This window comes from Hyperolius riggenbachi, chromosome 4, assembly GCF_040937935.1.
Source record: "Hyperolius riggenbachi isolate aHypRig1 chromosome 4, aHypRig1.pri, whole genome shotgun sequence".
Taxonomy (NCBI): Eukaryota; Metazoa; Chordata; class Amphibia; order Anura; family Hyperoliidae; genus Hyperolius; species Hyperolius riggenbachi.
Window position 1 is genome coordinate 189,117,189 of NC_090649.1, and position 144,179 is coordinate 189,261,367.

Sequence of the window (144,179 nt, forward strand, 5' to 3'; positions counted from 1 at the left end):
CATAATGCATTTCCTTAGCGCCACCAGCTGTAAGCACGCTGACTTGCATGAATCAAACACTGACTGAACAGGGAAATAAAATAATTAAAAAACTTAAAAAGGTATTGGTACCACTAGAAAAAGTCATAAATAATTGAATTACTATGATTTGTCAAATTAGTTGTTTTTCTTTCATTAGTATCACGTCTCCAACTGTGCTATCAGTTATTCAGCCTGTTTAAATGGAGAAAAGTAATCATTCCGCTGTTTGGTAGCATCATGTGTCCTATACTGATCATGGACCAGAGAAACTACCAAAGGACGTTGTTTGAGGCGATCAAAAATAAGTTTATAGATGTAACGATTGTGGAATCGTCTCCGTGGTCAGCGCACCAGACGTGCGCTGACGCGGCGGATTTCCTCCACAAGCGTATAATTGAGGACACTCAGGCTAGGTGCTATGCACCCGTAGAGGGCAATTCCCACCGGCAGATGGCGCTGTGGAGTGCAGGCGAACACAGCCGCTGCACAGCCACAGATGACAAATGGGAATTGTACAGATCCAGGACAAGGTACAATCAGGCAGGGCTGGATAGCCCACAGGGAACAGAGCAAAGGGACAGAACCAATGTGTTCCCACCAAACTAGTCGCCACCCAACAACGGCGAACACACAACAGCGGAAACGAAGTAGGAAACGCAATCGCAAGAATGGCGATTGCCAATAGCGACACAAGACTGAGCAGGACAGAGCACCAGGGTAGCAAAGGCACAGTAAATCATACAAAGAGAAAGATAAGGAAAATAACAAACGCTAGCTGAACGCGAACACCGCACTCATTCGCAACAGTGCAAGCGTTCGTGCGCGGTCTCTACGTGATAAGCACAATAGAGACAAGCACGCCTAACTAACCAAGACAAGACAGACACCACACAAACGCGCTTACTACACGGTTGCCTTACCGCAGGCACCAGCAAGCGCATGCAAACAGACAGACAACGAGAATCGATCAAACAGGAACCACTGCTCTTACCGTCAGAGCCAGTGCGAACCAGGTATCAGAAAGATCCACTGCTCTTGCTGTCAGAGCAGTGTGATCCAAGCACACGACAAACAGAAGGAGTAACCAGCAGCGACCGCAGCCGAGGTTAGCTCCAAGATCCAGACCAGAGGAATCCACTGCCACTAACGCTAGAGCAAGTGCGATTCAGACAGACAGAACAGAAGGATCCACAGCACTAGCAAAAGTGACTAGCGCGATCCAGGAAGACAGAACAGAAGGATCCACAGCACTAGCGCAAGGCGAGTGCGATCCAGGTACAGAGTAGCAGGACAGAAGAATCCACAGTACTAGCGAAAAGAGGCTAGCACGATCCAGGGAAACAGAACAGAAGGATCCACAGTACTAGCGAAAAGAGGCTAGCACGATCCAGGGAAACAGATCAGAAGGGGCTACCAGCAACAACCGCTGTTCCGGTTAGCACCCAGACACACAGAACGACTTCCTATCGACCACCGCTGGGACAGGACAGTCGCAACAGACGAACAAACAGATAAGCAATCCTGACGGCACTAAAGAAACTGCCTAGTGCAGTCCTCAGAATTACTCCAAGATAACTTCAACAAGAAGTAGCATGGCTGACACTCTCTAGGAGTGTTACTACAAACCCTGAAGGAATGACCAGCAAAGGACTGTGGGTAATCCCAACCTTTATACTGCCAGTCATCACAGGAGGCAGGTAGGGGATTTGCATAACAAATGTATGCAAATTCCTCAGCAGCAAGCTGCAATACTGACAAAAAGTCTCTCTTAAAGAGACCTGCAGAATGCAGACCTGAACAGTGGTCAAAAAGCTGCCTGTCTGCACAGGCAGCTAAGCGAATTCTCACAATAGACAAGCATGTTAATGGAAGAGGCTATAAGATCATCTTTAAGCAGCCTGATGACAAAAGTTGCAGATAGTCCTTTTCAGTCCATCAGACCTTGCTGCTAGAGGAACATTGACCAAAAATGGGCATAACGATAGTAAAGATGGAAAACAAATGACTAAGGGCAATGTTATATGTGAGAAGCAGACCATGGCACTTGTCATCGGCCAGGGTGCAGAATCTAATAACCACTGGTCTTCACCAGTGTGCACTGCAAGGGACAGTGGGCAGCTAACTCAAGCAGGCAATGGACTGCTTTGCTGTAAGGGAGTCAGTGGCGGCACCAGGGGGGTGTTTTGGGGAGCTCATAGCGCAGCTGCGCAGCTCATAGCGCAGCTCCGGCAGCAGCAGAGCAGGGCTACGGTAAAATGGCATCCGAAGCTCTGCTCTGGAGACTTCAAGTCTGCAGTGCAGGGCTTCGGGCGCCATTTTCCCATAGCCCTGCTCTCAGCGCAGGAGTTTCAGTGGCTGCAGAGGATTGTGGGAGCTGCGCGCCGGACGGAGGACAGGACAGGAGGTCTTCTGCAGGTGAGTAAATGGTTGTTTTTTTTTATTCATTAACACAGGTGTATTTTCTGGTCAAATCTGCCACATGATTGAAGGTGTTTTCTGGTCAAATCTGCCACATGATTGAAGGTGTTTTCTGGTCAAATCTGCCACACGATTGAACGTGTTTTCTGGGCAAATCTGCCACGTGATTGAATGTGTTTTCTGGTGAAATCTGCCACATGATTGAACGTGTTTTCTGGGCAAATCTGCCACAAGATTGAACGTATTTTCTGGTCAAATCTGCCACATGATTGAAGGTGTATTCTGGTCAAATCTGCCACATGATTGAACGTGTTTTCTGGGCAAATCTGCCGGCATGATTGAACGTATTTTCTGGGCAAATCTGCTCACGTTACGGGAATTTTCATGAGAAAACCTGCACAATTATGGGATTTTTCTGGGGAAAGGGTCACCAAATCTTGGGCCCACTGTCTTTGCGTTGCACTTTTAAATTACAGTTAGCTCTGCCCTCATCAGGTCATGGCCATGCCTATTTTTTGCCGCAGGTTATAGCCACACCCATTTTTTACCACGGCACGCGACATCAGCTACCCCAGAAGTTGGTCCAACACCTACATAGCACACACCCCTCCCCCCCAAAAAAATCGGATCGTGGGAGCTGCACGCCGGACGGGACAGGAGGTCTTCTGCAGGTGAGTAAATGGTTGTTTTTTTTATTCATTAACACAGGTGTATTTTCTGGTCAAATCTGCCTCATGATTGAAGGTGTTTTCTGGTCAAATCTGCCACATGATTGAAGGTGTTTTCTGGTCAAATCTGCCACATGATTGAAGGTGTTTTCTGGTCAAATCTGCCACATGATTGAACTTGTTTTCTGGTCAAATCTGCCACATGATTGAAGGTGTTTTCTAGTCAAACCTGCCGACATGATTGAATGTGTTTTCTGGGCAAATCTGCCACATGATTGAACGTGTTTTCTGGGCAAATCTGCCACAAGATTGAACGTATTTTCTGGTCAAATCTGCCACATGATTGAACGTGTTTTCTGGTCAAATCTGCCACATGATTGAACATGTTTTCTAGGCAAATCTGCCACGTGATTGAATGCGTTTTCTGGTGAAATCTGCCACGTGATTGAATGCGTTTTCTGGTGAAATCTGCCACATGATTGAAAGTGTTTTCTGGGCAAATCTGCCACAAGATTGAACGTATTTTCTGGTCAAATCTGCCACATGTTTGAACGTGTATTCTGGTCAAATCTGCCACATGATTGAACGTGTTTTCTGGGCAAATCTGCTGGCATGATTGAACGTATTTTCTGGGTAAATCTGCTCACGTTACGGGAATTTTCATGAGAAAACCTGCACAATTATGGGAATTTTCTGGGGAAAGGGTCACCAAAACTTGGGCCCACTGTCTTTGCATTGCACTTTTAAATTACAGTTAGCTCCGCCCTCATCAGGTCATGGCCATGCCTATTTTTTGCCGTGGCATGATCCACGCCGCAGGTTATAGCCACACCCATTTTTTACCACGGCGCGCGACATCAGCTACCCCAGAAGTTGGTCCAACACCTGCATAGCACACCCCCCTCCCCCCCCAAAAAAAAATCCTGCAGCCGCCACTGAAGGGGGTCCAGACAATCGGGTCAAAAAAGTAGAGGTCAGGGCAGACGACTGGCAAGGCAAGGTTGACAATCAGGCTGCAACACAGGTCAAAAATGGGTAATCAACAGATTAACAAGCAGGGCTTCAATTACAACCAAAGCTAGTCAGTGAGGGGGGTTTACATAGGTATACAGATATCAAAAGACACCCTGTCTATGTCTATGAGACACACGAACATGAAGTGACAGGAAGTCTCCCCAAAAGGAATTCAAAAAGCAATACTCACTGGGGTTCTAACTCTTCTAAATTCTGTGCAAAACTAAAAAAAATGCCTAGCTGCACTGCAGATTCAAATTTTTGTTGAATTAGTGGCTACCCTGGGTTAAGCCTTATGAACTTGAGAGTCGTCTGAAATTGGCACTTGCTGATTATCCATTGTTTAGGGCTGCTATTAAGGGGTTTCAGCGTGTCTGCCTGGAGACCCAGGTGTCTTCTATCCCTGGACCACTTACGTCTTTGAAATGGAACGTGGATTTCTCTCCAGGGTCATCCACTTTTTTCTTGAGGCAATGCCCCAATGGGGATCGTCTTGTGATTTCAGACTTTGTAAATGTCGGCAAAGTTAAAAGTCGCAATTACATCAATTTATGTGACAATTTCAGGATGTCAGACTGGTCCTATATGCAGTTGCATAGCTATTTATCTCACGCTTATCTCAAAAGAGCAGCAAGCAAAACCTTACTATGCTAGAAAGCCTGTGTCTGAAGGGCGAATCTGAACGGCACCTTTTATCTTATGTACAAGTGGTTCCTGGAAGACACATTAAGCCCTGATTTTCTCTTTAAAGCTAAATGGAAGCAATGGTTAGGTAAGTAGTTCAGTGAAGATCAATGGCATAGAGTTTGCCAAGTTACTCATAAAACATCTTTGAATGTTATGACACACAAACAAAATTGTAAGTTAAGATAGCCATACACTGGTCGATTTGCCATCAGATTCGACCAACAGATAGATCCCTCTCTGATCGAATGGGATCAGAGAGGGATCGTATGGCTACCTTTACTGCAAACAGATTGTGAACCGATTTCAGCCTGAAACCGTTCACAATCTGTTGTGGTGGTGGTGGTGGTGCTGCCGCCGCTCCCCCCGCCCGCATGCCCACATACATTACCTGCTCCGCTGGCGCGACTCCAGTCCCCAGGTCTCCGCCGTCTTCTCCGCTCTGGTCTCCAGGTCCAGCATGCTTTACTTCTTCCTGCCTGGCAGGAAGTTTAAACAGTAGAGCGCCCTCTACTGTTTAAACTTCCTGCCGGGCAGGAGTAACTGAGGCATGCCGGAGACCAGCGCGGACACGGAGCAGCGGTGACCTGGGGTAGTCGCACCGGCGGAGCAGGTAATGTATTGCCGCTCTATTGCGTCGGTCGTCAGGCACTCGAACGCCGCTAGCGACGCGCTCCCTACCCGCGGGCGATTGACGGTAATTTTCCGCAAGGAGCGATCGACGAAATGGATCGAAATTTAGCGTGTAGTGCGAACGATTGGCAGCAGATTCGATCCCAGTGATCGAATCTGCTGTCGAAACGGCGGCAAATCGAGCCAGTGTATGGCCAGCTTTACTGTCTGGTTGGTATCGTACCCCAGCCAGACTGCATAACATTTCTGAGACCATGCCAGAGACTTGTTGGCGGTGCAATTCAGGGCTAGGTGATATCATACATATTTGGTGGGATTTGCCCTAAACTAACCCAGTTTTGGGCCCCCTGTGACTTAGGGCTGCTGCGGGCGCCATAGCAACGCTTTGGTTGCTATAACCATTGCTACGCCTCTGCTGAAAATCCACCCATACAGCCCAAGTGATTAAAAGGCATTTTATTTATAATGTGTGAAATTTCATCTAGGTGAAAACTTAGGATAAATGGTCAATTGCATAGGGCCCAATTTGTTCATAGTATTCAAAATCTGTTGCCCTCATACTATGTGGGTCCGGGAAAATTGCAAAATTGGTCACTGAGTGGCCAATCAAAATTGGATGTGTGTATGCACTCTTAGGAAAGTGTATTGGTGATTTTCTAGGGCATACAATTCTACTGAAGAATTCAAACATGTTTGGTAATTTTTACTTGTTTTCATTTAGTAGAAAATAGAACATTTTCTGAAAGTACACATTCTAAACAAGATGGCTGAAAAAAACAAGAATTGCTGGGTAAACCAACTACTAATCACAAAATGTCCATAATTTTATTTCATGCACTGTATTATTTTTAAATAGGCATTAGGCCTATTAGTTTATTAAAGGGTGGTAGGTTATAATCTAACGGTGCGGCACGCACGCCCGCTCCCCAGAACATGCATGCCCCCACTCGCGCACCAGCCCGCAGCCCCCAACGTGCTCAATCTGCGCAGCATGGCGGTAGCACACTTGGAGGCGGGTGGATGCAGACACCTGAGCTTTTATGGTGAGGGACTCTCAGTTTAGTAATCACCTGCTCCTCAGGTTGATAGCTGCAGTACAGTCTTAACCTATTTTGGTTCCTGGACGTAGAGACTACGTCCAGGAACCATGCGCGCTACCGCGCGCTCTCGCGGCCGATCGCGCGTGTGCACGCGCGCTCCCAGGCCCGCGGTTCGTTAGCCAGGCAATCAGTGAATCGAGCTATGGTGCCCGATCACTGATTCCTCTCCCCCGCTGAAAAAGCAACAGCTTCTCTCGGAAGCTTCCCTTTTTCTGGCTGTAACGTACCCCATGCGTCGCTCTAAACGTGTGTTACGCTTAAAGTGACGTCATGTAAACAAACTCATGGCCGCCATCTTGTGGCCAAAAAGTAAAACTACAACTAAAAGTAAAAAAAATAAAATTCAAACACACATTTACATTATAAATCACTTGTTTACATCCCACCCTCCCAAAACTACCCAAATAAAATGTTTAATATAAAAAAAAAATTACAATAAAAAAAAACAAAAACATGTAAATATTTACCTAAGGGTCTAAACTTTTTAAATATCAATGTAAAGATGAAATACTTCTATATTTTTTTTTATTTTAAACTTGTAAATAGTGATAGATGCAAAACGGAAAAAATGCACCTTTATTTCCAAATAAAATATTGTCGCCATACATTGTGATAGGGACATAAGTTTAACGGTGTAATAACCGGGACATATGGGCAAATACAATACGTGAGTTTTAATTATGGAGGCATGTATTATTTTAAAACTATAATGGCTGAAAACTGAGAAATAATGATTTTTTCCGTTTTTTTCTTCCAGTTAAAATAAATTTACAGTAAAGTGGCTCTTAGCAAAATATACCCCCCAAAGAAAGCCTAATTGGTGGCGGAAAAAACAAGATATAGATCAGTTCATTGTGATAAGTAGTGATAAAGTTATAGGCTAATGAATGGGAGGTGAACATTTCTCAAGTGAAAACGACGGAACGCGAATGGGTTAATCACCTGCTCCTCAGGTTGATAGCTGCAGTACAGTCTTAATCACCTGCTCCTCAGGTTGATAGCTGCAGTACAGTCTTAATCACCTGCTCCTCAGGTTGACAACTATAGTACAGTCTGAATCACCCGCTCCTCGGGTGATAGGTACCTTCTGTCTACTGTGCATCATCCGCTCCTCAGGTGACCCGATCACTACTTCATCTGTGTCTCCAGCCTGCTGGAGTACTGATTCCAGTGTTCTATAGAGATACCTCCCTCTAACAGCTCCTCTGGGAAAGTGGGTATCTCTATCTATATTTACTCTTGCACCAAACACTTATCTCACACCTGATTGTCCTGTGTCCTGCTATACTTGCATTATTGGTGATTCTGCAGATCACCATCTAATCAGGTATAGCATCTGTATTATTGGTGATACTGCAGATCACCAATAATCAGAAAATCTGTTCATGCTGACACCAATCGTTACAGGAATCATGTATGATTTTCGTTCCACTTCTCATGTGTACACCACTTTGTGTTGGTCTTTCTTGTGGAATTCCAATAAAATTGATTCATGTTTGTGGCAGTAATATGACAAAATGTGGAAAACTTCAAGGGGGCCGAATACTTTTGCAAGCCACTGTAGGTTCTGTGTTAAATGAGGACGTCTGATTTTATCATTCCAGGGATCAAACTTTGTTATTTCTGGCCTCCTGTCTGGATGCAAGTACAAAGTAACAGTACGGCCATTCACCCTTCAGGCACCATTAGTTGAAGAGGTGACATTTGTGAAAATACAAAGGTGCAACAACATGAAAGTTAAAAGCCTGCAAAACGTACACTGTCCAAGACAGGGTGAGTGACCATCAAAACATTTTCTAAAATCTATTAGCAATGCCCTAAATCTGTTAGCGGTGAACTACGGGTATATAATAATAATATAATATAAGAAAATCCACCAAAAAGAAAAACTTAAAGCAATATTTATAAAACCTACAGGAACACAAGCTTATCCATGGCCAAACCTAGCCCCAACATATTACATAGGGAGCAGGAAAAAAGGGCGCCGTCTGAGGGTGGACGAAAAGGGCGCCACCATAGACTCTAATGCAATTATCATTAATACGGCGAAAAAAGCAAAAAAAAAAGGGTGTCCGATAAATATTGTTGATAACATTAGAACATTACAGTTTTTGAAGTAAGTTATCGTTTTAGAAGCTTGCAACGTTATAATTTTGGTCATATTATTTTGTTTGTATGTACAGATTTTACGTTATCAAAGATATTATCATTCTAGATAGGAGCGTGTCTTCCTTAGGAGCGTAGGCATGCTTCTATCTAAGGAAGGCACGCTCCTAAGGAAGGCACGCTCCTTACATAGCAGCCAGCGCTGCTATAAGGCATGCATTAGCGGCCGCTCCTTCACATTATGGTACGCTGCTTTAGCAGTGCAACTTAATGAATCAAGCCCATGCTCACTGTAACCTGAATAATCACAAATACCTTCTGTTTTAAGAAGGCAGAATACAGTTTTGCATAGCATTTTAGTAAGAGGGCTTTTTTGTCCTTTTTGGCTCCTTACACACTCCTATGAGTCCTGGTTTACCATGAGCTGGCTGGGTAATCGGTAACTCTGTGTGTTTCAAGTCCTACCCTATAGAGCAGGCTTTCTCAACCAGGGTTCTTGAGTACTCTGCAAGGTTTTCTTGGTATTTTTCTCCATCGTGGGGGTTGGGGGAAGTATGATAGAGAGCACACTATAATATGGGGTACTGTAAAAAGAAGCATTAAATTCAGGATAATAATGAGCACATTAATAAAAAGCACTAGAATAAGTAGACATTATAATGAAGGGCACTGTAATAGGGGGTAGAGATATAAACAGCCACACCAAGACCTTGCCACCTGCCAAATAAATGTAGGGGTTCCTTGAGATCCCAAAATTATTTGCAGGGGTTCATTAACCTCCCTGGCGGTTTATTAAAATCCGCCAGGGGGCAGCAAATACGTTTTTTAATTTTTTATTTTTTTTTCATGTAGCGAGACAATCGATCTCCTTCGGCGATCGGAGATCAAGAGAGCCCGTTAAAGGAACGGGATCTCTTGGAGGGCTTCCCCCGTCGCCATGGCGACGGGGCGGGATGACGTCACCGACGTCATCGACGTCGTGACGTCAAAGGGGAATCCGATCCACCCCACAGCGCTGCCTGGCACTGATTGGCCAGGCAGCGCACGGGGTCTCGCCTGGGGGGGCCCTGCATCGCGTCGGGTAACGGCGGATCGGCGGTGGGCGGCGGCGATCGGGTGAGACACGCAGCAAGCAAAGTGCTTGCTGCGTGTTTTAAAAAAAATTATTCAAATCGGCCCAGCGGGGCCTGAGCGGCGACCTCCGGCGGTAATGGACGTAACAATGCGTCCATACCGCTAAGGAGGTTAAGATGCTCCAGGGTTTTTCCAGGGTAAAAAAGGAGCCATATTAATCCATGCCATGCACTGATGAACATCAATCAATCCGAAACAGTTTGTATGCATATTGGATTATTGTGGTTCTGTACAATTAGCAAGCTGAAACATCATTGCATTCCAGCAGTTCTGGAGGTGTTTAGCTTTCAGGGACAACACAGGGATGACTTGCATATTCAGCAGTGATGCATTGTGGGACACCACAGAAGCTCTCGCCATCCTGAATAATTGCGAATACCTTCTGTTGTAAGAAGGCAAATTTTTGTTTTGCATAGCATTTTAGAAGGAGGGCTTTTTGGTCCTTGTTAGCCCCTTACACACCTCTAGCAGATCTGGTTCACAATGAGCTTGCTGGGCAATCTGTAACTCTGGCTCTTTCAAGTCCTACTACCTTCCACCTCAAAGATCACTCCAACCTAAATAATCATAAATACCTTCTGTTTAAAGGAATTTAACTGTGGAAAAATCCTGCAGCACACATTTGTCTGCACAGTGGATTGTGTTGCCATTCATTTGGTAACAGGCATACCTCCACACTATCAGTGACACTGTAACAGAAGAAACAAACATAGTAATAACAAGCAATGCAACGCTCATGTCTAGTGGAAACGTTTCATAGGCCTGGGACCCACCACAGGCGCATTGAGGGAAATCATAAGTGCCCATGCCTTGATTAAGTGCCACTAGCTCACTGCAATTCCAGGAGTGATCACATTGACGGATCACTCCGGGAATTGCAGTGAGATAGCAGCACTTGTCGTGGGCACTTTGTGATTCCCCTGAATGTGCCTGTAGTGGGTCCCAGGCCTAAGAGCCAGCACTCTAAAAATGTTGCAGCCCGTTGCAAGCACTGCAGAGGAACCACTCTCATAGGTTTCCACTGCTGTAGCCAGTGTTGGACTGGGAGGTGGAAAAACTGAGGAAATCCACCTGCTGGCCAAGCAGCAGAAACCCTGTGTTATCACTCCCAATATAAACCTGCAGCAAGTCTTCACTGTGAGCAGCAACACCTAATTACTGCTGCTTGGCCAGCAAGTGGATTTCCTCAGCTTTTCCATCTCCCAGTCTGACACTGGCTGTAGCACTTTTTGATCATTATCAAAACGCAAAATCAGTTAACCCTCTGTGTACTCGCATGTAAATGCTTTTAAGCAATTACATATGAAACTTTAAAATGCCACCAGTGGGTCCCAGGCCTTAGGGTAGGTAAATTCTGGTTGCAAGCATAGGTCGGTATCCAAAGGGATGATCAAGAGTAGTCAGGCAAGCCAGGTTGAGAACAGAAGCTGAAGATGCAGAATAGTCATATAGGCCTTGTCATAACAGGGGCATTCAGGCAGACCAAGGATACAGTAATGCACAGTGGTAAATTATAGAATTGCCTTTATCTAACAGCACATAGTGTTGCCAGAGAGGGTCTTTAACAGAGCTTGGATTGGTTCCCCTGGTTTTCAAATTCTTGCACATGTGCCTTCATACTCTTGTGCATGCGCCTCCATGCTTGCAAAACGTATGCATATGCACCTACGCATGTGCAAGCTTCTATGCATGCATGTACCAGTGTGCCCATGACCAAGGACATAAGGCATTGCACATGTGAATGTCTAGGCACATAGGAGACTGAAAACTGAAAGTGAATAAGACTTGCCAGGAAGCTCCAGCTCTGTATTATCTATCTCAAACACATTCTGTCAGAAGTAATGTGGATCATCAATATCCATTTTACCAAATTCCAATCTGTGTTTTTATGTAGGTGATTTCTGAAAGTGGAGTAACAGTGGAGAATACTGGAGAAATCTGCTGCTTGGTGCCAGATGTTTGCAATTTGTGCCTGGGTCATGTCAGAATGCAGTAAGGATTGCTGAAAGGAGTCAGAATGAGAGTTTGTGGTACTGCCATTGCGAGCACCACCTTGAGAACTTACTGTAGGGCCCATTCACAATAGAGCGTTTTGCCGTGATTTTGGCAAAACGCTCAAACGCTAGCGCTTTTTAAAAGCGCTAGTGTAATAAACCCCTATGGGCTCGTTCTTACTTGGGCAATTTGCGCTAATCACCGCAAATTGCCCAAAAACGCGAAATTTTCAGGCGATTTATCGGCGATCACATTTCAGTGCTATAGAAGTGCTAAACGCAATCGTGGAAAAATCGTGTAGTGATTTTTCCACCTGAAATCACGGGAAAATCACTCCCGCAAAACCCCGGCAAAAATCGCCGGCGCTTTGAAAACGCAAGTGTGAATGGGCCCTTAGGGAAGCTTGGATATCAAAGAAAAAAGAGTGGTTCACTGCAAGTGCACATACATCACTGCTCATTTACTAACCTTTCCGCAAACCTCACTTTGTTCAGATATAGCCCAAGTAAAGGTTGCAAACTTCTTTTGCCACCTAATAGCAGATTCTTAAAAAAAAAAAATACTTCTTCGGTATTTTACAGTGCTCTTCAGCCTTAGCATATCAGCCACTTACTATTTTATATATACAGCTGTAATAGCAGCACCTTGTTTTAGATCTGATACAAAAACTTGTTTTTCATTTGCAACTCTAGGACGCCCCCGTCTGTCCAGAAATGAGATGCAAAGGCCAGAAAAATTAAGTGCTGCCTTTTGCAATGTAAATGGTAAAGTAGCAGGAGAATTTCACTGGCAAGCTTTACAAAACAATCAAAAACTCCTGGGCATCCTGTTCCGCTGGGCAGAAATCTCAGAAGATTCTGCTGTTTACAATGCGCAGATGCTGCCACCTGTAAGTATAACTGTCTGGATAATGCAACTTCATTAGAACCTTTTGGTTGGTGTATTTTGTGGAAAGGAAGCTTGAGGCAGGGAACACACTTGACTTTCAGTTTTCTGTGCGCGTTTTTCTGCATACTTTTTCTGCACACTAAATGTGTTTCCATGTAGGAAAACGCGCGCGTTTTTTCACAGCAGCTGATGTAAATGATAGTGGAAACTGCCAAAATGTGCAGAATCATGATGCAGAATGTCAGTTTTTTCTCTGCGTGCGAACAACACAGTAAGTGTGCACTAGCACATTGATTAACATGAGTTCTCAGTCTTTCTGTGCAGAAAACGCGCACGAAAACAGTCAAGTGTGTTCCCTGCCTAAAGGATACCAGAGCCCAAAAACTGTGGAGAAACGGATGTTCACCGCTTCCCCCGTTCTCCTATATCTGCCGCCCGTAGCTCACCTAAAAGCCCCCCAGGATCCTCTTCCAGTCGGTCGGGTTGGGACTTACTGTGCAGACGTCGGCCAGGCTACCTACAGCACTTGTGGCCAGGAGCATACTGCACATGCGTATGATGTAATACGTATGATGCAGTGACGCCATGCGCAGTGCGCTCGTGGCCATGAGAATGCGCTGTAGGGCGCGCGCAGCCCGGCCACCACCTCCGCAGTAAGTCCCAACCCAGCTGACCGTTAGAGGATCCCGGGGGGCTTTTAGGTGAGCTACCAGGACAGATAGGAGAACAGGGGGGGATCGGTGGGCATAAGGACAGGTAGTAGTATATGCCTGCTCCCCCTGTTTCTCCAAAGTTCTCGGGCTCTGGTATCCTTTAATGATAATCAGATAACACTCTGCCCCATCTCTCAGTACCCAGGGTAAGGCAGTAAATTAAACAGTTTGGTTTGAGCCCTTTTCAGTTTTAAGTCCAAGTGCAATTCCACTTCTACATCTTATAGTAACATAGAGGATCTAGAGCAGGGCTGGATAAACTACGGCCCAGTCCACGGCCACTATGAAGCTGGCCCAGCGATAGAAAGCAGGAGTCTGCTCCTCTCCCCTTCTCTCTCCCGCCATTCTTCAAAAATACATGCAACGCATGTACAAGAGAAGTAACTTATCCAATCACACTCTGCAGGGCCAATCTTCATGGCAACGGCAGCATCATGTGAGCTGCCATCAGTGTGTGTCACGTGACACTGTCGCTGCTATGGAGATCGCCGCTGGAAAAGTGCGATTGGGTGAGTTACCACCCAATCTTTCCCTGTGGGCTCATTTTCAGAAGGGAGGGGGTAGACAGACACTCAAGCTGTGAGATGCATTCTAGAGGAATGCGGCCAATCCAACAAACATTTTCCCACCCCTAGTCTAGTTTGAAAAGATTATATAGGTCTGGTGAAGAGTTGATAATATACAGTACAGTCAGGTCCATAAATATTTGAAATGAAACGAACATGTGTTTTAACTGCAGCTTTAATTTGAGGGTATTTACATCCAAATCAGGTAAACAGTGTAAGAATTACAACAGTTTGCATATCTGCCTCCCACTTGTTAAGGGAGCAAAAGTAATGGGACAGAATAATAATCATAAATCAAACTATCACTTTTTTATACTTAGTTGCCAAGCCTCCCCCTCCCCCGGAGCCCTTGTCCAATCCATGGACAAGGGGCTCTTCCCCACCTCCGGTGCCCCAGGAGGAGGTGGGGGCGACGACTCCCTGGGGGGGGGGTTCATGGTGGCATCTGGGAGTCTCTTTTAAGAAGAAGGGGACCCCCAGATGCCCACCCCCCTCCCAGGAGAAATGAGTATAGGGGTACAAAGTACCCCTTACCCATTTCCACAAAGGGTTAAATGAAATAAAAACACAACCACGAGAAAAGTATTTTAATAATCTTAATTAACCACAAATACTTACCTGTACCTTTAAAAAAATTTCCCAAGCCAATATATCCTCGGAAATGATCCAACGAATAACAGTATCCTCTTATCTTGCGATCTTCAATTACCTTGATTGAAGATCTCCAACAGCAATTAGCAATACTATACCTTACAATGCGTCCTGCGTACTGATGCATAGCACCGGCTCCCGCTGTCCTCCCTGCCTCCTAACCTGTCACCCTCACCTAGCCTGGCACCTGGTGCACCCATGGGTGCCACCCTAGGTGAGGGTGACAGGTGCAGGCAGGTGGGGAGAGACAGCGGAGCTGGCAGCTATACGTCCGCACAGGACGCATCTTAAGGTATAGTAACCGGCTCATAAATGAGCCGGTTCTTTTTGTATTGAATCAAATGAATCGATTCATTTGATTCAATACAAAAAGAACCGGCTCATTTATGAGCCGGTTACTATACCTTAGGATGTGTCCTGTGCGGACGTATAGCTGCCAGCTCCGCTGTCTCTCCCCACCTGCCTGCACCTGTCACCCTCACCTAGGGTGGCACCCATGGGTGCACCAGGTGCCAGGCTAGGTGAGGGTGACAGGTGAGGAGGCGGGAGCCGGTGCTATGCATCAGTACGCAGGACGCATTGTAAGGTATAGTATTGCTAATTGCTGTGGGAGATCTTCAATCAAGGTAATTGAAGATCGCAAGATAAGAGGATACTGTTATTCGTTGGATCATTTCCGAGGATATATTGGCGTGGGAATTTTTTTTTAAAGGTACAGGTAAGTATTATTATTATTATTATTTTTTTTTTTTTATTTATATAGCGCCAACATATTCCGCAGCGCTTTACAAAGCACAATAAGACGACAAGGGGAACATAGATACAACTAACAAATGTACAACAGAGTTCCAAGCAGCACAAATATTGTTACAAGAACAGTAAACATTAGGAGGATGACCCTGCCCTTGCGAGCTTACAATCTAATGGGTAGTGGGGGACACACTAGGTAAGGGGGTGGAGGATGGATGAGGCAGTGATTCTTTGCCTCTGATTACATTGTGACAGATAAGTAAATAAGGGCTAGAGAATGTTATAAGCTTGTCTGAAAAGGTGTGTTTTAAGAGTGCGTTTGAAGATGTCCAGGTTTGGAGCATGACGTACAGGCTGTGGAAGAGAGTTCCAGATAAGGGCTGATGCTCGTGTAAAGTCCTGGATGCGAGCATGAGAGGAGGTGATCAGCTTAGATGCCAGGAGAATTTCTTGGGAGGAGCGAAGGTTGCGGGAGGGACAATATCTTGAGATGAGTGAGGAGATGTATGGAGGAGACAACTCGTGGAGGGCTTTGTATGTTAGAGTCAGGAGTTTGAACTGGATCCTCTGGGTGAGGGGTAACCAGTGGAGAGAATGGCACAGTGGGGCTGCATCGGAAGAGCGTGTGGAAAGGTGAATGAGGCGGGCCGCTGAATTTAGAAGGGATTGGAGAGGAGCTAGCCTGTTTTTTGGTAGGCCACAAAGCAGGGTGTTGCAGTAGTCTAGGCGGGAGATGATTAAGGCATGAACAAGCATTTTGGTGGCCTCTTGTGTGAGGAAGGGACGGATACGGAATATATTTTTGAGCTGGAAATAGCAGGTGGTGGATAATGAGGCAATGTGAGGTTTAAAGGAGAGCTCTGAGTCAAGTATAACCCCCAAGCAGCGGGCCTTAGTGGTTGAGGTTATTGGGGTGTTGTCTACCGTTATGGTTGCAATTGGTGGGGGTGTAGTTAGCAATGGTGGAAAAATCACAATTTCCGTTTTAGTCATGTTGAGTTTGAGGAAGCGGGAGGACATGAATGCAGAAACGGCACGTAGACAGTCGGGGACTCTGGATAGTAGTGAGGCCAGGTCAGGAGCTGAGAGATAGATTTGGGTGTCATCCGCATAGAGGTGATACTGGAAGCCAAAAGAGTTAATTAGTTGTCCCAGGCCACGGGTGTAGATTGAGAAAAGAAGTGGCCCAAGAACAGAGCCTTGAGGTACACCAACAGACAGTGGGTGTGGAGAGGACTTGGTGTTAGAGAAGGAGACAGTGTAAGAGCGTCCAGAGAGATAAGAGGAGATCCAGGAATGTGCTTGTCCCTTGATTCCTTAAGATGACAGTGTATGTAGAAGCAGAGCATGATCAACCGTGTCAAAGGCAGAGGAAAGGTCAAGGAGTATTAGAATGGAGAACTGGCCTTTGGATTTAGCTACCAGTAGGTCATTAGCAACTTTCGTGAGGACAGTTTCAGTGGAATGGTGTGTGCGGAATCCAGATTGAAAGGGGTCAAGTAAGGAGTTGGTAGAGAGAAAGGCAGACAATTCTGAATGGATGTGACGTTCCAGCAGTTTAGAAGCAAAGGGGAGGAGCGAGACAGGACGGTAGTTGGATAGAGAAGTTGGATCAAGAGAGGGTTTTTTGATTAGTGGTGTGATGATAGCTTGTTTGAATAAGGAAGGAAAAGTGCCAGTGGAGATAGACAGGTTGAATAGAGTTGTTAGAGCGGGATTAAAGGAGGAGGAAAGCTGGGGGATTAGATGAGAGGGAATGGGGTCCAGGGCACAGGTAGTGAGATGCGCTTTGGAGATTAGTGAGGAAAGACACTGTTCAGTTAGTGTGGTGAAAGATGTTAGAGTGGGAGACTGGTCTTGTGGAGCGGGGGGAAGGCAGTTAGTGGTGGGTGAGGGTGCAGGCGGACAGAAGGAATTTATAGGTGACGGCTGTGCTGGTAAAAATGGTTGCGTGTTGAAGCTATTGCGTATTGCATCAATCTTGCTTGTAAAGTATGATGCAAAGTTGTCGGCTGACAGACATGTGGTAGGGGGAGGAGGTGGGGGACGAAGTAGGGAGTTAAAGGTGTTGAACAATTGTTTTGGGTTGTGGGACTGTAAGGAAATGAGCGAGGAGAAATAAGACTGCTTAGCAGAGGTGAGGGCATCCCTGAGCTCCTGCAAAGTTTGTTTATAGTGATTGAAGTCTTCTACAGCAGTGCTTTTTCTCCAGCATCTTTCTGCCATCCTGGAGTGCCTTTTCAGCTGTTTGAATTGTTCAGTGAGCCAGGGCTGCCTGTTAGTTTGGCGGGGGCGGGTGGTGGTGAGTGGAACGGCTGAATTCATGGCAGAGGAGACTACATTAAATAAGTAACTGGATGCTGCCTCAGGGTCAGTGTAGGAAGACAGGGTACTTAGAGGTTGCAAGGCCTCAGTCAGGGAATTCACATCCAGGTTACGGTAATTCCTGCGCGTGACTGTATGGTGTAGTGTTGGAGGAGTTGACAGTAGAGAAGAATTGATTGAGAAGGTAAGAAGGTTGTGGTCTGAGAGGGGAAGCGGAGTGTTATGAAAGCTTGAAATAGAACAGAGGCGGGTAAAGACAAGGTCAAGAGTGTGGCCGTCTTTGTGGGTGGAAGTGGAGGAACATTTGGCGAGGTCAAACGAGGAGGTGAGAGAGAGCAGTTTGGTGGCAGTAGGGCAATTAGTATCGATGGGTATATTAAAATCTCCAATGATGATAGAGGGTATATCAGTGGAGAGGAACTGGAGAAGCCATGCTGAAAAGTGATCAATGAAAGTAGAGGCTGGACCGGGCGGGCGGTAGATAACAGCAATCTGAATGTGGTATGGAGAGTAGAGACGGACAGCATGAACTTCAAAGGATGAGAGTGAGAGTGCGGGCAGTGGTGTGAGTGGCTTAAATGAACAGTGTTCAGAGAGGAGGATCCCCACCCCCCCTCCATGTTTGTGGCCAGGTCTAGGGGCATGACTAAATTTTAGACCTCCATATGATAGAGCAGCTGGAGACACCGTGTCTGATGGAGTTATCCATGTTTCAGTGAGCCCCAGGAAGGTGAAAGTGTTGGAGATAAACATGTCATGAATAAAGGCTAGTTTATTACAAACGGAGCGGGAGTTCCATAGAGCCCCAGATATGGGGAGGGGAGAGCTGGGAAGAAGGGGGATGTCAATAAGATTGTAGGTGTTCTGGGAGGGGAGGTGGTGAGGTTTGTTATTGGTGGAATGAGTTGTAGTCTGAGCAGTGTGAGGTCTAGGAGTGGGCCCTGGGTTCGGTGATATGTCCCCAGAAGCCAGGAGGAGTAGTAGGCAGAGCAGAGAGATGTGGGGGTGGGACTTGTGTGTATGCAAGTTAGGTTTAGTGAGAGCAGAGGAGGGGTAGTGTGAGCACAGAAATAGGAATAGTTCGTGGCTAGAGAAAAGGGGAGACGATAGCAGAGAGGGAGCAATGTATATGGTGTTGCTGACAGTGGGAGGATGAAGTGACATGTGGATTTTCAGGAACAGCAGGCAAAAAGAAGCGGTTGAGAAAGACATTGTAAACATTCTTAAGGGGTCTACAGGGAGATTGATAGCTGACAGCAGGAGGATGGAGTATGTTTAGAATTGCAGGAATTGCAGAAACAAGCAAGCATATGGTGAAACAGATAAAAAACAGTTAAGTAGCAAACCATGTGATCAAAGTGCCGAGTCTCCTGGCAGTTCCTTCTGTTCCCTTCTGGTTCAATTTTGGTCTAATTTGGGTCTTTTGCTGTGCACTTCAAATCATGCACTTAAAAGTAATGCATATCTGACTAAAGTCATATATGACTTAGAGACTAGATTAAATAGGCAGCAGAAGGGATGGAGGTGTGTGCTGGAATGAGGATCAGCTGTGCATGGCCAGACATGGGCTGTGGGAGGCTGGGTCAGTCTACAGACATGCAAATTATGACTAATTAATTAGGTACACATTGCAGCATAAGGCCTGGCACCAGGAAATGGTCACAATTATGTATGCGTACCATAAAGTTAAAAAGCAATGCAGGTAAAGTTGAACATAAGCAAGATTTGTTTGATTGCAGAGAAAAATTGCATGAAGACAGATATAAAAGCAGATGCAGATCATATGCGTACCATAAAGTTAAAAAGCAATGCAGGTAAAGTTGAACATAAGCAAGATTTGTTTGATTGCAGAGAAAAATTGCATGAAGACAGATATAAAAGCAGATGCAGATCATATGCGTACCATAAAGTTAAAAAGCAATGCAGGTAAAGTTGAACATAAGCAAGATTTGTTTGATTGCAGAGAAAAATTGCATGAAGACAGATATAAAATCAGATGCAGATGCAGATCATATGCGTACCATAAAGTTAAAAGTGTAAAGTATTTGTGGTTAATTAAGATTATTAAAATACTTTTCTCGTGGTTGTGTTTTTATTTAATTTAACCCTTTGTGGAAATGGGTAAGGGGTACTTTGCAGAGGCTCGGGAGGGAGGACCCCACGTCGTTTTTTAGCACACCCCATTTGGGTTCAATCGCGTCTAGGCCACGACATCCACATTGTAGCGCGCTGCAATGCGCATTCTATGCGTCAGAAACGCATGCCCGAAATTCTACTAGGTCTTCTCAACTAGATTGTTCATAAAGCTTCAGGTTATAGTCTTCCGGCTACTTTTAGACAGTTGTAAGTCTGAAGCATTGAAACTCTCAGCAATTCCCAGCACAATTAAGTTTAATTGATTTCAGATAATTGTGTGCGCTCCTTGCTGGGGAAAAATTCACTTCTGTAGTCTGGTCTTTAATTAACACAGTTGGTATAACAACTATAAATCAGAGTAACAATATTATTTTGTTTCTGGAAAGATGTGTCCAGACACAGTTGGGTGCAGCTTGTCTGGAAACATCACGGCAAGCCAGCTGTCACATGCATGCATCATGGGGTGAATTACAAAGGACAAAAAACATATTTCAGCAATTACTGGTGTTTTAGCTATACTGTATAGTGACATGAAAACTTCTGTCTAGAACAACAATTTTCTTGATGCGGTGAGATTAATCTATTCTACTGTTTTAACCTACATACTATACTCTATATCCTCTTTATAGTGCAATAATTCATAAGCTATATGTGTTCTAGGACCATGCGTTTGTGGCAATGGACAACCTTAAACCATCAACTGCCTACCATATTGTACTACGAGCAATATACAGCAACCAAGAGGAACTGGCTATAGAGGAGACATTCAACACACCTTTTTCTAGATAAGGTTAAAGTGGTATGAAACTCAGCATTTCTTCTTTGCTCTAAAATATTATTTACAACAAAAAATATACTACCACAAAAAAACATTTTAAGCAGAACAGCATTCAAACAGTTAAACACAACATATTCATCTTCAGTGGAAAGATTCTTGCCACCCGAAGAGGTGACAACATTATCTTTTGTCTACATTCCTTTGTCTGCTACAATTAGTAAACAGAGGCAGGGTTGTAAGTGAGTTGCAAACATAGTAGAAGCAGAGATAGCTGAGAAGTTATCACTAGATCGATTTTAACATATAAATACAGCTATGCAAGAAAATGCAATGGCAGCTTTCAGAGCAGATAAACTGTACTTTGGGAATTTGTAAATGGGCAATAATACTTATGATAACTTTATGGGTAATAAAAAGTAGGAAAAATGTTTTTATTGAATATTATGTCAGAGTTTAATCCCGTATTGAGTGCTACTTCTTAAAAATGTCTATTTTTCTGTTTCGAACTGGAGCAATAACTTCTGCCAATCATATCTATATGGAGTCAATATAATCATCCTAACTGACATCAAAGGCAGTGTTTTATTAATATTCCATTGTATGATTCAGCAACAGCAATGAGAAATTGTGTGATTGCAGCTGTGATCACAGCAAGAACTTTCTGTAATTACTGAAGATTGTCCTGAATAGTAAAATTGTTTTTGTTGCAGTTGTATACATAGATCCGCAGCAACACATATGCCATTTATTGCTTATTTCTAAGTGTGGTATGTTCCTAGAATTCCTTTGTGACCACTGTAATATCTATGGAGCAGTTAAAATCCATGTTTGCTTATCGATTGTTCACAGAAGTGGAGGGGGCACAGAAGCATGTTTTGTACCTAAATATTTTTGTTCTAAAATATTCTCTTTCCCTTTTTAAAAAATTGGTAAACTCTGCCTGTGCTTTTATCCTTTTATTTAGTTCCAAACTTCCTCTCCCTTGCATTTTGGATACCATGTTTAGCTGTCTCTTATCTGTCTGTACAATATATTGCTCAAATAAAAGTCTTCTAGAAACTTTTTATATGCTAAGGTCACAGTATAATTAATTGTGCACACAGGAGAAATGAATTTACCATTTCAGGTGAAGTCATGCTACAATCAGATGCAAGATTTTCCTTGGTTAATCTAGGATAAGTACAGTTGTGCTAAGATGAACAACATAACTGATCACTAGTGTTTGGCTCCTCCCGTTAACCTGCTGCATGGCATTCTTCCTCCTATCTCCACTTTGCAAAGCTAGCTGCTCGGCTGTAGCCAAGCAGTGTGCTGCTACAGCAATTGCTACTAAATCCATCACCCCGAACAATCACCAATGGTCCAAGCTTGTAAAGAGAAAAACAAACGGGGACACAGGGAACTCAATCTGGTGTAATATCGTTTGGGCAATAAATGTGCAGGTAGTGCAAATATACTCACTCAGGAAAGCATGTGGGGAAGTACTGTCCCCACTCGACCTTGTGGGTGAAGAATGGTGGTCGTCAATCAATGAATCAAATCGAATTGAATCGAATCGGACAAAGAATCGTATGGTGTAGATGGGGCTGATTCTGGCTGATTCTCCCAACAGCTGATAACAGATGGCTCTCTGCACAGAACGACTCTCTGCACAGACCGGGAGTCTGGTTGCCAGGCAACAATGTAAACACATACGGAGGAGCTCAGTGGAGCTCAGGCATTATGCTATAATGGTGATTCCTGACAGCAATGGATTACACCACTGAAAACTAGGTAGGCAGGAGTTATGTTTGTGAAATGAAAGTAAGAAAAAAACACCCCTAACAAATGGATTAGCCTCCCAGTCTGTCATCCCTCAGTGTTTACACAGCTTTGATGAAACCATTCATTTAAAAAAAAAAACTTTTTACACTATTTTAGAAGGATGTTTAACCACTTGAGGACCACAGTGGTAACCCCCCCTAAAGACCAGACTGTTTTTTTCATAATTGGCCACTGCAGGTTTAAGGCCAAGCTGCAGAGCCGCACAACACAGCACACGAGTGACCCCCCCCCCTTTTCTCCCCACCAACAGAGCTCTCTGTTGGTGGGGTCTGATCGCCTACCCTTGTGTTTATTTTTTTTTTAATAAATATTTATGTTCTTATTTTTTGAATATTTTTTACTATTTCCTTTATTATTTTTTTCCCAATCCCCACCCTCCCCCCAGCCTACGAGAGCCGATCGCTCTCTTGTCCCCCAGGGGGACAGCCGAGTCACATGGCTGTCCCCAGTACAGCGCTGCTGCTGATCGCAGCGCTGTACTACATGTAAAGACGGCCGTCTAACAGTCTCCCAAGCGGCAATCGTCGCTCGGAGACTGAAGGCTGGGCGGAATTCCGCCCCCCTGAGTGGTAGATGCGCACGCAGCCTGCACGTGATCTCCTGCAAACTGCAGCCCCAGGACTTGATGCCAATTGGCGTTAGGCGGTCGTGGGGCTGCCACCGCGGCCACGCCCATTGGCGTGGAGCGGACTTAGAGTAGATAATAGTTTATGGATAAAACAACTTTTTATTTTTTTTCTAATTCGAGAAAGAGGTCCTTTAAATAAACTCTTAGCTTTATTGAGCATTTAGTCATCCTGAGTAACACTCATTAACTGCTTTAGGACCACGGTGATTGAAATCTACACCCTATTTTGGTGGGCTCCTGGCTGGCAGGGCGTAGATTTCAATCACTGCTGCAGCCCGCATCCGCCGTTTCCTTCGCTCCCTGCCGATTGTGCTGCTCAAACCCGACGTCTCTCACCGCAGCACACTGGCTCTGCCTGTCTCTATGATGGCAGAGCCATGTGAGATGATCAGGAGCCGATTTCATCGGCTCTTGGCTGTGTCTATCAATGTAAGCCGCTCCCATTGGCTTACATTAATAGACACGGTGAGGAGCCAATGAAAGCGGCTCCTGACCGGCTCACATGACTCTGCCGCCATAAAGACGGCAGAGTCTATGTCAGGAGGATCCCGGCGTGCGGCGTTGACGGCAGTGACAGTGGTTGCGGCGGGTATGCGCAGCGATTCGTCGGGATTCCGTCGGTATTGTACCAGCGGTCTCTGGTCCTTAAAACGGACCCAAACCAAACATTTTTTTAAAATTAAAAATATTTAGTTGCACCACTCTGACTCATACAAAGATAAATAAACACTCCTTCAAACCTATGAGCATTTCAGTGCATACTTTTCACCCTTCTCTTTTCATAACTAGGGTTATACTGGGGGCAGCCATTAGCAATTCCTCCATTGCCGGACACCACCTACTCCAGCAGTTTGCCGGATTTTGTCCCGGCAATTTGAAAGGAATGGAGGGGTTCCTCCAATAAATGTAAAATATTTTATATTTGTCATCATGCAGCTGTAAAAAGGCTGCTATTTATTATTATAATTTAGAAAATAGATTTTACTTCTGGAATCTTGTATTTTTAATTTGGGTCCACTTTAAGGGGGCAGAGACCGCTGCTACTTGAGTGGTTAAGAACCTGCCCAGGCCTTTTGGAGTCCAACTACCAGAGTAGGAAAAGAACCAACACTTGTTAAGAGTTAGACTAAAGGCCCATACACACGTCGGATTTGCGCGAACGACGGGTCGTTTGAACGTTCCGTCGTTCGCACGTTTCCGCATGAAATCCGGCGTGTGTACAGACTATCGTTCGGGAGATAAGACTGGTTACCAACGATCCGCCGGGCGGATCGCTGGTAACCAGTCTTATCTCCCGAACGATAGTCTGTACACACGCCGGATTTCATGCGGAAACGTGCGAACGACGGAACGTTCAAACGACCCGTCGTTCGCGCAAATCCGACGTGTGTATGGGCCTCTAGTCTGCTAGCACTAAACAATGGACAAAGGATCAGAATTGCTTACTTTAGACTCGAAATGTATACTGTTGATGATATGGAGCTAGTCTGAGAAAGCTATATTTATATGCAAGAAAAATGTATCCTGAAATGATCACTTTGTGTGAAAGTCTACCCGTGATCAGTGCAGAAAACTACAGTATTAATACATGTGGGGTTGTCTGGTGTGAGGAGGTCTGTGTGGAACTCCAGTGAAAGAGAAAAAGACACAGAGCAACCAGGAGTGCCAATTGTGTAGTATTTAATGCCAAAGGGATTATAAGAAGCAAAAATTACTACTTACAAATCCGAGTTGCAATTAGGCAACTACTGTTGTGAGCATGTGGAGAAAGCTATCTCCAGTCGGATGGAAAGTCCTCTTCTGGGCTTGGGTCACACTCCAAAAAAGGATCCACTGGAACCAATAGGCTGCAGGTATAGCCCCTAGAAAGGGGAATGGAAATATACTGGGAGGGAGGAGGCAGGGCTGGTTTAAGCAACAATGGGGCCCCAGGGCAAAATAAACCTGCCCCCCCCCCCCAACAGATACCCCGGAACAAAAATCGGCATTAAGGGACCTTTTTTGCAGCTGGTATAGTCAGGGTGTGAAGCCCCAATCGGTCGGAGCTCCACATTCTGGCTACCCCAGCCTGCATGGGGGACAAGGGGTTAAAAAGTTTCAGGAGGGGGGACCCCACATAATTTTTTTTTTTAAATTCCCACACTCTAAACATAAAAAAAAATTGGGAAAATAGGAAAAAATGCCAGGGATCTTCATGCAGCCATATTGCGGCTGTATAGCGATTGCTGGCCAAAGCGCTGCGGCTGCGTATGGACCCCCAGAAAACCCCGTCAGGAAATTCATTGCTCTTTCTTTCGGTACATGTAAAATTACACTACCGTTAGGTTTGCTACTAAAAGTGACATTTACCGAATTTAAATATACTTTTTTCCTTTGAAACATTAAAATCGATTTTCTCAAAAACTATAAGGTCTTTTTGAAAAATTGCTTTTTCCTCTTATTCCCAATGATCTTATCCTGCAAATTTAGGGTTTCTAGCATTTAAGGTGGATTTGCTATTAACCATTAAAGTCGGCAGGTTTTTAAATGTGTATTTTTTTTCCTTTGAAACTTTAAAGTCAATTTTCTCAAAAACTATAAGGCCGATTTGAAATTTTTTTTCCTCTTGTAGCCACTGGGGGCCCCTACAAGCTCTGGGGCCCTGGAGCAATTGCCCCCTTTGCCTCTATGGTAGCGCCGGCCCTGGGAGGAGGCACCCCAATGCTGTGCCAGGATAATGGCTGGTATAATAAAGAACAGTCTTACCTAGTCAGGAGGTTTTTTTTTAGAGATTCGTTTCTCTAGATTCACCTGCTTTTTCAGGTTAATAATACAGATTAGAGTTGTCGCAAACCTCCGATTATGGTTTGCAAACCTCGATCTCGAACACACGTAAAAAGTTTGCGAACTTTCGACCTGCCATAGACTTAAATGGGCAGGAGAACCTTCAAAACTACAAACACTAATTGTGGCTAATTAGTGTTTCCAGTCCAGTGAAAATGAATGCACTGACTGCTGGTATATAATACAATGTCAGTCACAGGTGCAGTTACAGGTATGCACGGACTGGTATTACACAATACAATGTGCAGCTGTCACACACACAGGCGCATTGAACAGTTATGTAGTGACTGCTGGTATATAACACTGCGTGCTGTCACGTAGGTGCAGTGAACAGGTATGCAGTGACTGGTATAAATACAATGTGCAGCTGTCTCACACACAGGTGCAGTGAACAGTTATGTAGTGACTGGTATTATATAACACTGTGTGCTGTCACGCAGGTGCAGTGAGCATGAACAGGTATGCACGGTCGGACTGGTATTACAAAAGTGCAGCTGTCACACACACAGGTGCAGTGAACAGTTATGCAGTGACTGGTATTATATAACACTGCGTGCTGTCACACAGGTGCAGTGAACATGAACAGGTATGCATGGTCGGACTGGTATTACAAATGTGCAGCTTTCTCACACAGGTGCAGTGAACAGCAATTAGCAAGGGCCAGCTGCGACACACAGGGCTGTATAATGCAGTGTCAGTGGCACAAAAAAAAAAGATAAAACTTCACAAGAACATTAGCTCTGAAAAGAGCTCTTTTGTGGTGCTTTTCAACAACAAATATCAGCTAGGAGCAAGCTACAAGAGCTTAAAGAGACTCTGAAGCGAGAATAAATCTCGCTTCAGAGCTCATAGTTAGCAGGGGCATGTGGGACCCTGCTAAAACGCCGCTATCGTGCGGCTAAACGGGGGTCCCTTACCCCCCGAAATCCCCTCCGTGCAGCCGGGGATCTCTTCCGGATTGAGGCAGGGCTAACCGCAGCAGCCCTGCCCCACGCGCGTCTGTCAGCGTGTATCTCCGCCTCTCCCCCGCCCCTCTCAGTCTTTCTTCACTGAGAGGAGCGGGGGAGAGGCGGCGATGCGCCGCTGATAGACGCGACTAGAGGCAGGGCTGTAGCCGTTAGCCCTGCCTCTAGGAGCAGCAAAATCTACGACCAATTTGGTCGTTGATTTTTCGGGGGGGGGTTGGGGGTGAAGGGACCCCCGTTTAGCCGCGGGATAGCGGCGTTTTAGCAGGGGCACACGTGCCCCTGCTAACTATGAGCTCTGAAGCGAGAATTATTCTCGCTTCAGTGTCTCTTTAACTAAGCTTTGCCTAATCTCTGCAGCAACTCACTCCCTTCTCTCACTACTGCAGCAACACCGAGTGAGATAATGGACAACACAGCTGCCTTATATAAGGGGGGGGAGGCTCCAAGAGGGAGTGCAGCCTGATTGGCTGTCATGTGTCTGCTGACTGTGATGTAGAGGGTCAAAGTTTAGCCCAATGATGTAGTATAGGGGCGGGTCAAACTCGCCGTAAAGTTCGCATTTAACGCGAACCACCGATGTCCGCACTAATATGTTCGCGGCCGAACCGTTCGGGACAATTCTAATACATATGCTCCTGGCTAATTGCTGTGATCACTAAGACACTGGGCCTGATTCACAAAGCGGTGCAAACTTTTTCGCGGACTTTTGCGCGTGCAAAGTGCTGCGATTCGCGCGATCGCGGCACTTTGCGCGCGCAAGAGTCCGCGAAAAAGTTTGCACCGCTTTGTGAATCAGGCCCACTGTATTATTAACCTGAAGAAGCAGGTGAATACCGAGAAACGCGTTGTTTGTGGTGTACAATAAAACTCTAAAAAACCTCCTGACAACATAAGACTGTTCTTTATTCCATCAGCTATTATCCTGACACATCAGTGGGGAGCCTCCTCCCTCCCAGTACTAATGCACATAGTTTAAGGGCTCGTTCCCACTATCGCGAATCTGCATGCGTCCAACGCATGCAGATCCGCACATGTAATGCAAGTGGATGGGCCTGTTTCCACTGTAGCGTTGTTGAGGTGCGTTTTTTTCAGCGGTAAAAAAACGCACAAAAGAGCCAACGATTTCGCCTGCGTCGGGAATCCGTGCGAATCGCCGCTAATGTATTTAATAGTAAAAACGCATGCGTTTGTTACATGCGTTTTTACCCGCGATTTCGCGTGCGATTTCGCACCTTTTTTAATTTTATTTTGCCCTGGCAGTGTCATGGTTAATTTCGCATGGCACCCTGCCATGCGAAATCGCATGCGAAATCGCGGGTAAAAACGCATGCGGAAACGCATCCGCATGCGTTGTTACAAGCGTCGGAATGCGGCCGAAATCGCGTCGCAACAGTGGGAACGAGCCCTAAAGGGAACTAAGCAGCTCCTGGGTTCAAATAGCTGAAAGTGCTGCCATGTTTCAGGAGTTCAAAAGCCTGCTGCTTTTACAATGTCTTATCCAGGCTAGGTGTGAGATTCTTTAAGTGTGGCTAATGTTTTCCTTTTGAAGTACAATGGGGAAGACTCAGGGTTTGTTTGTGGTCAATTAAAGAGACACTGAAGCGGAAAAAAAATGATGATATTATGATTTGCATGTGTAGCACAGCTAAGAAATAAAACATTAAGATCAGATACATCAGTGTAATTGTTTCCAGTACAGGAAGAGTTGAGAAACTCCAGTTGTTATCTCTATGCAAAAAAGCTATTAAGCTCTCCGACTAAGTAAGTCGTGGAGAGGGCTGTTATCTGACTTTTATTATCTCAACTGTTCCTGAACTGTTTACTTTTCCTCTGGCAGAGGAGAGGTCATTACTTCACAGACTGCTCTGAAAGACTCATTTTGAATGCTGAGTGTTGTGTAATCTGCATATATTATAGAATGATGCAATGTTAGAAAAAACACTATATACCTGAAAATAAAAGTATGAGAATATTTTCTTTGCTGCTAATCTTCTAGTAATTATTCATAGTACACAACCAATTCACTATATCATATTTTTTTTCCGATTCAGTGTCTCTTTAAGTCTAATGAGGTGATTTCTTATCTGCATTCCATCATCTGTTGCTCTTCGTCCGCAGGCCTTTCACGGACGGAAGAAGTGCCTGTTTTAACCCTTAAATGTAAAAAGATGAGGTAAAATGAAAGGTGTTTTTAATAATAAACCACATTTTTAGAATGCATTTTTAATTTGCTATATAGCTGCCCTGGGTGTTAAAAATGATGCTCGGTTCACTTTAACTACATGTAAGTCAATGCAGTCACAATTTCAAGGACAACTGTAGTGAGAGGTATATGGAGGTTGCCATATTTAATTCCTTTTAAGCAATACCAGTTGCCTAGCTATGCTGCTGATCCTCTGCCTCTCAGGGCTCGTTCCCACTATCGCGAATCTGCATGCGTCCAACGCATGCAGATCCGCACATGTAATGCAAGTGGATGGGCCTGTTTCCACTGTAGCGTTGTTGAGGTGCGTTTTTTTCAGCGTGAAAAAAACGCACAAAAGAGCCAACGATTTCGCCTGCGTCGGGAATCCGTGCGAATCGCCGCTAATGTATTTAATAGTAAAAACGCATGCGTTTGTTACATGCGTTTTTACCCGCGATTTCGCGTGCGATTTCGCACCTTTTTCAATTTTATTTAGCCCTGGCAGTGTCATGGTTAATTTCGCATGGCACCCTGCCATGCGAAATCGCATGCGAAATCGCGGGTAAAAACGCATGCGGAAACTCATCCGCATGCGTTTTTACAAGCGTCGGAATGCGGCCGAAATCGCGTCGCAACAGTGGGAACGAGCCCTAATACTTTTAGCCATAGACCCTGGACAAGCATGCAGCAGATCAGGTGTTTCTGACATTATTGTCAGATCTGACAAGATTGGCTGCATGCTTGTTTCTGGTGTTATTCAAGCACTACTGCAGCCAAATAGACCAGCAGGGCTGCCAGACAACTGGTATTGCTTAAAGGAGTCATCAGGGAAAAATTAACAAATGAGCTTTAAGGGGCCCATACACTCAGCCGATTTTTGGCCGATCGATCGATCGATTGGTTGATTGCAAATCGATTTACCAATCAACCGATTTGCGGCCGATTTCGATCCATTTCAATCGATCTGGCAGGCTGGAAAATCTAGGGCAATCTGTTGAGATTGCTTATCATTTTGCACTGGCCCTAATGGAAATCTGATGGCAAAAAATGCCATCAGATCGATTTTCAATAGATTTCAAACTGAAATCTATTGGAAATCTGTTCCTAGTAAAAAATTATCGTAAGAGAACAGAGGCGCCAGCAGGATAAAAGGTAATACATTTTTTTTAATTTGCTGGGAGGCAGTGGTGGAATTACCTCCGGAAAGCAGACTCAAAATACCGTCTGAATTACGCGTTTCGCAGGCACAGCCCGCCCCACAGGGGCGTTGCTAGCCCTATTTTGGGGTGGCACGTGCCCTCAATCTGTCCTGGGGTGCCACGGATCTCCGCCCGGCCGCTCTGTCAGCGGCTCCCTCCAGCCGCCGCCGCCGCCGCGTCACTCAGACCTCAGGATCAGGCGGCGAGCCGGCGACCAATCGTGCGGGCGCTAGGACCCAGCGCCCGCACTGATATGCGGAAGTGACATCACTTCCGCATATCGAGCGGGTGTGTCCGGCGCCCGCTGGTACTGGTCGGGTCGCCGCTGATCCTGAGGTCTGCCAGGTGAGGGGGGAGCGGCGGCGGCTAGAGGGGGGGGGGGCCTCCCTGTCACTCACTCACTACCTAAAGGGCCTCCCTGTCACTCACTCACTACCTAAAGGGCCTCCCTGTCACTCACTCACTCCCTAAAGGGCCTCCCTGTCACTCACTTACTCCCTAAAGGGCCTCCCTGTCACTCACTCACTTCCTAAAGGGGCTCCCTGTCACTCACTCACTCCCTAAAGGGGCTCCCTGTCACTCACTCACTCCCTAAAGGGGCTCCCTGGCACTCACTCACTCCCTAAAGGGCCTCCCTGTCACTCACTCACTACCTAAAGGGCCTCCCTGTCACTCACTCACTCCCTAAAGGGCCTCCCTGTCACTCACTCACTTCCTAAAGGGGCTCCCTGTCACTCACTCACTCCCTAAAGGGGCTCCCTGTCACTCACTCACTCCCTAAAGGGGCTCCCTGTCACTCACTCACTCACTCCCTAAAGCGGCTCCCTGTCACTCACTCACTCCCTAAAGGGGCTCCCTGGCACTCACTCACTGCCTAAAGGGGCTCCCTGGCACTCACTCACTGCCTAAAGGGGCTCCCTGTCACTCACTCACTGCCTAAAGGGGCTCCCTGGCACTCACTCACTCCCTAAAGGGGCTCCCTGGCACTCACTCACTCCCTAAAGGGGCTCCCTGTCACTCACTCACTGCCTAAAGGGGCTCCCTGTCACTCTCTCACTGCTTAAAGGGGCTCCCTGTCACTCACTCACTGCCCAAAGGGGCTCCCTGGCACTCACTCACTCCCTAAAGGGGCTCCCTGGCACTTACTTACTCCCTAAAGGGGCTCCCTGTCACTCACTCACTCCCTAAAGGGGCTCCCTGTCACTCACTCCCTAAAGGGGCTCCCTGTCACTCACTCACTCCCTAAAGGGGCTCCCTGGCACTCACTCACTGCCTAAAGGGGCTCCCTGGCACTCACTCACTGCCTAAAGGGGCTCCCTGGCACTCACTCACTGCCTGAAGGGGCTCCCTGGCACTCACTCACTACCTAAAGGGCCTCCCTGTCACTCACTCACTGCCTGAAGGGGCTCCCTGGCACTCACTCATTGCCTAAAGGGGCTCCCTGGCACTCACTCACTCCCTAAAGGGGCTCACTGGCACTCACTCACTCCCTAAAGGGCCTCCCTGTCACTCACTCACTGCCTAAAGGGGATCCCTGGCACTCACTCACTGCCTAAAGGGGCTCCCTGGCACTCACTCACTGCCTGAAGGGGCTCCCTGGCACTCACTCACTACCTAAAGGGGCTCCCTGGCACTTACTCACTACCTAAAGGGGCTCCCTGTCACTCACTATCGGGGTCCCTGTCACTCACTACCTAACTGGAGGCGCCTGTCACTCACTAGCTAACCTGGGGGTCCCTGTCACTCACTAGCTAACCTGGGGGTCCCTGTCACTCACTTCCTAACTTGTGCCTCATGACTGCTGAATTTGTCTTGTTGGGAGCCTTATGATTTGTTGGGGGCCTCAAGATTGCTGAATTTGTCTTGTTGGGGGCCTCATGATTTGTTGGGGGCCTCATGATTGCTGAATTTGTCTTGTTGGGGGCCTCATGATTTGTTGGAGGCCTCATGATTGCTGAATTTGTCTTGTTGGGGGCTTCATGATTGCTGAATTTGTCTTGTTGGGGGTCACATGATTGCTAACTGCGAGACTATGGGAAAAGCTGAATCCTTATCATATGAGACAATAGCATTAAACCTACTTTTTTAGCTTTTTAAAACAGAAAATAAAACTGGGAGGTTCTAAAAAATTGAATACATTTTTCAGGAGTAGGATGGATGAAATTTGTTTATCTTCACACTTTATTTTCAACTTGGATTTTCCATAATGTTCATGTATGAGTTAAAACGTTTGTACAGTATTTAGTTTAAATTGCTGTTGCCACTTTGCGATAGATAAGTGACTTTTGGGTTGCAGTTTGGGCACTCGGCCTCCAAAAGGTTCGTCACCACTGTCTTAATCTAATGTCCCACCATTGCTAGGTTCATGTAAATTTGTCTCCACCCGTTACCACACCTATATTCTGGTCCATGGCCCACCCATTTTTCGGTGCGGCGCGATAAGCACGCCGCACAACGTGATCCTCATATTTTTGGCACGCTAGCTGCAGTGTGCTGAATTCTGCTGCCTACAGTATGTACAGTATACGCTGTTCTCTAGTGCCTGCACTGTGTGCTGATTTACCTCCAGTGTGTACAGTGTAAGGTGTTACTCTGTGCCTTTACTGATTGTAAACCAGCTATATTGTATGCTGATCCCTGCTACTTTCAGTATGTACAGTATTAGCTGTAAAGCCTGGTACACACATACAATTTTGATTAGCCAATTTTAGCGCTGTTCATAAAATTCATTGTCTGTTGGCCCACTTACTGCATGGGGGTGGTAAAATTGGGGGTCAGTGATTGACCAATCAAAATTGTATGTGCGTATACATCTTTGATCTATGCCTGTACTGATTGTAAATTATCTAAATAAAGGACAGGGGGCTCCATCCAATATTTCGATGGGCAGGCCCGTTATCTGTAGCTTACACCACTGCTAAGTTCATGTACATTTGGCCCCACCCATGGCCACGCCCACTCACCTCAGGGCCACGCCCATTTTTTGCATATACCTCCCCGCCTGATGCCCACAGGTGCCCCCGATCTCCAAGGACCCTAGAAACGCCCCTGCCGCCCCATCAGGCAATAAGATAGGGGAAAAACAGTAGCTCATCAGTAGCACGAATAGCGCCTCAGATCGATTTTCAATAGATTTCAAACTGAAATCTATTGGAAATCTGTTTCTAGTAAAAAATTTTCCTAGATCAGAATTCTATCTGATGATCTATCTGCTGCTAATCTAACGAGTTTATGGCCACCTTTACTCACCTCAGGCTTTCTCCAGCCCCTTACAGCCGGCTGTCCTACACTGTCACCTCCGCTCCCCGCCGCCGTCCTGGTCTCCGCACAGGGTATTCAGGCCGACCCCGAGGTCGACCTTACTATGGCTGCGCAAAGCACCGTTGTCAATCATGGTCACGTTGCCAGCGGCGTAGTGCACAGGTGCCGCGGGCAACGTGACCATAATTGACAGCGGCGTTTCGCGCAGCAACAGTAAGGACGACCTCGGGGTCGGCCTGAATACCGTGCGCGGAGACCGGGACAGCAGCGGGGAGCGGAGGTGACAGCGTGGGACAGTCGGCTGCAAGGGGCTGGAGAAAGCCCCAGGCAGGGCCGGCCTTTGACCTGAGCGACCGGTGCGATCGCTCAGGGCGCCGGCTTCCAGGGGACGCTCCTGCCGCCTGGCCGCATGTGTTTTTAATACGGAAGCTGCGGCCCCGGCTGGGTCTGTCTCGCTCCGCCCCGCCCCCTGGTGCCGCTGCTGCTGAGGGTGATGGGGCATGGGGGGCAAACATGCCCGTGCGGCCACCGTGATGGAGGGGGGAGCCGCAGCCGGGGGAGGGAAGCCCGACCTCTCCCTCACTTCCTCTCTGGGCCACTCTCTGTGCTCCCCCTTCAGACTGCAGCAGAGAGAACAACTCACCTCCCTGGTTCCGATCGCCGGAGCCTCTCACTTGTCGCTGGTCTCCTCTTCTACTGTACATAGTTACTGATACACACTAAACTTCCTGTTAACCTGCTGAGCGGTCTGGACGAGCTCAGCTCGTCCAACACCGCCGGAGGCTGCCGCTCAGGCCCTGCTGGGCCGATTTTAATGAAATAAAAAGCAGCACACGCAGCCGGCACTTTGCCAGCCGCGTGTGCTGCCTGATCGCCGCTGCAGCGCGGCGATCCGCCGCGTGCAGCGGCGAAAGAGGGTCCCCCCCAGCCGCCCGAGCCCAGCGTAGCCGGAACAAACAGTTCCGGCCAGCGCTAAGGGCTGGATCGGAGGCGGCTGACGTCAGGACGTCGGCTGACGTCCATGACGTCACTCCGCTCGTCGCCATGGCGACGAGGTAAGCGAAACACGTAAGGCCGCTTATTGCGGCCTTCCGTGTTACTTCTGGCCGCCAGAGGCGATCGGAAGAACGCCTCCGGAGCGCCCTCTAGTGGGCTTTCATGCAGCCAACTTTCAGTTGGCTGCATGGAATAGTTTTTTTTTTATTTAAAAAAAACCCTCCCGCAGCCACCCTGGCGATTTTATCAGAACGCCAGGGTGGTTAAGCAGGAAGTTTAGTGTGTATCAGTGACTATGTATAAGAGGAGACCAGCGGCAACTGCAAGTGAGAGGCGCCGGCGATCGGAACCAGGGAGGTGAGCTGTTCTCTCTGCTGCAGTCTGATGGGGGAGCACGGAGGGTGGCCCGGAGAGGAAGGGAGGGAGAGGTCGGGCTGCCCTCCCCCGGCTGCGGCTCCCTCCTCCATCACAGGGGGCACCTATCTAACCTATACTGGGGCAGCTACCTATCTAACCCATCCTGGGGGGCACCTACCTATCTAACCTATCCTGGGGGGCACCTATCTATCTAATCTATACTGGGGGCAGCTACCTATCTAGCCAATACTGGGGGCACCTACCTATCTAACCTGTACTGGGGGGCAGCTACCTATCTAATCTATACTGGGGGCACCTACCTATCTAACCTATACTGGGGAGGCAGTTACCTATCTAATCTATACTAGGGGCACCTACCTATCTAACCTATACTGGGGGGCACCTACCTATCTAATCTATACTGGGGGCAGCTACCTATCTAGCCAATACTGGGGGCACCTACCTATCTAACCTATACTGGGGGGCAGCTATCTATCTAATCTATACTGGGGGCACCTACCTATCTAACCTACGCTGGGGGAAGCTACCTATCTAACCTATACTGGGAGCAGTTACCTATCTAACCTATACTGGGGGCAGCTACCTATCTAACCTATACTGGTGGCAGCTACCTATCTAACCTATACTGGGGGCAGCTACCTATCTAACCTGTATTGGGGGCAGCTACCTATCTAAAGTATACTGGGGGCAGCTACCTATCTAAAGTATACTGGGGGCAGCTACCTATCTAACCTATACTGGGGGCAGCTACCTATCTAATCTATACTGGGTGCAGCTACCTATCTAATCTATACGGGGGGCAGCTACCTATCTAATCTATACGGGGGGCAGCTACCTATCTAATCTATACTGGGGGCAGCTACCTATCTAACCTATACTGGGGGGACCTACCTATCTAATCTATACTGGGGGCAGCTACCTATCTAATCTATACTGGGGGCAGCTACCTATCTAATCTATACTGGGGCAGCTACCTATCTAATCTATACTGGGGGCAGCTACCTATCTAATCTATACTGGGGGCAGCTACCTATCTAATCTATACTGGGGGCAGCTACCTATCTAACCTATACTGGGGGCAGCTACCTATCTAACCTATACTGGGGGCACCTACCTATCTATCCTATACTGGGGGCAGCTACCTATCTAATCTATACTGGGGGCAGCTACCTATCTAACCTATACTGGGGGCACCTACCTATCTAACCTATACTGGGGGCAGCTACCTATCTAATCTATACTGGGGGCAGCTACCTATCTAATCTATACTGGGGGCATCTACTTATCTAATCTATACTGGGGGCAGTTTCCTATCTAATCTATACTGGGGCAGCTACCTATCTAACCTATATTGCAGGTACCTACCTATCTAACCTATACACTGGGGGCAGCTACCTATCTAATCTATAGCTGGGACAAATGCCTATCTAACCTATACTGGGGCAAGTATACTGGCTACCTATACTGGGGACACCTACATGGCTAACCTATACTGGGGGGGATCTATAGCCGGCTACCTTTACTGGGTCACCTATGCCTGGCTACCTATACTGGGGGGGACTTATAGCTATATGTCAGGAATCAGTATGGACGGAGGCACACTGAGCCTCAGGCTGCTGCAGAGAAGCGCGCAGCATGTGTGTCACTCAGCCCTGTGACAATGTCCTGACTCCTGAGTGACGACGAGTCCTTCTCCTCTCCTGCTCCCTGAATCCTGGCACCTACACTGGCACTAAATCTGCAGACTGCTCTGCAGACAGTAAGAAGAGAAGACTGACCAGCAAAAAGTAAGTCTCCCCAACCTCCCTACGCTAAAGGGGGAATATGCTTATGCTGCTAGATACACTAATGGGGGGGGGGATCTGCTGCCTAAATACACTAAAAGCATACTCCCCAACCGCCCCGATTTCGTCGGGATTCTCCCGCTATAGGAGGCTTGATCCCCCCTCCCGCGATAGCCTGCCTGTGTCCCGGGCTGAGGGAAGTCAGGATGGAGAGCGGCAGAGCGATTATAGAGAGCAGAGCAGTCACCGCGGGACTTCCTACACAGAGCAAAGATGACGTCGATTACAAAGCCCGGGTGATTGCTCTGCTCTGCTCTCCTCTTTACAAAGGTGGTTCCTGCTTCACCACAAATCTCCTGTCCTCCTCATTGTCTTATCCTAACTTCTGTGACATGCGGGGGTCCTCTGCCTGGCTGTCACATTCCAGCAGCCGTGCCCTCTGACCTGCCTCCCCCCTCTCTGCACAATCTCCGGAGGAGGGGATGGACGCTGGCTGCAGAGACCTTCTGGAAGTTAAGGTACCAGCAGAAGCTGGGTACAGGCTCATGTTACAGAGGACTGCTACAGTGCTCCCAACTGTCCCTCTTTTGGAGGGACAGTCCCTCTTTGGGAACCTGTCCCTTTGTCCTCCTCATTTGTCCCTCTTTCAGGAATTTGTCCCTCTTTCTATGTAATATATATTTCTCTACTAAAAAATGTGTTTGTCTCTAAACTTTATTTCCATCCTTTAAATGAATATACAATTAATTTTAAAATGTTAATATGAAGGGAAATGAACCAGGATAGAAAGGACCAGTGTGGTTTGAATTACAAAACAACATATTTTTCTTATGACATCTTTATGGTATCCCTGACTACGGGTGTGACGGGGGCGTGATCAGGGGCGTGGCTTAAGTGTCCCTCTTTCTCATCTCAAAAAGTTGGGAGGTATGACTAAAAGAGGATCTGCGACTGCAAGACTAGTAGCCTAAGCCTATATACACTAAAGGGGGGGGGGGGGATCTGGCGAATCCCCCCTTAGTGTATATAGGCTACTAGTCTTGTATATGTAGGCAGATCCCCCTTTAGTGTATATAGGCTTAGGCTACTAGTCTTGCAGACGCAGATCCCCTTTTAGTGTATTTAGGCAACAGATCCCCCCCCCCCATTAGTGTATGTGTGTGGTGTGCTCACCCATGAAGAGGATGAATTGGGGGGGGGGGGGCACCAAAATCTGGTTATGCTCAGGGCGCTGTAAAACCTAAGGCCGGCCCTGGCCCCAGGTGAGTAAAGCTCATTTGTTAATTTTTCCCTGATGACTCCTTTAAGGGTAGGTGCACACATAACATAACATGAAAGGGTGTGTTTTATGTCATGTGCATTTTTTGTGTGCTTTTTTACTTTGTTTTTGGTGCATTTTTATTAGCGTTTTTTTTTTACCGCAGATGGGTTTTTCAAGCGTTTTGTGTGCGTTTTAATGCGCTTGCGTTTTGCATATTCAAAACGCATATGCATTTTGTATGTGTTTTTCATGCGTTTTCCAATTGTGTTTTATGCAAATAACTAGGAAGACAACTGGGAATAACTAGGAAGATAACAGGAAGCGGAAATACATCACAAAACACTTATTAAAAAATGCATCTGAAAACGCATGTAAAACGCATACCATTGCATTTCCACTGACTTTAATTATGTGTGTTTTTGATGCGTTTTTGAACATTATGCAACAAAACCAGCGTTTTTAAAAACGCACGCATACAAAACGCATACGGCGTTTTTTCATGCGGCCCATAGACTTCCATTAGCGGCAAAAACGCTGCGTTTTCTGAAATGCTAGCGTTTCTGCTAAGCGTGAAGCCTGAAAGGAAATAAATATGGCAGCCCTTTATATACCACTCACTACAGTTGTCCTTTAAAGTGAACCCGACGTGAAAATAAACTGATGAGATAAATTGTATCTATCCACCTACTCCTAAAAATGACTTTTGTAGATATCCCATTGTTTTATTTTATAGTTAACCAGTTTGGCCTATCTGGACGAGCTTCCTCGTCTAGATAGGCACTGCTGCTGCCGCCGCCTCGTGCGCGCGATCGGGCTCGCCCCCGCGCACGCTCCCGCTGCCCGCCGCTAGCCCCCCGATCAGTGAATGGGAATATAATTCCCATTCACCGATCTATCTTCCCCACAGAAATACCGACGCTTTCTCTCCAGAGAGCGCGGTAATACTGCCCCCAGGAAACATTTCCCCTGCTTTTAAGTTCCTAGATGCTAAATCGTTCGCATCTAGGACTTTTTTCACTGTGGCCATCTTGTGGCCGAATAGTAAACTGCACCACAATTCATTTTTAATTAAAAAAAATATATATTTTACATTTAAAATTAACAGTTTCCCTCCCACACCAAAAATTACCCACATACACTTTTTTTATTAAAAATAAAAATAAAAAATACAATTAAAAAAAAAAAAATACAACATAAATAGTTACCCAAGGGTCTGAACTTTTTAAATATGCATGTCAAGAGAATATGTTATTATATTATTTAAAATTATAAGCTTATAAATAGTGATGGACGCAAATTGAAAAAATGCACCTTTATTTCTAAATGAAATATCGGCACCATAAATTGTGATAGGGACATCGTTTAAATGGTGTAATAAGCGGGACAGATGGGCAAATAAAATACATGAGTTTTAATTACGCTAGCGTATATTAATTTCAAACTATAATGGCCAAAAACTGAGAAATAATGAATTTTTTTCATTTCTTTCTTAATCTTCCTGTTAAAATAGATTTAGAAAAAAATAGTTCTTAGCAAAATGTAGCACCCAAAGAAAGCCTAATTAGTGGCGGAAAAAACAAGATATAGATCAATTCATTGTGATAAGTAGCAATAAAGTTATAGGCGAATGAATGGGAGGTGAACGTTGCTCGGATGCATGAGATTTTCGGACTGCGGTGCTGAAGCGGTTAAACATTATACAAAGTGGATTTAATGTTTTATTGTCTCTGCTCATTGCCAATCTAAGTGTCACAGAGCTCAAATAGATGGACTGTTGACCTTTTTTAATCAATCCCCTGCTCTCAGAAGTTTTTCTTTGCAGCATAAAGTTTTACGTCTGTATTTCCTTATCAGTGAGGGTTTTGCTATAATCTGAGAAGGGTCCAACAAGACAGAAACTTTCACTTGCACGTCTGAAGGTTAACTCTTTTAGGCACAAAAAGAAAACCGAAATACAGCCTAGTTATTTGTGTGCTTGGCACTGTACAGACATATGTTTGTCTCATCATGTCACCTCGGGTACACTTTAAAATTAACCACCTTCTGACCACCTATTATTATTATTATTATTATTTATTTCTATAGTGCCAACATCTTCTGTAGCGCTGTACATAGTACAAACAAATAATGGGGAACAAATATACATAAGAAATACAAGAAACTGTACAGTCATGAGTCTGACATTGAATAGTAGAAATACAAATACATACATAGATGATGTGTAGTTGGTACATGTGCATATGTTAAAATTACAGCAGTATGAGAAACACTAGGAGGAGGTCCCTGCCCTTGCGAGTTTACAATCTAGAGGATTACACTCCTGAGCCTAACACAGGAGTGCAGCGGGAGAGTGTCTCTCTCGTTCCTCTGCGACGTACATGTGTGTCATCTCGCGAGGGGCGCGTGCTATCACTGTAAAAAGAGAGCCCCAGCGATCAGCCCGTCAGCAGGTTGCATTTTTCAGTAAATTTAATTTAAATGTTTATATAGCGCTGCCATTATACCCAGCGCTGTACAGAGGATTGCCTCGTCACTTAACTATACCTCTGATGGGCTCACAATCGAATTCCTATCATAGGCATATGTCTATGTAAATGTAGTGTAGTGTATGTATTGTAGTGTAGGGCCAATTTAGGGGGGAGATAAAAAAATGCTGAATTTTGGCTCTTATTTTTTTAATAAAAAAAAACTACAATTAGCAGCAATCAAATACCACCAAAAGAAAGCTCTATTTGTGAGAAAAAGGGGTGTAAAATTAATTTGGATGCTAAGTTGTATGACTGAGCAAAAACCATTAAAGTTGTGAAGTGGCGAATGGTAAAAAATGGCCTAGTCACTAGGGGGGTATAAACCTCTGGTCCTCAAGTGGTTAAAGTATAAAAATGACTTTTCACTTTTCTCTTTTTCAGATTCAGAACAGCCTGTCAAAATCCTTTAAAATCGCATGAAAGGATAAATAATTTCCGAGGTCAAAATAAAATCAGGATGTTGTCCAGCTAATCATTGTTTTTGTTCTTCTACTGTAAATAATTGTACATACCAGTTTTAAACTTTATTTGTACAGAATGTTTTTACTTATCATTAAATTATACATTTTATTTAAATATATTTTGTTTAATTTTTGAGTTAAATATTATTATTAATCAACTCAAGGTGTTTATAGAGTGTTTGGGAAGTACAATGGGTACTTTTTACATACATTTCTGCTAAATGAAATCTGTTGGGCCAGGAGAAGGTGACAGAGTAAACATTGCATCAACTGTAGCAGAGCCCTGTAATATCCGACATTTCATTACCATTTTTTTTTACAATATTTTTACGTCAATTTTTGACGTTATTTGCAGCAGGCACTATAGCATAGGCCTGGAGAAGACGGCAGACTAAATAAATTTCCTCCACTGTAGGAGAGGCCTGACATATCTGGAATTCTATTACCAAATTTTTATGACATTATTTTTACGTCAGTTTTTGACTTTAGTTACAGCAGGCACTATAGCATGGGTCTGGAGAAGGCGGCAGGCATCAGAGTAAAATTCTTAGTTGCATCCACTGCAGAAGAGGGACAAAAAATGTGTCATTTTCCAGCATAAACATTAGAATAAGAAATAGCAGCCACTCAAGAATTCTGTTCCTGGTGGGGGCCATGTCTTTTGCCCACAGTTAAGGCTAACTCGGTGATGTCATTTCTGCCCTTTACTTTTTTTCTTGTCTCCTCCAATTGCTGAGTCACCTCAGCCTTGCTTGTAAACACAAGTGAGTAGGGATTAGGTTTCAGATAAGAAGCTGGCAGGGAAATAAAGGGAAGAGGAGGAATAGATTGTAGATAAAAAGAACCCCCAGCATGCAATTCTTTGGCACGACTACTAAAGGGCCAGTGTTCCTTAAGTATGTGATAACTCCAAATCATAACAGCAGAAAAAGTTTTGAAAGTTTTGAATGCAGGATTAGCATCTTTATCACTTACTACACTCAGACCAGTTGCTGTTGAAATTGGATTTTTATGGTGACGATACCACTTTAACCAGTACACTATCCAGCCACAACTAATAATTTTTTTTGTTTGGGTATAGTCAAAGTACGACCAACTTACATACTGGGTGCCATGCTGCTAATGGAGGAGGATAGCAAAGAAATGAACAGCGCTACTTAAAAACAGATGAGTGCTTACCTGCAAAAAAAAGTGCACACCCCACTCATGGGATTCAAATACACAATGAGCATACACATGACCTGTCTGCCACTTGGAGGATGTTAGTTTCACTAACAATTTGCAATTTGTTAGGTACTTGTCCCTTTTTCTGCGCAATGGAGGAGGATAGCTGTGCCTTTGGCCAAGACGGACATGAGTCCTAGAGAAACTGGCACGCACCATGGTAATAATATCATTTTTTTAAAGCCAATCGTAGTAGGATTGTAACGATTGGTGTCAGCAATAACAAAGTTCTGATTATTTGGTGATCTGCAGTATCACCAATAATGCAGATACTATATCTGATTATGTGATGATCTGCAGAATCACCAATGATACAAATATAGCAACACAAGAATATCGAGACCTTAGTCACACTTTATTGTAAGTGAGTGTAGTGATTGGTGCATACAGTATATACCGTACTGACAGATTTGACTATACCTCACCAGAGGAGCTGGTGGGCACTGTCAATACAGCGAACACCTCACCAGTGACAAGGGCTCACTGGGGAGTAGCGAGGTCAGACTAATCAAGTCGGTAACAGACAGGCAGATACAGTACAAAATCGGAAAGGCAGAGAAGAAACGGTTAACAGGCAGAGTTTGGCAGCAATATCAGATGGGCTAAAGTACAGAATCACTAGAGCAGAGAGAGGAACGATATTCAGGCAGAGTCGGTAACTAGATCAGATGGGCAAAGGTACAGAATCACTAGAGAGTAAGAATAGTCAGAAACGAACCAGAGTCATAAACAGATAATAACAATAAATGCACAAATCCTAGAGCTGTGTGAAATCCCCGGTTTCCTCCCAGATCAAAGCATACAGGATCTAACTAAGGTCTGAGCGCTAACACGTAGTGATCGCAACAGCAGACAAAGATCCACTGAATCCTCCGGGCTTAAGAGCCCGAGGAGACCTCGAAACACGCCCCCCTGCGCCCGGCCAATCAGCGGCGGTGGGCGCATGGCGTGACATCAGCCGTCCCGCAGGTCAGCTGAGCCGCCTCTTCGCCGCATAAAGGTTGTGGCGGTGCGCGCGCGCACGCGTCAACACAACCCTATGGGCAACTGACAAACCCGTCCTCGCCGTGCTAGACGCCCGAGGCACGGGTAACTGATCAGGCAGGGGAATGGAAGTGGCGACGGTGGCAGCGCTGTTCCCCGCAGCTGCCCCGTCCATATTTGTTACAAGGATCAAATTACATGCTGGGTGGCGTGCTGATGGTGGTGCAGGATACCTGTGGCTATGGCAGTCATTAGGCCTGGAGTAACTGACATGCGGCAGGGTAATAAAATTCCACAATCGTATTACACGTCGGTGCTGTAACCCACTGAGATCCACGCCTAATTCATTTTTGTAAATGTTACATAATCAACACCGCTGTGTGCTAGGTGACTTTGCTTGTCTGTCACAATTACTCCAGCTGCACTGAACATCTATTCAGATAGGACACCCGACAAGGGGCAAGACAAAAGCTCCATAGTGAAATGTGACAGCTCTAACCACAGGTCAAGCCTGCACACCCAGAGGTTCAGCGGTTCCTCACTCCTCAGAGCGTCCTTGATGATCTTTAATCTGGCATGCTCCAGAAAAAAGATAAACAGCATGATGTCGCTAATGCTGCCTCCACTGCGACTGACCAGATTGTGGTCTCCTCAAATAGCTGCATCATCCTACATGTGTCACGTATGAGCACCCATCGTCTCAGGTAAACATACCACATCTCCCTAGAGACTGTACTACTAGCAAATGCACAGAGATATTCATTCACTGTATGTTGCTGCTGGTACAGCTGATCCGACATAAGCAATGTTGAATTCCATCTGGTGGGGCTGTCGCAAATGAGACATCTCACAGAATTTTGTATTGCAGCTAAATCTCAGCAAGGCGAGCCATAGCCATGTAGGATCATCAGAAATGGGCAGCCACGCTCCTGGCCTGCTTCAAGACTTACTGGAATCCAGGGAACCTCTCCACAGAACGTCGCTCACTGAGATTTAAGACGTGAGGCAGTTTGCCATTTTTCAATGCAGCCAACAGATTGGTACCATTGTCACACACAACTTCACCAACATTGAGGTTGTGTGAGGTCAGCCACTCATTGGCCTGTGTCTGCAGAGCGGCGAGCAGTGCAGGTCCGGTGTGCCTTTTTGCCTCCAGGCACAACATCCACAACACAGCATGACACTGTCATACCTGCACAGTGGAACTGACACTGGGGAGCGAGCCGGTCCCGGTCTTAAAGGGACACAGGAACAAGCACTGGTTAACTCATAAAGGCAAGTCAGCACATCTGCACTATATACTGTACATATTTTTTGTATAGTGCACCCCCTTTTTATGTTTTCTGTCTCATGTCAGTGTACAACAGCATTAGTCTCTGTGAACATTGTGGAGGAGGCAGACCAAGGAGGAGGCAGCTGGTCCTGCACTTGGTATATTTACCACCTGGCCCTTAGTGACTCTGTTTATACCCCCCGTTCTGTTCACATGAGTGATATGGATACAGGTCACAAAATTTGAAGTTAGGGGTGACTTTATGTTGCCAATTTAAATGTCCATAACTTTGAGACACATCTGTGCAATACTACCCAGTTGGAGGGCAGGCTGCACCCCATCCTAGCTAAACTAACAGGTGGGTGTGAAGGGACGAGCAAGGAACCCTTTACAACCTATGTATTGTGTATTCAAGATTGAGGCCAAGACCACTGGCATCTAAAAAATTGTTTTAGCAAATTTATTGTCATTGTATTTTATAAATTGATTTCGATCTGCATAAGAGACATACCCAGGTACACTTAGGGCATAGTCCTGTGGACTAAGTGTGGCATTAATTAAGACAGACAAAAAGGATACATAAGCTCCAGCAAGATTGGTAAAACCGGTATTCTTTTATTGGAAACTTCACTCAAAAGGACAATACAGCCACATGATTAACTGACGTTTGTCAGGCTCAGAATCTCTCCTTAGTCATAGTTGAAGTTATAGTTTATTCCCTTGTACCAATATATGCAGATAGTGTGGTATCTTATGACCTAACCTATAAAAGAACATTTTTTTTGTGGCCATCAGAGAAAGCGTCCATATGGAGTTTTTTTCAAAATATCCAAAGGTAGATTTTGCCCATTACAGTGAGTGGTGTGGGTTATCATTGTAATTTAGATCCCAATTCTCATTCACTGGATACAACTTTAACAATCGGAGCATATTTTGCTGGTATGGAATACTTTAGACAATCAATACATTTATTTAGAGGCTTGGATTTACAGTATAGTTGCCCTATAGGGTGGAGGTGAGCAATCAACCCATTGTATATGAACAAGAAGGTGCATCAGGAAAATTCTGGGAAGTAACAATTTGTTCAGCTTTTCAGCGCCTAGCAAGTGAAAAAGTACTTAAAGGACTTACGAGGTGACATGTGACATGATGAGATAGACATGTGTATGTACAGTGCCTAGCACACAAATAACTAGGCTGTGTTCCTTTTTTTCTTTCTCTGCCTGAAAAAGTTAAACATCAGGTATGCAAGTATCAATTTCTGTCTGGGTCGGGACCGGGTCGGACTGGGTCAGACTATAGCATAACCCTCACTGATGAGTAATTACAGCCATAAAACATGTTTCTGTCAGTAAATGGCTTTTAAGAGCAGAAAAGAGATAAAAAGGGTCAATAATTCATAGATTTGAGCTCTGGCATACTCAATGAAGGTGTCATTGAGCAGAGATAATGAAACAGTAAAAACTTAAAAACTAGATTTAAATATAAAATAAAACTGTGGGATATCTAAAAAAGTCATTTTTAGGAGAAGTAGGATAGATATAATTGTTTTTCTCAGAACTTTATTTTCACCTCGTAAGTCCTTTAAAAAGTAAATAAAGATGCATAATTGTAATATTCAATTTGCAATCCTAGTTCCCTTTTATTTCTTTAATGCATACAATAGTATATTTTTATAAATGAGCAATGGACAAGGTTTTGTGCATTGCATGTCTGTACTTTTTGCAATAAATACATTAATATTAAATGCTTGACTCCTATAGTCCCATTTCCTGTTGAAATTGCAGTGCAAATGTACTGGAGAGAGTTGTCCATAATCCTACACCCTTTACAGCATTACCCATAGTCAGGGAGAGGGCACCAGCCAGCCCAGTAGTTCCCTGTCAATTCAGATGACCTAACGCAGGTCAAATACTCCCTCTGCTAATAAGAGATTAATATTTGTAGCTAACTGCTCTAGATGCAATGCTGGCCATAAGCAGAGGGTTCCCTCTACTAGCTATCTTATTTTATTGTCTCTTCCCCATTCAGGTACACTTTAACCAGGGCCGGCCGTAGGTTTCTCTGCACCCTGAGCGAAAACGGATTTTGGTGCCCCCCCATCCTCTTTGCGCGCGTACACACATACGCACGCACACACACACAGGCCCAAATATAGCACCAACAATTTGCAACGCTCGTTATAGCTGTGGTGCGTCCCTCCCCAAAAGATGCCCTCAGACTCAGTATAGGTAGGTAGGTAGCCAGGTATAGGTGCCCTCAGTATAGGATCTCATGTGTAGGTGCCCTCAGTGTAGGTAGCCAAGCATAGGTAGTATAGTTGCCACAGTAAAGGTAGCTAGTATGGTTGCCCCCAGTGTAAGTAGCATAGTTGTCCCCATATAGGTAGCATAGTTGGCCCCAGTGTAGGTAGTATAGTTGCCCCATATAGGTAGCATAGCTGCCCCCACTGTAGCTAGTACAGTTGCCCCCAGTGTAGTAACATAGTTGCCCCCAGTGTAGGTAGTATGCCCCCAGTGTAGTAGCATAGCGGCCCCAGTGTAGGTAGTATGCCCTCAGTGTAGGTAGTATGCCCCCAGTGTAGTAGCATAGCTGCACCCAGTGTAGGTAGTATGCCCCTAGTGTAGGTAGTATTCCCCCAGTGTAGGTAGTATGCCCCAGTATGCCCCCAGTGTAGGTAGCATGCCCCAGTATGACCCCAGTGTAGGTAGTATGCCCCCAGTGTAGGTAGTATGCCCCCAGTATGCCCCCAATGTAGGTAGTATGCCCCCAGTATAGGTAGTATGTCCCCAGTATGCCCCCAGTGTAGGTAGTATGCCCCCAGTGTAGGTAGTATGCCCCCAGTATGCACCCAGTGTAGGTAGTATGCCCCCAGTATAGGTAGTATGTGCCCAGTATGCCCCCAGTGTAGGTAGTATGCCCCCAGTGTAGGTAGTACACCCCCAGTGTAGGTAGTATGCCCCCAGCGTAGGTAGTATGCCCCCAGTATGCCCCCAGTGTAGGTAGTATGCCCCAGTATGCCCCCAGTGTAGGTAGTTTGCCCCCAGTATGCCCCCAGTGTAGGTAGTATGCCCCCAGTATGTATGCCCCCAGTGTAGGTAGTTTGCCCCAGTATGCCCCCAGTGTAGGTAGTATGCCCCCAGCGTAGGTAGTATGCCCCCAGTATGCCCCCAGTGTAGGTAGTTTGCCCCAGTATGCCCCCAGGCAATTCTCCTCCCCCCCTTCTGCGGCAGCGGGCCGGGCAGAGACTGACTCACCTGACTTCCACGCTCCAGCGCCGACGTCATTATTCTCTCCCCGCCTCTGCTCCATCTGTAGTAAGAGCAGGGCTACAAGAAAATGGCCGCCGATTGTTCGCATTTGTGGACATCGGCGACCATGTTCTTGTAGTCCTGCTCTAACTACAGATGGAGAGGACGCAGGGAGAGACAGCGGGCTGGCAAGGGGCGACAGGGCGCATGCGCCCTTGATAGCATGGCGCCCTGAGCGACCGCTCAGGTCGCTCATAGCAAAGGCCAGCCCTGGCTTTAACTTATGGATTGCATGAGGTAAACTGCTTAGTGAATACTAAGAATTATCACCATGACTCAGAATCCTTATCAAAGACAGGATAAATGCTTACCCATACATCACACGATTTTGGCGGCCGATCAACCAACAGACAAATATCTCTGATCAAATCTGGTCAGAGGGAGATCTGTTGGCCGCCATAAACCGCATGTAGATTCCTGACCGATTTCAGCATGAAATCTTTCGGCAATCGGCCTCGTGACGCTACCTCGTCTGGCTGCTTATAGCATGTCACACACGTACTATAATCTTAGTCTCAGCGCAATCATCCGTTCAGGGATGGGAGCGCAGCCAACCAAAACTCTCGACAAGCCCTTGCCAACAAGGTTCAGGGGATCCCAGCACCGGAGTGGTGAAGGTAAGGGGAACAAGAGGAGCCTCTGCATTATAAGTATCTGAATGGGGCACTTATTTTCCCCAGTAGGTAAACTTTAAAGAGAAACCGTAACCAAGAATTGAACTTCATCCCAATCAGTAGCTGATACCCCCTTTCCCATGAGAAATCTATTCCTTTTCTCAAACGGATCATCAGGGTGCTCTGTATGGCTGATATTGTGGTGAAACTACTCCCACAGTGTGATGTCAGGACTATGGTTCTGACATCACACTGTGGGAGCCTTGTTGCATTGTGGGAAATAACAGCTGTTTACAACTGCCAAAAAAGCAATCAGTATCTCCTTCCACTGATATCAATGTCAGAATGTAAATCATGGAGAGGAAAGATTTTACAATGGGCAAACACTGAATAAATTATTTATACATTATTTAAACATAATAATTATTGTAAAAATTAAGCACCCTTTTAAATTAATTTTCACTGGAGTTCCTCTTTAACATTTGGAATAGAATTGAATCTGGGATCAAAGTGTAAAAAAATGTTTTTTAATTTTTTTGTGTGCTTTCTTGGCTCCCGCCTTTCGGCAGGGGCCCTGAATGGTAGGGCTTAAAGCCACATACCCGGGAAAAATGACAGTGCCTTTATAACACTGCCACAAAACCAGGCATGCGGCGCCCTCTGGGTTCTTCTCAAAGGGAAGGACCCAAGGGTTCCCTTCCCCCCGAACCGAGGTTCGGAGAGGAGTGGAACCCTTATCCCCTCACCAGAGGCTCGGGGACCACTTGGGGCCTCTCATTTCCCGAAGGCATGAGAGGGCCCCCCTGCCCCAGTTATTGCCAACTGGGTTCATGGGCTAAGTATCTATCGGGAGGGAGATGCACAAGGATGACCATGGGCAAAGTGCCTCTAGCCATCCTTCTCTCATACCCCTGCCGGCTCATGCTTACTTTCTCTGTGGCCCCTTGTCTGACGTGTAGTGCACAGCAAGTGCCATGATCCGCACGTCCTCCGAGGTGCCACAGCTTAATCAATACTTACCATCAACAAGCGACAGGTGGGGTAGGGGGAAGGGGGGGTAGGGTGAGGGTATACCTGAGGCTTTATTGAGGGGTAACACACATGAGGGAGAGAGGAGGGGGGACAGGACAAACCTGTGAAGATCAGTCGTCGTCCGGCTCCTCCAGAGTACATGAGGCTGTAGTCTCTGAGCAGGCTGTGGATCAGTCTGCGACCATCCTCCTTGGACATCATTTCTTATTTCCTTAGAGTAAAATATTATTGACTATGAGTATGAGCTGTTGTTCAGCATTTCAGTAATATGTTGTACAGACTAACCAGTAGGCTCATGGTGAATCAGAACTCATTGGAGTGTGTAAGGGGCTACAATGGTCCTAAAAACCCCCTTACTAAAATGCTATGGAAAATAAAAATGTGCTTTCTTAAAACAGAAAGAATTTGTGGTAATTCAGGTTGGAGTGAGCTCTGTGATGTCTCCCAGTGCATCACTGCTGAATATATGCAAATTAACCATTGTTGCCCTTAGAAGCTAAACACACCTCCAGATCCACTGGAATGCAATGGAATCTTGCTCAACTGGCTACAAGAGTACTGTGGCATAGATGGCATTGTTCTCCAGTGGTTCAACTCCTTCCTGGCTGGCAGAACACAAAGGGTAGCCTTAGGGCCCTTCCCAGTGGCGTAGCTAAGGAGCTGTAGGCCCTGATGCAAATTTTTCAATGGGGCCCCCCAAGCACTCTATACATAACAATTGATACAACGCACCAAAACCTGCCAATGGCAACTACAGTGTCAGAGGTGCAAGAAGGGGATGAGGAGGAGTTTGTTAGTGATTACCACTATTCAAAGTATCTATAGAAGTGATTATTATGAGCACAGGACCAATAGAGAGGTAATACTGTAGTTGACGGAGGGCCCTTCGGGGCCCCTTTGGCCCAAGGGCCCAATGTGGTCGCAACCTCTGCAACCCCTATTGCTACGCCCCTGGCCCTTCCTCTCCAACCCTGTACCACTAAAATACGGTGTACCTCAGGGCGCAATATTATCCCCTTTACTTTTCACCATATACATGCTGCCACTTGGAGAAATCATACAAAAACATGGCCTGACATATCATTGCTATGCTGATGACACCCAGCTATATTTGTCATTCAAACCTGGCATCACAGACCCTACTCCACAAATAAACTCATGCTTAGCTGAGCTTCAGGAGTGGATGAATATGAATTGGCTAAAACTTAATGCTGACAAAACTGAGGTACTTGTTATCGAGGGCCAGGGCTCAACAGCAAAGCAGCCCCAGTCTCAACCAACACCGCTAAGGATAGGGAGCTTAGACCTGAAAAACTCAGACTGTGTGTGCAGCCTGGGAGTATTGATTGATAGGAAATTAAGCTTCAGGAATCAAATCTCAGCTGTTGTGAAACATTCTTTTTTCATCTACGGAATATTGCAAAGATTAAACACCTAATTCCTTCAGAGGATCTTCCAATCCTAGTCCATGCCTTCGTCACATCAAGGTTAGACTACTGCAACGCCCTCTACACAGGCCTGCATAAGAAAGACTTACGCCGCCTGCAATTAGTACAGAATGCCGCCTCAAGGCTGTTAACAAGCCAACCCCGCCATTGCCACATAACACCAACCCTGAGCTCACTCCACTGGCTACCGATAAAATGGAGAATTCTGTTTAAGATTGGCTTACTGACATTCAAATCCTTGCACAATCTGGGCCCTGGATACCTGAAGGACTTGTTGCAACTGCATCACACCCCCCACAATCTTAGATCAAAAGGACGCAACACCATGGTCTCCCCCAGAGTCCACCTCAAAACCTTTGGAGACAGAGCCTTTTGTCATGCTGCCCCTACACTTTGGAACTCCCTGCCACACCCAATCAGGACAGCTCCATCCCTGGAAGCATTTAAGTCTAAACTGAAAACCTACCTCTTTAGTCTGGCATTCATGAACATCTGACTATCTCCTCTGTAACACAACCCAGCCTGCAACCATGTATTAATCTGAGACACAACCAGGGCCGGCCTTAGGTTTCACAGCGCCCTGAGCGAAGCCAGATTTTGGCGCCCCCCCCCCCCCCCCCACCCATCCTCTTCACACACACACCCATGCACGCACGTGAGCACACACACACACACACACCCATATGCAATTCACCTTTTCTCTAGAGTTATCTCCTAGTAAATTTTCATCTTCGCTTTAAAATAACTTTTCAGCATTTTATAATTTAAAAAGGACTTAAAGAGAGTCTGAAGCGAGAATAAATCTCGCTTCAGACCTCATAAATAGCAGGGGCATGTGTGCCCCTGCTAAAACGCCGCTATCCCGCGGCTAAACGGGGGTCCCTTCACCCCCAAATCCCCCTCGATACAGCCGGGGAGCGCTTCCTGGTTGGGGCAGGGCTAACCGCCGCAGCCCTGCCCCACGCGCATCTGTCAGCGCGTATCTCCGCCTCTCCCCCGCCCCTCTCAGTCTTCCTTCACTGAGTAGGGCGGGGGAGAGGCGGCGATGCGCCGCTGATAGACGCGACTGGAGGCAGGGCTGCGGCCGTTAGCCCTGCCTCCGTCAGCGACCAAGTCTGCGACCAAGTGTCACAGTGGGGGGTTTGGGGGTGAAGGGACCCCCGTTAAGCCGCGCTATATCGGCGGTTTAGCAGGGGCACACATGCCCCTGCTATTTATGAGCTCTGAAGCGAGATGTATTCTCGCTTCAGAGTCTCTTTAATAGTTGTTGAAAAAGTGGCTTGATTGATGGTGGCGCTTCCGCAAGTGCACTAGAGGAGACAGCGGGACCCCTGGCTGGCAGCTGCGAGCAAAGATGTGGCGTGGGACATGTCGGCTGCAAGGGGCTGGAGGAAGCCCCCGGGTAAGTATATTAGGGGGCAGCATTTTAAACTTGATAATTCCTTTAAGTGTATCTGGGCAGATTGCACCCCCCTCCTCTTTAGCGTGTATAGTTATACCCAACCTTTAGCATTGGGTAGATCCCCTTTTAGTGTAGATAAGCAGATTCCTTGCCCCCTTCCTCCCCCCCCCCCCCCCCACATAGACATTTCCCCCTTTTAGCATTGGGTAGATCCCCTTTTAGTGTAGATAAGCAGATTCCTTGCCCCCTTCCTTCCCCCCCCCCCCCACATAGACATTTCCCCCTTTTAGCATTGGTAGATCCCCTTTAGTGTAGATAAGAGCAGTTCCCCACCCCTGTATAGGCATAAACCCCTCATTGGCAGATCCTTAGTGTAGATAAAAGTAGATAAGAGCAGATTCCCCCCCCCCCCCCCTGTATGTAGGCATAACCCCTTCACTGGCAGATCCCTTAGTGTAGATAAAAGTAGATAAAAGCAGATTCCCATATCATCTCCCCCCCCCCCCCTTCACTAACTGTGCAGTCATAGTGTACCAGAAGAAGATGGCCAGTCCAGGACCAGGAGGAGTGTCACACAGTGTCTCTCGCTCCGTCACTGAATGCAGATGTGCTGGCTGCCTATGCGCAGCTCCGGTCCAGGGCGCTACTGTCTCACTTCAAGATAGAGGCAGTAGCAGCCGCCAGTCGCTTCCTGGACTTCGCCCCCATCACCCCCAGCGGCACCAGGGGGCGTAGCACGGCTACTCGTACCCGCCCGCAAGCCGCAGCCAGATCGTGGACGTTACGTGACGTCACAGACCCGGCGCCCAGCCGCAAAACAGGTAGATGCGGCCAGATGACCTGCGCGTATGGCGCCTACCTGGAAGCCGGCGCCCTGTGCGACCGCTCCGGTCGCACAGGTCAAAGGCCGGCCCTGGACACAACTATGCGCTTTGAGTCCTATGGGAGAAAAGCGCTTTACAAATGTTATTGTATTGTATTGTATTATTGTAATGATGTGTCATTTTGGTAATCTCTACAGAGCCATAATAATCCAACATGCATACAGACTGTTTCAGATTGGTTGATCCTCATCAGTGCATGGCATGGATTAATATGGCTATATGGCAAATTATCAATGGTTAATGTGCATATATTCAGCAGTGATGCACTGGTAGACATCTCAGAGCTCACTCCAACCTGAATTATCGCAAATTCTTTGTTTTAAGAAAGCAAACTTTTGTTTTCCATAGTAATATGTTGAAAAGCGACCCTAACTATCCAGATGCCCATAATTTTAGTGTCGGACTGGGAGGTTGGAAAGCTGAGGACAGGTTTGGTATAACTGAACTACTTTGCAGCTAGCCATGTACGGAAGACATCACACAACACGCAAAGTACACACAAATCCCCATTACACAAGCCTACGTCACTTCACCACGTGCATATTCACTCCGCCTCCTCTCCGGCAGGGACAGCCCTGGGCCACAGCGCAAGCGGTCACGTGTCTTATTACGGCTGTGTAGCGCATAGGGCAGCTTGTTTGTCCCTTGTGGTGAACCGTACGGAAGGCGTCGAGCTGTGTTTTGGGCCAGGAGGAAGCCAGTGTTATTAGTGGGAGCGCTGTGAGAGTGAAGCAGTTTTGATACTGTCTGTAATACTGCTTCTTCATTGTTCTTCTCGCAGTCAGGAGTTCGCATGCAGCGCCGGGCAGCCATTGCTGGGGTGGTGGGACTTCCAGAGCTCGTATGAACGTAATTGTACGGCTGTTCTCCGGCCTCCAGTAAGCTGCTGCTGTATGGGCCTGCCCTCTGCTGATCCCTGGCAGCTAAGTGCTGATACGTCCTCATCTGTGCAGCTGTATGGGCTTTTATTCTTGCCGGGCCTGGATCCTGTACCTGTTGTTACTATGTCAGGGGGAAAGCTCCTAGCTTGCTTGGCCGAGGTAAACAGAACCAAAATGCATGATACATCTTTGTAAATTGTGTTGACTTACATTATGAAGCAAGTAAATGTGCATAAAATCCTTGCTCTCCATTCATGATTCTAAGAAAATTAGATATAATGATGATTATTGTTTAGCATAACCTATTGTGAGCAACAATGGGGGGGGGGAGGGGGGGGGAAACTATATGACTAGTGTTTTTATTTTGAACACTCAAATCTATAGAAACCAGAATTAGCTGTACCATAATTGTGTACAAGGCTAATCAGGTTTGGAAGCTAATGATTTAACTGACCGCTTAATTAAAAGTAATTTACTAATAATTTATTCCAAATTTGATAACTTATGCAAAATTCAGAGCTAGTATGGGATCGGTGAGTTAGTCTGAATGTCTATAGGGAGCAGTTCTCTAATCACAGCAATGTCTACAATATGAAGCATTCTAATTGGGTGAATAGTGTGGGCGTATTATTACTACAAATCATCTGAAGCCTAGCAATTCAAGAGGGTACCGCCCACCGAGTCATGTTAGCAGACTTTCTCGCTGGCTCAACTCAACCATACAAGCGTCCAGAATTCTGAGTGCAAGTCTAGTTTAGGGAACCCAGCAGGCAACCTTATAGGTAAATTCTGCTATTAAGATTGGATGGACAGCACCCTCTTGAAAAACTGGGTTTCTGATAGGTTGTAGCAAACTACAGCCACCCTATTTGGCCAGTCACAACGCTTTGTGCTATATAGGGTGCTGTGATTGGAGAACAGTTCCCTATGAGGTTTCCTGCTGGTCCCCCAAAAGTAGACTAGTGCTGAAATGTGTATCAGCCTATCTAAATCCTTCTTTTTAAAAAAAAAAAAAAAATGTTATTATTATACAGAACCTTAGAACTTAAAGTACCCTCTCTTCTGAGCACTAACTGGTTAATGCTATACATATTTAAAAAATTGCATGCAAATCATGAATATTGCCTGTGCTAATTTTGCTGCAACAAACATACCCCAGGATTGTTGTACTGTTGCAGTCTGGTGGTAGGTCTTTTAGCAAACTGACAACTGCCCTGGCTTGTTAAATGGACCCTGAACAGACGCGAGGTTCCACGGCGTCCTCTAGGTCCCGAGGATGGCCCAGTTAGTGTGGCGACTTCGGGTGAAGTCATGAGCCACTGCACCTATGCGCCCCGGCTGCACACCCAACTCGATCATGCGCCCATCAGTGTAAGCCTTCTGTGCATATGCAGTTCTCGTCGGGTCGTGCAGGTGCAGTGGCTCATGACTTCAGCTGAAATCGCTGCACTAACGGGGCCACTGATGGGACCCAGAGGATGCTGAGGTACCTTGTGGTCTACAGGGGGTTGGAGGAAGCCCCAGGTAAGTTCAGATTTGCTTGTAACAGGTCTTCTCAGGGTCCCTTTTAAAGCTCATTCACACTTGATGCACTGAAAAAAGTGAGTGCTAACTTTCAGCAGATGTTGACTGGCTCTTGCTAGAAAGTTAACTGTTGCAAATGGTAATTTTTTTTTCATTGACTGCACTGGATGTGAAATCGTGAGTTGGTGTCCTCAATATGCTTATAGCAGGAATTTTGGAAAAGCACACCAGCACCACGCTTGTAGTGTGAACTACCCTAACTGAGAACAGTAGAATTCACATGACTATTTTGCTAAAGCTTTGCAGTACTTAAAAACTGTCAGTAATCACTTGCAGTGTGAGCCAGCATCAAAGGCCTGTACACATGCTAGATAACTCTGCCAGGGTGGCTGATAATAATTGCCTCTGCCGAGAATTCAGCGTGCGTACAACGGCTCTCAACGCCCTGCCAACAATCTGTTAGGCAGATCGATTTGGCCGAGAGTGCTGAGTTCTCACCACTCACCCTGCTGGTGCTTGACGTCACTCCTGTGCTGCTCAGTCAGACCTCTGCCCAGCGGCTAGCGAGGTATCTGTACTGCCTCAGCCCAGCAATGTTAACCAAGGGGATGGGTACTGATCCCCACTGAGCGACATCCATCTAATGTGTGTATGGGTCTTAAAGGGATACTTAACCTGCCTAGCGTTCTGGACGAGCTGAGGTCGTCCAAAGAAAACTTGCTGGAAATGTTCTGGACGAGCTCAGCTCGTCCTGCACTTTCCCCTCTCACGCTGTGATCAGCAGCGCTGCAGCAGCCTCTGAAGGCTGCTGCATGCTTCTCCCTAGGGAATCCCTAGGGAGAGAATGTGCTAGGGCAGCAGGGGGATCCCCCTTCTGTGCGGGGTATTTTGGGATGGGGGATCCCCCTCTGCGGGTGGGGGATCCCCCTTCTGTGCGGGGTATTTTGGGATGGGGGAATCCCCCTCTGCGGGTGGGGGTATCCCCCTTCTGTGCGGGGTATTTTGAGCTGGCGGATCCCCCTCTGCGGGTGGGGGGATCCCCCTTCTGTGCGGGGTATTTTGGGCTGGGGGATCCCCCTCTGCGGGTGGGGGATCCCCCTTCTGTGCGGGGTATTTTGGGCTGGGGGATCCCTCTCTGCGGGTGGGGGGATCCCCCTTCTGTGCGGCATGTGGGTGGCCTCTACCCCCCCCCCCATCCTTGCTTCCCCCCCACCCCCTTCCCTGTCTAAGCCCTTTGAGCAAATAGAACTACTCACCCAGGGGCCCTCTCCAGCGCAGCACTTCTTCCTCCATCGCAAAGTCCCGTCTGTTTACAGTTACATTACGAGACTTGGTGACGTCACCAAGTCTCGTAACTGTAAACAGACGGGACTTTGCGATGGAGGAAGAAGTGCTGCGCTGGAGAGGGCCCCTGGGTGAGTAGTTCTATTTGCTCAAAGGGCTTAGGCCACATACAGACATCAGACCATAGTCTTTGGAAAATGAAAGATCACAGACCAATCTTACCACCCTTCCTGTAGTATAAGAGCCATACTCTACACAGTCTTTTCTATGGAGCTGAACTCCACATCAGGAAAAAATCTTTGCAAGATGCTGCACACACAGATTCTGTACAGACACAAAAGATCAGTATCTGCAAAAGATCTGTCCCTGCCAAAAATCCATTCCTGCAAATTGCAATGATAGTCTATGAGATCTGCAGATCATCATACACACAGGATTTAACTGACATTCATCTGCAGATCAGATCCACCAGGATGGATTTTCAGATCTGCAGATGAATGTCAGTTAAATCATGTGTGTATGATGATCTGCAGATCTCATAGACTATCATTGCAATTTGCAGGAATGGATTTTTGGCAGGGACAGATCTTTTGCAGATACTGATCTTTTGTGTCTGTACAGAATCTGTGTGTGCAGCATCTTGCAAAGATTTTTTCCTGATGTGGAGTTCAGCTCCATAGAAAAGACTGTGTAGAGTATGGCTCTTATACTACAGGAAGGGTGGTAAGATTGGTCTGTGATCTTTCATTTTCCAAAGACTATGGTCTGATGTCTGTATGTGGCCTTAGACAGGGAAGGAAGGGGGGGGAAGCGAGGATGGGGGGGGAGGGGTAGAGGCCACCCGCACGCTGCACAGAGGGGGGATCCCCCCGCCCGCAGAGGGGGATCCCCCATCCCACAATACCCTGCACAGAAGGGGGAACCCCCACCCGCAGAGGGGGATCCCCCAGCCCAAAATACCCCGCACAGAAGGGGGAACCCCCACCTGCAGAGGGGGATCCCCCAGCCCAAAAGTGAGGATCGAGGGGGGGAGATCGGGAGGGAGGGGACACCTGGCACCCTATATACCTGGCACCCTATATACCTGGCACCCTATATACCTGGCACCCTATATACCTGGCTCCCCCTATATACCTGGCTACACCTGGCACCCTATAACTGGCTACACACTTGGCTACCCATAACTGGCTACACTCCTGGCTACCCTGACATCTGGCTACCCTGACATCTGGCTACACTCCTGACTACCCTGACATCTGGCTACACTCCTGACTATCCTGACATCTGGCTACCCTGACATCTGGCTACACTCCTGACTACCCTGACACCTGGCTACATGTGGCTCCCTATACACCTGCCTTCACATCTGGGTCTTATACTCACCATTGGCGTGCTGATCCCTCGTCACGTACCTCTGATAGCTTCCCCAGTGCCGCCTTCCATGTCCGTGTACGGATTTTGCTTCTCCCTCAGCGATGACATGTCCCACGCAGATCGGCGTTGATGACACCAGGGTCACACAGCGTCAACATCTCACTGCAAACCTTTTTTTTTTTAAGTTGAATTCAATACAATAACCTGTATTGAATTCAATATTTTTAAAAAATTGATTGGAAAAAAAAAGGTTGAAAATTATTGGAAATTAATTGAACCACTTTGCACGGAAATCCTGGGGAATCAGAACGCCAGGGAGGTTAAGTAAAAATAAAAAAAGATTTTTGCTCACTTGGTGCATCCCTCAGCCCCCTGAAGCTGTATGGTGCCCTCGCAGCCTCGCTCCCATCCTCCTGTCCCCGCCGGCGGCTACTTCCGGGTTCGTCGACAGCTGCCAACAGGCTGGGAACGCGACCCTCTATGCTGCTATAGCATATATCCTATACGCTATAGCAGCATAGAGGGTGATATAGCGGCTGGGAACGCAGAGAATCACTCGCGTTCCCAGCCTGTCGGCGGCTGTCGACGAACCCGGAAGTAGCCGCCGGCGGGGACAGGAGGATTGGAGCGAGGCTGCGAGGGCACCCACCATACAGCTTCAGGGGACTGAGCGATGCCCCAGTTGAGTAAAAATATTTTTTATTTTTTATTTTTTTTTTTTTGATTTGAGTATCCCTTTAAGGCTGAATATGCACATCCAATTTTTTGACTGGCCAATTTTACGTCCACAATTTAGTACGAGGGTCAACATATTTGGAATACAATAAAAAATGAAAATAAAAAAAAGTGTAGGTAAGCTCTCATGAGACAAGATAAATTAACTCAAAAATGAAGTTGCATACAGACATCTGGTTGTTGATGGCAGAAAACAATATTCATGATTCAGTTGTGTGTAGCAGTCACAGATCATGCATGTTCAGCTCCAACAAGTGGTATGTACTGTCCTGTATGGAGGAGGAAGAAGGCTCTGTGGACAAAGCAACTAAAGGTGCTCAGCTGATTGCTCATTGTTTGCAGAGGATGGAAATGCCTTTACGGGCATCAAACTGATGAGCTGAACAATCATTTTGGCCATCAAACGATTGATGTGTTTGTATATTTAAGCTGTGAATGTGAAGGCATGTAGGCCATTGCTGCAATACGGTGGAATAGTGCCTGGAAATAGTGGGTCCAGTTGTGATCTGAAGACAAGCTAAATTTAAGGCGTACATGTAATTAAAGGAGAACTGTAGTGAGAGGTATATAGAGGCTGCCATATTGGTTTCCTTTTAAGGCGCAAGGTGAAGCCTTATGGCTTACCGTGTTCATGCATAAGTCCCAGTGGTGCTAATTACTGTTCTACCTCCAGCTTTCTGATACTCTGGGGTAAGACATAATTTGGCTGCTAGCTATTGCTGGCACCTAAATTACGCAGTTTTTCTTGTAATTTGGGTGCCGTCTTGACGGCGCCCCAAATTACTGACTCAGCGTTGCTATAGCCGTAAGATTCACATCATGGCCTATGGCGGCACCTGGTGCGCCCAAATTTTCAGCACTGTTTTTGCCTGACTCTGATTCAAGTGCACTATCTATCACTCTAATTATTACACGCCATGTATTATGCACTGGGTTGGTGTGTGCTACAGAGGTGGCAGCGTCTGGGTACTGCACTCAGCATTCTGTAGCCTCTCTGGAAATCCAGCCTTAACCCCTATGGTGCACCACCTTGCTGTCAATTATTTCAGTGATCAAATATGCTGCAATATATACATGGCCACCTTTTGTTCTGATGCTAAGAAAATGCCCGTGTAATGCTGTTAGGCACTTCTGGCACACATAATAATTAACATGGCCAACCTTAATTGCTAGGAGACATGACTATTTAGAGTATTTTTAGTTCTGTGACTTGCAGACCTCTTATAAACAAAGTGCTGGGGAATGCCTAAATTCAGTTATTTCTTTGCAAAACTAAAAATTTCACTTGGTTTGTAAGCCAAGCATTGTTTGGTTATGCGGGCACAAGACCACGTATGGGCACAGACCATAGTAATATGACCAGTTTGAAAAATGGAGTTGCAAAACACCAACTCTTTTCTGCCTCGAAGTGTTTTCTGTAATAATTCACACAAAATGCTGTTCTGCTATTAGAATTTTGAGCAATCTCTAGGAAGGTGTTTCTGTTTTTCACCAGATTTTCCTCGATTGAAGCAATTGTTCCTGATTGATTAGAATGGAAATCTAAAATAAGGTCTCATTCACACTTAAAAACGCAAGAGTTTTGCTTTTGTGCATTGGTTCTTTCCCCCCCCCCCCCCCTCCCGGCGCTACACTGCGCTTTTGTTGTGCCTTTCCTGAGCGGTTTTTTCATTCACTCCCTTATGCAGGTCAGGAAGAGAACTCTTTGACCAGGAAAACAATAAATCAATCAAAAAATAGTTACTTGTGCTGCAAAAGCAGTCCCCGTATTTTGTAAGTCAGATATACATATCTGATTGTGACTGTATATATGATGTGCACACGCACACGCACACACACACACACCCCTATACCTATGCTGTAAGTATAAAGCCTGATGTGTAGCCGTGTCACTAATAGAGATAGTCAATGAGATGCAAATAATTCTGCGCTGATGCTGGTTTATGCAAATGTACGCACTCCCTTTGCTCATGAAATCAAACAATTTGATATGTTAAAATTTGATTTGGCGACTATGAATTAAAGGGTACCTGAGAAGGATGAAACCTTTTTAATTTTTTTTTTTTCATACATACCTGGGGCTTCTTCCAGCCCCCTTCAGGCTAATCAGTCCCTCGCTGTCGTCCTCCGCCACCTGGATCTTCTGCTATGAGTCCAGGTAATTCAGCCAGTCAGCGCAGTCCGGCCACGTTCCGCTCCTACAGCCAGGTGCATTCTGCACCTGCGCAATAGTGCTGCACAGGTGTAGTACGCTCCCAGCGGCGGAGTGTGTGCATGCACACTACGACCTGCCCAATAGTGCTGCGCAGGTGTAGTACGCTCCCGGCGGCGGAGTGTGTGCATTTTAAAATTCCTAAACATTGGCAGTTAAGAGATGAATTTCATGTTACATACTTTCAATCAACAAGATTGTAATATGCAAATTAGGAGTCGGTGGAATCCTAAACTGAGGAGTCTGAGTCGGTGGATATTTGTACCGACTCCACAGCCCTGGGCACCGCTCTGCAAAGTGGGCACAATACGCTGATATAAACCTTCTCGTAGAGATTCATTGCACAAGCGTTTTGGGGGCGATTTTGAAAAATTGTTTGTGCTCGAAAAAAGGGCAAAAATGCCCCTAGTGTGAACGAGCCCTAACTGTTCCTTGTTAAACTCTAAAAGGAAGCTTTCAAGGTATGGTGCTGTTTGCTCGTTTTCCACTCTTCATAGAGTGGAACACCCTGCTGCCACCTATATCTGAAAATTATTTCAGAGGACAATTAAAACCCTACAAGCAGCTCAAGGGAGCACTTGTATATGTAGAACACGGCAGGAAGGTGCAACTCACTTATGTGCTCACTGTGCTCCATGAGGCTCTTCATCCTCCACATACTTCCCTCTGAAGAAGGACGTCTCAGGAGGAAGGTGCACAGGGTTGAGTGCAGCATCTAGAGGCGGTGACATTGGTGAGCTAACCCATCCGTCCACAGCCTGTGCCTGATGCAAAACTGCATTTTTGCCTTCGGTCGCTCATCCTTTGGGTCAATCTGGAAAAATAAGCAAAATCTGGTGGGTGATCAACAATTGTAGGCCTACCAACAGCCAATTATTTTACCCATTGACTTTTTTTAAATGGGGGAAAGATTCTGCGGTTCTCACACTATTAATGTGCAGTCAATCACTGGGAGGCTGGGTTTGGTTGTTGTTGGCTCCATTCACTTTCTCAATCATATTTCAGGATTTGACTTTGAATCAGTAAAGTACAACTCCTGCTAATCTTAACCACTTGCCGACCAAGCGATTTCCCATTGATCTGAGCTGGGTGGGCTCTTCAGCCCCCAGCACAGATCGTATTGCAGGCAGGGCGATCAGACTTCATCCCCCCCCCCTTTTTTTTTTTTCCCCCACTAGGGGGATGTCCTGCTGAGGGGGGGGGTCTGATCACCGCCGCTCTGCTGTGCCTGCGGGGGGGCTCCTCAAAGCCCCCCTCCACAGCACTATTCCCCCCCCCCTCCCTCTCCTTCCCTCCCCCTCCCTGGCTCTGTGGGCAGTACAGGACGGCGATACATCCTGTACCGCCTCTGATAGGCTTCAGCCTATCAGACCGCGGCGATCCCCGGCCTATCAGAGGCCGGGGATCGCCGATCTCCTTTACGGCACATCTGCAGCGCCGTACAGTGTAAACACCGGGGATTTCTTCCCCGCGTGTTTACATTTCGCCTGCGAGCCGCGATCGGAGGCTCGCAGGCAGTTCATGGAGACACCCTCCGTTAACTGACATGGAATGGCCGTTTCCATGGAAACCCGCAGACAACCAGTTTACGCCAATCGGCGTTAGCTGGTCGTCAGGAGGTTAAGGTTCATACATACCTACCAACTATCTGCCAAACTTGTCTGTTAAGCCCCATACAGCTTTTGTTGTGAAACAAGTTGAAACCACTAAAAAAGTGTTTTGCTATTGTTCAAACAGCTGATAAGACGTCAATCCAACTGTTGGATTGACGACTTATCAGACTTATCAGCTCTTTGAACAATAGCAAAAATGTTGTTGTTGTTTCAACTTGTTTCACAACAAAAGCTGTTTGACAATTGTGCTGCATAAAAGACAGCTGTTTCACAAACTTTCAAAAGTTGGTCATTGGGTGACTGCAGTTCAAGATTAGTAAAAGTAGGATGGCCCTTCAACAGTCAATTACATTTCATCGGTTGACTTTCAAGGATATGTAAACTGTTGCCAGATGGCAGTGCCCTAAAACTTAGCAGAGTTAGTCACTGGTTGACTGTGATTCAAGGTTTGATAAAGTGCCCAGAGCTTTAAAAATCTGAAAATGGTTGCTGTCTACATTTCCTTACTAAAATATTATTTTTGAAATCAAACGATTGAAAGCAAGGCTCCCCTAATTTCATACAGTTTATCACTGGGTAGCTGCTAATCAAGATTATGAATTGTGGATGGAGCCAACTGGCAATCCGATTCCTCCAATTGTTTATCAGTGGATAAGTGAAAACGTGTTGCCATTCTCATACTGTTAACACCAGGATCACCAAACTTTGCACATTTTGAGCCTGGTGCATGAAAGACTGGTAACTTTAAACGGCAATTTCGCTGGTCCTAACGCCAAGGGAGCACTGCTTATTACTCACCACCATGCGCATTACTTGCATAACGCAGTGTTAGAGTAATGGGGAGTGCTTCCCTGGAGTTAGGACTGGCAAAATTGCCATACAGTACCTGTGTCTGGCAAAATTACAAATCTATTGTGCATTAGGTCCTTTGTTACTGGCTGACTACAGTGGAAGGTTTTGATTTTTGAATCTCCTGCCCAGTTTATTAATCAGATTTCCCCCATTGATTTCAGTAGGAAAATGTCACCTGTTACAATTCCTACAGTTTTAGTGGCAGAGTCTCCAGACTTTGTACACTTAGACCCTCAGTTTCTGTGGTTTATATAGCTAGCTTTTTCAAGCCAGCAAGAAACTTGTTCACAAACTACTTGGTCTATTCTTGAATTCCAAATGCAACTTAATGCTGGGTACACACTATGAGATTTTCTGCTCCATTTACTGTCAGATCAATTATTTCCAACATGTCCGATATGCTTTTCGATCGATTTCTGTGCATTTTAATAGGGAATCGATCGGAAAATGCTCGGAAATCAATCGGAAAGCAAATCGAACATGTTGGATATATAATCGATCTGACAGTAAATCGACCAGAAAACCTCAGTGTGTACCCAGTATAAGTGCTTTTTGCATCAATGATTTGAAGTGGTTGACATCATGCTTCTTGCCTGTTCTTGCTTTCAGATAATAGTCTTAATAGTTGCTCTGTCACAGTCCTTCATATATGTCTGGGCAGCAATGTTTAGTTTACAAAATACTGTTCCAATTATTTTAATTATTTTTTTTGAATGCAGGTACCATTTTAAGAAGCTATGATGTAAAGGATTTTTCCCCTGGTTTGATTTACTGGCTCAATACTTTGCTTTTTTGTTTGTTTGTTTGTTTGTTTTCCTCACTTCTGTTCTCACTGAGAAAAATCTCCCCTGTTACACTTGCAGGTTAAACCTGCATTCTGTTTCCCTATTTTACCACAAGGGGACACAAAAGCAATGAAAGTCTATGGAGACCTTCACATTTATTGTGGTCCAATGCGGTGCACCAGTAGTATCATAGGCCGATGGAAGGGCAGCTGCACGTTGCCACAAGCACTACGCTTAACGTACGGTGCTGGTCATAATGAGTCTGTGGTGATGCAGTAAGTGTAAATGCCTGAGAGTCGTACATGAGCGGGCTGATGGGAATCCTGGTGACATACTTCCTGTCCAGCAGGCAGTAAGTCACTGAATGGGGGGCAGCATTATGCATATGATCCTGTCAGCACACTTTGCCACAGGGTCCTATGATTGGCTTTTTTTTTTTTGAGTTGTGGTTGAATGCGGCAGGAGCATCGTAACGCAAATTATCAAGTGTAAAACCAGCCTCAATCAGAGCTTGGAGAACGAAGACATGACAGAGGTTCCCGTTTTGTATCTAAGCAAGAGAAAGTTGTTTTTTTTTTTTTTTTTTTTTTTTTTTATGCTGGGCATACATGGTTCATTTATGCGCCGTATCGAGCTAGCGGCTTGATGCCAGAGGGTCACCGCTCGTGCGCGCGGATTGATTCCCGCTCGTCCCTGCAGGCGCTTTTTATCAGCGCTTCCTTTTTTTTCTATTGTCCGCCCGCAGGGATCGACCGCGGTATTGATCCGCCACGGGGATCGGACAGGTTGGATCTTATCAATCAAGCCGCTGATGCCCAGTAAGATATAGAAAGTCCCAGAGCAAATTGGGTGCTATTTCATATAAGTAATATACACATTTTTGTCTGCTTTTCACTCATCTCTTCAGGTGACCTGATTAGAAGCATTGTAATGTTGCAAAGATTTGGAAATTACTGCATTTTTTTTTTTCTAAAGTAAGGTTTGTTTGTTTTCTTTTATCTTAGGATATCCTCCGATTCAAGATGGAAAATGAGAGCAAATAGAAAGTTCCTGCATAGAAGAGGTCAGTTTCTGGACTGGTCTAGATCATGGTCACTATGTGGAAAGTTTAGTGTTCTTATTAAAAGGCAAAATGTTTTTTTGCCCAGAAAGTTATCAAAAAGGCGCTTGAATACAGTTGGCCAAGGCCGGCGCATTGGAAGCACTTCCGTGAAAAAGATTAAAAAGCAACTCTTGAAGACAAATTCTCTGAAAAATAGAAATAGCAGAAAGTTAAAAACCAGAAAGAAAACTGCAGGACCGCCCCCAACACAATCTGCAAAAAAGGTCTTTAGAAGAAATCTTAAACGCAATAGAAAATCTTTTAAGTGTGCATCTGATGCAGAAACTCGCACCGGCAAAGTTCTGAGAACCAAAAAGGAAGCTAGCTTAAAGTATGATTTAAGAAGTAGATTTATTTATAACAAGAGTGCTGCCTCATCAACAAAGAAGGGCTTTAGGAGATTCAAGCAGAAGGAATGTCACCATTCTCTTGCTAAGAAACGCTGCAAAAGACTAGCATTGAGGAAAAAATCGTTTGGAATTTTTTGGTTGCGGAAATGCTGTAATTTGCTTATGATGCCTAGAAAACCCTCTCCGTTTACAGGCCGTAATAGATTACACTCTCGCAAGCTTGGTGCAAGAAAAAGCCTTAAAATACTGGACTTGTGGCTGTGGCTTTACAAACGATTTTGGAAGTGCCGAAACAATATCAAAAACAAATTTGAAACAGTATTTTCGTATTTCAAACTTAATATCAGACTACCCATCAAGACGGTAAGCAGGTCCTACGATATGAACAATAACACATCGGGAATCTTATGTGAAATACAACCATGCACAGCAAACGCCTGTCTACGAGAGGAGACAGTTAAACTGCAGAGAGTAGAGACTCCGTTTTCAAATGTGACTTTACACAGAACAATACTAAAAGACAGCCAGCAGCCACTACTTTGCATGGGTGCTCAGTGGAGTGCTGGGGACCCTCTACATAAAAAAATAAGTGACGTTCCTGTGATTAATAGTTACCCGGATGATATGTGTATGCTTTTAACCGAAAAAGAGGTGTCTATATCTTCCCAGGAGGATGGCGATGTACAGGGAGATCAGGATATTAATATGATGCTTCTAGCACCTGATAAAATAAAGCCATGTACAAGTGAAAATGCTGACTTTCAGGACAGTACAGAAGGGATGGAAAATGGTGAGGATTCCTGCCACATGGAACTGGATGAAAACAGCAATTCGGATGTATTTAATACAAAACTACTAGACCATCCTTACTGTAAAAGTCCTTTACAAGATGCGTCACTTGAAGATGGGTTAGACATTTCAGCAAAACAGGGCTTAAAGAATGGCCAGAAAATAATCAGCAATGTCACCGATGAGCAACTGGCATCCTGTATATGCGGTATATTTAATAGTTTTAAACAAGCTCAACATGTACTTGTTTTTGAAGTTTCAGTGTAATTCTCTCTATTCATGGTGCTGTCTTGTATTTTAAAATTAGTACTGGCCAAAAAAATAAGCTCACCTTTTCATGTAGCAATCGGCAGCAGAAGTGATGACTCGTGTCACTGGTGGCGTCTTGGTCGTCTGTCATCATAGATTTTATATATTTGCTTAGGAGTGAATAGGTAAACTCCTTCACTATTTTGGCCAAATTTTATCTGCTGAGACAAGGCAATAGGCCCTGCACTGTAGGCTAGTCTACAATTGGTAGATTGGCTGTTGGATGGTCTGCCAACTGAAGGCTAAAATATTGTGATATTATGGTGTGTACAGGCTTAACGCAAATCTGAACTGAAAGTGAATGTATGAGGTCATGAATTGTATGTGTAGTACTAATGGTAAATAGAATATTAGTAACCTAGAGCAGATTCTCTTATTTTTGTTTTCAGTTCAGGATCTGTAGTTTTAAGACTTAATTCTAAGCAGGAGCCATGCCAATTGGGTGTAAAATCTGCTTCATATTCAGCTGCAAAACAAAGTAATGACCCTCTTATCTTCTCAGCACTAAAGCCTTATCAGCCTTGTGTCCTCCACCTAAATGTTTTCTTCTATTTTTTTAGGACATTGGGTTAAATTTGACTTTGATTGACTCATTGATCTTAAAGGACAACTGTAGTGAGAAGAATATGGAGGCTGCCATATTTATTTTCTTTAAACGTCCCTGGCGGTAACCCCGAGCTACCCTTGGGGTAGCCGCCACAGAGGATTTCTCTGCCCCGGGAGGGATTTTTTTAAATGAAAATTGTTGTAGCCTTTTTAGCTAGCACTTCGCTAGCTACCATTGTCCCCCAAGTCCCTCCGTTCTTTTTTTGATTGCCGCCGTTGTACGTACACCCCCCCCCCCCCCTGATCCCGCGATGGCGCAGCCTCTCCAATCAGCTCCAGGCTTCGCTATAGAGGGAGGATCGGGATTACGCATGACGTCAGACGTCCTGTCCGATCGTCGTCATAGCGATGACTGAAGCTCATTGGGGAGTCTGCGGCTGTCGCGGGATAGCAGCTAGGTAACGTATAGCGGCGGCGATCGGGGGGGGGTCAGAAGGGTGCGGGGGGACTTGGGGGACGATGGTAGCTAGCCTAGTGCTAGCTACAAAGGCTACAAAATCTTTAATTCAAAAAATCCCTCCCGCGGACGCAGCCTCAGAAACTATATCTAGCTATCATGCTGATCCCTCTCTCTAATACTTTTAACCATAGGCCTTGAACAAGCATGCAGCAGATCAGATGTTTCCGACATTGTCAGATCTGACAAGATTAGCTGCATGCTTGTTTCTGGTGTGTTCCAGACACTACTGCAGCCAAATAAACCAGCAGGATTGCCAGGTATTTTTTAAAAGGAAATATGGCAGCCTCCATATTGTTCTCTCTACAGTCCTTTAAATTTCACTAGACAGGTTTTGTTCTGTGATCAGCAGAAATTTGATATTGCAAAATCAGAACTTTGCACAGGACTAATCCGATTCAAAAGCTAATGAGTGGTACCTCACATCTTCTAAGGCCTGAACCCTTGAGCAGTTAGGGAGCGCTTTCAATCACTAGCGATTTCCCTAAACGTTCTGACAATGTAAATGGATGGGACCGATTCCAGTAGCGCGATTGCGATTAAGGCAGTCGCAGGACATGCAGCATTTTGGAGCGTTTCCTTCTAAGGAATTGTTTAGGGAGCAGGAAAAATGTTCCCAAAATCGCTTGCAAAATGCTTTCACGAATCACTAGCGATTGTGATAGCGCTTTGCGCTTTTTAGTGGGTTCCATGGTCTGTCTGATTTTACTCCATCCAGCTCATGAGAATTCCTGTTGCGCATAAACCGATTTTAGATGACTTTTTTTTTCTAATCTCTTGAAGAGATGGTCAGTGAGATGCTAGTCATTTTAGCTATCATGCAAATTTAGATTCTAAAAGCATGCAGCTTGGGGGTAGTGGGCCATTGAAAGGACTTTCTGTGATTGGCCCAACTCCAATCTACATACAGTTTACGTGTGAGCCAGAATTACCGTATTAGCATCTCACCGACAAACTCTCTAGTATAGAAATTTGTGGTTGCACTTAGCTTGGCTGAGCTGATGAGCATTTATCTCCTGCCAGTATTCTGTCTGCTAAAATAAGTTGTCAAGGCATAAGTCTAGCTTGCATGGCTTTACTCCCTCAAGTGCTAGCTGCTGGCCTTCCATCTAGACTAGCTCTGCTGTATGTGGCCGGATTCCTCTTGGGCTAATTGGACCATGCCTTGTAAGGGTCTGTTCGCCTTCCAACAGGGATATGTGAGGGAGCAGGATGGTGTTGTACTTTTTCTGGTTGAACTCGATGGACGTATATTTTTTTTTCACTCCCCCCCCCCCCCCCCCCCCCAACCCAAATAACTATGTAACTTTGTGTTAGTGCTGAATAAAAAGGCATGGATTACTACTTTGTAGTGCCTGGTAGCACATTGCAATATTTTTAGCTATGTTTTTGCTAGCACCTATTCACTTTGAAATACCATAGATTGAGTTGGCAAATTTTGTAAATATTATTGTCCCTTTCTAGGCACTTATGTGTTCATAGACCTGTATAGACACTCAGTTGCAGAGCTTGTTTGTCTGTAAGAGCCTTGATAGTTGATGTCAAATACTTTAAGCACCGGTTAAAGAGCCCAGACCCTGGATACTTATTTTGTCCCTAACCCATGGTGTCCGCATCTGGTGCCATTCTAAGTTGGTCTGCAGGCCTCTCACTATTTTCATTGAAGTGCAGCAACTACCAATAGGTGACACCATGCTCTCCTTACACAGCCATCTGCTGTGCTGTTTTATCTTCTGATGCTGACATCAATCAGAGCCATAGGACGTAGCTGAAGCACAGCAGACGGCTGTGTACGGGGAGGATGATGGCACCTGGTGATGCTTGCTGCATGTATATCCACTTCTGTACCAGCAGCCTCTGCACTCTTAAGGACAAGAGGCTGCTGGTACAGTAAAACGCTGCTTCTCAACGAACCGCCGCCAAAATCCCCCATTCTGTCCCCGCCGCAGGCTCCTCTCTCTGCCATCTCTATGATAGGAGAGCGCTGTGCACCGGTCAGGAGCCGCTTTCATTGGCTTCTGACCCTGTCAATCAATGTAAGCCAATGGAATTGGCTTACAGTGATGACAGGGCCAGGAGCCAATGAAAACTGCTCCTGACCTGCTCAGAGCTCTGCCCTCATAGAGATGGCAGGGGCGGGCAAATTGTGGCGGGGACAGAGCGGCGAGATCAGTTTGGCGGGGACGCGCGGTCAATGACGTAGAGTATACGTCCAGTCAGGGCTGCAGCACCACCTGCTGGATGTAGATTCGTACTGCAAAGGTCCAGGAAAGGTTATAGAATATCCATTGCATAGATGGATGCATAGACCTGAAGAGCAGAATGCCACCTTGGTAATTTGTGTATATGTTATGGCCAAACCAGAAATTGGCCAATTCTAGAATTGGCCGGCCGTTTTCTAGAACCGGCCGATTTGACATTGGCCAAGGTCCAAAATGCTGGGAATTTCTGACTTTGGCCGGCCAGTTCTAGAAATGGCCAAAGTCAGTCGGCCAAAGTCCAAAACGAACAAAACCTAGAACATCCCGGGTCCTGTCCAGCACCATGAATGGCACTCGGAACTTCTCTCTGCTCTGAAAGTGATACAATTCCTGCAATAAATTTGCAGGGTGTCTTCATCCTGCTTTCTTGGGAGCAAATTTTTAACATCCTGTGCTTTTAAATTAACTGCACTGCTGTGGCAGTCACACCGGGTAGAGGTCAAACTACAGTGGTGATTAGTCACAGATGAGGGGGGGGGGGTGCATGGCTGGTGGCGCTTTGCATGGCTGGGTGCTTTGCATGACTGGAGGGGGGGTTTGCATGGCCTATCTTTGCTGGCTGCTTTGCATAGCTGGGGGTGCTTTGCTGGGCACTATGCATGGCTGGGGGGTCTTTGCTGGGGGGCTCTGCATGGCTGGAAATGCTTTGCTGTGCATGGCTGGGGGGGGGTCTTTGCTGGGGGGGGGGGGGGGCTCTGCATGGCTGGGGGTCTTTGCTGGGTGCTTTGCATGACTGGAGGGGGGGGGGGGTTGCATGGCTGGGGGGGGAGGGGTCTTTGCTGGCTGCTTTGCATAGCTGGGGGGTGCTTTGCTGGGCACTATGCATGGCTGGGGGTCTTTGCTTGGGGGCTCTGCATGGCTGGAAATGCTTTGCTGTGCATGGCTGGGGGGGGAGGGGGTCTTTGCGGGGGGGGGGGGGGGGCTCTGCATGGCTGGAGGGGTGCTGGGTGCCTTTTAAGCTTGGGTGCTTTGCTGGGCTGGAGTCTGCTGGGTTACTCTGACCTCCGAGCAGGGCAATCAGAGGCGGAGGGAGGCAGCGCGCACGCTACTCGCCCGGACTTATACACTTTATATGCGGAAGTGTTCAATGATGTCACTTCTGCATTGAAGGTTTGTGTCCTGCGGGTCGCGTGAGCTGCCGCTCTCCGCCTCTCAGGTTGCCCTGATCAGAGGTTTGAGTAGCGGCAGCGGGGGGAGGAGCGATCGCCAGACTTCCTGGGGAGATGAGAGCAGCTGGCTGGCGGCGGGGAGCGGTGAGCAAAACTTCAGGACTTGCCGGCCACGTTAAGTTACGCGTTCTGGCCGGCCAAAGTCCGATATGCATGCCCGTTCCGCACATTGGCCGCAGGAGGCAGCCACTTCGCATTCTGACCGGCTTCGGGTTCTGGCCGTAACATATACAAGAACTTCATTTACTCCTGTGATTTGGGCTCTGTTAGCAGATCAGTGTCTGTGCATAAAGGTTTTACAGTAAGTGCTTCTAGATCGGACAGGGAAATCCCACTCACAGACCTCTTATATTTTATAGCAGCTTGTACAGTCTGGATTTATAAGAATTTGGAGAAGTGAGTTAGTCTGTGGTTAGGCGAACAAATCCGTGAAAATGGATCTGATCTGATCGTACCAGTCAATCGCATCCATTTGCCTTCCTCTGCTTTTTTTCTGATTCAACAGAGCCCCCCACCAGTAAAGTTAAAGGGGAACTGAAGTAAGCGGTATACGAAGGCTGCCATATTTCCTTTTAATCAACACCAGTTGCCTGGCAGCCCTGCTGGTCTATTTCTCTGCAGTAGTATCTGAATAACACCAGAAACAAGCATGCAGGTAGTCTTGTCAGATCTGACTTTGAAGTCTGAAACGCCTGATCTGCTGCATGCTTGTTGGCTGTGGCTAATAGAGGCCGAGGATCAGCAGGGCTGCCAGGCAACTGGTATTGCTTAAAAGGAAATAAACATGGCAGCCTCCATATACCTCTCTCTTCAGTTCCCCTTTAATTTTGATGGATAGAACGGTCAGTTTCTTCACTGGTGTGAAGAAATGTTCCATTTCTCATTGCCCCCAATGTAGTGCTTCAGCTTCCGTTTCACTGGGCTCAGCGGTCCAGAAACATAGCTGCAGTAGAAAACTTGCTAATAATTCAGCGGATCGTGTGGAATGGATCCGTTTGCACGGACGGTTGTGAATGGATGCATAGGTCAACATTGGATCCCATTTGCATCTGTTCTGGGAACGGAGCTTTTTTTTTTTTTTTTTTTTTTTTGGCTAATGTGTTCTGTGCCTAATGCTGGGAATACACCATGCGGTTTTCCAGCAGACAGATAGATCGATCATGTTCGATCGTTTTTACAGCTCGATTTCTCATAGAAGTGAATGGAAAAAGATAAGAAAAAACGAGCAGAAGATAAGAGAATCGAGTGGCAAAATCTATCGAGCAGAAAAAAAAAGCGCATTTTGTATTCCCAGCAGAAGGCTTGACAGAATCGTGTTGTGATGGACCACATAACCGTGTGTGTGTGTGTGTGTGTGTCCTGAATGGTTGCCAGTAAGCAGTTGTGCAATCTTCGATCAATGAATGATTTGATCAAACTGATAGGGTCCTCCATTGATCAGGAATTCTTTTGTTGACTAGCCTGAAACCGTTTAAACAGTTTTCTTGATTGCCAAATGATCAGGTAATGACAATAAATATCTTAGTCCTCCAAATATTCTGTTGTGTGTTTGCAGGAGCAATAAATATAGCCATCCAGATTGTTCCCATATTGCAGCTTCTGTTGTCTTAGCATTCACGTCCATTTTTTCAATCTTTAAGAATATTGTTTAGCAAGCTCAATCTTTAGCTTATAGTATGTTTATGTTCAATGTTTTTTATCTCTTAAAGATCATTATACCTTAAAGGATTCCAGAGCCCAACGTTTTATGATTAAAAAAACACGTTGTGCTGGTGGGAGGGTGTCCTTTTTCTACTTACCGCTCCCTTTGTTCCAAGCTGCGTGGCGCCATTCTCCCATTTCAAAAGCTGCACAACTTTTTTTTTTTAATCCTAGACGGTTGGGCTCTGGTATCTTTTAAAATGAGAAAACCATTTAATCGATGCTACACAGATCGCTTCGTAATTTGATCCTTTTAACTACTTGCTGACCGCCCACTACCTATGGGGCGGCGGCAAGGTGGCTCCCCCAGGACTGTGTAACGCTGATTGGCGGCGGCACCTGTGGGACTAATTTCCCGGTGATCATGCGCATCCGCTGGCATTAGGCTCCGGCCACCCACGGCATCAACCCGCCGGCCAATTGGCAGCGCCGGCGGGTTGTAAATACCCCGATCTCGCCGTTACTAAATGTATAATACATTTTGTTAAGCTAACAAAGTGTATTACACTGGCTGCCTCCTTGCCTGGTGGTCCCAGTGATCGAGCGACCACCAGGGGGAGGAGGCAGCTAAGTATGTACACACCCACACACACTGATCCTGTCCCCCTGATCGCCCACAGCACCCCTCGGACCCCCTCAGACCACTGTTTGCACCCAATCACCCCCCCCCAATCGACCATCAATCACTCCGTCACTGTCAATGCAATATTTTAGATTAGGCTCTAATCAACCCCCTGGGGGCTCCTGATCACCCCCCCCCCCCCCCCCCGTGTACTGTATACATCTATTCTCCCCTGTAATCACCCCTGTCACCACCTGTCACTGCCACCCATCAGATCGGACCCTAACCTGCAAGGGCACCTGATCACCTGTCCACACCCTCAAATCGCCCGGAGACCCGCCCTCAAATCACCTCCTAAGTGCATTGTTTACATCTGTTCTCCCCTCTAATCACCCACTGATCACCCATCAATCACCCCGTCACCACCTGTCACTGCTACCCATCAGATCAGACCCTAATCTGCCCCTTGTGGGCACCCAAACACCCCGCCCACGCCCACACCCTCAGATCACCCTCACCCCCCCCCTCCCTCCCCCCCCCCCCCCCCCCGATCACCTCCCCAGTGCATTGATTGCATCTATCCTCCCCTCCTAATCACCCCTTAAGACGCCTATCAATCACCTCTTTTCACCCCCTAGCACTTCTACCCTTCAGATCAGGCCCTAATCTGCCCTCTGCGGGCTTCTGATCACTCGCCCACATCACTATCCTAGTAGTCTAAAAACAGTGATCAGTGAAAACTGTCACTTTTTTTTTTAATTTTAGTATCACTAGTTAAGTTAGGCCAGTTATTTAGCTAGGGCCCTTTGTTGGGTAGTAGCATCAATTAGCACCCAGCCCACCACAACGCAGTCACTAATTAGTTGCTGATTAGCATCATCACTGACGCTAATCAGCATTGCTACTATATAGTATCTGTAAGTGATCATTACTGATCGCAGTCAGATCTATATTAGGGTCACTAGAATACACTAAAAACGCAGTGTTTGACCGATCAGACCTGATCGTTTGCCTGCGGTTGCGTTCAGCCCGCCCCACCGCAGTGCCAAAATTTATTTGTCTGATCACTGCAAAAAACACTGTACAATAGCTGTGGCGCTGTAAAAGTACAGTTTTGTTTTTTGTTTTTTTTTTGTTTTGTTTTTTTTCAATGCAAACTCAGTGACCACAGCTTTCTACTTCACAAGTTCTCCCTTTTACTAGGTAGGTGCTCTTTTTCCTGGGTAGTCTGAGGAATACCCCCTGAATTTAGCAGTCCACCATGGCAAAAAAGGGGTATTCTGCTGAAGAGGCCGCTGAGATTCTGGCCCAGTGGGGTGAGCGCGATTGGGAAGCCTCATCCGACGAATCATCCGGGTCAGAATACAAACCGGTGAACAGCAGTGGCTCTCTGACCGATAGCAATGACGAGGTTGAGGTCCCGGCTAGAGCCAGGGTGTACCACATCCCATGTCACTGGACCGCAGGTGGCGCAGGATCAGACTCAAGGGCAGCAGAGTGGTGCTAGTGCTGATCCAAGTTTCTTGGTGAGGCATGTACCAGCAGCGTAGTATCTCCTGGACCTAGCACCAGTATCACCGTAGACCCTGGTGAAGTGGCAAGCACCAGCATGCTAGTAGAAACTGGTTCGGTGGCACGTGTATTAAGACCCGAGTCGCAGCCACCAGCAAAACGGGCCCGTACTACCCATAAGTCTCCACAGAGGTGCTGGCCAATCCCAATTGCAATCCCCTGGTTCCGCCGCACCCGTACTGCCCCCTTTCACCACCCAGTCTGGAGTCCAGGTGGAGACAGATAATCTAGGATCGGCCCTAGACTTTTTTTCATCTGTTCTGCACCGTGGATCTATACAACTTAATTGTGGCTGAGACCAACCGTTATGCCACACAATACGCAGCCGCCAATCCGAGAAGCTACCATGCCAGCCTTTTCGGTGGAAACCATTTCAAGTTTCCAAACGTAACATTTTTTTGGGGCCTTCTCCTTAGCATGGGTCTAGTGAAAAAGAATGTATTGCGGTCTTATTGTCTACGCACCCAATACATCACATGCCCATGTTCTCTGCTGCCATGTCCAGGTCACGATTTAGAACTTCCTGCACTTCAGTGCCAATACAACCTGTCATCTAAGAGGTGGCCTCTAAGACATCTAAGAGATGTCATAAGCAGGGTGGCCCTGCTTATGACCGGGTTCCACAAAATTAGACCACCAAACATAGACCACCTGTCATCAAAATTTGCAGATGCTTATACCCCTGAACAGTCATGTTGAGGCATTTGGTTTCCAGACTACTCCTCAATGTTTTGGGCCCCTAAAATGCCAGGCAGTATAGGAACCCCACAAGTGACCCCATTTTAGAAAGAAGACACCCCAAGGTATTCCATTAGGTGTATGGTGAGTTCATAGACTTTATTTTTTGTCACAAGTTAGTGGAAAATGACACTGTGAAAAAAAAAAACAATAAAAATCAATTTCCGCTAACTTGTGACAAAAAATAAAACCTCCTATGAACTCGCCATACACCTAACGGAATGCCTTGGGGTGTCTTCTTTCTAAAATAGGGTCACTTGTGGGGTTCGTATACTGCCCTGGCATTTTAGGGGCCCTAAACCGTGAGGAGTAGTCTGGATACCAAATGCCTCAAAATGACCTGTGAAGTCCTAAAAGTACTCATAGGACTTTGGGCCCCTTAGCGCACCTAGGCTGCAAAAAAAAGTGTCACATGTGGTATCGCCGTACCTATGCTTGGTGGGAGAAATGTCTGAAAAATAAAAGTTCTCATTTACAGAGATATTTCTCCCACCCAGCATGGGTATGTGTAAAAATGCACTCCAAAACACATTATACTATTTCTCCTGAGTACGGCGATACCACATGTGACACTTTTTTTTTTTTTTGCAGTCTAGGTGCGCTAAGGGGCCCAAAGTCCTATGCGCACCTTTAGGCTTTACAAGGGTGCTTACAATTTAGCACCCCCAAAATGCCAGGACCATAAATACACCCCACAAATGACCCCATTTTGGAAAGTGGACACCCCAAAGTATTCAGAGAGGGGCATGGTGAGTCCGTGGCAGATTTCATTTTTTGGGGTCGTTAGCAGAAATGGAACTTTTTTTTTTTTTTTTTGTCAGCGTCATTTTCCTCTAACTTGTGACAAAAAAATAAAATCTTCTATGAACTCCCCATGCCTCTTAGTGAATACTTTGGGATGTCTTCTTCCAAATGGGGCCATTTGGGGGGTATTTATACTATCCTGGAATTCTAGCACCTCATGAAACATGACAGGTGGGCGAAAAGCCAGAGATGCTTCAAACTGGGAAAATTCACTTTTGCACCATAGTTTGTAAACACTATAACTTTTACCCAAACAAAACAAATCCAATAAGTGACTGTCTATTGATCAGAAATGTAGCACAATAAATTTAGACAAAAATGTATATAGAAATTTCTTAATTAAAAAATGTCACCACAATTAAAAAATCATTTTTTTGACAATGTCATTTTTGATGAATATAATAAAAACTAAACATCGCAGCGGCAATCAAATAGCACCAAAAGAAAGCTGTATTAGTGACGAGACAAGGAGGTAAAATTCATTTAGGTGGTAGGTTGTATGACCGAGCAATAAACCATTAAAGCTGCAGTGGTCTGAATGGAAAAAGTGGCTGCAGTCCTTAAAGGAAACAACTCTGAGATGAAAAAAAAGTTTCACTTACCTGGGCTTTCCCAAGCCCCCTGCAGCTGTCCTGTGCACTCGCAGCTCCTCAATTGTCTTCCGTTCCTCGCTGTGGCTTAGTTTTATTTTCGAACGATTGCCAGTCGGCTCCCGACAACGCGTCCTCTTTTCCGCCTTCCCCGCTGTGAAGTGCATCATGCAGGCGTACTTCGCCTCCACATGACACGCTTCACAGCAGGGCAGGCGAAGAAATGGACGCGTTGCCGGGAGCCGACTGGTAGTCGGCCGAAAGCTGCAGCGGGGGGACCGGAGGACAATTGAGGAGCTGCGAGGGCACAGGATCTCAGTCAAGTTCCTTTTTTAAGTAGTTAAAACAATTCAGATTGTAGCTAGGTGCGAATGTCAAAAAGAGCTGGTATGCTCAGCCTAATTTAAAACCATAAAAATCCGTATATTTTGGTTCATATTGCCCAGCAACTCCCCTCATCCTGCCTGAATAACTTTTTGTACAGTAATCCCCTGCAGTAACTGATTCAACCAGTAGGCATTATGCTGTTTGCAGCAGTGTCGAATCAGTGTGTGTGGGTGTGTTCTTTTTCCAGCTCTGCTAAAGAACTAAAAGAAACCTGAAACCGTGTTTGTCAAAATCCGGGCATACACTGGTCGAGTGGCGGCTCGAGTAGCCGCCGGATCGACCCCAGCCGTGTCTGCGCGGAATCGATTACTGCCTCGCCCCCGCCGGAGCTTCCTTATCAGCGGCTCGATTCCTTGCCATTGTCCGCAGGCGGGGGTCGAGCGGCTTGATCGAGCCAGCTGAATATTATCAGCTGGTCGATACACGGTACATGCCATTGTTTGCAGATCTCCAGTGACAGCCGGAAGTCCTACCCTTGACTCCTGCTACAGCCTCAAAGGGCACCTAGACTAGAGAGAATTGTTGCAGATGGTGTCGAGAATGGTTTCTGTGCAGACTCGCGCTGTTCCCAACCTCCCCCCCCCCCCCCCCCCCCCCCCATGCAAGCAGCGTCCTGATATATAGAGAGGGCAGGGGAACATGTGGGCAGTTGGAAGGAAAGCACAAAACTGTAGCATTTGTCGCTGTTCATTTTATTATTTGGTACAGTTTAGAGGTTCACTAATCTGATTTTGTGGGGTCCCCTAAACTGATGCTTGATTTTACAATCCATCTTATCGGCTGGAGGAAAAAAAGCTGTATGTAGCTTGTTTTAATCTTTCCCTGGAGAATCATTTCCACGTATGTGAAAGAATGGTTTGCATACTACAGTATTGACTAAGTCAGCACTGACCTGTCAATTTGGGGAATTTGTATTTTAATTTCACTGTATAGACATAAATATTATAATTCACTGTATATAGATATATAGCTTATATTAAAACTTTACCATAATCATAGTTGCATAGTTATTTGGGTTGAAAAGACGTCCGTCCATCGAGTTCAAGCAGAAAAATAAAGTACAACACCAGCTTGTTCCCGCACATATCCCTGTTGATCCAGAGGAAGGCGAAAAACCCTTACAAGGCATGGTCCAATTAGCCCCAAAAGGGAAAAACAATCCTTTCCAACTCCATATGACAATCTGTGCAGAGATATACTGCCCTGCCAAGTCAAAAGGAAGCAAATCCCTGAAAGCTGATCTCAGGCATTGACATGGTTCATGCCGAAGCTTCTGTTTCTCGGTTTGTTAAAATTAAGAATCTTATCCTGCAAGAAGGTGGACTTTAAAACAAAAAAAATAAATAAAGACTTGCACATGACCTATGATTTTAAACTAGACTTGCTGCCTTGTGCTTTGGCAGAGCAATGTAGATGGGATGATAAAGGTACACTTTAAAACTTATGTAATACGGTATAAGTGAGGGATTATTTTTTCTAACCTGGGGTTTCTTCAGCCCCCCACAGCAGGGTCGGACTGGGACCCTGGGGCCCAACCAAAGAAATTTCAACCTGGGGCCCAAATATGCCATGATTGTGGTGAAAAAAAAAAAGAGCATGACCATGCACCGGACAGTGGCGTGATCATAATGTATCATGGACATGCCAAATCTACATGAACTTAGCAACATTGTAATTCAGGAAACACCGCTGCCCAGAAAAACTTTGTATAGAGTCCCCCTCCTTTACTATAAAGTCATCTCCTAGTCACCATACATAAGACATGGATTAGATTGCGAGCTCCTCTGAGGGCAGTCAGTGACATGACTATGTACTCTGAAAACGTGCTGCAGAAGTCAGTGCTATATAAATGCATAATAATAATATGGTAGGACATTACACTATGACTATGGTAGGATTAGATTGTGAGCACCTCTGAGGACAGTCAGTGACATGACTGTACGCTGTACAGTGCTGCAGAAGAATATCAGTGCTATGTATATAAATACATAATCATATGGTAGGACATTTGCTATGACTATGATAGGTTTAGATTGTGAGCTCCTCTGAGGACAGTAGTGACATGACTATGTACTCTGTAATGTGCTGCAGAAGATGCCAGTGCTGTATAAATACACAATAATAATAATATGGTAGGACATTAGGAAAGCTCACAATCTAATCCTACCATAGTCATAGTCTAATGTCCTACCATATTTTTATTATGTATTTATATAGCACTGACATCTTCTGCAGCACATTACAGAGTACATAGTCATGTCACTGACTGTCCTCAGAGCTTACAATCTAATCCTACCACAGTCATAGTCTAATGTCCTACCATATTATTATGTATTTATATAGCATTGACATCTTCTGCAGCACATTACAGAGTACATAGTCACTGACTGTCCTCAGAGGAGCTAACAATCTAATCCTACCATAGTCAGTCTGAGGAGTCAGTGACATGATTATGTACTCTGTAATGTGCTGCAGAAGATGCCACTGCTATATAAATACATAATATGGTAGGACATTAGACTGACTATGGTAGGAGTAGATTGTGAGCTCCTCTGAGGACAGTCAGTGACTATGTACTCTGTAATGTGCTGCAGAAGATGTCAGTGCTATATAAATACATAATAATATGGCAGGACATTAGACTATGACTGTGGTAGGATTAGATTGTAAGCTCTGAGGACAGTCAGTGACATGACTATGTAAAGTGCTGCATAAGATGTCCCTGCTATATAAACACATAACATGGAAGGACATTAGTCAATGACTATGGTAGGATTAGAGTGTGATCTCATCTGAGGACAGTCAGTGACATGACTATGTACTCTGTAAAGTGCTGCAAAAGAGGTCAATGCTATATAAAAAACAATATGGTGGTAATACTAATCTAAGACAGTAGACTAGCTATACCTAGGAATTAAGAGATTGCAAGCAAATAACAAATGCAGCAACCACAAGGCCTACAAGTGACCAATACAGCAACAATGCATCACTAGGAGGTGAAATACGAGAGACAGAAGGTGGGAGAGAGGGTGATTTGAGAAGCAGAGAGTAAGGAGGGGGGGGAGAGAGATAGACCTAGGGTGAGAGAAGACAGTAGCACAGAGAGACATAGGGTGAGAGAGAAATGGACAGAAAGGCAGAGAGGGACATGGTGAGAGAGATGGACAGAGAGAGAGAGAGACTGAGGGTGACAGAGAGAGAGAGAGACTGAGGGTGACAGAGAGAGAGAGAGAGACTGAGGGTGACAGAGAGAGACTGAGGGTGACAGAGAGAGAGAGAGAGACTGAGGGTGACAGAGAGAGAGAGAGAGACTGAGGGTGACAGAGAGAGAGAGAGAGACTGAGGGTGACAGAGAGAGAGAGACTGAGGGTGACAGAGAGAGAGAGAGAGACTGAGGGTGACAGAGAGAGAGAGAGAGACTGAGGGTGACAGAGAGAGAGAGAGAGACTGAGGGTGACAGAGAGAGAGAGAGAGAGACTGAGGGTGACAGAGAGAGAGAGAGAGAGAGAGACTGAGGGTGACAGAGAGAGAGAGAGAGAGAGAGACTGAGGGTGACAGAGAGAGAGAGAGAGACTGAGGGTGACAGAGAGAGAGAGAGACTGAGGGTGACAGAGAGAGAGACTGAGGGTGACAGAGAGAGAGAGAGAGAGACTGAGGGTGACAGAGAGAGAGAGAGAGAGACTGAGGGTGACAGAGAGAGAGAGAGAGAGACTGAGGGTGACAGAGAGAGAGAGAGAGAGACTGAGGGTGACAGAGAGAGAGAGAGACTGAGGGTGACAGAGAGAGAGAGAGAGAGACTGAGGGTGACAGAGAGAGAGAGAGAGACTGAGGGTGACAGAGAGAGAGAGAGAGAGACTGAGGGTGACAGAGAGAGAGAGAGAGAGAGAGACTGAGGGTGACAGAGAGAGAGAGAGAGACTGAGGGTGACAGAGAGAGAGAGAGAGACTGAGGGTGACAGAGAGAGAGAGAGAGAGACTGAGGGTGACAGAGAGCGAGAGAGAGAGAGACTGAGGGTGACGGAGAGAGAGAGAGAGACTGAGGGTGACAGAGAGAGAGAGAGAGACTGAGGGTGACAGAGAGAGAGACAGAGAGAGAGAGACTGAGGGTGACAGAGAGAGAGAGACTGAGGGTGACAGAGAGAGACTGAGGGTGACAGAGACGGAGAGAGACTGAGACTGAGGGTGACAGAGACGGAGAGGGACTGAGGGTGACAGAGACGGAGAGGGACTGAGGGTGACAGAGACGGAGAGGGACTGAGGGTGACGGAGACGGAGAGGGACTGAGGGTGACGGAGAGGGACTGAGGGTGACAGACGGACAGAGAGACAGATGAGCAGAGAGAGATGGACAGAGAGGCAGAGCAAGAGGAATAGACCGAGATGGACAGAGCGTGAGAGAGATGCACAGAGAGAGAGGGAGATGGACAGGGAGGCAGAGCAAGAGGAATAGACCGAGATGGACAGAGGGTGAGAGAGATGGACAGAGAGAGAGGGAGATGGACAGGGAGGCAGAGAGAGAGAGAGAGAGTAGCAGAGACAAATGGACAGAGAGGAAGAGAGAAATGAACTGAGAGTGAAATGGACGGAGAGAGACAGACGCTGACAGAGATAAACAGAGAGAGGAGTAGAGAGAAACATAGGTGAGAAAGAGATGGACAGGGAGAGGGACAGCAGATAGTCAGTGGGTGGACAGCAAGAGACGGACTAATGGTTAGAGTTGTTCAGTAGAGATGTCGCGAACCGTTCGCGGGTGAATCTCTATGGGCTTAGTACTACTTCCGGATCGCTATGACCCGGAGTAGTACGCCTGCGCTGGCCTGGCGGTGCGCGTCTTTGATCGCACGCCTGTTGCCGGGCACTCTCTGCGCATGAGCGTGACGTCACTCATGACGTCACGCACATGCGCAGAAAGTGCCCGCCAACAGGAGCGCGATCAAGGACGCGCACCGCCAGGCCAGTGCAGGCGTACTACTTCGGGTCATAGCGACCTGGAAGTAGTACAAGGGGAGATGTTCGCCGGTGACCGGTTCGGGAACCGTTCACCGACATCTCTATTGGTCAGTAGGTAGGTGGGCAGCACAGAAAAAGACAGGTTGAGAAGGAGAGGGACAGAGGGATAGAGAGAGAGGCTGGACAGAGAGTGAGCAGAGAGAGAAACAGAGAGGTAGGCAGATAGTGTTATAGAAAAGAGAGATTATGTATGGGCAAAAAGATGACAGAGCAGTGTACATTACCTCCTCTCCCTCTGTCATGTGACTGGACTGGCTCTCTGTGCACTCTGCTGTAGAGATGGGAAGTTCGGATCTTTTAAATGATTCGGATGATTCGAAACGGATCATTGAAAAGATCCGGAACTTTGATCCGAATCTCGGATCATTTTACTAGGGAAGCATTCGGGGGGTGAAATGACTAGCAGGACAGGACTTTTTCTGCAGTGGACAGACAGAGAAGGGGAGGGGGGGGAGGTGGACAGGCAAGAGAAGGGGAGGGGGGGTGATGGATGGACAGAGGGGAGGGGGGGTGGACAGATAGAGAAGGTGGGATGATGGACAGAGACGGGCAGGGAGTGAACAAAAGGGAGGAGGTGAACGAAGAGGGGTGAGCAGAGAGCAGAAATGTTTTTTTGCACACAATACCCAATTGCAATCATATGCTTATATGTTCATCTGTATACTCTGAATGCAAACTTCTCACAGTGAAAGAAAGCATTCCCCTTTTCTCACCTCGAACACATCATAAATTTAGGGAGAAGATAAGTGCAGCTGTTTAGAGCAGAGTGCAGGAGGATCATATTGCACAGCAATCACAGTGCCTGTCCTGTCATTCATTCAGCCCAGCACTCTGTCTGCAGAGTTACTGAGCTGTGCTTCTCAGCCAAAAGTTTCCCATTTGTTCACAACTACAACAGACAGCCTGTAATCGGCAGCACATTGCAGCCAGTAGTGTGCTCCACACATCTGGCAGTGGCACCCATGTCCCCTCTCCCAACTACCTGTCCCTGCAAGGCTGGCTCCCCTCCAACTGAGCGATCCAGCTCCGCTCTGCTTCCGGGACCCCGGTGCCTGCTGAGAGAGGGGGGGGGGGGGGGTGTGCCGCTCCTGGCTCCACCCCTTTTGATCCGAATCTGTTCATTTTGTTGATCCGGATGATTCGACTCACAAAAGATTCGGATCAAAGATCCGAATCATTCATGATCCGGACAACACTACTCTGCTGGGCTGGCTATGGCAGCTACGTTCTCTGGGTGGCTGTCACTGGCAGGCTCTGGCTGCAGCTCCTCTCTGCTGTCTGTCATGGCTCTCCTCATGCTTGTCACGGATGGCTGGCTGCTCAATAGACTTCATTCCCTTGCTCCAGCAGTTTTTCATCCTCTCTCTGGCTCTTGTATTTCCTGCGCTGGTGCCTCACATGGTGTAGAGACGTCAGGTCAGCGTGAGTATGCCTGACGTCTCTCTCAGCACTAGGGAGCCAGAGCCTGGGGAGGAAGGGAAGGAGGAAAAAGGGGGGGTGGCAAAGCATTCACTCCAGGCTGCTATTTGAGCCTCGTGCTCTCTGCAGGACTCTGCTGTGAGTTCTAAATGTAGCGAGGATAGCGAGCGGGAATCTTAATGGGCCCTTCAAGTAATTGAACTTGAAGGGCCCCCTGTATCTGCACTGCTGTATGTCCGCCCCTGCCTCCCTCCTTGTAGCCTCTCCTTGCTTCCCTTCCTGGCCTCGGCAGTAGTCTCGGCTGAACGGCTCCACTGACAAGAGCTCCATGTGAATATCACGCTGGGCTGGAGCCTTTGAACTTTGCCGCCCCAGCTCAGCATCACATGGGGGTGGAGCTACCCTGACACAGCCCAGCCTGATCCTGCAGCAGCCTCTCAGCGTGACTGATCAAAACGCTGAGGAGACTCTTTCTTTTGCAGGCAGTGATTTGCTCACCCCAGGCTGGAGGCGGGGCCCACCAATCAAATCCTCGGTAGTTTGGTGGGTCAGTACGAGCCTGCCCCACAGTCTATCAAGTCTCCCGGTGTCCTACTGGCCCCCTCCACTGTGCTACTGTCACATCATACGATGTCCTGGCCATGCACACCGCCTTGATTGCACTTTCATGGCTGACACGGTTCTGCGCATGCATAGTTTGTAAAACATGCAATTAGAGGAGCGCGATCGAGGAGGCAGGTGGCTGCACATGTGCAGTATCTTGCAACTAAAGTCGTTAAGTTGGGGGGTGCAGCTGCACAACAGAGGTGAGCAGAAAGGCACCTGAGGCTGCCAGGGGCTGGAAGAAGCCCTGGGTAAGTAAAATGTTTTTTCCTACTTAAGGGGTATTATGGCGAAAAATTATAAAATATGGGCAAACATAAACAAATAAGTAATACGTTTTTTCCAGTAAGATGAGCCATAAATTACCTTTTCTCCTATGTTGCTGTCACTTACCGGAGGTAGTAGAAATCTGACAGAAGCGACAGGTTTTGGACTAATCCATCTCTTCATGGGGGATTCTCACTGAATTATTTATTTTCAAAAGCACTTAATGAATGGCAGTTGCTCTGTCCAACTGCCCAAAAACTGTGTAGCGAGCAGGGAAGCTGGCCAGCATCATTGTTTAAATCCTTTTTAGGGAATATCTTTATAAAGAATAAAAGCCTTGCTGAGAATCCCCTATGAAGAAATGAACTAGTCCAAAACCTGTCGCTTCTGTCAGATTTCTACTACCTACTGTAAGTGATAGCAACATTGGAGAAAAGTAATTTATGGCTCATTTTACTCTGGAAAAAACGTACTTATTTGTCTGTTTGCACATATTTTCAATTTTACAATTTTTCGCAATAGCATCCTTTTTAACAGTCACTTTAAGTGGGCATATCAAATGATCAGAGTTTGAGATTGGAAATTTGTTTTAACATTCCCTAAATAGAAAGTAATTGCTTATTCCGGTTGACCTCTTGGGGAAAGTGTAGAACGAGGAGATGAAACAATAGAGAACCTCTACAAGGCCATAGCTGGCTATTTACAAAGCAGATTAAAAACTAAAGTGTGTGTGTGTGTGTACGCACACCCAACTAATGGTGATCAGGACCTTCACTGGACTGGCCTGCACATGCCAGCCATGTAGCTGACACTGCATCTTCTCATGCGGGGGGGCAAGCAGTGCATGCGTGTCGCTTCTCCTTATGGCACACTCCTCCCCGCCTTGTCCTTTGTAGACGTTTTGCTGTGGAAACAGCTGATGCATCATTTGGAAAGGGACCCAGACTGTGTGGCTTTCCACTGGCCCAATTTTACTTTGGCACAGATGCTACCGGTATTGGGCGAGTAGAAAGCCGCACGGTTGGGGTCCATTCCCAAATGACGTGTCGGCTGTTGCCACAGCAACTCATCTCTAAACAGAAGCTACAGGAGTAAGCCATAAGGTGAAGAGCGCTTACTAAAAGCCACCTTCTGTTATACAGGCACTGGACATGGATACAGATAATGTATTAATTCATCTATTAAAACATTTTTTTGGGGAGAAACTGTGACCCTAATTACTCTTTTTTACATAGCAATAGATATTTGTTTACAGTTGGCAGTTCAAACCCTCTTTAATGCAGTGGGATAGTCCTAACACGGGAAAGGGATCCTGTAGCTATGTCTGGGATGTGAGTAATTCTAAAATTTGAGTAATCCCGATCTTATTTTACTGTCGGCAATGCTAGGCAAAGCTCCAGAAGAAACCCTTACAGCGAGCATAGGTAACTTAGCGTGTTAATGTACTTCAAACATATAGATGATTTGAGAACTTAAATCTTAAACTCTGTATAGTGGAGGTATTCTAACCACTTGTTGCAGCAAATGTCTTGAGCTATATACTATAGACTTCTTCCTGATATTTTTGGCCGAAAGGGAACCTGAAATGAGGGCTACGGAAGCGGCCATTTTTGTTACCATATAAACAATACCAGTTGCCTGCCTGTAATGCTGAGCTTTTGGCATTTATTTTTGTTTTTTAGTCACACCTGCAACACCCATGAAGCCAGTGGAGTCAGATCAACGTATCAGATTTACATGTTAATTCTGGGCCAGTGACTTAAGCCCAATCTACACGATCCGATTCTTTGTACAATTCGATTACGATTCTATTTACGATCCGATTAAATCCGACATGTCCGATCGGGATTCGATTTGCCGTTGTTTTGCAATGGAAAATCGGAATTGAATCGAATCCCGAACGGACATGTCGGATTTAATCGGCTCGTAATCGAATCGTACAAAGAGTCGTATTGTGTAGATTGGGCTTTAAAGGGAAGGTTCAGGGAATGGGGGGGGGGAAATCCATATCCACTTACCTGGGGCTTCCCCCAGCCCGTGGCAGGCAGGAGGTGCCCTTGCCAGGTCGGGCTCTTCTGCGCTCCGACGACGGGCTCTTCTGCGTTCCACGTGGGTGCGCTGACGTCATCGGACGTCCTCCGGGCTGTACTGCGCAGGCGTAGAACTACTGCGCCTGCGCAGTACAGCCCGGAGGACGTCCGATGACGTCAGCGTGCCCCCGTGAGGCGCAGATTGGAGCACAGAAGAACCCGACCTGGCAGCCGGGCCTGGTCGGGTCAGCCACCGGAGAAAATCGGGAGCCTCCGGAGTGGCCCTGAGGGCACCTCCTGCCTTCCACGGGCTGGAGGAAGCCCCAGGTAAGTGGATATGGATTTTTTTTTTTCCCCACACTCTGAACCTTCCCTTTTAAAGTATTGAGGCAGAGCATCAGCACAGAAGTGAGGCAACTGGCAAAGTTTATTACAGAATGAAGATGGTGGCCTTTGTTTTCCTTCAGGTTTCCTTTCAGTGTACAAGTGTCTCCGACTGTCATTGGACTCTTCTCCAGCGTTTCTCAGGTTCTATAGACTTAGGGAATGCTGAGCTTTAGAGTAGAATCTTGGTAATTTTTCTGATGTGTTCCATAAGCATTCTTCAGGCAGTACCATACTCTGTTGTTAATACTGTTTCTTGGATAAAAATAGATTATTTCTGTTAGTCTAGTATAGCGTGTCAGTATGAACAGGGTAGCATTGCACATTTTGAGATTCCAGATCGCGACAAAATGGAAATTGAGAAACGTTGACACTCTTAACCTGCCTAATTTCTATTTTTTTCCATATCAAAGGTCTTTTGAATGAGACTATGAAGAAATATGGCAGTTTAATACCGCTGTCAGAGAAAGAAGTATTGACTCGGTTAAAGGAAGCCTTCAATGAAGATTTTTCCTACAGGTCTGATATTTTGTAACTTGGATATCTTTAGAAAAAGGATTTCTGCACTGTACATTGCTTATATTAGTCTAGGACAATATTGTGTGTGTATTGCTATATCTGTTATGTGACAGAAGCTTCTCCTAAATGGTAATTTTAATGCATATCTGATTTCCCTGCCCAATTCCTTTACCTTTCAATGTGTGGAGAGTTCCTGTAGCAATGGTTATTTAACATAGCCCTATACCTTAAATGGAAACTCAATTAATCTGATGCCTGTTATGTTTGTCAACCTTCATTGTAGCTGGAGGTTTTATGCTGTGGCGAGTGTACTGCTTTTAAATCCATGTTTCTATGGGTGGATGTAGATGTGTTCACACCATGCATTGCCTGATATTGTTGTCATGCAGTGTTGTGTAGCTGAATTGGCAAAACATGTCCTAACCTTTCAGAATGCAGCCTGCAGGAGCTGCCTGCTCCCCCCCCCCCACACATTTCTACTACAACACATTGATGTGAACAAGCTTCTTTGCTGATAGGTGATGCTTGACAGGCAATACTTGTTCGTGATTGCCTAATTGTCCCTCCTCTTGCAGCGCTCATCCCAAGCATGTCATGTTAAAGGGGCACTACAGCGGAAAACTGTAAAATATGTGCACATATACAAATAAGAATTTTTTTTTTTTTTTTTTTTTCCCCCAGAGTAAAATGAGCCATTTGACAGAAGTGACAGGTTTTGGACTAGTCCATCTCTACATAGGGGATACTCAGCAAGGCTTTAATTCTTTATAAATATATTCCCGAAAAGATTTAAACAATGATGCTGGCCAGCTTTCCTGCTCCCTACAGTTTTTTGGCAGTTTGACAGAGCAACTGCCATTCACTAAGTGCTTTTGAAAATAAATATATCCCTGAAAATCCCCTATAAAGTGATGGACTAGTCCAAAACCTGTCACTTCTGTCAGATTTCTACTACCTCCTGTAAGTGACAGCAACATGGGAGAAAAGTAATTTATTGCTTATTTTACTCTGAAAAAAATGTACTTCTAGTTAGCACATATTTTAAATTTTACAGTTTTTTTCGCTGTTGTGCCCCTTTAACAATCAAGTATTGTTCGGGGCAATATTGTTAGAACATAAAACCTCAGTCGAGCTGGAGCTGTGGTAGATCAGCCAACAGCGCAGCACTGCATCGAACAGTGCAATATTGTGGTTTAATAGATTCCATGGTGAAATCCATTGAAACTCTATGTGCAGTGTGTGGAAGGATTCGATCCATCTCTGATTAGAGCAGAGAGGGATCAATCTGTTTTCCACATTGGTTTGCACTTTATGTGCATGGCCACCGTTTGTTACAGTATCTATGCTGCAATCTGCATGACAGGAATTTAGTTACACTTCGAGCCAGTGCCTATATGATGAGTGTCGGCTATACTCTCTAACGGGCCACAACCAGTTGGCATACACAATAAATTGTAGGCTCTCCTGTGTGCATGTGTATTTGCCATTCTCTTATTGAGAACGTGATCTTTCCCAGGGCTTCTTTCATCTGCAAGGAAATAGCTAAATACAGAGCCAAGCATTCCAAGACTACTGGGTGCAGTTTCCGCGTCTTATACAACAAACATGTGCTTGATCTGGATGACCTCGCTACCCTTGATGGACAAAATTGGATAAATGATCAGGTACGCTTATTAGAAGTAGTTTTTCAGTTTTTACAGCAAGCTTGACAAAATTGGCTACTGATTTGTAGTGTTCGCTGGAAGGATAAGTGTACACTACTAATGAAAAGCTTTTAGCACAACCCTACTTATGCAGTTGTTGCAGTTTAGAGTTTAATTTCAGAGTACAATTGGAGACATTAAAATGTACCTGAGATAGTACATAGTGCTGTATTCATATCTACCTGGGGCATCCTCCAGCCCCATGTGGTTGGGTGGGCTCCCTTGCAGTCTTCTCTGGCAGCTCCGTTCTTTTATCACCTCTGGTAATCTGGCCAGTCGTGCTCTTCTGCACATACGTGGCCAGGCTGCATGCGCACCTGAGTGTTCTGCACCTGTGCTGTACAGACAGGTGATAACGGGAGTATGGAGCAGCCTGGGAGGACACACAGGGTCCCCACGCCACACATGTAGGCTGGAGGAAGCTTTGGGTATGTATAAATACAGCACTATTCCAATCTAGGGTTTCCTTTAAACAATAGAACTAATAAACATTTGTTGTGTAGAACATGCAATAGCAGTGTTAGGGAGTCTTGCCCAAGGTCTCCTACTGAATAGGTGTTGGCTTACTGAACAGGTCTCCTGTGTCAGCGACAGATCCCTTAACGGCTTAACCAGTACGCTATACAAATTTTGTTTTTGTTCTTTACTAAACTTTAACTTTTTTCACCCTTGACCATAATCCATTAAACCAGGTTAAATTGTTATGTATAGTATAGCCTGAAACTAAAGCAAATGTACTATGACTTAGCTCATGTTTGTATGTTTGTAGTAAGGAGCTGCATACCAAAGCCCGGTGATTTCACCAAAGAGCAATTGGGTCAACTGATTTCCCTTTATGGACTAGTCCGTTGTTCTCTGCACTACTAGAAGAATAAAAGTGACTGAGTTTAGAACAGTTTCTGCCCTAGTTTATGTATACATGCCTCTTACCCATACATGAAAATCTTCTGACAGGATGGAAACAGGAAAATGAGTCTGTTTTCCAAATGTAAGTTTATATCATATTTTTTTTTCTTTCTCTTTTAGGTTATTAACATGTATGGTGAACTTATAATGGATACTGTACCAGACAAGGTATAACCAACCTCTCCCTTCATTATTTCCATATTATAAGCTATAGTAAAGTCAACCTGCTGATAATCATACAGAGACATTAAAGAGTTGTATAAAACTACTTTTTACCATTGTTCAATAGGGGACACCCTATTAGTATAGTTTTACCTATGAAAGGCTGTACACTGAAACACAAGCTCAGCTTTTGTGCTATACTTCCAAGAGTCAAACCCTCACGCTACACACCCCACAGGTGGGGTTCCCTGTCAGAAGCAGCAGTGAAGGTCCTCAGTTCCCTACTACAGGGCATCATCATGCATGTAACACTACTTTTGCATCCCATTTTCTGTAATCTGACCTGCATACTCAGAAATGTGGTTGGTACTTTGGTTCTAATGATTTCCCAGAGCTGCAATTCCTGTATGGGTCTCAACAGTCTGGTAGCAGTATACCACTATATTAGTACCAATACGTCCTGTGAAATACCACTGTAATAAACCGCCTTTAGTGTTTCTCCCACTTCCAGGAAGTATCTTACCAGCCCAGTTTTCGCCCAAGCTGTGAGGTCACAAGTGCAAGTGTATCCCCAAGTTGTTACCAGGGATAATGTCACCACTACACAGTCAGATGCTGAAGTGAGGAATACCTGAAAAACAATGGTGAGAGAATGGAAGTAACTCCTAAACAGGGTTCAGAAGGAGAATGGCACAAAAAAGACCCCTGCGCTGGCCACTCACTATATCTGTGCGTGTAGCCTCTCAATTTGCATTCCCATTGGAAAGCCCATGAGCAGAATGCACGCGTGCACACACCCCTTCCCCAAGTTAGCTGTGTCTACCTGTCTGCAGAACCAACGCTACACAGGCTGTTTCTAGACATTTTTGTCCATATCGATCAGTCTCTTAGAAGTAGTGGAGCCACTCTCCTGCACAAAACTGCGTGTATTAGTAAATGCCCGAGGCAGGACAGCTCTTCACCGTCATCTCATCTTGACTTGGACTCTAAGGCGAGAAGAAATAAACAGATGTGGTGTCCCACTGGCCATCGTCTACCTCGGAGACCTGCTTAGTTCCACTTTGAAACATGCTTTCTAGAAAATTTCTGTCAAGCTAACTGTGACACGTCACAAGAAGATGGTGAACCTTTCGGTGTCCCTTACTGCCCTTAGTATCTTTTGCGCAGCACAAACTAGGATGATGATCGTGAACGCTCTTTGAGTAACAGAAGTGCTGCCCTCATACCTCTTTGATACTTTGAGGATATCTTGAACAAACCGTAGAAGTGACCATAGACTTTTTTTTTTTTTTTTTTTTACCCTCCTCATCCAGATGACTAGACATATGTGGCCTATGCCTCCCAGTGTTAGCCCTATCCCTTTATATCACTCACCTTCTAGGTGTACCCATACCGTTCCAATTCTTGACTTCCTCAATATAGAGAGACTGAGGATCGGTGCATGGAGAGGCATGCAAAAATCTCCATCAGGCGCAGCCCTCAGATCAGTTTTTGCAAGTGAAAAGGTTGGGGTGATCAGCATTGATGTAATGACTGTGATTTTGCTACTGGGGAGGAGTCCTCATACTTGGCCAGCTAATTTAATCATGTAAATTCATGTGTGGGGCTTTTTGGAGTAATATTCAGGAAACCATGATAGGGACAAAAAGTACTTAATTGAAATCTGTAGCACAAAATAGTATCAAACAAATCTTATTCAGAAACTATTTTTAGAATGATCAAAAGTGTAAGACCACCTGTTTAGGTGAGCCAGTCAGCCGCTAGAGCCAGATGGGATGTGATGAACCACTCTTTCTATATTCAAAGTGTAAAAGACTCCTGGAGCTTATTGTATACACTTCTGGATCTTGAATCCTACAATTCCAGCATTTAAAGAGAGTCTGAAGCCATAATAAAAATGGCTTTTTTCCTTATATATAGCAGGGGCATGTGTGCCCCTGCTAAAACGCCGCTATCCCGTGGCTGAACGAGGGTTTCCCCTCCAAATCCCCCCCTGCAAAATCACGACCAACTTGGTTGTAGATTTTGCTACCCCTGTGCGCTTCCGTGTGAGGCAAGGCTATGAACTACAGCCCTGCCTCACACGCGTCTATCAGCAGCTGATCTCCGCCTCTCCCCCGCCCCTCTCAGTGAAGGAAGACTGAGAGGGGCGGGGGAGAGGCGGAGATCCACCGCTGATAGACGCGTTTGGGGCAGTGCTGCAGCTCATAGCCCCGCCTCACACGGAAGCGCTCCCCGGGCAGCACAGGGGGATTTGGAGGGGAAAGGACCCTCGTTTAGCCGCGGGATAGCGGCGTTTTCGCAGGGGCACACATGCCCCTGCTATATATAAGCAAAAAAGCCATTTTAATTATGGCTTCAGACTCTCTTTAGGATACTAATTGCACAGATGAATAATTGTGGTTGGCAATATAACTTAATTTGCCATGCAACTGTAGGGTGCCCAGTCACAGCACACTGCCAAATAAAAGATCAATCTGGAGTGTTAAAAAAGAAAAACCTAGGGAGACTGTATTCGAGTGCCCATTTGCAGCACCCATTATGTTAAAGGACAACTGAAGTGAGAAGTATTTGGAGGCTGCCATATTTTTCCTTATAAACAATACCAGTTCCCTGGCAGCCCTGCTGATCTATTTAGCTGCAGTAGTGTCTGAATAACACCAGAAAGAAGGAAGCAGCTAATCTTGTTAGATCATCATCTGACAATGTCAAACACCTGATCTGCAGCATGCTTGTTCAGGGGCTATGGCTAAACGTATGAGAGGTGGAGGATCTGCAGGATAGCCAAGCAACTGGTATTGCTAAAAAGGTAATCAATATGGAAGCCTCCATATCCCTCTCTCTTCAGTTGTCCTTTAAAGATACTGAGGTTAGTGCCCAGTCACAGACCACCTCATGTCAGAACCTTGTCAGGATAAAGGGCTCCAAAGCACATGTATGACTGTCCAAAGTTGGTAAAGGATAGTGCCCTGTTGCAGCACTATCCAGTTAGTGTTAGCAGTACATGTGCTTGGTCAATATAGTTTCATCTCACCAGTTCCTAAAGAAAGAAGAAAAAGAAAGCAAGCAATTGACCGGGTCTCGACTGGATTTGTCAATTATATTAATTTTTTTAGTGGTATAGCCACAACACATTTCAGCACGCAGGCCTTGGTCAAGTTGTAACAGTGTCCTCTAGATCAAGTTTGCAGTAATCCAAGGAGGTGTATGTGGGAGAGCTTTATGATTGGATGCATACATATAAGTCCAGAAAGAGTAGGATCATAAGCTGCTGAGGGTCTGTAGTAGGGTCAGGACTCAGACCAGCTGTAAGTCAGTTCTCTTCTCTCTCTCCCAATTCCCTTACACAAACACCCAGTGCCCAAATGGCTATAGAGGCTTGTAGCCGATTGTTTGCAAATAGACGATTGACTGCTGAAATTACCCCCTTTTGTGATCTGCACTTTTTAGTTGATCAACTATCGGGTGCACCGCGTGACCAAATTCCTGCATGAGTGTTTGTTGGCATTGGGGTCTATGAGACGCCTGCCCCAACAGGTGCCCAAACAAACTGTTCTGTTCAAAGGTCTGTATTCCACCTTTCTCAGTTGCTGAGTTTTATGGCTTGACTGTTAAAACCTACATATTGAATGAGTGGTGTGACCACTTAAGTAACTCGTCGCGGGCCTTGAAGCCACAAGGTTTGCATCAACTCACAATTCTTTTCATTTCATTGCCCTTCCCTACAGTACATGTATTTTGTCTTATGCAATTTGTGTTCTTTCCCACAGGTGCATTTCTTAAATAGTTTTTTTCATCGGCAACTTATGACCAAAGGTTATAATGGAGTAAAGAGATGGACTAAAAAGGTAAACATTTTATCATCTTTAAAGAGGTTATGTAAATCCAATTTTCATGGCTTCCATCCCTACTCTAGTACTTTAGTTGTACTGTGCAAGGCAACCACATGACCCATTTAATTTCTACTTTCCAATAGGTGGATGTTTTCAAAAAGATCATGCTGTTGATTCCAATTCATTTAGAAGTTCACTGGTCTCTCATTACTGTGAATATACCCAAAAAGCTAATTTCCTTCTATGATTCCCAAGGCATACATTTTAAATTTTGTGTGGAGGTAGGTATATATTTTTTTTCTAAAGCAAATCATGTCTTAATAAATGCAATTCAGAATGCTGGCTGGTTGTGTATTGATGAATGTTGGAACACTGTTCTTACATCAATGTAAGTCATATCATACTACTCTGTACAAAGTTTTTTTTTTTTTTTACCATTATTGTTCAGAAACCCATCCTTTTATGTTCTTATGTGCTGCAAGAGCAACGTGTTGTAAAGGAAAAAAATAAAATGCTGGACACATTTTGATATTGTGGCTGGGCACCTCTATACTGTATAGGGTAAGACTGCTTTTTACACCTCAGCAGGCAGCAGCTTATCAAGTGGTTTGCATCATTTCAGATTGTTGGATATGAAGATGGTGAGCGGATCGTTCAGAAACAGCCCGATCAGTCTTTCTGACAGACTGTACACACCCACTACTGTCGGGAGAACGCCCGCCCAGTGGGAGGGTCTGATGGACCCATCCTCTATAGTAGTGCGTGTGTACGCACCTTAAGTGAGCCATGCTCTCATGGATGTTTCATTAGATTGGGATTTGAATGAAGATGTACAGTTCTGGATCAAATGGCTACTGGATTAAAAAGGAAGTGAGCTGAGCATTTGAGCTATACTTCTGGTCAGCGAAGCCATCTATTACCCTAAAGAATAGACAGTGTAGCTTGGTAGGTAGGCTAGGACTAATATTTACAGAGTATAGTACATAGTCATATCATGAACTGTCCCTTAGAGAAGCTAACACTCTAGGACGGGGGAATGCTCTTTAGGATACAGTGGCTTCCCCCTTCCAAGGCAAGTACCCCTCAGGGGCTGTTCCACCCCCCCTTCCCCGCAGGTTTACTTTGTTTGCTGGACAATTTCATCATCGTGTGTCCAGCAACAGCAGTGTCCTGTTCTTCCTGTCTTCATTAAAGGGAAACTAGCTGCCATCTAGTTTCGTTTTTGCCGACTAGGAGTCGGCCGGCCGCTATGCGTACGTTTTTATGCATTCCCGCTGGTGCAGGAAGCTATTGCAGACATCAACAAGTACATTTTTACGCATTACGGTTGTAATGCGTAAAATTTTACGCATTACAACCGTAACGTGTAAAAATTTACTTGTTGATGTCTGCAATAGCTTCCTGCACCAGCGGGAATGCGTAAACACGCATGCATGGCTGCCGGCCGACTTGCAGTTGGCAAAAATGAACTAGCTGGCAGCGGGGGACCAGAGGAGCCATGAGTGACTTTTTCTTGAGTTAAGGTTCCCTTTAAGTACAATGAGAGAGAGATTTCTGCTCATAGCCATCCACTCTTCTGGGTACATGTTCCAGTTTGCTATATAGATGTGGCACTTGGGAAGTTGTGTGTGCGGATAGATGCAGTCTTTTATGTATACTTTGCAAGTTTACTTTTATTAGTATGACAAGTCTAAAGGCGCGTACACACGCCATACCACCGCAAGCGACTGGTCTGTCAGACCCTCCAGCTGGGCGAACATTCAGCCAACAGTAGCACATGTGTACGCGCTGTTGGCAGACTGATGAGGCTATTTCTGAACGATCTGCTGTTTCTGACCGATCTGCCGACAGTGCGTACACACATGCTACTGTCGGCTACACGTCCGACCAGTGGGAGGGTCTGACGGACCCGTCGTTTGCGGCGGTATGGCGTGTGTATGTGCCTTAACGGACATGATGATGGAGAATATCTTTAAATTTCATTTTCTCATTTTTCTAGAATATTCGCAAGTATCTGGTCACAGAAGCCAAGGAGAAGGGTTACCCAGAGTTTCTTGATGGATGGCAGACTGCTGTTACCAAGGTACTTTACAGTTTAAAGATCTTGTTGTCCCATTAAAGCTAATGGGAACCGGGTTTAAAAAAAAAAAAAAAAAAAAAAGTCACTCTCCTAAGGAGAGGGAGGCTCTGGGTCCCATAGAACACTCCCTCTTCTCTCCCAGTGCCTGCTGCTGTCCTGGCTCCCCTGTAGCGGTATTCGACAGTTTCGGTCAAATACCGCTGTTTACCGGCCGAAGGGAGGCTTCGGGAGCCCTAGTGCTCTCAAAGACGGGCCGCTCTACACTGAGCATGCGCGCGCGCCCTCTATTTCGCGTGTGCGCCGCCTCTCTTCGGGAGGACTCTGCTCCCGAAGACTTCCGAAGTCCCCTCGGCGTGGGGCGAGAACGGAGGAGCCAGCGCAGCACCAAGGCCACCAGGAGAGGGATGGCTCATTAGGACCGAGCCTTCCCTCTCCTTAGGTGAGTATCTGACTTTTTTTTTTTTTTTTAACAAACCCGGTTTACATTAGCTTTACAAACACTTGTTCGCACGACAGCAGGGGGCCCCAGCCTCTCTCACTTGCCGGGGCCCCGGCATTAGCTTTAAGCAGCAGCAAATACTTTGCAGCTTGATCATAGCACCCTTGTTCAAATGATTTGTAATCCATTTTAGCTGACTAGAAGGGTGAGAAATTATTCCATCAATGGATTGCAGATTTCTTTTCAAGTCAATTCAGATTTAGCTGCAGTGTATATGCAAATTAAAATTGGACTGTCTAAATACAGTTGCTACTGATTGGGATTGGTCCAGTTTCAGGCTGCATACACATTGCAACAAAATTTACTATTCCCAAAAAAAGCATCTTGCTTTGATTATTTTCCCTGAAGGAAGGGCTTTCCATTTTTATCAGTGTGGGTAGTAAATCCTACATCCTATGCACCCTGCAGAAATGAAATAGTGTTGCATATAGATTCTATTTCAGAGGAGATGAGAATGTAGCAGAAATGTGAATAAAATAAATGTAGCTTTACTCAAGCCATTTCCCCCGCAATGGCTACCTGCTAGTGAATTAATTTTGGATCTGCCACTTTGAGGGTTGACAGTTTCTCTTTCATTTATAGTGCATTCCACAACAAAAGAATGACAGTGACTGTGGAGTGTTTGTTCTTCAGGTGAGTCTTTTTTATGTAAAATTTCCATTGTGTGATGTGCCTTAAATTGCAATTAAGCCGTCTTGTACACAGGCACATTTGCCATGCATTTCAGCCTCTCATCTGCTGGCCAACAAGCCCCTTATAGCTTCAGTTTAATGCAAGCAATAGCAGCATTTATAACCTTGTATGTCCTTGCTTGAAATGTGATCGTTACACTGCCGCAGAGAACTGCCTGCCATGTCATGCAAGTGTGGCTGCTGATGCACTTAGGTGTGCATCCATGGGACAGATACCACCCCACTTCCCAGCCCTTGCAAGTGCCTAGTAGATACCCAGTATAACTGATATGTTGTGGATGCATCATCTAAAATGGGCAGATGACAGAGGACCAAAGAATTGCAGTATTTTCTTCCGCCTGGCTAAGGCTCTGTTCACAGTGCTCAGTTGTATTGCAGAATAATTCTGCATGTCATCTCACTGCCCATACAAATCTATGGGCCTGTTCACAGTACAGTGTTGTAACTGATCGCATTATTTTAACTTGCTGCATTCAGGCTTTACATTAGTCTCCATTGTCTTTCACAGTCATTATAACCAGGGCTGTAGAGTCGGTACAAAAATCTTCCGACTCCTCAGTTTATGAAACCACGACTCCGACTCCGGGTACCTAAAATGGCTCAGACTCCTCGACTCCAGCTCCTTAGTCTAATACTTAACAGGGCTGTGGATTTTGTACAAAAATCATCCGACCCCCGACTCCTCAGTTTATGAAATAAACGACTCCAACTCCGGGTGCCCAAAATTGCTCCTTCTCATCGACTCGGACTCCACAGCCCTGATTATAACGCATGACTTATACAGCTGACCACTGTGAACCTATCCTAAGAAGCACAACACTGGGGCCCATTTGTAAAGGGGACAGTCAGCCAAATCAGCAGAAACGTGTTTTTCTGCAGAAATGATGACTTCCATATTTCATTCCATGGCATCAGATTTGTAACTGTGGCAATCGCTCTTCATGATGCCACAATTCTGGTATTGCCATTTTGCCAATATTTAACTACTTCCCGACCGCCGTATAGACAAATGGCGGCCGGGAAGCTGACGCCGCAAGGACCGCCGTATAGACAAAATGCGGCGGTCCTTGTATGGGCGTGGGCGGAGCGATCGCGTCATCCGTGACGCGATCCTCCGCCGGGAGTCGGAAGCCTGGCATTTTGCCTCTGCTCGCCGGCCACTTAGCAGAGCCGGCGAGCGGAGGAATCCGTAACAATGGCCAATCAGAATGTATAAGGCACTTTGTTAAGTAAACAAAGTGCCTTATACGTGCTTCCTCCTCGCCTCGTGGTCTCATTGTTGCAGAGACCACTAGCGAGGAGGAAGCACTTTGTGAGTATACAGCACACACGTTTTTTTTTGCCTACAGCCCCCCTGATCTCCCACCCCAGGCCTCATACCCCCCCTGATCACCCCAGCAGACCCCTGCCAGCACCCTTGCACCCCTTTAAAAACCCCAACCCCCCCACCTATCACTAACTTTAAACGCTATCCCCTGCGTTAGGTCCCTAACTGCCTCCTAGTCACCCCTGATCCCCCCCCCCTACCTTTAGATCACCCCCAGACTCCATCCCAGACTACCCCCCTGTATACTGTATACATCTGTATACAGCTACCTTACCCTCTGATCCCCCTCTGATCCCCCTCTGATCACCTGTCTATCACCTGTCCATCACCCCTTGGCACCCCCACCCATCAGAGCAGACCCTAACTGCCCCGCGGGGGTAACCGATCACCTGCCCAGGCCCTCGATTGCCCTCATACCCCCCTTCTGATTACATCCCCTGCTCTTTGTTTACATCTGTCCTCCCCAGCAATCACTAACTGATCTGCGATCAGTAACCCCCTGTGTCTGCCTCTCATCAGATCAGGACTCAGTTTGCCCCGTGCAGGCTCCTGATCAACCCCCCACTCCCTCAAATCGCCCTCAGACCCCCCCCCTAATCACCGTCCAAGTGCATTGTTTTTGACTGTGCTGCGCTTGTATTCGATTGTGCTGCGCTTGTATTTGATTGGGCTGCGATTGTATTTGATTGTCCCGTGATCTGCTTCGATTGTCCCGTGATTGTTTGATTGCCTGAGACCCCACTTCCCACCACACCCTCCCCCCCCCCCCCCCCCCCCCCCCCCACCACACCCAACCCCACCCTCCCCCCACCACCTTCCGAGTGCATCAGATTTGCTTGTGCTGTGATTGGAGTCGATTGTGCTGTAATTGTATTTGATTGTCCCGTGATCGGCTTCGATTGCCCCGTGATTGTTTGATTGCCTGAGACCCCACTTCCCGCCACACCCAATCCCACCCTCCCCCCATCACCTTCCGAGTGCATCAGATTTGATTGGGCTGTGATTGGAGTCGATTGTGCTGTAATTGTATTTGATTGTCCCGTGATCGGCTTCGATTGCCCCGTGATTGTTTGATTGCCTGAGACCCCACTTCCCGCCACACCCAATCCCACCCTCCCCCCATCACCTTCCGAGTGCATCAGATCTGCTTGTGCTGTGATTGGAGTCGATTGTGCTGTAATTGGATTTGATTGTCCCGTGATTGTTTGATTGCCTCTGAGACCCCACTTCCCACCAACCCCAATACCTCTCAAATACTCCCTTTTTGCTAGGTAGGTGCTCTTTTTTTCTGGGTAGTCTCGGAGGAAAACCCCATAAATTTAGCAATCCAAAATGGCAAGAAGGGGGCTTTCCGATGACGAGGTATACAGGTATATGGACCAGTCGGATGAGTTCTTTTGGGAAGAATCATCCGTCGAATCTTCCGGGTCCAATTTTGAACCTGTAGAAAGCAGTGGTTCCCTGACCGATACTGATGACGAGGCTATGGTCCCGGCTACAGCCAGGCGTACCAGACCCCAAGTCGTTAGACCGCAGGTGGCGCAGGATCCGCCTCAAGGGCAGCAGGGTGGTGCTAGCGCTGTTGATAGTTTTCTTGGTGAGGCAGGCACCAGCAGCGCAGCATCTCCTGGACTTAGTGCCAGTGCTTCCGTAGACCCTGACGAAGTGGTGAGCGTCAGCATGGAAGTGGAAACTGGTACGGTGGCAAGTGCAGTAGTACCCCCGTCGCAGCCACCAAGAAGAAGACGGGCCCGTAGTACCCATAGACTCCCAGAGGTGCTGGCACAACCAGATTGGCAATCCCCTGATTCCGCCGCACCCGTAGTGCCCCCTTTCACCGCCCAGTCTGGAGTCCAGGTGGCGACAGCTCATCTAGGAACGGCCCTAGACTTTTTGCAGCTGTTCATCACCCAGGTTCTCCTGGACTTAATTGTGGTTGAGACCAATCGTAAAGCCACACAATTCATCACCGAGCACCCGGAGAGCATGTATGCCCAGCCTTTCGGGTGGAAACCAGTCCAAGTTTCCGACATTAAAATCTTTTTGGCCCTTATCCTTCACTTGGGACTAATGAAACAAAATGTATTGCGGTCGTATTGGTCTACGAACCCAGTACATCATGTTCCCTTGTACCCTGCTGCCATGTCCAGGACACGATTTGAGTCCATCCTGCGCTTCCTGCACTTCAACGACGACGAAACCTGTCTTGAAAGGGGAGACCCTGCTTATGACCGGCTCCACAAAATTCGGCCCCTCATAGACCACCTGTCCTCAACATTTGCAGATGCTTATATCCCTGAACAGAACATCTGCGTAGACGAGTCCCTCTTACGCTTTACCGGGCGCCTTGGCATCAAACAGTACATCCCAAGCAAGCGCGCCCGGTATGGGGTGAAACTGTATAAGCTCTGTGAAAGGGCCACAGGCTATACATGTCGTTTTAGGGTCTATGAGGGAAAAGACTCAAAATTGGAGCCGGTCGGATGCCCTGACTACCTGGGGAGCAGTGGAAAGGTTGTGTGGGACTTGGTGTCACCCTTGTTCCGGAAGGGGTACCATCTTTTTGTGGACAATTATTACACAAGTGTGGCCCTCTTTCAGCACTTAAAGTTAGAAGGAATCCGATGCTGTGGCACTGCGCGGCCTAGTCGCCAGGGCTTCCCCCAACGGCTCGTTACCACCAGACTTCAACGGGGGCAGAGGGCCGCCTTGCGTACTGAAGACCTGCTCGCGGTGAAATGGAAGGACAAGAGGGACGTTTACTTTCTGTCCACCATTCACACAGACACGACTGTCCAAATTCAACGGGCAACTAAGGTCATTGAAAAGCCCCTTGTCGTCCACGAATATAATGTCAACATGGGAGGGGTGGACTTCAATGACCAGAGGTTAGCGCCCTATTTAGTTACCCGGAAAACAAGACGCTGGTATAAGAAAGTGTCTTTTTATCTGATTCAATTGGCAGTTTACAACAGCTTTGTTCTCTACAGTAAGGCTGGGAGAACTGGATCTTTCCTCCAATTTCAGGAACAGATCATTCTGGACATCCTGTATCCAGGAGGTGCCAGGCCCCCCCCCCCCAGATGCAACTAGCCGACTGCATGGTAGGCATTACGCCTATCAGATTCCGTGTGCCCCAGGTCAACGCATCCGAAGAAAACGTTGTCGTGTCTGCAGCAGGACTGGAAGAAGGAATGACACCAGTTTTTTTATTGTCCCCGCTGTCCTGACCAGCCTGGCCTATGCGTAGGGCCGTGTTTTGAGAGGTACCACGAGCAGGTACACTATTAGAACCTAGGGAACTCCAGACACAGGAGTAGGCACACACTCAGTGGTCTTTTGCACATTGTCGCAGGGAGAGGAGAGGTAAGCTTGAAGACCAAACGGGTAAGCATAAAAGTGGGAAGAAGGATCGGTTTCCATGCTTGATATTGCTGATCTGTCCTGGATTGGCGATATAAGACGGCATGTTTGAATTTCCCTTGAGTGTGGACACCCCCGGTTTATATGTGATTTGGGCCGATGATGATGCTTTAATGCCACACAGAGTCATCTCTATTGGCAGGCATATTGCTGTATCCTACAGGCATAATGCTGTATACTAAAGTTCTGAGGCCCAGTCACATAAGTTGGTGGCTCACCCTGAGTGCAGGGTGGCACGGGGTGTCTCTCTCCTGAGGTTATCACTGCCATTGATGTGGAGGAAGATCTGCCATTGATGGGGAGCAAGGTATGTTTGCCGTTCATTTTTCCTTTCAGCCCAGAGTGCATTACTTGTATACCCAATATAAGGAGTATAGCAGAAACTCCTAATACTGGCCATACATGTAATGATTGCAGAGACCCTAAAATGCCAGGACAGACTCCACAAATGACCCCATTTTGGAAAGAGGACACCCTAAAGTATTATGTGAGGTGCACAGTGAGTTCATAAAAGATTTTAATTTTTGTCACAAGTTAGCAGAATTTTTTTTTTTTTTTTTTTTTAACAAAGTGTCATTTTCCGTTAACTTGTGACAAAAAATAAAATTTTCAATGACCTCACCATTACCCTCATGGAATACCTTGTTGTGTATTCTTTCCAAAATGGGGTCATTTGTGGGGTTTGTTAACTGTCCTGGCAAGTGGGCGGGGTGCTAAATTGTGAGCACCCCTGTAAAGCCTAAAGGTACTCATTGGACTCTGGGCCCCTTAGAGCAGTTAGGGTGCAAAAAAGTGCCACACGTGGTATTGCCGTACTCGGGAGAAGTAGTACAATGTGTTTTGGGGTGTATTTTTACACATACCCATGCTGGGTGGGAGAAATACCTCTGTAAATGACAATCTTTTGATTTTTTTACGCACAATTGTCCATTTACAGAGGTATTTCTCCCACCCAGCATGGGTATGTGTAAAAATACACCCCAAAACACATTGTACTACTTCTCCCGAGTACGGCGATACCACATGTGTGGCACTTTTTTGCACCCTAACTGCGCTAAAGGGCCCAAAGTCCAATGAGCACCTTTAGGATTTCACAGGTCATTTTGCGGAATTTGATTTCCAGACTCCTCCTCACGGCTTAGGGCCCCTAAAATGCCAGGGCAGTATAGGAACCCCACAAATGACCCCATTTTAGAAAGAAGACACCCCAAGGTATTCCGTTAGGAGTATGGTGAGTTCATAGAAGATTTTATTTTTTGTCGAAAGTTAGCGGAAAATAGATTTTTAATGTTTTTTTCACAAAGTGTCATTTTCCACTAACTTGTGACAAAAAAAAAAATCTTCTATGAACTCACCATACTCCTAACGGAATACCTTGGGGTGTCTTCTTTCTAAAATGGGGTCATTTGTGGGGTTCCTATACTGCCCTGGCATTTTAGGGGCCCTAAACCGTGAGGAGTAGTCTGGAAATCAAATTCCGCAAAATGACCTGTGAAAGCCTAAAGGTGCTCATTGGACTTTGGGCCCTTTAGCGCAGTTAGGGTGCAAAAAAGTGCCACACATGTGGTATCGCCGTACTCGGGAGAAGTAGTACAATGTGTTTTGGGGTGAATTTTTACACATACCCATGCTGGGTGGGAGAAATATCTCTGTAAATGGACAATTGTGTGTAAAAAAATCAAAAGATTGTCATTTACAGAGGTATTTCTCCCACCCAGCATGGGTATGTGTAAAAATACACCCCAAAACACATTGTACTACTTCTCCCGAGTACGGCGATACCACATGTGTGGCACTTTTTTGCACCCTAACTGCGCTAAAGGGCCCAAAGTCCAATGAGCACCTTTAGGATTTCACAGGTCATTTTGCGGAATTTGATTTCCAGACTCCTCCTCACGGCTTAGGGCCCCTAAAATGCCAGGGCAGTATAGGAACCCCACAAATGACCCCATTTTAGAAAGAAGACACCCCAAGGTATTCCGTTAGGAGTATGGTGAGTTCATAGAAGATTTTATTTTTTGTCGAAAGTTAGCGGAAAATAGATTTTTAATGTTTTTTTCACAAAGTGTCATTTTCCACTAACTTGTGACAAAAAAAAAAATCTTCTATGAACTCACCATACTCCTAACGGAATACCTTGGGGTGTCTTCTTTCTAAAATGGGGTCATTTGTGGGGTTCCTATACTGCCCTGGCATTTTAGGGGCCCTAAACCGTGAGGAGTAGTCTGGAAATCAAATTCCGCAAAATGACCTGTGAAATCCTAAAGGTACTCATTGGACTTTGGGCCCCTTAGCGTACTTGGGGTGCAAAAAAGTGCCACACATGTGGTACCGCCGTACTCGGGAGAAGTAGTATAATGTGTTTTGGGGTGTATTTTTACACATACCCATGCTGGGTGGGAGAAATAACTCTGTAAATGGACAATTGTGTGTAAAAAAAATCAAAACATTGTCATTTACAGAGATATTTCTCCCACCCAGCATGGGTATGTGTAAAAATGCACCCCAAAACACATTATACTACTTCTCCTGAGTACGGCAATACCACATGTGTGGCACTTTTTTGCAGCCTAACTGCGCTAAGGGGCCCAAAGTCCAATGAGCACCTTTAGGCTTTACAGGGGTGCTTACAATTTAGCACCCCCCAAAATGTCAGGACAGTAAACACACCCCACAAATGACCCCATTTTGGAAAGTAGACCCTTCAAGGTATTCAGAGAGGGGCATGGTGAGTCCGTGGCAGATTTCATTTTTTTTTGTCGCAAGTTAGAAGAAATGGAAACTTTTTTTTTTTTTTTTTTTTTGTCACAAAGTGTCATTTTCCGCTTACTTGTGACAAAAAATAATATCTTCTATGAACTCACTATGCCTCTCAGTGAATACTTTGGGATGTCTTCTTTCCAAAATGGGGTCATTTGGGGGGTATTTATACTATCCTGGAATTCTAGCCCCTCATGAAACATGACAGGGGGTCAGAAAAGTCATAGATGCTTGAAAATGGGAAAATTCACTTTTGGCACCATAGTTTGTAAACGCTATAACTTTTACCCAAACCAATAAATATACGCTGAATGGGTTTTTTTTTATCAAAAACATGTTTGTCCACATTTTTCGCGCTGCATGTATACAGAAATTTTACTTTATTTGAAAACTGTCAGCACAGAAAGTTAAAAAAATCATTTTTTTGCCAAAATTCATGTCTTTTTTTGCTGAATATAATAAAAAGTAAAAATCGCAGGAGCAATCAAATCGCACCAAAAGAAAGCTTTATTAGTGACAAGAAAAGGAGCCAAAATTCATTTAGGTGGTAGGTTGTATGAGCGAGCAATAAACCGTGAAAGCTGCAGTGGTCTGAATGGAAAAAAAGTGGCCGGTCCTTAAGGGGTAGAAAGCCCTAGGTCCTCAAGTGGTTAAAGTGGATCCGAGGTGAACTTTTACTCATTGCATAATTGTGTTCCTTTCCTATTGTTTATAGGGCATTCCTCAAGCCAAATACTTTTTTGTTTTAATACTCTAATTCCCTATAAACTAAATAAACCACGCCCATGGGTTTTCAGAGAGCCTTGGCAGTAGCAAAGGCTCATGGGAGCTCAGTCTGGGCAGGGGGAGGAGGAGGTGTTATTAGCCATTGATTTCAGAGGGGGGGGGGATTAGGTTTTTTCACAGTCTGAGTGCTGATGGTGCAGATAAGCTTGCCTCTGTGTAATGTTTACAAACATGGCTGCTGTCATTGTATCACAGGGAGACATAATCATTTTATATTAAAGCTGTTTGCAGCTAGATTTGCTGTGTAAACTATCTAAACTTTAGATAAGATATATAGACAAGTTACTTGTTATAGTTCGTTTTTAATCTCGGATCCCCTTTAACTGAAATTGTGATCATCATCATCCTATAGTATTTGCCTCTCACTGGGGCATATGCCATAGGCTGCAGTGGAGAGACCATTGGTATTTTTAAGCCTATATTTCCCAGTGCTGTAAATCGTAACCATTCAAAATGTAACCAAGGTGTATGTAGAGTATGAGGGCGGTTTGACCTCTTGTTCTGTGTCTTTTGGCCCTATTAAAGAAGAGGGTGCAGTATCACATTACTAGTCAAAAAATACTTATCAAGGGAAAAATATACAGGTAATCTCTGATGAACGAACGAGATGGGGACTGTTCTACACTTTTGTTTTTGAAAAAAAAAATCACTTGTTCCCACAGAATAAAATTTCACATTTTCAGTCCATCTGTATAGGTGGGTCATTTGTAAGTCAAGTATTCACAAGTCTGGCACTACCTGTACTGTGTTTTTGGTTGAATCCATTTAAAATGGACCTTATGCCCACCAATCTGAAACCTTTTTAAAAACCAATTTTAAATATTTGGAGTGCTTAGGTATCTGAAAGCCTGCCATTGATTATGGCCATTGCCATGCAGTATATACTGATTGACAGTGATGTGCATGAACCCTTACAACAAACTGCAAATGTAATGCTTGAAAGCGTGCCTAATGGTAAGTTTGCATTTTATGTTGCCTCACTCCCCTTTCTAGTGCTCATTTTGAAGAAAAAAAAGTCTACAGGGAGCTGTACAAGAGGTTTTCATTTCCAGTACTATCTGGTACAGCAGGAGTATAGCCATGCCACCATTTAACCATAAGGAATCAAATGATACAACGCTGCTGGAGGCAGTGGTTTGATTCTCAATTGACATAAGATGGGGTAGAAAAGTTGGTCCAGAAAGAGTGTGAAACAGGAGTTTGATGAATTACATCAATTGAAAGAAAAAAGGAAAATGGTAACACTAGAGTATTGAGCCCTGTCTTGCAATGTAGGACTTGGGGCTCTTTTCCACTATGAAATGCGATCGCAATCTCGTTTCAATTTCCACCATGTGATTGTGGGTGAGCTACTATAATCATTATTATAGTAAAGCTCATAGCTATCGGATTGCACTAATGGAAATTGCTGCTGCAGTTGCAATTTGCGATCAGAATCAAATCACAGGGTAGTGGAAAAAGGCCCTAAGGGACTTTGCCAGTCATGTAATCTGATCAGAACAGCACCTAGTAAACTGTTTTGGATCAACAGTTTCTCAGAATTCTCTTGGCTGAAAACTGTAAAACTGAAATATTTTAACTTAAAGAACAACTGAAGTGAGAATATGGAGGCTTACATGTCAGGAACCGGACCCGCGGCACGCCTGCAGATACGGTTCCCGACTGCGGTTTTGACCAGATCAATCAGGGAGCAGCCTTATTCAAGCTACAACAAGGCTGTCGCCCCTCAAAGCACTTCTCACTGCCACCACTAGCTGCTGCTAGACACTTCAAGGATTCCCACTCTGCTGTCGAGTGATCTACAATCGTACAGTAGCAAGGCACAATCAGGCACTGAACTTGTAACGTAAATTACGCTGCAGTCTCTTTCTAGGCTATGAGCTAGTTTAGTACATCAGAAGTCAAACTTAATTTAATAAAGATTTAATATTCCAGAAAAAAGTGAAGCAATGCAGAAAATATATACAAAAGATTTACAAATACAAAGTAAAAATTACAAAGATAAGTTACAAAGATGCACAATAAGACAGTTTGCATAAAAATGGGGATAAACCTTACCAGTGTGACGGTTTGATCGTTTTGTGGGAGATCGCAGTCCTCCGACCAGTAGTCAGGGCAGTTCTAGCGCCTTTGCTATCTCCAGGGAACTACAACTCTAAACCCTCCTAGCTGAGGTTTTATAGCCAGATTTGTGGCCCGGGGGTACAAGTCCAGACATAATCCAACTTCCCAGATTGTTCGCACAGAACGCCTGTCATATCCTCTCTGGCTGTGACACGCAACTTCAAAGCTTTCCTTTCCCACATGGAACCTTGCAAATATTTCCCATATCCCCATACATCTAATTTCCCCAGGTAAAATTGTAGCTTAACACACACATCAAAATATTTCTGATTAAGGGTTTCCTGTTAGCCTTTGAAGTTCCCAGACTCAGTTGGTCCTGATTTTTATATTGGGACAATGTGGCGACATACACAGATTTCAAAAGCCATGCAGACACAGACTATCCTTTGCCAAATGGCTGCTAATTAGCAGCTCCCTGCTTCCAGAGGACCTGAATGCTAATGTACTTCATACTGCCATACAATCAATCACATTATCATTCAGTTTCCTCCGGCCAGGTGACCAATTACACCCTGAAGCCAGCTGCCAGAGTGGCCACTTAACCTACATACACCTCTGAAAGATACACAGTAGATAGAAAAATGAAAAGTATGGCTTCCACACGATACAATATGGCTGCTATGTTATACACAACCTTACATTACATATTTCCTTTTAAACCATACCAGTTGCACTGAATTCATGCTGATCTATTTGGCTGCAGTAGTGTCTGAATCGCACACCTGAAACAAGCATGCAGCTAATCTTGTCAGATCTGACAATAATGTTAAACACCTGATCTGCTGCATGCTTGTTCAGGGTCTATGGCTGAAAGTAGTAGGTAGAGTTTCTACAGGACAGCCTAGGCAACTAGTATTGCTTAAAGGGGAACTTCAGCCTAAACAAACATACTGTCATCAAGTTACATTAGTTATGTGAATTAGAATAGATAGGTAATATAATCTCTTACCCACCCTGTTTTAAAAGAACAGGCAAATGTTTGTGATTCATGGGGGCTGCCATCTTTGTCATGGGGGCAGCCATTTTTTTGGTTGAAAGGAGGTGACAAGGAGCAGGAGACACAGTTCCAACTATCCTGTGTCCTGATTACCCCTCCCAGCTGCTCACACTAGGCTTCAAATCTCAAATTCAAAATGTAAAAAAAAAATTTGCACCAACAGCAGAACAAGAACAAAATCAGAAATCCCATCATGCTTTGCACCAGTGGCGGACACAGCCAGTAGTGGGCCCCTGTGCAAAATATCAATTGTGGGCCCCCCCCCGACGCGGCAAAAAAATGGGCGTGGCTATAACCTGCGGCAAAAAATGGGTGTGGATAGAACCTGCGGCAAAAAATGGGTGTGGATAGAACCTGCGGCGCTACGCGCTGCGGCAAAAAATGGGCGTGGCAATGACCGGATAAGGGCGGAGCTAACTGTGATTTAAAGTGATCCCTGGGTGAGAGTGATATGGAGGTTGCCATATTTATTCCTTTTAAACAATACTAGTTGCCTGGCGGCCCTGCTGATCTATTTGGCTGCAGTAATAAACTGAATTACACCAGAAACAAGCATGCAGCTTAATCTTCTCAGTTCTGACAATATTGTCAGAAACCCCTGACCTGCTGCATGCTTGTTCAGGGTCTATGGTTGAAAGAATAAGAGGCAGAGGACCATCACGGCAACCAGGAAACTGGTATTGCTTAAAAGGAGAGAAATATGGCAGCCTCAATATTATTCTCACCTCAGGTTCCCTTGAAAAGTGCAACGCAAAGACAGTGGGCCCAAGTTTTGGTGACCCTTTCCTTTCCCCAGAAAATTCACATAATTGTGCAGGTTTTCTCAAGAAAATACACATAATGTGAGCTGATTTGCCCAGAAAATACATTCAATCATGTCGGCAGATTTGCCCAGAAAATACATTCAATCATGTCGGCAGATATGCCCAGAAAATACGTGCAATGATGTCGGCAGATATGCCCAGAAAATATGTGCAATGATGTCGGCAGATATGCCCAGAAAATACGTGCAATGATGTCGGCAGATATGCCCAGAAAATACGTGCAATGATGTCGGCAGATATGCCCAGAAAATACGTGCAATGATGTCGGCAGATATGCCCAGAAAATACGTGCAATGATGTCGGCAGATATGCCCAGAAAATACGTGCAATCATGTCGGCAGATATGCCCAGAAATACGTGCAATCAAGTCGGCAGATATGCCCAGAAAATACATGCAATCATACGTGCGATGACGGGTACATGAACTTAGCAGCAGTTAATTCAGCAGTTGACATCAACAGGAAACTTTGAGTAAAGCCCTGTCTCCTAATAAAAAATTATGCGCTATTTACTATACATATAGAAGATATTAGATAGTGAGCTCCTCTGAGCACAGTCAGTGTCGTGACTATGTACTCTGTAAAACGCTGCAGAAGATGTCAGAGCTATATAAATACATAATAATATGATAAGACATTCAACTATGACTATGGTAGGAGTAGTGTGAGCTCCTCTAAAGGACAGTGAGCGACATAACGATGTACTCTGTAAAGTGCTGCAGGTAAGTGGGTGGGCTAAACTATTACCTGGTCGGGAGGGTGGGTGAGCTAAAAGATTATCTGGTCGGGAGGGTAGGTGGGTGTGTGGGCTAATAAAATTACCTGTGAGGGTGGGTGGGCTAAAAGATTACCCATGAGGGTGGGTGGGCTGAAAGATTACCTGGGTCTGGGTGGGTGGGCTGTAGGATTACCTGGGTCTGGGCGGGTTGTAGGATTACCTGGGTCTGAGTGGGTGGGCTGTAGGGTTACCTGGGTCTGGGTGGGTGGACTGTAGGATTATCTGGGTGGGTGGGCTGTAGGATTATCTGGGTGGTTGGGCTGTAGGATTATCTGGTTGGGTGGGCTGTAGGATTATCTGGGTGAGTGGGCTGTAGGATTATCTGAATGGGTGGGTGGGCTGTAGGATTCTAAATACGTTTAATTGGGTACCGTCCTTTATAAAGTGAAGGATCAAAAACACAAAGTCCTTTTAAGGGCAGTCCACCTTACCCACAAGACTTCAATTATGTTATGGAAAAGGACTTCAGTTCAAACAACGAGGAACTACAGTGCAATCAAAAAATCTTATAGAAAAACTTTATTGGTATAGCAAAAAATCGTTAAAAAGCTTCTTCAATTCCACATGATTAATCTTCATATAATCAATTGTATATCACAAAAATGAATGATTGAAGCTGATTTTGGTAGGTGGTATATTCTGGCTTGATGCAGCTTTAGGTAGATATTGTATTTTACATGCCTGTAGTTCCTCGTTGTTTGAACTGAAGTCCTTTTCCATAACATAATTGGGCTGTAGGATTACCTGGATCTGGATGGGTGGGCTGTAGGATTACATGGATCTGGGTGGGTGGGCTGTATGATTACCTGGATCTGGGTGGTCGGGTGGGCTGTAGGATTACCTGGATCTCTATGGGCTGTAGGATTACCTGGGTCTGGGTGGGTGGGTGGGCTGTAGGATTACCTGGGTCTGGGTGGGCTGTAGGATTATCTGGGTCTGGGTGGGCTGTAGGATTATCTGGGTGGGTGGGTGGGCTGTAGGATTACCTGGGTCTGGGTGGTTCTATAGGATTACCTGGGTCTGGGTGGTTGGGTGGTTCTATAGGATTACCTGGGTCTGGGTGGTTGGGTGGTTCTATAGGATTACCTGGGTCTGGGTGGTTCTATAGGATTACCTGGGTCTGGGTGGGCTGTAGGATTACCTGGGTGGGTGGGATGGAGGATTACCTGGGTCTGGGTGGGTGGAGGATTACCTGGGTCTGGGTGGGCTATAGGATTACCTGGGTGGGTGGGTGGGCTATAGGATTACGTGGGTGGGTGGGCTATAGAATACCTGGGTCTCTGCTATAGGAATACCTGGGTCTCTGCTATAGGAATACCTGGATCTGGGTGGGTGGGTGGGCTATAATAATACCTGGGTCTATGGGCTGTAGGAATACCTGGGTCTGTGTAGGTGGGTGGGCTGTAGGATTACCTGGGTGTGGGTGGGTGGGCTGTAGGATTACCGGGGGGGGGGGAAGCTGTAGGATTACCTGGGGGGTGGGCTTTTGGATTACCTGGGGGGGGGGGGAAGCTGTAGGATTACCTGGGGGGCGGGCTGTAGGATTACCTGGGGGGTGGGTGGACTATTTGCCGAGGCTGGGAGGAGGGCCCGATCACTCCCTCACCTCAGCGGGCCCCCCTCCTGTTATGCGCGGCGCCGAGCGGGAGATACAGCTATTAGTCTCCGGGCTGCAGCAGACACTAGAGCTCCAGCCGCCTGTCCACTCCTGTCCTCCTCAGCAATACCGCTCTGCACGCACTGAATCAGGAAGTAGTGCAGAGCAGTATTGCTGAGGAGGAGACAGGAGTGGACAGGCGGCTGGAGCTCTAGTGTCTGCTGCAGCCCGGAGACTAATAGCTGTATCTCCCGCTCGGCGCCGCGCATAACAGGAGGGGGGCCCGCTGAGGTGAGGGAATGATAAGTCGGGCCCCCCGGGGATAAAAAAAACTTTAAAAAAAACGCCTGCAATACCTAATGGGCCCCTCAAAAACGGAGCTTGAGGGGCCCCTGTGCGCTTGTCCGCCACTGCTTTGCACAACATCAGGGGAAAAAAGCCCAGGCAGTTTTCTTCTGTACAGCTAAAAATGAGGCTTGGATAAGAAAAACAAAGTTCTGATGCTGTGAAACTGTTAAAGAAACACCAAGCCTTTTGAGTGCTGCTGAGTCGATTTTTAGTCTGGAGGTTCACTTTAAATGGAAATAAATATGGCAGCCTCCATATCCCTCTCGCTTAAAGGGACCCCGAGCAGTAAAAATAAATGTATTTCAGTACTTCCTTCAGCCCACAAGGTCCCCTCGTGTCCTCCAGGCTCCTCTCCGGGTCCCGCTGCAGACTTCATTACCGGCGACACCCGGGCCGAGTGTAGGCCCGACACTACTTTAATGGTGCCGCTACGCGTCATCATGCTGGTCGGTGTGACAGCACTGCGCATGCGCGGTAGTGAAGTCTGCAGCAGTACCGGGAGAGGAGCCAGGAGGCTGCTGAGGGACCTTGCGGCCTATGGTGGGCTGGAGGAAGCCCCAGGTAAGTACCGATTTTAATTTTTATTTCTACTGCTCAGGGTCCCTTTGAGTTGTTCTTTAACTGAAGTAATGAATTTTATAATATATGGAACACTATGTATTCTGTTTAATGTCTGGCAGGTGTTATCCCCTTCTAACATGTTAACCATTTTTTTCATTGTAGTATTGCAAGTGCCTAGCTCTGGAACAGCCTTTCCAGTTCTCCCAAGAAGACATGCCTCGCGTGAGAAAGCGGATATACAAAGAACTGTGTGAATGCAGACTTATGGATTAACACATTGAAGCTGCTTTCTTAACCTTTCAGAAAAGTTGAAGCTGTACTTGAATTATTGAATACTTCCGCAACTTTGAAACATAAATTTAGAAGGGTGCACCACCCTCCATCGTTACCTCAGATGTTCCATATAATTTTTCTTGGGACATTAAAACAGTCAGCGAAAACCAGCTGGCAAGAAATATTTGTGGCTTCAGTTTGTTTTGTGTATTTAATATTTATTATATAAGCATGCGATTACCCGAAAGCATGCAGCAGTAAAACAAGAACTGTAGATTAAATGCACCTTTTGACTTGTAGATAAGTTACAAAGAAATTTTTAATTTTAATGAAATGTTTAAAAGTAGCAGGTACATTTCCTGTAATCTCTAAATCTGTATTTACTTGTAAATGTTATTCCTGTGGAAACAAAATATTCATGCATCACATATATTTTGGCCAGACCCGTTCTATTTACTACACACCATGTTCCATCTTTTATAGGTAATTGCAACACGACTGCAAACACGTATTTTGAGAGAGAGACTTGCTTCTGCCTTATCCATAATGCTCTTTCAGTTTTATTTTGTGTGACTAAAGCTGTGTAATCTGTTTTTTTTTTTTTATTATTATTTCAGAAAAGTTGATACAGATTAAAAACTTGATCTCCAGGAGGTTCTTTCAAACTCCCTTGCTTTGTTCAGCTTGTTTATATTTGATCAAATATACATTTTAGACAATATTAGCTGCAAGGGGCAATTTTCAGAGATTATATACTTTGTATTGCCTAAGAGCTCCTCTTTGCAACAAAGTACACTAGAACATGCCGAAAGCCTAATTCAAGAAATCCATCTATAGCTTTTGACTTCCCTGGATCAGAAAGGTTAGATAATGTGGTCAATTTGGGGAGTATTGTAAAGTGTCGTAGAAGGAAGTAGCATAGGAGAGACCGGCAATACTTCAAAATGCTGATTTATTGTGTACAAAAAGTGAATGCAAGTGGCATTGCAAAACACATAAAAAATTATTTTGATAAATTGAGAAGGTACCATTCTTAGGTCTATTGTGGGTGATGGGTGCATTAAGCCTGACGGCCATTTTGTGCACGTCTGCGCATCTACAGAGGCTGCATAGATGTGCAGACGTACGCAAAATGGCCATCAGGCTTAAAGGGACTCCGAGGAGTGCCCAAATTTAAAAATACACTTACCTGGGGCTTCTTCCAGCTCAGGGTAGGCGGCGAGGTCCCGCGACGTCCTCCTGGCTCGTCTCCTTCAGCCTCCGCCGGCCCTCAGTATTCAGCGACACCCTGGCCTGGTGTCGGCCAGCTGTTCCTGATTAAAGATGCAATGCGTCATCACGCCAGCCGGTGTGACAGGTCTGCGGATGCGCGGAAAACCCACGCAGACCTGTCAAGCCGGCCGCCGTGATGACGTATTGCGTCTTTAATCAGGAAGAGCAGGCCGACACCAGGCCCGGGTGTCGCTGAAGGAGACGAGCCAGGAGGACGCCGTGGTACCTCGCCGCCTACCCTGAGCTGGAAGAAGCCACGGGTAAGTGTATTCTTTTAAATTTTGCACTCCTCGGAGTCCCTTTAATGCACCCATCACCCACCGCACCAACAATAGCACTAAGAATGGTACGTTCTCTATTCATCAAAATTATTTTTAATGTGTTTTGCAATGGCACTTGCATCCACTTTTTGTACACAAAAAAATCAGCGTTTTGCAGTAGTGCTGATCTCTCCTATGCTCCTTCCTTCTACGACATATTTACAAGCTGTTCACCAGAGCACACTGTAGCCGGTGCTTTGGGCTATATGTTTATACTGCGCACCATAACACAGCTCGATGAGGGTCTACCAGCTGTTGTACCAGCCCACTATACTTCTCCCTTTGTCTTGTAATGTAAAGTGTATTTTGGTTGATATGTTAGGGTGGCAATTGGTTATAGCTGAAAATTAAGGGTTAAAGAGAACCTAAACTGAGAAGCATATGGATTTTTATTTTTAAAATACCAGTTGCTTGACTCTCCTGCTGATCCTGCGTCTCTGATACTGTTAGCCACAGCCCCTCAACAAGCATGCAGATCAGGTGCTCTGACTGAAGTCAGACTGGATTAACTGCATGTTTCAGGTGTGTGATTCAGCCACTACTGTAGCCAAAGAGAGCAGCAGGACTGCCAAGCAACTGGTATTGTTTAACTGAGAGGGAAATGGCTGTTTCCTTTTAAAGGACAACTGAACTGAGGGGGGATATGGAGGCTGCCATATATATTTCCTTTTAAGCAATACCAGTTGCCTGGCAGTCCTGCTGATCCTCTGCCTCTGATACTTTCAGCCATAGACCCTGAACAAGCATGTAGCAGATCAGGTGTTTCTGACATTGTCAGATATGACAAGATTAGCTGCATGCTAGTTTCTGGTGTGATTCAGCAGCCAAATAGACCAGCAGGGCTGCCAGGCAACTGGTATAGTTTAAAAGGAAATATGGCAGCTTCCATAGCACTCTAACTTCAGTTGTCCTTTAAGGTTCCCTTTAAGTAATACTGAAATAAATGAGTTAGAGAGTCTGAAGCGAGAATAAATCTCGCTTCAGACCTCATAGATGGCAGGGGCATGTGTGCCCCTGCTAAAACGCCGCTATCCCGCGGCTTAACGGGGGTCGCTTCACCCCCAAATCCCCTCCGTAAAGCGGGGGAGCGCTTCCGCATTGGGGCAGGGCTAACCGCCTCAGCCCTGCCCCACGCGTGTCTGTCAGACGCGTATCTCCGCCTCTCCCCCGCCCCTCTGTCTTCCTTCACTGAGAGGGGCGGGGGAGAGGCGGCGATGCGCGTCTGATAGACGCGACTGGAGGCAGGGCTGCAGCCGTTAGCCCTGCCTCCAGGAAGGGAAGATTTACGACCAACTATACGACCAAGGTTTGCGGGTATGGGTTTGGGGGTGAAGGGACCCCCGATTAGCCGTGCGATGACGGCGTTTTAGCAGGGGCACACATGCCCCTGCTAAGTATGAGCTCTGAAGCGAGATTTATTCTCGCTTCAGAGTCTCTTTAAATACTTGCCTATGGACAGGGAAGGCTCTCTATGCCATACTGCCTTCCAGGTCCTCTTTCCATTCCCTCGTTCTGCTAGGCTTCGGTGAAGTTCTTTGATCAGCTTAGTTGAATGCGTCTTCATTTAGTTGAATGCGTCTTCAGCCTTCCTCAGGCAACAAGTAAGACTAGATAGCTGACTAGATTAGGGAACCTCTATCCTGTAATGTCAATCCTGGTGGCATACTAGTTCCCCAACTCTGAGGGAGCTACAGTATTTAATCTGTTGCCATCGCAATAGATGTTTTATGTTGACTACGCTGATTACATTACAGGGGAAGGACATGGAGTGGTCACATAGAGTCTGGAATTTATAGCTGCCTTCACACTGACAATATATTACTGTATAGCAAATGCGATATACCATTTGTACTCAAATACAAGTACACCTTATGTATAAATCGACCTCTATATTTGACCCTCAAGCTGGAATTTTGTTCTGACTCAAGTATAAGTCTACCCAGCAACGTTAACTGATGCACTTGGCCCAGGAGGGGTGAATGACTGCACTGCATACAGTATAGCAGCCATTACCCCTCCTGTCTCTTAAGTGCAACCAATATTTCCAGGTTCCCAAACGCAGGAATTATTCCCTCACTTTCCTGCAGCCCAGTATCCTTACCCCACCACCACCTTGTTAACTGTTGTGGCCAAGACTTTCAGATGTGTTTTCTTGGCATTTCATTTATCAAGGGAGTGTCAGTTGCTGCAAATGGGAATGTCACCATTAGTGCACACATTACTCAGTGTTGCACGTGACTCGTGTATAAGTCTACTTTTATGAAGTGTGACTGGCCTACATTTCTAGACTTATCCTTGAGTATATTGAAATAGTACATTCCCATTGGCTTGTTAGCAGTGCAGCAAAATCTGATGGAATAATGCAAAACATTTTGTGTGGTACTGGACAATTTGCAAGATTACACTGTATTTTTCACCACATGCATAAAGCAACTTCTCCCTTCTGTTGGGATCCAATTTTTACAGGATGTGCAACACCGACACCACAGTGTGAAACACAAAAGGTCTTTCATATTAGCACTACCAAAAAAGTGTACTAGAAGATACAGTACCTTAGAACTGTCCCAATTCCAAATTTATGGAGCTTGGAATTGGACCAATCAAACTTCCACAATTTGCATGCAAGCGGGTATTGGCATATCATTGAACATCTATACTAATGATCTAAAATGAGATGCATTTTTTAATTCTGTGAAGTCTAGAATTGGTCCAATCAAGTACATTAGCTGAGTGTTTTGTTTGGTGGAAATCTTGTGCAAATGTATGTAGCTTATTTGCCTCCCCTTGGAATTACCAGTATCTTCTTGGCCATTTCTTTTAGGGATGGTCAATGTAGATACTAATAATTCTGAGCTGATGTGACTTTTAAAGCACTTAATTGCAGAAACTTCATTTGAATCTTCAATTTTCAAGCTGCATAAATGGTGCATTTACTAGGAATTAATAGCATTGCAGTGATGAGCTCTACTTTCCACAACTCTGACTTTTCTAGGGCTGTCCCCACTATTTGGAATTCCCATGCTTCCATATTTTTTTGATGTACAGGTATTTGAAAATGCCCTCAACAATTATCTCCAAAAGTTTTTCACTTCCCCTTTTTATTGTAAACTGTGCTCCCACCTCCATGATTGTAATAGGAAACCTGCACTCAGAATGTCCCCTCTGCTATAAAAGATACACCACAGCATAATAACCTTTAAACAAAAAAAGTCATTGTTACAGCTTATACAAATCCTAAAATAAATCTGCAGTTTTTTACTTCCTGATTCATGAAGTTAAACATATTAACCACTTGAGGACCACAGTGGTAAACCCCCCCCCCCCACCCCTAAAGACCAGGCAAATTTTAACAAATGGCCACTGCAGCTTTAAGGCGAAGCTGCAGCGCCGCACAACACAGCACACGAGTGATTTTCTCCCCCCCCCCCCCCCCCCAGTTCTCTTTTGGTGGGGTCTGATTGCCCCCCAGGTGTTTTTTAATATTTGTCTTTTTTTTTTTTTTTTTTTAAACAAAATGTGCATTTTTCTTTCCGGTCCCTCCCTGCAGCCAGCCAATCATGCGATTGGCTGTCATAGGCTTCAGCGTATGTGATCCAATCGCACTCTTGTCCTCCAGGGGGACATCCGTTTCACACGGCTGTCCCCAGTACAGCGCTGCTGCAGATCGCAGCGCTGTACTATGTGTTTAGATGGCAGTTTCGCCGTCTAACAGTCTCCTGAGCGGCGATTGCTGCTTGGAGACTGAAGAGGGGGTGGAGCTGCGCGTGCAGCCTACGTGCGATCTCCTGCAAAACAGAGCCCCAGGACTTGACACTAGTTGGCGTTAGGCGGTCCTAGGGCTGCTGCCGTGGCCATGCCCATTGCCGTAAGGCGGTTGGCATCTAGTTAATATCCTGCACTTTCAAATGAGCTTATCTGCTGTGGCAGTCATGTGTCACATGGGAGAGATCAAATTACAACCTGTGATTAAACACAGTTGAGGGGGAATTAAAAAGGCTAAACTCTAAATAAAAATTTCATTTTTTTATATAGCGCTTTTCTCCTGTCGAGCTCAAAGCACTTGCAAGGCAGCCACTAGAGTGCACTCATTAACAAGACTCCCTAACACTGCTACTGGTTACTGAGTAGGAAGAGCTGAGATTTGTACCCAAGTCTTCTACATCAGAGGCAGAGCCCTTAACCATTACCCTATCTATCCATGGTACATTTCTCTAGGTTTTCCTTCTGTCCTGTGCAAGACTTCAGGTTCATTTAAAATGGATTAGCAGGGTCTTTTCACACTGAATCCATTACAACAGACAACACTGCATGTCAGTGTGATGCAATATTTCCATGATATGTTTGCATCTGATGCAGGGTGTCTGGGTGGAGAAACACTGCATGCTTTGTGTTTACTGGACAGTGTGCGCCTACATGTGTCACTGTACCATCACATGTCCAATGCACTGTGCGTCTTTGCCACAATTACTATCTTACAGCATGCATAGTGTGAAAGGACCCTTGCACCATAGTATATTTTTTATGTATGCTGGGTTGTCATCTGCACCTGATAGTCAATGCAGTGTAACATGTTAAACACTAAAGAAAGTAACTGCACTAAAGGGCCCAAAGTCCAATGAGTACCTTTAGGATTTCACAGGTCATTTTGAGACATTTGGGTTCAAGACTACTCCTCACGGTTTAGGGCCCCTAAAATGCCAGGGCAGTATAGGAACCCCACAAATGACCCCATTTTAGAAAGAAGACACCCCAAGGTATTCAGTTAGGAGTATGGTGAGTTCATAGAAGATTTTATTTTTTGTCACAAGTTAGCGGAAAATGACACTTTGTGAAAAAACACAATTAAAATCAATTTCCGCTAACTTGTGACAAAAAATAAAATCTTCTATGAACTCGCTATACTACTAACGGAATACCTTGGGGTGTCTTCTTTCTAAAATGGGTTCATTTGTGGGGTTCCTATCTTGCGCTGGCATTTTAGGGGCCCTAAACCGTGAGGAGTAGTCTTGAAACGAAATTTCTCAAAATGACCTGTGAAATCCTAAAGGTACTCATTGGACTTTGGACCCTTTAGCGCAGTTAGGGTGCAAAAAAGTGCCACACATGTGGTATTGCCGTACTCGGGAGAAGTAGTACAATGTGTTTTGGGGTGTATTTTTACACATACCCATGCTGGGTGGGAGAAATTCCTCTGTAAATGGACAATTGTGTGTAAAAAAAAATCAAAAGATTGTCATTTACAGAGGTATTTCTCCCACCCAGCATGGGTATGTGTAAAAATACACCCCAAAACACATTATACTACTTCTCCCGAGTACGGCAATACCACATGTGTGGCTTTTTTTTGTACCCTAACTGCACTAAGGGGCCCAAAGTCCAATGAGTACCTTTAGGATTTCACAGGTCATTTTTGTTTCAAGACTACTCCTCACGGTTTAGGGCCCCTAAAATGCCAGGGCAGTATAGGAACCCCACTAATGACCCCCATTTTAGAAAGAAGACACCCCAAGGTATTCCGTTAGGAGTATGGTGAGTTCATAGTTTTTATTTTTTTGTCACAAGTTAGCGGAAATTGATTTTAATTGTTTTTTTTCACAGAGTGTCATTTTCCGCTAACTTGTGACAAAAAATAAAATCTTCTATGAACTCACCATACTCCGTACGGAATACCTTTGGGTGTCTTCTTTCTAGAATGGGGTCATTTGTGGGGTTCCTATACTGCCCTGGCATTTTAGGGGCCCTAAACCGTGAGGAGTAGTCTTGAAACCAAATGTCGCAAAATGACCTGTGAAATCCTAAAGGTACTCATTGGACTTTGGGCCCCTTAGCGTACTTGGGGTGTAAAAAAGTGCCACACATGTGGTACCGCCGTACTCAGGAGAAGTAGTATAATGCGTTTTGGGGTGTATTTTTACACATACCCATGCTAAGTGGGAGAAATATCTCTGTAAATGACAATTGTTTGATTTTTTTTTACACACAATTGTCCATTTACATAGAAATTTCTCCCACCCAGCATGGGTATGTGTAAAAATACACCCCAAAACACATTATACTACTTTTCCTGAGTACGGCGGTACCACATGTGTGACACTTTTTTGCAGCCTAGGTGCGCTAAGGGGCCCAATGTCCTATTCACAGGTCATTTTGAGGCATTTGTTTTCTAGACTACTCGCGGTTTAGGGCCCCTAAAATGCCAGGGCAGTATAGGAACCCCACAAGTGACCCCATTTTAGAAAGAAGACACCCCAAGGTATTCTGTTAGGTGTATGGCGAGTTCATAGAAGATTTTATTTTTGTCACAAGTTAGTGAAAAATGACACTTTGTGAAAAAAAACCAATAAAAATCAATTTCCGCTAACTTTTGACAAAAAATAAAATTTTCTATGAACTCGTCATACACCTAACAGAATACCTTGGGGTGTCTTTTTTTCTAAAATGGGGTCACTTGTGGGGTTCCTATACCGCCCTGGCATTTTACGGGCCCAAAACCGTGAGTAATCTGGAAACCAAATGTCTCAAAATGACTGTTCAGGGGTATAAGCATCTGCAAATTTTGATGACAGGTGGTCTATGAGGGGGCGAATTTTGTGGAACCGGTCATAAGCAGGGTGGTCTTTTAGATGACAGGTTGTATTGGGCCTGATCTGATGGATAGGAGTGCTAGGGGGGGTGACAGGAGGTGATTGATGGGTGTCTTAGGGGGTGGTTAGAGGGGAAAATAGATGCAATCAATGCACTGGGGAGGTGATCGGAAGGGGGTCTGAGGATTTGGCCGAGTGATCAGGAGCCCACACGGGGCAAATTAGGGCCTGATCTGATGGGTAGGTGTGCTAGGGGGTGACAGGAGGTGATTTATGGGTGTCTCAAGGTGTGATTAGAGGGGGGAATAGATGCAAGCAATGCACTGGCGAGGTGATCAGGGCTGGGGTCTGAGGGTGTGGGCGGGTGATTAAGTGCCCTAGGGGCAGATAGGGGTCTAATCTGATAGGTAGCAGTGACAGGGGGTGATTGATGGGTAATTAGTGGGTGTTTAGGGTAGAGAACAGATGTAAACACTGCACTTGGGATGTGATCGGACGTCGGATCTGCGGGCGATCTATTGGTGTGGGTGGGTGATCAGATTGCCCTTGCGGGTTAGGGGCTGATTGATGGGTGGCAGTGACAGCGGGTGATTGATGGGTGGCAGTGACAGGGGGTGATTGATGGGTGATTGATAGGTGATTAACAGGTAATCAGTGGGTTATTACAGGGGAGAACAGATGTAAATATTGCACTGGCGAATTGATAAGGGGGGGTCTGAGGGCAATCTGAGCGTGTAGGCGGGTGATTGGGTGCCCGCAAGGGGCAGATTAGGGTCTGATCTGATGGGTAACAGTGACAGGTGATAGGGGGTGATTGATGGGTGTTTAGAGGAGAGAATAGATGTAAACGCTGCGCTTGGGTGGTGATCTGATGTCGGATCTGCGGGCGATCTATTGGTGTGGGTGGGTGATCAGATTGCCCGCAAGGGGCAGGTTAGGGGCTGATTGTTGGGTGGCAGTGACAGGGGGTGATTGATGGGTGATTGGCAGGTGATTGACAGGTGATCGACAGGTGATCAGTGGGTTATTACAGGGAAGGACAGATGTAATTAATGCACTGGCGAATTGATGGGGGGGGGGGGGTCTGAGGGCAATCTGAGCGTGTGGGCGGGTGATTGGGTGCCCGCAAGGGGCAGATTGGGGTCTGATCTGATAGGTAACAGTGACAGGTGGTGATAGGGGGTGATTGATGGGTAATTAGTGGGTGTTTAGAGAAGATAACAGATGTAAACAATACATTTGGGAGGTAATCTGACGGCGGGTTTGCGGGCGATCTAATGGTGTGGGTGGGTGATCAGATTGCCCGCAAGGGGCAGGTTAGGGGCTGATTGATGGGTGGCAGTGACAGGGGGTGATTGATGGGTGATAGGTGATTGGCAGGTGATTGACAGGTGATCAGTGGGTTATTACAGGGAAGAACAGATGTAATTAATGCACTGGTGAATTGATAAGGGGGGGTCAGAGGGCAATCTGAGCGTGTGGGCGGGTGATTGGGTGCCCGCAAGGGGCAGATTAGGGTCTGATCTGATAGGTAAAAGTGACAGGTGGTGATAGGGGGTGATTGATGGGTGGGTGATGGGTAATTAGTGGGTGTTTAGAGGAGAGAATAGATGTAAACAATGGATTTGGGAGGTGATCTGATGTCGGATCTGCGGGCGATCTATTGGTGTGGGGGGGTGATCAGATTGCCCGCAAGGGGCAGGTTAGGGGCTGATTGATGGGTGATTGACGGGTGATTGACAGGTGATTGACAGGTGATCAGGGGGGGATAGATGCATACAGTACATGGGGGGGGGGGGTCTGGGGAGAATCTGAGGGGTGGGGGGGGGGGTGATCAGGAGGGAGCAGGGGGCAGGGGGGAGGATAAAAAAAAATAGCGTTTACAGATAGTGACAGGGAGTGATTGATGGTTGATTAGGGGGGTGATTGGGTGCAAACAGGGGTCTGGGGGGTGGGCAGGGGGGGGGGGGGGGTCTGATGGGTGCTGTGGGCGATCTGGGGCAGGGGGGGAAATCAGTGTGCTTGGTGCAGACTAGGGTGGCTGCAGCCTGCCCTGGTGGTCCCTCGGACACTGGGACCACCAGGGCAGGAGGCAGCCTGTATAATACACTTTGTAAACATTACAAAGTGTATTATACACTTTGTATGCGGCGATCGTCGGGTTAACATCCCGCCGGCGCTTCCGTATGGGATGAGTGGCGGAGGCGGAGGATCGCGTCACGGATGACGCGATCGCTCCGCCCATGCCCCTACAAGGACAGCCGCCATTTGTCTATACGGCGGTCCTTGCGGGGTCCACTTCCCGGCCGCCTCTGTGCGTTAGGCGGTCGGGAAGTGGTTAAAGACAGGAGATAAGCTTAGTTAATTGAGGCCATTGTGTGTTAAATGTGTGGTGCAGCCATTCGGTACGACAGTATGCTTCACTGCCGCTGTAAATGCACACATTGGCCTCAATTCACTAAGATCATGCTGGAGATAAGGCAAGAGAAAACTTACCTCCACGTAAGAGAGAGTTGTCTTATCTCTTCATTCCTTAAGTTACCTCCTCTGTAGTTAAGTTACCTCCTCTGTAGTTAAGTTACCTCCTCTGTAGTTAATTTACCTCCTCTGTAGTTATTTTCACACGCAGTTAATAAACAGCCTGTCTTTAACTCTGGAGTTATTTTAAGGATTGAAGAGTTAACTTAAAGACAGAAGAGTTAACTTTAGGTTTGCCTGAGGTAAAATGTTTCCAGAATACTACATGCCTTATCACCATGGTGATAACTCTAGAAGAGTTATTAAAGACAGGAGATAAGCTTAGTGAATTGAGGCCAAAGTCTGGTAAACACACAGCATGTGGTGTGTTATTTCAACAGGACATGCTGCACCTGATGTGAATTTACCATAGAAATAATAATGTTCTGATGTCCATTGATTGAATGCAATGGATTTTACGTGAAAGGGCCCAAAATGAAAAAACTAGACAAAAAGGGAAGAGAAACAAATATCTAGTTATTTTCCTACATATTTCCTTGCAGCTAGACTGTGTTATATTATGTAAATATTTGGAAGAATTGAAAACTAAACTATTCATCCTGAACACTGTTGTATAAACTTTTGCTGCAGTGACCGTTCTTTCACTTCAAAACAAACGCAAGTCACTGTACAGACCTCTTGAGATACGAAGAGGGACAGCTTTACCACAAATAATTCAATTTAAAGGATGGGAATAAAGTTTAAAGTAAAATACATTTTCAGTGGAAGAATATATTCATCTTCTCTGTGAACTAGTCCTAAAAGAGGGAAAATGAGGAAGACAAATAAGTTTGGTTCTGAAAAAGTGACAGTTGTGGTGCTCTGGATTTACAAGCTAAAGTTCAAAGGAGGTGATATTCAACAACAACAACAAATAACATTTGTAAAGCGCTTTTCTCCCGTGGGACTCAAAGCGCATAAGCATGGCTCAGACCATCGTGGTACAGAGGAAGAATTTTATAAATCTGGAAATGCCAGGCTAAACAGGTGGCTTTTCAGTCTGGATTTGAATAGCTCCAGGGATGGTGCTGTCTTTACTGGGTGTGGTAGGGAGTTCCAAAGAGTAGGGGCAGCATGACAGAAGGCTCTGTCTCCAGATTTTTTGAGGTGCACTCTGGGAGTGACCAAGTTTATAGAACTTGCTGATCTGAGGTTGTGAGAGGTGTGGTGCAGCTTCAGCAAGTCCTTCATGTATCCAGGGCCCAGATTGTGCAGGGATTTGAATGTCAGCAGTCCAATCTTGAAGAGTATTCTCCATTCTACTGGTAGCCAGTGCAGTGAGCGAAGGATCGGTGTAACGTGACAGTGGCAAGGCTGGTTTGTTAGCAATCTGGCAGCAGCATTCTGCACTAATTGCAGGCGACGCAGGTCCTTTTTAGGGAGGCCAGCATAAAGGGCATTGCAGTAGTCCAGCCGTGATGTGATGAAGGCGTGGATTAGGGTTCGAAGATCCTCTGGGGGAATCAGATGTTTAATCTTTGCAATGTTCTTCAGATGAAAGAAGGAAGATTTAACTACAGATGAAATTTGGTTTCTGAAACTCAATTCCCCATCGATTAGTACGCCAAGGCTGCGCACAAGGTTGGAGCTGTTTATGTCTATTATGTTTATTCAGAACCAGAATGTTGCATTTAATGTATTAGGAAGTGCACTTGAACTGGTAATGTGGTGGAGTGTCCTTTCAGTAGTACACAGTAAAATACTGAAGTGCCAAAGGGCAAGTCAGGATGACACATTGCCATGGCTTGGTGATTATAAAAAGGTCTAGGATAAAGAAACTGTTAGCCAAGGGAGTAAAATCTAGAAGTGGCCAAGTATCCTAAGCAGCAGCATCAGTTAGAAAGACTAATACATAATGCCAGGATTCTAACTAGCAAACGGACAAGGAAAATGTTTTATCAAGCAAGTTATGCTGCGAATACGCGGGTCAATCCGGCGGCCAATTAGCTGCCGGATCGACCCCAGCTGCGTCTCCACCAGCGCTTCCTTATCAGCGCTCGATTCCCTGCCATTGTCCGCCTGCGGGGATTGGGTGGGAGTCGAGCAGCTTGATCGGGCCAGCTGAATATTACCAGCTGGCCGATACACGGTACAGAAACGTACCGTGTATCCCCAGCATAAGTCTCATAATTTAGGTGGAGTAAAAGAAAAACTGTCAGGCACATGAAAGTCATTATGGCCCAGCTAAACCCAAAAATCAACAAAGCAAATTCTGACAGCAATCAGGCTGAAGTAGTGCACAGAATACCTTTTTCTAAATACCACTAAGGCCTAGAACCCACTAGCAGCGCTTTTCTAAGCACTTGTGATTTGAAAAGCTCTTGCTAATGTAATGCTATATGTGTGATCCCACTTGAGGGATGTGATTTTTCAAAAATCCCTCATAACATTACATTAGCAACAGGTTTTCAAAACACAAGCACTTAGAAAAGCGCTGGTAGGCCTGGTGCACACCAAAAACCGCTAGCAGATCCGCAAAATGCTAGCAGATTTTGAAACGCTTTTTCTTCTTTTTCTGTAGCGTTTCAGCTAGCATTTTGCGGTTTTGTGAAGCGTTTTTGGTGTAGTAGATTTCATGTATTGTTACAGTAAAGCTGTTACTGAACAGCTACTGTAACAAAAACCGCCTGGCAAACCGCTCTGAAGTGCCGTTTTTCAGAGCGGTTTGCGTTTTTCCTATACTTAACATTGAGGCAGAAACGCATCCGCAATCCAAAATCTGCAGCAGCCCGGGAGTATGCGTTTCTGTAAAACGCCTCCCGCTCTGGTGTGCACCAGCCCATTGAAATACATTACCCTAGCGGATCCGCACCCGCAAGCGGATCGCAAACCGCTGCAAAACCGCTCTGGTGTGCACTAGGCCGTAGTGGCTCCCAGGACTAAAGCTTGCTTCCCTCTAGTTCAGGTATGTCAAACCGGGCCTGTGAGGGCCGAGATCCTCACACATTTTTGATACAGCTCAAATGAATTGATTGGTCTGAATCAGAATAGGTGTGGTCCATCAGGTAGAACACATTCCTTTCTTTCTCAGTCCATCCTAAACACTGGCATGGATCTGGCCCTCCAGGCCTGGAGTTAGACAATTGCTCTAGAGCTGCTGGATGGGTTAAGATAGTGTTTCCATGTCATGCACGGGAAGACAATTTATAACATTAGAGCAGAGAATGGGCTCAATTCACTAAGTCCTATTTGGTAAATAAAAAAATAACTTCATGTGAGGCAAATTACCTAAAGCAGTTAAGAGTTCTTTAAAATTTGCACAAATGTGGTAATAACCATCTACATGTTTGAATATTCATTTTTGGTCAGTGATTCAGACAGTTTTTTTTAAATCATGTAGATAGCCGCTGAGCGGCGGCATCCCCCCACCCACTCCGATCGCCTTCGGCGATCAGAGTAAGCAGGAAATCCCGTTCAGAACGGGATTTCCTGCAGGGCTTCCCCAGTCGCCATGGCAACGGGGCAAAGTGCTAGCTGCATGTAGGAAAAAAAATTATGCAAATCGGCCCAGCGGGGCCTGAGAAATCCTCCTGCGCAGATTACCCCGAGCTGAGCTCGGGATAACTGGCAAGGAGGTTAAGGACACCCAAGGTGAAAGTAAACTAATGAAATAAATGATTGTATCCATCTTCCTTCTCCTAAAAATGACTTAAGGCATTCCACAGTTTTATTTTATGTTCAAATCTACTTTTAAGGTTTTAACTGTTTTATTGTTTTTGCTCAAAGGCACATTCATTGAAGTATACCAGAGCTAAAATCTATGAACTATTGACTCTTTTTTATCTCTTTCCTGCTTTCAGAAGCCATTTTCTGCTAGGAACGTGTATAATAGTTGGAATTTCTTATCCGCGAAGGTCACACTGTAGTCACTTCCTATCTGAATCATGACTGAGTCAGCCACTTACATACCTGATATTTAACTCTTTCAGGCAGAGAAAGAAAAAAAGGAACACAGCATAGTTGTGTGTGCTAGGCACTGTACATACTCAGGTCTATCTCATCATGCCACCTTGGGTATCTTTTAAGGGTGGTATATAACAAGGCAAGCAGCATTTCATTTCCAAAAAGTTCTCCGTAATCCTTTTATATTCTTCAATTCAGGTTTTCCTGAATTCGCCACGGAGGATTGCTCAGGCCCTGCTGGGCCGATTTCCATAATTTTTTTTTTCAAACACGCAGCTAGCATTTTGCTAGCTGCATGTTTGTTGCGATCGCCGCCGCGCCCCTACCCGCCGCGATACAGGGCCCCCCGCATACCCCTTGCGCAGCCTGGCCAATAGTCACCAGGCTGCACTATGGGGTGGATCGGGACTCCCTGTGACGTCACTCCGCTCATCGCCATGGCGACGGGGAAGCCCTGAAGGAAATCCCATTTAGAACGAGATTTCCAGATGGGCTTGATCGCCAGCGGTGATCGGAGGGGTGGGAGGGACGCTGCAGGGAGGGGGAATCATTTAGCTAGAGCTAGGCTAGCTACATGATGAAAAAAAAAAAAATTAGGCTAAAAGAAACTCCCGCGGTCGCGCAGCCGCAGAACAACTGACCACCAGGGAGGTTAAAGGACTTGTTTCTGGTGTGATTCAGCGACTACTGAAGCCAAATAGATCAACAGAGCTGACAGGCAACTGGTATTGCTTAAAAGGAAACAAATATGGCAGCCTCCATATGCTTATCACTTCAGTTGTCCTTTAACTACCTGCCAACCGCTCCACGCCAATGGGTGCAGCAGCCCCAGAACCGCCTAATGCCAATCGGCGTCAAGTCCTGCGGCTCTGTTTTGCAGGGGATTGTGCAGGCTGAACATCCATCTCCTTCTCGGGGGGCGGAGCTCCACCCCGCCTTCAGTCTCCGAGCAGCTGTTGCCGCCGGGAGACTGTTAGACGGCGAAACCACCATCTTTACATATAGTACAGCGCTGCGATCAGCAGCAGCGCTGTACTGGCCTGGGGGACAAGAGAGCAATCGGCTCACATAGGCAGAAACCTATGACAGTCGATCGCCGTAATTGGACGGCTGCGGGGATGGAGGGAGGGGAAATAAACTATTTTCTATTGAAAAAAAAAAATTGTTAAAAAAATAAAATAAACACAAGGGGAGCGATCAGACCCAACCAACAGATAGCTCTGTTGGTGGGGGGGAAAATCAATCATGTGCCTTGTTGTGCGACCCTGCAGCTTGGCCTTAAAGCTACAGTGGCCATTTCAGCAAAAAAAAAAAAAAAAGGCCTGGTCTTTAGGGGGGTTTAACACTGCAGTCCTCAAGAGCTTAAACAATAGTAGTTGCCTAGCAAGGAGATGAGCAGCGCTACTTAAAAACAGACTAGTGCCTACCTGAAAAAGAGTGCAAGCCCCACTAGTGGGGTCAAATACACACCGAGCATACACATGACCTGTCTACCACTGGAGGATGTTGGTTTCCTGTAACAGCTTGCATGCAACCTATTAAGTACTCGTTCCTCCCACTGCGAAGAAGTCAATCCTCCATGGGAGGGGCCTAACACTAACTAAATCCTAACCTATGTATATGCATAGCCTGGGTGCGCTACCAAGTAAAATTGAAAAATCGAAAAAAGCGCAAAAGGTGGATCAGCGCAACACCAGGCCGCCTCCAAATGGCCTCCAATCAGAGATGCGCTGAGCCCCCCCAGGAACTACAAACGCACCTTGAACCCAAACAGAAGCTCTGCATACACACCAAAAATATGTCTGTTAAGTGGGAGCAGCTGACCAAAAACGAATGAAATTATTACATAGCAAGGAAATGAGCAGCGCTACTTAAAAACAGAAAAAGTGGGATCAGCGCATCACCAGGCCGCCTCTGAATGGCCTCAGCTCATAGATGCGCTGAGCCCCCCCAGAGACTACAAACGCACCTTGAACCCAAACAGAGGCTCTGCATATACACCAAAGAAAAACTAACAAGTGGGACCAGCTGACCAGAATTAAATCAAACATAGCAAAGAAATGAACAGCGCTACTTAAAAACAGATGAATGCTTACCTGCAAAAAAAGTGCAGACCCCACTCATGGGATACAAATACACAATGAGCACACATACAACCTGTCTACCACTTGGAGGATGTTAGTTTCCATGCTCGGTGTGTATTCGACCCCACGAGTGGAGCTTGCACTCTTTTGCAGGTAGGCACTAGTCTGTTTTTAAGTAGCGCTGCTCATTTCCTTGCTATGTACTAATTTAATTCGTTTTTGGTCAGCTGCTCCCACTTAACAGCCATGTTTTTGGTGTATATGCAGAGCTTCTGTTTGGGTTCAAGGTGCCTTTGTAGTTCCTGGGGGGGCTCAGCGCATCTCTGATTGGAGGCGGCCTGGTGTTGCGCTGATTCACCTTTTGCGCAATTTTCGATTTTTCAATTTTACTTGGTAGCGCACCCAGGCTATGCATATACATAGGTTAGGATTTAGTTAGTGTTAGGCCCCTCCCATGGAGGATTGACTTCTTTGCAGTGGGAGGGACGAATTTTTAATAGGTTGCATGCAAGCTGTTACAGGAAACCCACATCCTCCAGTGGTAGACAGGTCCTGTGTATGCTTGGTGTGTATTCGACCCCACGAGTGGGGCTTGCACTCTTTTGCAGGTAGGCACTAGTCTGTTTTTAAGTAGCGCTGCTCATTTCCTTGCTATGTACTAATTTAATTCGTTTTTGGTCAGCTGCTCCAACTAAACAGCCATGTTTTTGGTGTATATGCAGAGCTTCTGTTTGGGTTCAAGGTGCGTTTGTAGTTCCTGGGGGGGCTCAGCGCATCTCTGATTGGAGGCTATTCGGAGGCGGCCTGGTGTTGCGCTGATCCACCTTTTGCGCAATAGTAGTTGCCTGGGGGTCCTGCTGATCTTTCTTGCATCAGTAGTGTCTGAATCACACACCTGAAACAAGCATGCAGCGAATCTAGTCAGACACCAGAAACATCTGATCTGCAAGCTTGTAGTATTAGAATCAGAGGATCAGCAGGACAGCCAGGCAATGTGCATTGTCAAGTTTCCCTTAATAAAGGTAAAACAACTGGTTTATCGCACACATAAAAAAAAAAATTAATACAGTGTTATTTATCCAACTTATTTAAATGGATAAGCATACCATTAATGTATGGATTGATAGAATTTTATATGCATAAGACTTCTTAAGGGGCCCATACACAGGTCGATTTCAGCGATCGATTCTATAGAATCAATCGCAAATAGATTCTATAGAATCGGCTGATCGATTTGATCTGACAGGATAGAAAATCTAGAGTTGCATTGGATCAAATGGTGCAGTAATGAATTTAGATCGATTTTCAATAGATTTAATTCTGAAATCTATTGGGAATCTCTTCCTAATGTGTGGCACACATCAGATAGATTCCTGTCCGATTCGACCTGACAGGCATCTGACAGAAATCTATCTGATGGTCGAATCTGCTGCAAATCTATCATTGTATGGCCACCTTTAGAGTAGTGATAGAGGATACCTGGGTAAGCTGGGTATCCACACAAGGTACAGAGGTCACACTGGAGTCTGTGGAAAAACTGAAGCGTTTTTTTACTTAACTAATCTGCATTCTTAGCTAACAGCATTACACCGCCTGCAATAGGGAATCGCACTTGTGGGGGAGGGAGAAACAGCAATGACAGATTTTTGCTGCTGTAGGGACATGCACATTGTTCCCACTGCAACTGTGCATTAAGCAAATGTGACCCCTGCCTAATACCTTTCTAAAGTAGGTTTAGGGCTCGTTTCCACTATTGCGAATCTGCATGCGTTTTCTGCGCGCAGATTTGCACAACCAATACAACTTAATTAGCCTGTTATCACTTGTCAGGAAAACTGCGGTTTTCTGTGCAGGAAAAAGCTGCACAGCAGAGCCATCAGAATTCACACACCACAAGGCGGTGTGCGATTCACACACAAATTAATAGGAAATGTGTTTTCGTTATGCGAATTTTCCCACGTGAATTCGCTTACGTTTTTGCCTAAAATAAATGTAAAAGCACACAGGCACTGACATGGTTAAATTTGCATACTTACAAAACCGCGGAAACGTACGCAAATTTGCAGTAAAATACACATCCGCATGCGAATTCGTTTTTGCGTTTTCCACAACGAATTTGCACCGCACAAGTGGAAACGGCCCTCAATCCCACCGATAGGTTACACGGTTTTGTTTTTCTTACAGAGGAACTATAACGATATATAATAGAATGCAGTCAATTATTCAGGATACCCATTTTTACATTAAATACCCTGGTTTCAGCATCAGAAACACTTCATCTATATACTGTTTTGTATACTGGAATGTAGCCCCGCCCTCCCACTGAAGGTTATCCTAGGCCATTTATTATAAATCGTAAATCAGCGGGAGGGAAGGGACACAGGCGGGTAGCGCCGATACGGAGGAGGCGGGGGAGCGGCGCTGACGGACAGCGCATAGGCAAACATTGTGCTGGCGACACGCTGCGTGTCGCCAGCACTGCGGGGGGTATAGCGGCGCACAGGGGGGTCCTGGAGGCACACCATGGGGCAACAGAGGCTGGTCTTAGTGTGCACGACCAGCCTCTGTGCCCCACTAGCATAAGTAAATCCCACCTCGGGTTCTCTTTAACCACTTGAAGACTGCAGTGCTAAACCCCCCTAAAGACCAGGCCATTTTTTACAATTCAGACCACTGCAGTTATAACTGTTTATTGCTCGGTTATACAACTTACCACCCAAACAAATTTTACCTCCTTTTCTTGTCACTAATACAGCTTTCTTTTGGTGCTATTTAATTGCTGCTGCGATTTGTACTTTTTATTATATTCATCAAAAAAGACATGAATTTTGTCAAAAAAATGATTTTTTTAACTTTCTGTGCTGACATTTTTCAAATAAAGTAAAATTTCTGTATACATGCAGCACGAAAAATGTGGACAAACATGTTTTTGATTAAAAAAAACCCATTCAGCCTATATTTATTGGTTTGGGTAAAAGTTATAGCGTTTACAAACTATGGTGCAAAAAGTGAATTTTCCCATTTTCCAGCATCTCTGATTTTTCTGACCCCCTGTCATGTTTCATGAGGGGCTAGAATTCCAGGATAGTATAAATACCCCCCAAATGACCCCATTTTGGAAAGAAGACATCCCAAAGTATTCACTAAGAGGCATGGTGAGTTCATAGAAGATTTTATTTTTTGTCACAAGTTAGCGGAAAATGACACTTTGTGACAAAAAAAATAATAATAAAAAGTTTCCATTTCTGCTAACTTGTGACAAAAAAAAATGAAACCTGCCACAGACTCACCATGCCCCTCTCTGAATACTTTGGGATGTCTACTTTCCAAAATGGGGTCATTTGTGGGGTGTGTTTACTGTCCTGGCATTTTGGGGGTGCTAAATTGTAAGCACCCCTGTAAAGCCTAAAGGTGCTCATAGGACTTTGGGCCCCTTAGCGCACCTAGGCTGCAAAAAAGTGTCACACATGTGGTATCGCCGTACTCAGGAGAAATAGTATAATGTGTTTTGGGGTGTATTTTTACACATACCCATGCTGGGTGGGAGAAATATCTCTGTAAATGAGATTTTTTAGATTTTTTTTACACACAACTGTCCATTTACAAAGATATTTCTCCCACCCAGCATAGGTATGTGTAAAAATACACCCCAAAACACATTATACTACTTCTCCCAAGTACAGCGATACCACATGTGTGGCACTTTTTTGCACCCTAACTGCGCTAAGGGGCCCAAAGTCCAATGAGTACCTTTAGGATTTCACAGGTCATTTTGAGACATTTGGTTTCAAGACTACTCCTCACGGTTTAGGACCCCTAAAATGCCAGGGCAGTATAGGAACACCACAAATGACCCCATTATAGAAAGAAGACACCCCAAGGTATTCCGTTAGGAGTATGGTGAGTTCATAGAAGATTTCACTTTTTGTCACAAGTTAGCGGAAAATGACACTTTGTGAAAAAAACAATAAAAATCAATTTCCGCTAACTTGTGACAAAAAAATAAAAGCTTCTATGAACTCACCATACTCCTAACGGAATACCTTGGGGTGTCTTCTGCCTAAAATGAGGTAATTTGTGGGGTTCCTATACTGTCCTGGCATTTTAGGCGCCCTAAACCGTGAGTAGTAGTCTTGAAACCAAATGTCTCAAAATGACCTGTGAAATCCTAAAGGTACTCATTGGACTTTGGGCCCCTTAGCGCAGTTAGGGTGCAAAAAAGTGCCACACATGTGGTATCGCTGTACTCGGGAGAAGTAGTATAATGTGTTTTGGGGTGTATTTTTACACATACCTATGCTGGGTGGGAGAAATATCTCTGTAAATGACAATATTTTGATTTTTTTACACACAATTGTCCATTTACAGAGATATTTCTCCCACCCAGCATGGGTATATGTAAAAATACACCGCAAAACACATTATACTACTTCTCCTGAGTATGGCGATACCACATGTGTGGCACATTTTTGTACCCTAACTGCGCTAAGGGGCCCAAAGTCCAATGAGTACCTTTAGGATTTCACAGGTCATTTTGAGACATTTGGTTTCAAGACTACTCCTCACGGTTTAGGGCCCCTAAAATGCCAGGACAGTATAGGAATCCCACAAATGACCACATTTTAGAAAGAAGACACCCCAAGGTATTCAGTTAGGAGTATGGTGAGTTCATAGAAGATTTTATTTTTTGTCACTAGTTAGAGGAAAATGACACTTTGTGAAAAAAACAATAAAAATCAATTTCCGCTAACTTGTGACAAAAAAATAAAATCTTCTATGAACTCACCATACTCCTAACTGAATACCTTGGGGTGTCTTCTGCCTAAAATGAGGTAATTTGTGGGGTTCCTATACTGTCCTGGCATTTTAGGGGCCCTAAACCGTGAGGAGTAGTCTTGAAACCAAATTTCTCAAAATGACCTGTGAAATCCTAAAGGTACTCATTGGACTTTGGGCCCCTTAGCGCAGTTAGGGTGCAAAAAAGTGCCACACATGTGGTATCCCCATACTCAGGAGAAGTAGTATAATGTGTTTTGCGGTGTATTTTTACACATACCCATGCTGGGTGGGAGAAATATCTCTGTAAATGGACAATTGTGTGTAAAAAAATGGAAAAAGTTGTCATTTACAGAGATATTTCTCCCACCCAGCATGGGTATGTGTGAAAAGACACCCCAAAACACATTATACTACTTCTCCTGAGTACAGGGATACCACATGTGTGACACCTTCTTGCAGCCTAGCTGTGCAAAGGGGCCCACAGTCTAATGAGTACCTTTAGGATTTCACAGGTCAATTTTACTCATTTGTTTTCCAGACTACACCTCACGGTTTTGGGCCCCTAAAATGCCAGAGAAGTATAGGAACCCCACAAGTGATCCCATTTTGGAAAGAAGACACCCCAAGGTATTCCATGAGGGGTATGATGAGTTCATAGAATATTTTATTTTTTGACACAAGTTAGTGGAAATGGATTTTTTAGGTTTTTTTCTCACAAAGTGTCATTTTCCACTAACGTGTGACAAAAAATAAAATCTTCTATGAACTCACCATACCCCTCATGGAATACCTTGGGGTGTCTTCTTTCCAAAATGGGGTCACTTGTGGGGTTCCTATACTGCCTTGGCATTTTAGGGGCCCTAAACTGTGAGGAGTAGTCTGGAAACCAAATAATTAAAATTGACCTGTGAAATTCTAAAGGTACTCATTGGACTTTGGGCCCCTTTGCACAGCTAGGCTGCAAAAAAGTGTCACACGTGTGGTATCGCTGTACTCAGGAATAGTAGTATAATGTGTTTTGGGGTGTATTTCACACATAACCAATCCTGTGTGTGAGAAATATCTCTGTAAATGACAATTTTTTCCATTTTTTTACACTAAATTGTCATTTACAGAGATATTTCTCCCACCCAGCATGGGTATGTGTGGAAAGACACCCCAAAACACATTATACTACTACTCATGAGAATGGCAATACCACATATGTGACACTTTTTTTGCAGGCTAGCTGCGCAAACTTGCCCAAAGTCCAATGAGCACCTTTAGGCTTTACAAGGGTGCTCACAATTTAGGCCCCCACCAAACAATTCCTGGACAGTAAAACACCCCAGAAATGACCCCATTTTGGAAAGAAGAGACCCCAAGGTATTCCACGAGGGGCATACTGAGTTCATATAAAATTTTATTTTTTGTCATAAGTTAGCGGAAAATGACACTTTGTGGGAAAAAAAATAAAAAAATCCATTTCTGCTAACTTATGACAAAAAATAAAATCTTCTATGAACTCACCATGCCCCTCAGCAAATACCTTGGGGTGTCTTCTTTCTAAAATGGGGTCACTTGTGGGGGTCTGTCCTGGCATTTTAGCGTCTCCACAATCATTACATGTATGGCCAGTATTAGGAGTTTCTGCTATACTCCTTATATTGGGCATACGGGTGATGCATTTTTTTCTCCATAAAAGGAAAAATGAACGGCAAAGATTCTCACATTCACATTGATCAATGTGGATGAAAAAATATCTGCCGAAATATGTGAAAAAAGAGGGGGGCATGGCGTTTGCCAGGACATAGGAGCACCGCCCACAAAATTTTCCAAACCCACTTTGCTCCTATGCCCTGGCAAACCAGATTAATCCATTCACATCGATCGATGTGGATGAAAAAAACCTTTGCCAGTTTTGATACAACGTGCTTGCCAAAGCATTGGAGCTCCAACACCACCCCTCAGCTCATATGCCTTGACAAACGTATCTTACTGCGGAGGAGAAATCTCGTCCTGCAGCGCTGCATGCACCGACTTGTGTGTAATCTGACAGACGCGCAATGCTTCTGTCAGGATGCACCATCAGTGCTGCAGCTGGTTGGTCGATCAGTCGTTTGCTCGGTCCACCTGGAAGGGTAAAGGATGGAAAAAGAGAGAGAAAAAACATACAAAAAAACAACAAGCAAGCAGCAATGCAAGAAATTCATTAACATTAACATTCGTAAACTTTATTAAACCTTTTTAACCAAACAATAACATTTGGAACTTTTGCTTACCTGTTTTTTTTTTTTTTGTTTGTTTTTAACTTACCTTCCGAGGACAAACTTCTCCTTCCCCATGGGACAGTGTGCAAAGCGCAAATCGCACAGAGATGTAGCAAAGTACACTATGCACTTTGTCCCAAGTGAAAGGAGAGGTTTCTGGCAGCCCTGTGTATTTGGGTCTCTCAAAAGCAGATGTCTGGTTTCACACACAGGAGTCGCGCAGTAGCGTAGGTATGCACTAGCTTTAAGTCAACCACTTCCGGCGTAAGGGGGGACCGCAAAGTGGGACTTTCGCTAGGCAATTTGCTGCAACCATCACTCCAATGTATTTGGGTCTCTCAAAAGCAGATGTCTGGTTTCACACACAGGAGCCGCGCAGTAGCGTAGGTATGCACTAGCTTTAAGTCAACCACTTCCGGCGTAAGGGGGGACCGCAAAGTGGGACTTTCGCTAGGCAATATGCTGCAACACATCGCTCCAGTGTGAAAGAGCCTTGAGAGACTACTACTGTGTCTCACGTTCCCTACTCCAATAGCGAATGTGTTCGTGGAACTTTTCAAAACACTCCCCTATGCATAGGGCAGGCTGGTCAGGACAGTAGGGACAATAAAAAGTGGTGTCACGCCTCATTCCATCCCTCTTACAGACACGACAATGTTTTCTTGGGGTGCGTTGACCTGGGGTACTCGGAAAGACATAAGCATAGTGTCTTTCATGTAGCCGGCTAACTACATTAGGGGGATTGGCCACGGCCCCTCCTGGATACAGGAGTTCCGAAATGATCTCTTCCTGAAATTTAAGGAAGGATCCTGTTCTCCCAGCCTTACTGTAGAGAACAAAGCTGTTGTACATTGCCAATTGAATCAAGTAAATAGCCACTTTCTTATACCAGCGGCTGGTCCTTCGGGAAACTAAATAGGGAGCCAACATCTGGTCATTGAAGTCCACCCCTCCCATGTTTAAATTATAGTCGTGGACGGCGAGGGGTTTCTCAACAACCTCAGTTGCTCGCTGAATTTGGACTGTCGTGTCTCCGTGAATGGTCGACAGAAGGTAAACGTCCCTCTTGTCCTTCCATTTCACTGCAAGAAGGTCGTCATTACACAAGGCAGCCCTCTCCCCCCGTGCAAGTCGGGTAGCAGTGAGATATTGGGGGAAGCCCCGGCGACTAGGCCGCACGGTGCCACAGCAGGGAATTCCGAGTATCTTCAAATGCTGATAGAGGGCCACACTTGTGTAGTAGTTGTCCACGTAGAGATGGTACCCCTTGTGGAATAAGGGTGACACCAAGTCCCACACAATCTTGCCACTGCACCCCAGGTAGTCAGGGCATCCGACCGGCTCCAATTTTGTGTCTTTGCCCTCATAGACCCTAAAGCGATATGTATAGCCTGTGGCCCTTTCACAGAGCTTATACAGCTTGACCCCATACCGGGCGCGCTTGGTTGGGATGTACTGCTTAATGCCAAGGCGCCCGGTAAAATGTACGAGGGACTCGTCTATACAGATGTTCTGTTCAGGGGTGTAAGCATCTGCAAATTTGGATGACAGGTGGTCTATGAGGGGCCGAAATTTGTGGAGCCGGTCATAGTCAGCGTGGCCTCTTTCATGACAGGTTGTATCATCATTAAAGTGCAGGAAGCGCAGGATGTCCTCAAAACGTGACCTGGACATGGCAGCAGAGTACATGGGCATGTGATGTATTGGGTGCGTAGACCAATAGGACCGCAATACATTTTTTTTAGTTAGACCCATGTTAAGGAGAAGGCCCAAAAATATTTTAAATTCGAAAACTGTGACCTGTTTCCACCGAAAAGGCTGGGCATGGGAGCTGTTCGGATTGGCGGTGATAAATTGTGTGGCCTTACGGTTGGTCTCTGCCACGACTAAGTCGTAGAGATCCTCGGTGAAGATCAGATGAAAAGCGTCTAGGGCCGATCCTAGATGATCTGTCTCCACCTGGACTCCAGACTGGGCGGTGAAAGGGGGCACTACGGGTGCGGCGGAATTAGGGAACTTCCAATGAGGGTTTGCCAGCACCTCTGGGAGCCTAGGGGTACTACGGGCCCGTGTTTCTGGTGGCTGCGACTGGGGTCTTACTGCACGTACCACCGAACCAGTTTCAACTGCCATGCTGGTGCTCGCCACTTCACCAGGGTCTACGGAAGTACTGGCTTCAAGTCCAGGATGTGCTGCGCTGTTGGTGCATGCCTCACCATCAAAATCTGGATCAGCGCTAGCACCACTCTGCTGGCCTTGAGGTTGATCCTGCGCAACCTGTGGTCCACTGACATGGGGTCGGGAACGCCTGGCGCTAGCAGGGACCACAACCTCGTCATCAGAACTATCGGTCAGAGAGTCACTGTCCTCTACAGGTTCATATTCTGAGCCGGATTCATCGGATGAGAAGTCCCAATCACTCTCACCCGACTCGGCCATAATACTGTAGGCCTCTTGCAGGGAATACATCTTTTTTGCCATTTTGGGCTGCTAAATTTAGGGGGTATTCCTCTGAGACCACCCAGGAAAAAATGCACCTGTCTAGCAAATGGGAGTATTTGTTAAGTAAAGAGCTGCGATCGCTCAGTTTTGATTTAAAAAAAAAAAATCAAAACTGATCTTTATAGCGTCGCAGCTATTGTGTTTTTTTGCAGTGATCAGAAAACAAAAATTTCTTTCACTTGGTGGGGAGGGCTGAACGCAAGTGCGGCAGAACGATCAGACCTGATCGGGCAAACACTGCGTTTTTAGTGGAGCCTACTCTAAGGTGACCCTAACGTACTTATATAGATCTGACTGTGATCAGTACTGATCACTTACAGATACTATATAGTACCAATGCAGATTAGCGACAGTGATGACGCTAATCAGCGACTTATAGTGATTGCGGTGTAGTGGGCTGGGCGCTAACTACCTAACAAAAGGGGCCTAGCTAACTCACTGGCCAAAAAAACAGTGCACAGGCAATAGATGTCACTCAGACCTCGATCAGAGCTGTGACAGGCGACCAGATATCAATCACAATGCCGCTGTCAGATTACAACAAATGTAAACAGCAATTGGAATCACAGGGAAATCACAGATGATCAAAAACCAATCACTAATCAATCAGATGTCAAAAATCAGTACACAGACAATAGATGTCACTCAGATCTCACTCAGACCTCGATCAGAGCTGTGACAGGCGACCAGATATCAATCACAGTGCCACTGTCAGATGCCAACCAATGTAAACGGCAATTGAAATCTCAGGCAATCAGATGATCAAATACCAATCACTAATCAATCAATCGTCAAAAATCAGTGCACAGACAATAGATGTCACTCAGACCTCGATCAGAGCTGTGACAGGCGACCAGATATCAATCACAGCGCCGCTGTCAGATGCCAACCAATGTAAACAACAATTGAAATCTCAGGCAATCACAGATGATCAAATACCAATCACTAATCAATCAATCAATCAATCAGATGTCAAATCAGTGCACAGACAATAGATCTCACTCAGACCTCGATCAGAGCTGTGACAGGCGACCAGATATCAATCACAGTGCCGCTGTCAGATGCCAACCAATGTATACAGCAATTGAAAACACAGGGCAATCACAGATGATCAATAATCACAACGCAATCAATCAATCAATCAGAAGTCAAAAAACTGTGCACAGGCAACGATGTCACTCACATGTCACACAGACCTCGATCAGAGCTGTGACAGGCGACCAGATGACACTCAGACCTCAGTCAGACGCCTTGGCAGGGCCAGTGAGGGGGGTAGTGGGGGTGATCAGCGGCGATCGGGTGGGGGATCGAGCAGGGAAACGTGCGGGTCTAATTGAGCAGGGCTGCCGTCCTCTCTCCTGGTGGTCCGGGCGCGCTGTGACCAGGAGAGGAGGAGGCAGCCAGTATAATACACGTTGTTTACATAACAACGTGTATTATACGCAAAGGATTGGGCTGTTTGAATGATCGCAGCCCGCCGGCGCTGCTAATTGGCCGGCGGGCTGAAGACACAGGGGGGCCGCAAGTCATGCCGGGCGATGTGCGCGCGCATGCGCGCGCGATCGCCCGCATTTCTGTTAAACAGGACCTTCCGCCAATCGGCGTTAGGCGGTCCTGGGGCTGCCGCCGTGGCCACGCCTACTGGCGTGACGCGGTCGGCAGCTGGTTAAAGAGGAGCTGTTAGGTATAGGGTTTTAGAGGAAAAAAACACATCAGTAGCTAAATATTGGCTGTACTTACATTACATATGCATTTCACTGTCCACGTTTGGATTTCACAGAATCTTTATATAGTATTTGCAGAGAATGATGCTCCTGACAGCTCATGGCAGGTTCCATGTTTGTCTGTCTCCTATGAAGCCATTTTGATGTCATATCCTCCCTGCTTCCTGATGATTCCACTCACAAAAAAGATCCTAATGGACAACACTACTGTGCAGTGAATATTAATGATCCATGTGGCTAGGAACAATAGCGGACTCGTGCAGTGTACTCTAATGGAACATGTGCCCTGTGATTTTTTTAGTGCTGTGAGTTTAGGCTGCTGTTACAAGCTGCTGTAACATGAGCCTGTAACTTCCCACTGTGAAAGCAGCCTTAGGACATGATAGGGAGATGAAGTGGATGACCCAAGGTAGTGCACTGGGGAGAAGAAGCAGCCCCAGAATGCTTTGCAGTATCTGTTATGCGTCCTGCCGGCCTCCTTAGGAGCTTGGGAATACTAGCCTTGCTGTTCAGCACACATCAAAGTAAGAGAGATTTTTAACTTCAGTATTGCCTTTTGGATTCCTTCTAAACGGTTTAACACAGGAGAATAGAGGTTTAAATTAGCTTTTGCAGCCTGACAGTTACTCTTTAAAACACCACATTTCTTAAAACTTTTTTTTTTTTATTACATGGGAGGATTTAACGGTGAATTGCTGGAGCCCATGTTCATTTCAAAGTGACAAATATAGTCCTAAATATACTCGTTTTTTAATAGGAAAGATCATACAAAAGGTTTGTAGAAGCAAGATAAACAATGCAGTTTTATCAAGTCCACTCACTCAAACTGATAACAACACACTCAAAAAGAAATCCAAACCCATGCCAATGCTACACAGATACTAAAATGATGCAAAACTTTCCAGGGTAAACATTGTTTTATTCTAAAATATGAGTAGTAATATACGACTCCCTTAATGTCCTTGTAGAATGAAGGACTTAAAAAAATAAAGCCTTATAGGCAGTTATGCCCTTATTCATTTGCATTACATTGAAGAGGAAAAAAAAATTAAAACATTGTTTAAATAAGTGAACTGCAGATCCAGGATCCAAAATGTTCTCTGCCACAGGTAGGAAATCTCTGAAACTTGGCTGGCTTGTTCTTCAGAAGGTTTGAACAACTTTACCATAGCCTCCCCTTCCTGCATCATAATCTTTACGATACTCATCTCGGACCTATAAAGAAAAAAAAAAAAAAAACATTACCTGCACGTGAAAAAAAAAAAAGCTTTGTGCTCTACAGTCATAAACATGATTTTCTGTTCTGTAAGTTCAGATATAAATAATATCAATATAAATTTAAACCATATAATCTGTGCAGATGATGCTAAAGCATGCATGTCAAAAATCCGACCCGCAGGCCAAATCTGGCACACAGAGCCATCACATTGGGCCCCCAAGTGTGTTTGAATGGGACAAGGGACCACCTCAATCTCTTTAGACTCACTCCCTCAGATGTGCTTATACAAAAAAAATACAAAATACAAAAACAGCAACACTAACTAAACTGTCCCACTGTCCACCAAGTACAGACACCAAGCTAAAACTGGAGCTTACTACTGAGGAAGGATGAGTATAGCGTAGGGGCAGAACTTTCTTCTAAATGTCCAACCTATTATGGGTAGGGCTATACCCCATGTGTAACCCTAGGTCTCCACTAATAACTGAAAAACAAAATCAGACTACTGAAAACTTAAAGTACACTGTGAGAGGGATATGGTGGCTTCCATACATAAGTCAGTTGATTGGCAGTCCTGCTAATCTCATTGGCTGCAGTAGTGTCTAAATTACACACTTCAAACAAGCTTGTGGCTAATCTAGTCAGACTTCAATCAGAAACATTTGATCTGCATACTTATCCAGGATTTCAATTATCTTTAGAGAACACCTAATGAATAAGCAGAAGTACTGCTTTGTGTGACTGCAAACAATAAGGTGATCATATACTGATCTGATATGATCCAGGAAATGACTGATTAGCATGCTGATTGACCAGTTCTAAAGAAATAACTGAATGCAAATATTCAGGATGGATTGCCCCCCCCCCCAGCTTTTCACATGATAGGACCTGAATAATATTATTGTTCACTAAAAACGATACAGTTAATGTACACCTTTAAGGTGCCCATCAAGACAGAATCTTTTTTTTTTTTTTTTTTATCTGAATCAAAAATCTGGTCATATATTAAAAAAAAAAAAAAAAAAAAAAAAAAAAGGATTGGAATCACATGTAGTGTGCAAGAGGCCTAAATATACTTTGAACAGATACTGCAGGTAGTCCCCCAAATTTCATAAATTTGGTAAGATCGTATCATTGATGGACACCTTGTTTTCTGAATGAATTTGATACAATATATCCAATGCAATGGAAGTTCTCAGCCCTGCTGTATTCCATGCCAGGGGAACTTTGAGACAAAAGCAAGCATAATTGTATGCATAATAAAGAGTAGGGAAACACTTTTTGTTAACTTATCTACGACAGCTCCACACCAGCGGGCGTGGCCGCGGCGGCAGCCCCAGGACCGCCTGATGCCAATTGGCGTCAGGTCCTGGAGCCGGCTACTGAAGGAGATCGCGCGCAGGGTGCGCGCATCTCCTT

General features: G+C 45.7%; 2 protein-coding genes and 1 long non-coding RNA gene across 3 annotated transcripts in view; 2 read left to right on the forward strand and 1 right to left on the reverse strand.

The window, feature by feature from the left end:
* Window positions 1-8,267: 8,267 nt before the first annotated feature.
* LOC137570613 (uncharacterized) lies at window positions 8,268-40,920 on the forward strand. Its single transcript, XR_011031111.1, has 4 exons — window positions 8,268-8,311; window positions 12,466-12,662; window positions 20,463-20,601; window positions 40,797-40,920. It is a non-coding gene; the product is annotated as an uncharacterized lncRNA (long non-coding RNA).
* A 12,754-nt stretch (window positions 40,921-53,674) lies between these two features.
* On the forward strand, window positions 53,675-114,272 carry SENP5 (SUMO specific peptidase 5). Its single transcript, XM_068281116.1, has 10 exons — window positions 53,675-54,088; window positions 65,313-66,757; window positions 87,830-87,935; window positions 89,452-89,599; window positions 90,665-90,712; window positions 94,477-94,554; window positions 94,683-94,820; window positions 96,539-96,622; window positions 97,701-97,751; window positions 113,497-114,272. Exons 2-10 carry the CDS (start codon window positions 65,338-65,340, stop codon window positions 113,605-113,607), a joined length of 2,184 nt encoding a protein of 727 aa, XP_068137217.1. The 5' UTR covers window positions 53,675-54,088; window positions 65,313-65,337; the 3' UTR covers window positions 113,608-114,272.
* Window positions 114,273-142,272: 28,000 nt separating this feature from the next.
* NCBP2 (nuclear cap binding protein subunit 2) overlaps window positions 142,273-144,179 on the reverse strand; it is a 27,587-nt gene continuing 25,680 nt past the window's right edge. Inside the window, exon 4 of the mRNA XM_068281117.1 lies at window positions 142,273-142,756. Coding sequence (XP_068137218.1) covers window positions 142,685-142,756 — 72 coding nt within the window. The 3' untranslated portion in view covers window positions 142,273-142,684. The remainder of the gene's footprint in view (window positions 142,757-144,179) is intronic.

Excerpts from the sequence above, each read along its gene's own strand:
- SENP5 (XM_068281116.1), top strand. The coding sequence starts at position 65,338 with ATGAGAGCAAATAGAAAGTTCCTGCATAGAAGAGGTCAGTTTCTGGAC. Across the intron at positions 90,713-94,476 it reads TGGATACTGTACCAGACAAG|GTGCATTTCTTAAATAGTTT; the intron begins GTATAACCAACC and ends TCTTTCCCACAG. Across the intron at positions 97,752-113,496 it reads GTGGAGTGTTTGTTCTTCAG|TATTGCAAGTGCCTAGCTCT; the intron begins GTGAGTCTTTTT and ends TTTTCATTGTAG.